General features: G+C 45.9%; 2 protein-coding genes and 1 non-coding gene across 17 annotated transcripts; 2 read left to right on the top strand and 1 right to left on the bottom strand.

The window, feature by feature from the left end:
- The first annotated feature begins 11,134 nt into the window (after positions 1–11,134).
- Positions 11,135–13,599, top strand: LOC102537052 (protein FAM24B). The gene is made up of 4 exons (XM_006219476.3): positions 11,135–11,224; positions 11,389–11,423; positions 12,221–12,347; positions 13,268–13,599. Exons 2-4 carry the CDS (start codon positions 11,414–11,416, stop codon positions 13,449–13,451), a joined length of 321 nt encoding a protein of 106 aa, XP_006219538.3. The 5' UTR covers positions 11,135–11,224; positions 11,389–11,413; the 3' UTR covers positions 13,452–13,599.
- A 1,449-nt stretch (positions 13,600–15,048) lies between these two features.
- LOC102537295 (scavenger receptor cysteine-rich domain-containing protein DMBT1) lies at positions 15,049–79,920 on the bottom strand. Of its 15 annotated transcripts, none has more exons than XM_072972047.1 (45): positions 79,029–79,920; positions 75,786–75,815; positions 74,979–75,008; positions 74,087–74,401; positions 71,987–72,049; positions 67,605–67,649; positions 65,157–65,225; positions 64,589–64,627; positions 62,055–62,108; positions 60,853–60,900; positions 59,806–60,123; positions 59,585–59,656; positions 58,365–58,433; positions 55,175–55,243; positions 54,839–54,907; positions 51,865–51,936; positions 51,051–51,368; positions 50,875–50,904; positions 49,672–49,710; positions 48,297–48,444; positions 46,799–46,897; positions 46,182–46,372; positions 45,003–45,032; positions 44,292–44,333; positions 42,937–43,254; positions 42,312–42,344; positions 40,478–40,510; positions 38,676–38,829; positions 36,943–37,160; positions 34,509–34,550; positions 33,052–33,081; positions 32,420–32,573; positions 29,295–29,512; positions 27,738–27,773; positions 27,319–27,351; positions 27,116–27,154; positions 26,899–26,937; positions 26,382–26,420; positions 24,435–24,473; positions 23,881–23,919; positions 21,839–22,150; positions 20,075–20,107; positions 19,340–19,515; positions 16,630–17,012; positions 15,049–15,783 (listed from the first exon to the last, which is right to left on the bottom strand). In XM_072972047.1, exons 1-45 carry the CDS (start codon positions 79,537–79,539, stop codon positions 15,492–15,494), a joined length of 5,430 nt encoding a protein of 1,809 aa, XP_072828148.1. In that variant the 5' UTR covers positions 79,540–79,920; the 3' UTR covers positions 15,049–15,491. The 15 variants fall into 15 exon arrangements, with proteins under 15 accessions (XP_072828148.1, XP_072828149.1, XP_072828150.1 ...); XM_072972048.1 differs by having other exon boundaries at positions 27,738–27,770; XM_072972049.1 differs by having other exon boundaries at positions 65,172–65,225.
- TRNAL-CAG (transfer RNA leucine (anticodon CAG)) lies at positions 44,134–44,205 on the top strand. The gene has a single exon. It is a non-coding gene; the product is annotated as a tRNA-Leu (tRNA).
- Positions 79,921–101,889: the final 21,969 nt, after the last annotated feature.

The following is a 101,889-nucleotide window of genomic DNA, read 5'->3' as shown; positions in this document are numbered from 1 at the left end:
TCTTCACATAGAGAAATTATAAATGCTTTTCTCCCCAAGGGCTCCAAGAAGGGGAAGTCAATTCCGGTTCCTGGCTTTGTGAGGAGATAAATACACTTCAGCATTAGCTGCATGTTGGCTATGGTGTACTGTGCAGGCCTCCAAACCTTGTAATTGCCCAGGAACGAAACCAAAGAAAGAGCCAGGAGATAGCAACAGAGATGGCAGCTGTTTATTGGATAGGGAATCTTACAAGTCTGAAACAAAGTCCTGGAGCAACACCCCCCTGCATGTGGCAGACAGCAGGCAGAACCCAGCAGCAGTGCTCACTACTCATGTGGGAAGGAGGCTACCATTTATGGAGGGAATCGATGTCAGGTTGGCTCCTCAGTTACCAGGGAAGCCAGTTGTGGGGACCGGGGCAAGCGTGCAGGTAGTTACTGATGAAGCCCTAGGATTAAGAGGATTAGATAGTCACTTGAGTAGGGTGTAGATGACGCAGCGACTGGTTGAGCAGGAGCTGTACTGAGAACAAAAGGACAGTCATTTTGAGGGGCCCAGCCATACAATGGTTGTGTGGGGATCCCATGTGGGAGGTGGAGCCCCACTTACTGGGGCAGGGCACTGCTGACTCCTCAGAGCCAGCTGTGGTCTCTACCAGGCAAATCCAGCTGGAAGAGGGTTAAAAGCCGTAATTCTACAACTCAGTCCCAATGAGAGCTGCATGTGGGTAATAGAGAGATCAGAAAATAAAAGCAGAGAATCATCCTTCCCATTTTCAGTAAGTAGAGGCTGCCACCTAACAAGGGTGGGTGAATTCTGGCTGTGTTGGGGAATCTCTATGGAAAGAATTCAGCTGCTCCTGTAGGTGGCAGTAACAGTCACAATGGTGATCTTAATGGCTGATACTTGCTGACTGGTGACAGCGTGACCAGCAATGGCTCTTACAGATATTTAATCCTCACAGTGACTCTAAGAAGTAGGCAATGTTGTTATTACCCTCCATGATAACAGTGGAGGCAATGACTAAGTGGGAAATAGCATAGGGGGGTTTTGAGAACCTGCCCAGAGCCACACAGCTGGCAAGACAAAGGGCCAGGGATTGAACTCGGCTAGTTCAGTTCCAGCGGCAAGCTGTAAACCACAGAACTGGTGTTCCCAAACTCAGCTGTGGAGCTTTCAAACCCCAGATTCCTGGGCAGCACCTCATATAATTCATTCATTAGCTCCTGGAGTGGGATTCTGGCTCCAGCATTTTTTGTAAGTGCCCAGGTGATCCCAGTGTGAGGCACTACAGAGACTTGCTCAGGGCTCCGTGAGCAGTGCCCCAGTTAATCCTGTCAACAACCCTCTGGGGTAGATGACCAGAGAAGTCACTTAACACACGGTCACATAGTAGTGAAAAATGGAGGAGGAATCAAATCTAAGCACCCTGGCTCCAGGGTCCGTGTTCTTTTTTTCTTTTTAATGGGAATGCTGGAGAGTGAACCCAGGACGTCGTGTATGCTAAGCATGCGTACTACCACTGAGCTGTACCCACCCCCAACCCCGAGTGCATGTTCTTTTTTTTTTATCTTAATTACATTTTGGGGGGGTGGTAATTAGGTTTATTTGTTTATCTTTTGGTGGAGGTACTGGGGATTGAACCCCGAGTCCATGTTCTTAAACATAGATCAGTAGTTCTTAAAATAAGCTTGCATTCCAGTGAGCTAGGGTTGCCTGATGAAACACAGATGGCTGGGTCCCACCTCTGAGTTTCTGACAGAAGGTCTGAGCTGGTGCCTGGGACTTTGCATGTCCAACAAGTTCCCGGGACTGCTGCTGATGCTGCTGGCCTCAGTACCACACTGTGCGAGCAGCTGTATCATTATTTTAATAGTAGTTAAATATTATTGACATGACATCCATTTGACTCTCAAGCTAGGAAATAGAAAAGAAGAGAGACTTCCAAGTATTTTGGAATGGTAATGTTATTAGGGGCAATACATAACATTTTTGCTGTTTAAATAGGAGATCAGAAGCATAGGAAGAACAAGGGAGGAGGAAATGAACATTTAACATTTACTGGACACTTGTGTGCCTGGCCTGTGCTAGGTGCTTCATGTTCAGAATATTATAAACCTCATGTCGTGGTATGAAGTAGGCTGTGATAACCCCATTTTACAGACCAGAAAACTGAAGTCAAGTGATGTTAAAATCACTTAGCTAAAGTTATAGAGTGACTGAGGTAGATGAGTTCAGGTTTGTCTACTTTTAGTTTTCCTTCTAAACTGCCTTGGAAATGTGTCTTCTGAGGGCATTTGGAGACACCCTGTCAGAAGGAGCAGAAAATTAAAATTCTGGGCCAACATGTCCAATACACGGCAAGGGACTATCTTTAAGAATGTGAAAGTGGTGATGTGGGAAAGGAAGGGGGAACTGGGTAAATGCTAAGTTTTGCTTTACCTGTTGCTGCACACGGTCCATTTAAATGACCTACCTCTCAAGACTAGTATCTGGGCAGGGGAATTGCAAGACAAAGTCTCAGGACAGCCACAGAAAAAGAGCTACTTCACTTTGGATTTCAGGTGACAAAGGGGATCAGTTACCAATGAGAAGATTTGTTATGGGCTAAATTGTGTCCTCCACAATTCACTTGTTGAAGTCTTAACCCACAGTAACTCAGAATGTGATGTATTTGGAGATTTTATAGAGGTAATTGAGTTAAAATGAGGGCATTAGGGTCGGCCATCATCCAGCATGACTGATGGCCTTATAAGGAGAGATTGGGACACACACAGAGAAAGGAACACATAAAGACACAGAGAGAAGGCTGCCATCTGATTTTGTGTGTGTGTGCCACTGTTACCCTAACCTTAAAATAGTGTTGACACATAGTAGAAGTTTATTAAACATTTATCATTGAATTAAAATGAATAGAAACAAAACATTGAATGGAAAAATCCATACAGGAATTAATTTTTACCTTATGGAAAAATATATTGCACCAAAAACTCCCTGGTCTTGGATTCCTCCATTGCTCATTAATGTAACTGTCATCTTGTTTATGGATGAGATGTTGGAGCATGAGAACCGGCACAGACTCTGCAGCAAGGGTCTGTCTGGTCCCTCACCCAGAAGGGCAACATCGTTTTCCAGGCTGTGGAGGGCAGGGCAGAGATGCACCAGTGTGCACATGCTGTCCTAGGTTGTGGGGCTGCAGGTCCCCATTTGCTCCCTCTAGCTCAGCACACACCCAGCCCCAGAGGCAGGGAGCACTAGGGGATAAACTGCCTTGCACTAAAGGTCAAAAAGGCCTCGCCAGAGGAGTCAGGCAGGGGAGCTCAGTGCAGGGCGGGGGCTGGCTATGGGGGCTGGGCAGCTTGGTGACATCATGTGGCTGCTGGTGCTTAGAGGTGGAAGGTGGAGGGAGGGACATAGTGGCTGAAGGAGGAAGCAGGGAGAGGAAGCAGCAACCCAGGGTGACTTTCTCACCTGCCCTGATTTCACACCTTTTCACTTCCGGTGGCTGATGATAAGATCTGTCTGTAATTACTGTGACATCTGTTTTCACATGCAGCGGCCATGTCCAGGGAGAAGGGGTTGGAGAAGAAATCTTCAGGACCAGTGAGGATATTTTTGCAATTCTGATTTCGGCCCAGAAAATGAGGGAGAGGCCCTTGGAGACTCCCCAACACGGCCAGATAGCTGCACACCCTGGTGACAAGACGGAGGCCTTAACTTACTGGCAGTGGGATATGCTTTGTTTCTGGTCTTTATAAAGTGTCCAGTGGTGGTTCTCATTGGAATTGAGTTGTGGGGTCAGGGCTTTGTGGGCCTTCCCCCCAGGCTGGGCACTGCATCTTGTTTGTCAAGTGGAGACCATAATTGGCACCAAGGAAAGTAGATGGTCCCCCCTTGAGTGGGGTGCCAACTTCCACATGCGATCTCCAGAGAAGCATGCTGCTAATCACACATGACCTTTAGCATTTACAGAGCGAGCCAGGAGACACTGGGGTGTCTGCCTGTGTAAACGTGGGACTGCTGGCGTTAGGATGCAAGTTGTAGTTGGCATTGGTATCTTCGTGGTGGCTGTCCCTGGGCTGATTGTTTCTGATAGGCCACTGCAAAGTCACGAGTCATGATGGTTAACAGCGAGTAGTACCCCTTTCAGTGGGACATGTGGGCATTCTGCTTCAGCAGGGTCGTTCCTTGTAGCAGCCATGCTTTGCTTCAGGTCAGGAACACAAGAATTTGAAAAGGCAAAAAACAACTTAGTGCAGAATCTTGGCTTTTTTTCCTTCTAGCTTGGGGTTGTGGGCTAATAAATAGGATATTCTCAGCCTGGGTGGCTTTGTGTGTCAGTGATGCTTTGCTGTCCCTTTAAATAATTGAGGTTATCTATCAGGTGTTTAATTCAGCACATTGGCTGACGTGTCCCTAGGCACTGTAGAATGAAGAAACTGACAGTCTGCAAAGGATCTCCTCTTTCCCGAGGTGGAGATTTCTTGAGCAGTGAGTTTTTTCCTCCTTTCCAGTTGCCTCAGAAATCGTGAGATGGGAAGCTGAATTCTTTGAAGATTCTGGGGGACACTTGACTAGGGGCTGAAGGCCAGCCAACGCATAATTAACTTGGAGCTCTTTTCAAAACACTTCTCACCGTTCCAGAGCAAAGCGGTTGTCCGTGCAGGTGAAATGGGATGGGGATCCTGCTACGTCTCTTGAATCGTGTGAGTTGGGGAGAAAACCTCCCAAGATGTGAGAGACTGATCTGACAGAATCAGTCTTGTCACATTTTGTAGGAGTTAATCCTTTGCATTAGATGGCAGATCCCTGAGCGCAGGGCACAGCCAACTGTGACATCTTCCCTGTCACGTCCTGCACCGAGCAGGCCTGCAGCAGCCAGCTGGGCAGACACTGACAAGGGGAGAAGGCGGTAGTCCATTTCCTAGTTTAGAATTTTTTCCCCTTGATTCTTTGTAACCTGCTTTTACAGTCATAATAAAGTTGGGTGAGGAAGGATTGGATAGGAATTTTGCAGACAGGTAGAGAGAGGTATAATCTAGTTCTGGGGGCACATGGTATAATTTTTCCCAGCCCTGACGTTCCCAGGGAGTCCACAAGATGATTGTAACACATGAACTAAGGAAAAATCAAGTGCAATTCTTTGAATATTTGGTTTCTTCAGCGTTGTGAGAAAAGAGGGTGAAAGCAATCACATCAACAGTAAAACTGTGCAGCCTGACTTAGAGGAATGCGATCCGCAGGGATGTGGCTGGCTGTCGTGTGCACTTGCCCAGCACCCAGCGGTACTGCCTCAGAATGACCTGGCAGCAGGAGTCACCTGGCTGGCAGTTTGCCCCCGCGAGTCTCCTGGCACAATCCAGAGGTGTGAAGCAGGCAGGATCTGTGAGGAACTTGATTCCCTCCCACCACGTGACAAAGAGGAGGACTCCACTCTGGGAATGCCGGGCATGGATATCTTTGAATGCTATACTTTACTTTTCAGTAGTAGAATTGTTTGGTGTTTGAGCTGAGATAGTATTTAAGTATTTTATAAGTTTATATTTGTACACTGTTCAATAAATGTGTGATTCTGAAGAAATTTTCTACGCCTCTAGTATTTTTTACTTTGTAGGAGATACCCTTTACTTATATAAGTGTGAAACTTGAGGCAGTTATCTTGCAGTGTTATATTGCAATAAAAGAAGATTAAAAAGGGTTGTAAACATTCCAGTGAGGACTATCGCTGTGCTGGGTGCCTGAAATGAAAGAGGAAAAGCATCTGAGAACTCAGATGGATGTTTCCTAGCAGCCTAAGCAAAAAGTGAAATCTGATGTTTCCAAATGTGACAAAACTCTTCTGGTGCTAAATTCTTCTTGGAATGTATCAGATGTTCTCTTCCCTTGAGTTCCTCAAAAAATAGACATCTTCAGCTTGGGCTTTACAAAGACACAGAAACTGTTTTCAAACCTGAGCACTCCATGAAGCCTGAACGCATGTTATTCACTGCAGGCTTTATTTCTCTTGGAGTATAGGATTTCAGTTAGGAAGATCCTCTCTTTGAGGCAGAACCCAACTCTTCTCAGGGCAGTTGCTAGGGCCACAGCAAGGTCCTTGACTGTGCAGGGATATGAAGGTAAAAATGAGAACCCCGGGAGCAGAGAAGAGAGAGAGCAGTGGAAGGGGCACAGAGATGGGACTTGGACCGCGTGAGGGGGGCTCACAGGATTACACCCAGTAGCCTGGGATCTGGGCTGCTTTCTGCCCACACAGATGCAGTTTGCAGGTATGAGGGTGTTTGCAACCACCTGACCCAGGTATTAGTCACAGGATGAGTGAAAGTCCTTGTGAGTGTGAATTACCAAGAATTTCCCACAGAGAGAAAGCAAGCCCCTGTAATCACATCACAGATTTCAGCTCACTGATTCTGAAAGCAGCTGCCGCTTGTCCTTGGTCACCTGGAGAAAGTGGCCCCTGGTTCCCTCAGTCCTAGTAAGTAGTCTTGACCAGTCACGACATGTGACTCGCCAGTGAGAAAGCACTTAGGATGAAACAACAATAACAGTAACCCGCCCCTTTCCCTGATGACGTGCGGCTGGATTTCTTTGCTGTCTTTCAGCTCAGAGCCAAAAGCAAAGCTTTTAGGTAATAGAGTGGGGGGTGCTGGGAATAGGAAACGACACATCATTTCAAAGGGTTTCAGAAAGCTGGTGGGCTGGAAGGGCACTGGGCCCAGGAGGGGGGACTGGAGGGGAAGACCACAGAGCCAAGCCCTAGTTCCTACCCTGCCAGTGTGCTGGGTGATCCAAGGGAGTCCTTCCTGCTCTCTGAGCTTCAGTTTCCTCACCTGCCAAACAGAGTTTTTAGCTGTTGCCTCCTGCTCCTCTGTAGTGCAATTCAGAAAGATATTCCTAAAACACATTAGAAGTAATAAGGCCAATAGTTTAACCCTGGTGACAAACAATGTATAAAATATTCTTATCAATAAATGAAATAATATTGGTCAGGGTTTACTGCTGTGCCCAAATTTATTGTTTCGTCTGAATTTAGAGGCTCAGATGGGGAAAATTCTTACCAGATTGATAAAATCTGTAATTGAGTCGTTGTCCATGACATGTGCTAGCACCTAACAGGTTCTAGGCTCTTTTTGATACTTGGGGATCCAGAGTTCCTCGTGAAATTCACACCCTGAAAAAAGCAAATTTTCAATGTACAGACTAATCAAGTAACTCCGCAGTAAAGTAGCCACAGGAATAAAAGGAAACCAAGAGATGAAGTGGTCAGCTCTTTCCGGAAAAGTCAATATAGCTTGTCTTCTTAAGCTCATTCAAGGCCCTGTCCCTCAGAATAGTTGCTACTTCAATAAGAAGGAATAGAAAAGAAACTTGGAAATTTTTTTTAAGACATTTTTTAGTGAGATAAAAAGCAGAAGGAAATCCACAGCTAATTCAACTCAAATTATTGTGTTCAGTGAGGGTGAACATAGTCAGTTCCTTTACTCAGGACGAATGTCTGTTCAGAGTTAAAGCAGGAAACTGGAAAAACTTAAGGCAAATGAAGTTCAAATTTTCACAGAGGTGTACAAGTAAAGGTCATGGATACAGGAGAAAAGGAGCAATTAACATGGAGGATCGGCAGATGGGAATCAGGGAAGATTTTTACAGAGGAGATGGCACTTAAGTGAAGCTTTGCAGGATTAGTATTTTAGCAGATAGGGGAGGTGAGAGACTTGAGAGCCAGCTAGCCAAGGCTCAGAGGCGTGAAATTACATAGGATGTGAGGAAATGAAGCTGGAAAGATAAGTTCTGTTGAAATGTGGGCAGGGCCCCGTCTAAGATGGCACACGCGAGGCGCCTGGGGTGCAAAATTTAAGGAGTCATTCACTCTCAAGGTCTGGCATGTGCAGGGTTGGCACAGTCATAAAATAGAGGACTGATTTCAAAATCTGCTACATGAGAGATCTCTGCTTCTGGTAAGATGGAGAGGATGTTCCTTTCCTTATGCTTCCCAGTAACTGCAACTAAAACCCCTGAACACATAAAACAAACATGAGGCCCTGAGAGATGGAGAGAAGAAAACAGACTAGCTAGTAACCTTGAGATCCAAGGAACAACATGGTGGTGAATCCCCTAGATTTGGTTTTTGCCTCCTATCTCCAGGCTTGGAGCTGAAGGAGGTGGTAACCTGGAAACACCAATGGGTACAGGCAAAAAAGCCCAACAAAAGCTTGCTGTTTTCTAGCCGACAGACCAGGAAACAGGCAGCCTAGAAAGGACAGAAATATCAGCAATATTCCAGCCAAACATCACAGAAAAAAACTATAGCCTCATTGCCACCCCACAGCACAGACTAAGTGGAGAATACGGACTTCCAGTCTCACCAGGGTGTGAAGAGGTGCCCCCAACCCCGCTCTCTCCACATTAGTGTCAGAGAAGGCTGAGAAGAGCGGAGACTTTATCCGTGGGTCGTAACACCCCTGACCCAACCCTGTGGTGTCAGTGGAGACACTGGGCAGTCTGGACTTCCACCCTCACCTGGTGGAAATGAGGCACCATTCCACCCGACTGCTGGGGTGGTATCAGAGGAAGCCAAGTAGAAATTCAGGACTTCTGCTATCTCCCAGTGGTAACAAAGCTGCCTCCACTGTGGTGTCCCTGGAGACCAAGGCATGAGGGTTTTTTCTTCAGTCTTCACCATAAGAACCTAATTGAGCTCCTAGAGGTAAAACGCATGACAGTTGTCCGCTCCTCCCTGTCAACGCAAACAAAAAACCCCTGTGCCCCCAGGAGTGTTTTTTTCCCCTTCGAGCTAGTCCTCATTCAGCCTCCAGTTCGTCAGTAGTAGTGCTTCTGCCCAAGGCACTTCCACCCCGCGGTGGCCCCTGTGATTCTCTTCATTCACCTGTCAACTTTCGGGGGTGGCTATTTCCCCTGCGACTTCAGTTCTCCTGTTGACTTAAGAAGACTTGTTAATCTTCCATTCTTCTCCTTGTTTTGAGGATGATATGATCATTCCTGAGCTCTTTACATGTTGGAGTGGAAACTGGAAGGTCCATTTTCACTTTTATTCATTTTTTTTCTCTTTCTATTCCTCAGACTGGATCTCAATTGACCTGCCTTCTTTTTTAAACTTTTAAATTTATTTTTATTAATCGAGGGGGAGGTAGTTAGGTTTCTTTATTTATTTATGTTTAGAGGAAGTACTGGGGATTGAACCCGGGACCTCACGCACGCGCTCTACCACTAGAGCTACATCCTGCCCCCTTGACCTAGCTTCACGTCTACTGATTCTTTCTCCTGCCTCCTCAAATCTATTGTTAAGCTCCTCCAGTGAATTTTTTTCAATTTTTAAGATTTTTATCTTTTTATTGACACTCTGTTGGAGACATTATTTCATACTTTCCTTTAGTTCTTTAGACATGGTGTCCTTTGGACTTATTTAAAATAACTAATTTAAAGTCATTGTCTAGTAGGGCCGATGTCTGGGCTTCAGGGAAAGTTTTTACTGAGTGCTTCCCACCTGTCTCTTTCTATGGGCCATATTTCTTGTTTCTTGCATGTTTTATTTTCTTTTATTGAAAACTACACATTAAAAACAACATAACATGGCAACTCTGGAAATCAGATTCTTCCCATTCTCCAAGGTTTGTTGTGGTTGCTGCTTGTTATAGTTGTTGTTTAGTGACTTTTCTCAGCTAATTCTGTAAAGTGTATTCTTTGTTTTGTGTGGACCCTGAAGTCTCTGCTGATTAGCTTAGTAGTCAGCTAATGATTGGACAAAGATTACAATTTTTCATGAGGGGCCCTGTGTGCATGCTGGGGCATGCCTTCAGCAGTATCAGCCAAACAGTTGAAAACTCTGCCTTCGTCTTCATTTCCTGCTTGGGAAGAGCCTCAGAGTCAGCCAGGGTTGAATGCGTAGGGCCATCTCATGTCTTTCTTGAGCATGCTTACAAGCTTAGGTGTGCACACAGCTCTCCAAATGTGCATGGACTTTTAGACTCCCAAGGATGTTTCAGAGCTGTCAGAACCCCTGTGGACCTCTAATATACGCTCTTCTATTAAGCTTTTTGGCTATTCTGTCATTTGCCCTAAATATTATCCACTGCCTCAGAGAACCAGGGTATTAAATCTTTTTGCCAAAAGTTTTGCCAAAAGTTTTGCCAAAAGCTGTCTGAGAAGAAGCCTTTGCAGAGTGGACTCCGAGTTAGGTCAAATGCAGATAGCTTTGAAAGCAAGTGAGTTCTTCCAGATAACCAGCAGAAGAGTCAGATAGTGACAGTTCTTTGGGAATGAGGCTTTGAAAGAGCTCTACCTCCATTTTGCCCCCTCTGGTGGCTTGCATTGGAATCTTGGCTGTTGAAAATAAGGCTACCACAGAGCTGGAGAGTGAATGATGGAACCATGCCACAAAGCTTGCTGTTCATACTGAGATTCAGTTGTTCCTTTTGAATAAATGTTTCCTGAGCTACTGAAGGCTTTTAGTTTCCAGAGTCAGAAAAACCTGATTCTGACAAAAAATTTTTTTTGCCAGATTTTTCGTTACGTTTATAGAGGAGAGATTTTCAGAAGTCTTATGCCACCATTTTTGGTGGTATCTCCCCTGCTGTTCGAAGCCTCACCCATGGTTTTATCAGAGCAGCAAGGAATAACCCTTTGTGGTTAAAGTAATTCCCTCACCTAATGGAATTAGCTTTGCTGGTGTGAGAACCTTGAAATTATAGAAACCTGATTTAGAACAGATATCCTATTCAAATTGCTTTTTCAAATCCTTTTGTCAACCGTAAAGTATGATAATATTCTGAAGTCAGTGAACCTATATCCAAATCCTGGTAGATGGCTGCAAGTCCATACTTAATAGTATGTATTGCTAAAACATAACCTGTCTTCTATAATTGGACTTCTAGATATTTGAGTTTTTTTTAGATATCAGCCTTCCCACGTCACTGTCTTTTTGCTTCATTGAAATCCCAAATTTGCTTTTGATTAACAGTCAGACCTTAAAAGGTTCTCTGAGGAAAAAAAAAAACCTGACAAGGTGAAATTGAAATTAAATGATTTAAAATAGTATTTGGGCATTTCACATTTCCATTGGTGTTAAAGTTGTATCTGAACATGGAATGGAATTCAGAACTCTGTGAAAGAGACCTGGTGTCCAGAGAGTTGATGTCACACAGCCTGTGGCCTGATAGGCACAGAGGTTGGGGCTGGACAGTGGTGGTCCATCCTGTTCGCTCTGGTAGAGACTGCTTCTAAAAGCGAGGTCTTCAAACTTATATATCAATTACTCTTAACAGAGATAATTAGAGTTTTCTTTCTCAAATTAAAGGTTTGAGAAATTCCTGATAAGATGCCCTGTTCCCTGAAGTATTATAATTGTATTTTTTTATTGTATAATTGTATTATAATTGTAATTTTCTTTTACAGTCAGCATACATCCAGCTTTCAAGACATGGATGACAGTAAGTATGTTTTGGTGACTGGATTGTTATTCTTTGCTCCTGGCTCACTTTCCCCCAGTTTCAGGGAGTTAGAGTAAACAAACTGCTTATTCCACACAAATTGGACTTCCTGGAAAGATTTAGGAGTTAGGAAGAAAGATAGCAGTTGTTAGAGGGGGCGGTGAAAACCTTTTTCCTTTTCTTTGATGGAGGTACTGGCGATTAGAACCGAGGACCTTGTCCATGCTAAGCACGTGCTCTACCAGTGAGCTATTACCCCCTCCCCCGAAACTTTTTGTTCCTTGAAACACATATCACTTACAAAATAAATTAGTATATTTTCAGTATTGTTGAACATAACATTTTTAAAGTCCTTCCCTTAATCATTACCAGAGGAGATTTTAAAGCCTGATGTACAGCGAGGAGTTAATTCTGACTTTGAAAATGGACATATTTCAGGAGGCCCAGGTGTTTGGGAATAAAACCATTTGCTCAAGTGCAGGCTGGTTTGTTATTTACAGCTGCACATTACTGCATGTGAAAGGGAGGGAAAAAATTCTTCCCACTTTCTTCCCTTCCTTCTCTCTGGATTTTGCATTTCAGTCCCATCTCATAAATAAACCCTTTTCTCTATCTCTGGGACAGCTTAGAGTGCCCCCCTCCCCCCCCCCCGAGAAAGACTCATTTGTGTTTTACACGCATGAGGATCTGTGGTTTGGGTTCATTTCTCCTCCACTGAAGGAAGCACATCAAGGCTGCTAAGTGGCTGTGTGGGGAGGGGAGCCACATTCACTGCTTGCCTGCACCTCTCTGCCTAGATAAAGCTGCCTCTTCCAAAGTCAGCATGATAGTTATGTTCTGCATTGGTGGCGGAATCCTGGTGGCCATGATCGTGCTGATGTGTGTTGTCATCTGTCTTTACTACAAAGTAGCCAGCGCATTAAAGTGAGTGATATGGGTAAGGGTGGCTCATGCCCCCTGAGTGGGATCCTGGGGCTCTGGATTGAGCAGGGTCAGTCCTTGCCCTGTGGCCGCCCCCTGGGGGAGGTCAGGAACTGGCGGGAAGGTTTGCGAAGACAGAGGCAGTGAGAGTAGAATCTTGGCTTCTTCCCCTTCTGATTTGGGGCTGCGAGCTCACAAGTGGAATGTTCTCAGCCGAGTGGGTCTGTGCTGCTTTGCTGTCACCTGACTTCACTGACTTTACCCTCAGCTGGTGATTGCACAGCGCTGCAGACTGCAGACTGTGTGCGTGTCTCTGCCTCTGGGCACTCAGAGGATGGGCTGAGTTGATATCCTCTTGCCCGAGCTGGGGAGCTCTCGGGGTGTTCTCTCATTCATGGCCTTGGGGATGGTGAGTGGGCCTGCAGGACTGTAGGGGAGCTGAGTTGTGTGAAAACTCTGGGGGGGCTGACAAGAGGATGTAGATCAGACAAGACAGCATTAAATTTGGGGGAAAGGAACCTTCAGACATAGGAGAGATTCGTTGTCAGAAGCAATGCTGTTCCCATTCTAGAAAAGTTAGACCTGTGAGCTGGAAGGTAAATCCCAGAGCCCAGGGAATGGCTGAATTTGGCACCTCCCTGGTCATGTTCTGCAGTGATTGGAGGACTTGCAGTGATCATCTGGGTGACCCACACTTGGAATTCACTCTCCCTTATTTGCTAACCTGACTTTACACTTCTAGCTGTCATAGGAAAGAAAGGGATTTGGTAGAACTTGGGACAGGTCCGAGCGCTTTAATCTGGGGCTGGTGTCATGTGTTTGATTGGCTCTAGCCCCAGACTTCCCAGATACCCCTGACAACTGTAACAGATGGACACAGATAAAACATTCTAATCCCATGCTCTGTGTATGTTTTTCTTAAGAGCTCCAAAGATACCTGTTTGTTTCGCCTTAAAAAATAATCCAGCCATGGTCACCCAGGACAAGGTCGCTGCGGCCATCACTGCTGGGCCTTGTCCCAATCTCCAATGCTGTGATGAATGTAGTATGTATGCTGGCTTTGATCGCCTGCCACCGTGCTTCTGTGATGTAAACGAGGGACTTTGACTTGAGTGGGCACAAATACCTTCATGAGCAATATTTCTTTCATAGTAGAATGTTTTATTATTCAAGTCAAGTTTTATACTGTTTACATTATATCATGTACCATATAACATATTTATGTACTTTTGAATAAATGCGATATTGAAAATAATCCTTTATGCCTCCAGTATTGTTGTTGTTAGGTATAAAAGTACTTAAAGATGTGTACTGCTCACTTTGGGACTTGGGGCAACCAGCCTGTACTATTACACGGCAGTAGAGAGGTAGAGTCAGAAATACATCCACTTCTCCAACCCCAGGAAAAAAAAAAGGATTTATCTTAGAGTGTTTCCAGTTTCAGATCCTGCTCAACTTCCGGAGCAGGTTGGCCCTTCTCCTTCTAAGGGCTTCATTCACCCTCATCCAGCTACTCTGCTGTGGAACAATTGTTACATTGTCTTGGAGGGAAACTCCAGTCAACCCAGAGGGAGAACGGCCAGGTCGGGTATCTCTGGGTTTGGGTTGCCTGATCTGTGTAATGATGGGTTTGAGCTCCGCGATCTCTAAGGGACATTTGAAAACCCTGAGATTCCTCCTCTGGTTCTCATTAGAGATTTGCTAAAAGCCATTTTGGAAGCTGTTAGCCTCCCACTTCCTCGGCATGATTCGGATGGGTAATTAATGGGCAGATGAACTTCTGAAAGTAGAAACTAGCTGCTCATAGTAATTTGGAAAATTTTTTTTTCTTCATTTGAAGCACTTGTAAGAAACGGATGACAGATGCTAAAATCACTGTTTCATGTGACTATGGATGAAGCTACTCATGACAGATAGCTTACACTTGATATAAAGATGCCATCTTCATGAAATTGACCAGTAATTACATTTCATCAACTTCTACTACATACACACAGGGAACTTTTACCAAGACCGCTGTTGGTGAAGGGCATGCTTGTAATGAAACTGACATGTCTCCCTTTAGAGACAGTGTCCCTTCTCAGGTCACCTGTCGGATTTTCAGCTCTCAGCACTCTGGGGTTCGCTCCCAGGCCCCACCAAACCCTGCCCTCCTCCCTGGGGAAACTGACAATACTGTAGTCTTACCTCATACATGCTATTTATCGACAAACATGGGAACAGTTTCCTGGATTGAGGGTTCGTATTTTAAATACTGCTACTGTATATTTCTTGAAAAACAAACCAAAAATTCTGGCGATGTCCAAGTCTGTTTCTTTAAAGACAACTTTGAGGGTACTGAGCCTAGCAAAGGCCTCTTCCTGTAAGATACAGAGATGAGATAAAGTGGGTGCTGCCCTTCTTTTCTGGGAGGATATGGAAATATGCTAGTCTTTCTTTATGTGCTTTTCAGGCTTTCTGTAATGCTTTGAGGGCCCGAGAAACAGACTAAGCACATGGTAGCTCACAGGGCAGTCTGAGCGGTTCTTGTGATTGTGATTCAGACTCTCATTTGCAAGTTTAACCCCAAATCACCAGGGCCACAGCCCAATTTGTTCCCTTTGAAACAGGAAAATCAAGCTTGTTTTAGTAAAAGACAATGAGTAAATGACATGTTTGATTCAACTGACCAATTATTAGAGTTTAAAAAAAAAAGAGCAGCGACTCTCTGAAAGACACTAGTTTATTCTTCGTAAGACCCTTGGCAAGATCTGAAAATAAATTCTCACATCACCAAAAGGACAGAATCAAAAAGATTCACTGACTAGCATCTGAACATTAAGGAGATTAGAAAAATCTTCAGGTTGGCAATGTGGTACCGAGAGAGAACTGTCTTAACATTTTTGTACAGTTTAAGACAATGATCAAGTCCTTTACAGTGAAGAATTAGAAAACACAACACTTTTAGCTGCAAAGAGAGTGACATCCTTAGAAGTTTAGAAATCAGAGACGATTTATTTAGCAACAAACCTCAGAGAGAATCTTTTTAGTTAATTTTTTTACCTGTCTCTACCTGGACAGACTCAAATTTGTCAAACTTACTACTCTGCTGAAGAGAAAAAGACTTTGCTTCTAATTCCTAACAGATTCATGTGAAACTTGGCGAAATCACACAAGGGTCCTTCTCTGATCAGTTCCTTTGTGGATTTCCAGTGGCCCCACCGTTTGGAAATGCTCAGTCTGCTCTTCTGTGGCCTCCAGGGGGCCTGTGCCCCTCTTACTCCGCTCTGCACAGCCCTGGGAGCAGTGGGAGGAGCGGTCCCCCACTTTGCACACAGCGACCTTACACTGCAGATAGATCACATCGTAGCTGGTGAGAAAGCTGAACACGTTGAACTTGAACTGGGCTACGTTCTTCTGGTGGGAATGGAGGTTGACATAAGTATTGTCTTTGATGCACCTGATGGGAACAAAAACCCCAGGCCAAGAGGATTAACTTAAAGCATAGTGTGAATGAATTCTGGCTCAAATAATCAGGCTTGCACCCAGACCTCTGAATTCCAAATGGAGTTCTTCCCACTACCTACTTTTTTAAAAAAATAGTTCTATGTCATTTTGTCGCCTTTATTTTTAATTTTTGTTTTTTAATTCAAGTACTGGAGATTGAACCCAGCAGCTGCCTCTTGCCCCTCCCCCAGCTTTTGGAAATCGGCACCATGACGCTTCTCATGGGCTTCAGGCTGCTGTGGCTCCCACTGCTCTGAAGCTGCCTTCAGTAAGTGATAAGTTTTTGTTGTCTTCACACTGGTTGCCAATTACCCATCCATAGCATTTAGCCCCTGTCAGGAGACAAAGGAACGATAAAGGCAGAGTTCTAACTTGACAAATCCTTTGTTCAACCAAAGGAGCTGGAATAAATAATAAAGGAGCTTAGCCCAGGATAACCCACAAGCCCCTCCACGTAGGCCAGGTGCCCTGTGGAATGGGGAATGCAATACAGTCATAAAACTTAAGAGAAGGTAAGGGAGGCACAGGTATGAGAGTGAGATGGGACAGCAGAGTCCGAGACTGCAAGGGCTCTGCCCAGGACCCCTTCCTTCTTCAAGGAAAGTTGTCCAGACTTCCTGTAACTATTTGTCCCCACCTGGGATCAAAGGGTTGGTGAGGGCCCAGGCTTTATCTCTGGGGCATGATGAGGACTCTTTGCACAGCGTTATGATTTAGCACGACACTTGTGAAGACACAGGTCCCCCAAAGAAATGCGACATAAATAGAATGGTCAGAGAGGGTCTTCCACTTTCCTTACCCTTGCCGGATCAAATCATATTTGACAGTTGTAAAATCACCAGGGTCTGGAGAAGCCACACAGGTATCCACAAAGAGCCGCAGGCTGGGATTGGCACTGTGGAGTGTGGCCTGGAGGAAGACCTCTTTCTTCTGGCTGGTGTAGTAGGGCCCCCTGCTCCCAGTATGCTGGGACATGGGCAACTCGTGGAATGATATGGACACATCATAGCTGGCACTCTCCCTTGGGATGTCAGCCCCAGGGATGATTTCAACTGCTGACTGGCCGTCCACCCTGCAGGTGAACTTGAGCTGAGGCACCTTGTGCCGCACAATGACTCGGCCAGGATGGCCCCGTGTCCGGCCTCTGACGGAGTTGGAGTAGCTGAGGGAGCCGAGGCTTTCCTGGGAGAAGAGAAGAGAGTTGGTGGCCAGTGCCCCTGGCTTCCTACCTAACACTTCTTTCAGGAGCAGAGATCTCCCCTTCATGCCCCCTGCTAGATGACAGCTTGCTGACAAGCTAGAGGGCAGGAGGCCTCGGGCCTGACCTCTCTGGTACCTAAGGCCATGATGGGGTGACCCAATGTCCTTGCTTCTTGGAGCTTGGGGTACATGCAGAGATCCCCCAGTGTGTGAGCCTGGGCTCCCTCCTTCCCTCCTGTGAGGGCCAAGCTGTGGGATATGAGGTGGGGTGGGAGGTCCGCGCTGGCTGCCCCATCCCTTCACACATTCCACTCCTCTGCCCCTGGTGTTCTCAGGCCACCACCGACCATCCCCGATCCAAGCTCTTATCCTCTCTTCCGGCTCCTCCTTGCTCTTGACCCAGACTAGAGCTGTGAGCTGTGGCTTCGCTCTGCTGACCTTCACCCTCAGCCTTGCTCCTTCAAACCCAATGTGACTTAAAGGAGCCAAGGGGGCACTGAAGGCTGACGAGCAGGGGGCCACTGCCCCGGGAACCTCATCCCACAGCCCAGTGTGTCACCAGAGACTCATCCTTCCCAGGGACGTTTGTTCAAGGAAGCCTCGGTCTGTGTGTCTCAGATCTGGTGACACTCTGCCTTGAAACCCACCAAGGTCTGCCCTGTCAGCTTAGAGCAGTGTTTCTCCCTGGTCTGCCTTTTCTTTTGTTTTTCCCACAAGAACCAGTATCTCTTCTCTCCCTTGAGGGTGGTGTCACCTCATGGAGAAGGCACAACTTAGAAGGAAAGCTAAACTCCAGACCACGTGGCCCCGTCCCCTTCTAATCAGGACTTCGGGCTTCCCACTGTTCCCCGGCCTGAGTCTCTCCTGCAGGCCCTCCAAGCGGGCTGCTGCCTCGGGGCCTCTGCACTGGCTGACGCCCTGCATTGAGCCCTCCTCCTGCTCCTCTGCACCTGCTCCATCTCCTTATTCAGGCTTCAGCTCCTTGGCCACCCTATTCAAAGTGGCTTCCTTCCACCTCAAAGCAATTTCTATTCCCTTCCTTGTTTGATTGCCTTCTTAGCCCTTTTCATTATAAAGGACTCATTTGTGTGTTTGTTCGGGGCCCGTTTCCCCTTTCTTGAATGTAAGAGCCATGGAGCTGGGGCCCTGTCAGTCTTGTTGGCTGCTGTGTCCTCAGCACCTAGAAGGTTGCTCATTTATGGAGTCTGAAATCAGACACAGGACATTTTGGTGGCAGTGTTTCCCCTGTGGGTGGCCTGGGGCTGCAGGTGGTTCCTGACTTGCTATGTCCTCTGGCCCCAGCACTGTGGTCAGCACATGACGTTTGCTGGGGGAGCTGGCCAGCCAGGGACAGAGAGGACAGTGCAGGGTCCTCCCTGATGGCCCAGAAGCATCTGGGGGCTACTCTTCTCCCAGACACAGGAGGACTTCCAGCGTGGCTCCTGGGGCAGAAATCTCTGAGGTAAAAGGTAGAATTTTTAGAGCAAAGAGAATAAGAATGACCATGGTCTGCACAACCAAACAAAGTGTGAAGTATGGAGCTGAATTGGTTATTTGCCATCATGCAGACCATTTGAATAAATTCAACCTCCAACAATACCAAGTGTTGTGTGTGTGTGTGTGTGTGTGTTTTGGCATTTGTCTAAATAGGGTTGTGAAAGAATAGATGAATGGCATGGGGATCTTGCTTTGGAACAAGTTACATTATTAAATGTATCGACTAAAACAATTTTGTGGTTATATACATTCTTCCTATATATTTAGTATACTTATTTCCTTAACTTCAATGATATTATTTTGTGAAATAAGCAGGTGGCTAAGGAAAGTGAAATAGACATATACATTCGATTACATATAAATGTCCTGTTATTTGCTTTCCAGATTGGGAAATATAGCTCCCTGATTGGTTATAAACACGGGAGTCAGACTGTCTTCCCCCATGCCCAGCACCATAGCTTGCACATGGTAGGTGTGCACTAATGCTGAATAGAGATGCATGTTGTGAAAAGTGCTTTGGCTTTGCAGCTGAGAGAACAGCACCTATCTATCAACCCATCCATTAGTCCATCAGCCGTCTACACTTGTTACTATGTATTCCAAACTCAGAATGTATCCCAAATTCCCCAAAAGAAGGAAAGCTTCAGGCAAATTAGGGAGCTGCTCCAAGTCTCACTGAACTCAGAAACAAAGTCACAGCTTATGCCCTTCCTCTGTCTCTACTCAGATTTTTAACAGGTGGTTGAATTTTCCAAACTTCTCTTTTTGACCTCCATCCACAAAAGGGTACCACCACCTTGTCAGATTCATACCTGTCGGATGGTGCCACAGTGGCCATAGGGAATGTTGAAGATCAGGTAGCGCCCTGTGAGTTGGGGGCGACACAGCTCATCATTTAAATGGATGTCCCAGGAGGAGTAGCCCAGCCTCCGGAGGTAGCCTCGGTCAATGACGACTTGGAAGAGGTGAGGCAGGCAGGAGAGCTGGGCTGGAGGAGGAGGAGGATGGGGAGAAACTCACAAAGAGAACCTGGTACACTGGACATGCAGTGTACTCAGGGGTCTGAGTGTGTTTACTTTCTAAAAGTACCATGGACAGCGCCCTACGTTGTGGCTGGCTCAGCGCTCATCACCCCTTACCATCAACTTGACTTTCTTTATCTATATCCCCTCCACCTTTCCAAAAGTCACAACATGTCTGTGGGGAATCCTACCCACAGCATACGTCCCGTGGGCCCTGAGTCAGAGCCCCTTCTGAGGATTTAAAGGATAGCTCGTTTCACATGTTGAGAACACCTAAGCCTGAACATGCGTCTCTCTGGACCTTTGTATGAGAGGTAGGGTGGAAAAAGAGAGTGGAAGCCGAGGCGCAGGGTGCAAAGGAGCTTCTTCCCCCAACTTCCTAAAGCTCAGCAAGAGGATGGAAAAACAAGAGATCTCAGAGAAGACACAGGAACTGGCCCCCCTCACGGCCTGTTCTTCCCCTGACAGTGGCTCTCTTAGCTCCCCTTTCCATAGCCTCACACCCAGGAAAGGGGAAGACTTTACCATTGTCCTTGGGTACAACAGAGTCAGCTGGACCTGGTAGGGGAGACAAGGAAAAGCAAATGTCAGCTGTGCAGATGCACTGGGAGGGGGCGATGTAGCCAGCAAGAGACTTGAATGGTAGGCAAATAGGCTCCTTTGATTCAGCTCTTAAAGCTGGAGCATGATGGCATGAAAATACTCCAGGGCAATGCAAAGGAAGGGCGGGCTCAGGGCCTCCTGATGGAGCTGGAGGGAGGGATTCTGAAATGTGTGATGCAGTGTTGAGAATATGGTGTCATCAATACCAAGATTTGTTGGAGCAAAAGAACAGTAAATACAGGGCTTTGCAGGTTATAAACACTGTCACATGGATGAACGCTGCCTGGTGTCCCTTCCTATGCACATGGCATGCTTGGCAGCTCAGGCTGGGGACTATGCGGTCTGTGGCTATCAAAGGCCTCCCGACCCGGAAGCAAAGCAAGAGAGTAACCCAGGGCGGGGGCCCAGGCCAGCAAGCATGGCCAGCCAGATTCACTCGGCCCTGCAGACACTGTCAGCCCCAGACCACTGGTCCTTTGCTTGCTGCACACGATGAAATGGAAACCCGTTGGTGTATAATCCAAGAATGGAAAATGAATTACCATTTTCAGTGGGATCCCCGGCAGCAAGAGGAATGAGACAGTAAAAGTGAGGATCTGGAAGATAAGGAGCCCATAATCCCAGGCAGACTCACACTCCACAGCTCTGTGGGATTAATGTTTGTCTCAAAGGGTCTCAGAGAGCTTTTCTATTTGGGCCCCATTTCTATGCAAAACAAGAGTAACTCCCCCATAAAGGTAAAATGAACAGCAATGATCCCTTGGATTGACTGGTAGAAAACTAAGAATGGAAGAGAGAAGGTTAGCTTAAGACTTGTTCACCTAATCTTAGAATTCCATCACGCCATGAGATCTCTGTGGGTAAATTTAGGACAGATGTAAGGAAGTACAACTCCACACAGAAGGAAGTCAGCCTCAGAATGCCAAGACAGATATTTGGTGATAAAAACTATTTCAGGTATATGCTGAATCTGAGATGAGAGGCACACACCAGGGGAACCCAGGACAGGGCAGGGTCTGACTTCTGAGGACCAGGTCAAGGTGGAAAAGGGAGTCTGTCTAGCACTGTGCCCTTGCTGGCCTTGTCAGAGGTTGAAGGGAGGCAGGCAAGTCTTACTGATAGCAAGTTCTAGCTCTGTCTTTTTTTTTCCCCAAACAAATGCAATGTTTTTTTTTCCTTCCTTAATTTCTTTTTTTTTTTTTTTAACAAATGACACGTTTCCATCCCCTTCCAGCAAAGGCCTGGAGGAGGGGTAGTTGAAAATGGCAGTCGATTAAAAAGGCAGCAACTTTTATAAAACCAACACTAAGGAACCAGCCCAGGGTTCGAAGCTGAGATGCCACCCTCATGCGGGAACACAAACATGAGTGTGGCTGTCATCATTTGATTACACTGCTGCTCCTTTCTTTGGCCTCATAATCTTTTAGCTATATTTCTGGACAATTATTGTGCTGAATTGGAATTAGAACTGGTTAATAAAATACCACGCCTGTATGATTAAAACATTTACCACAACGGTTATATAACAAATACGCCCTTGTTATCCTAGAATCTGGGGCCTTCGTCAATCTGAAATTCCTTGAGGTGTTACTTTGAACCTTAGGAATGCTTGGAGAGACCAAAAGGGACGGAGCCTTAGGAACACCCCAGGGAGGGCCTGGCCTCAGTTGGGGGGAGCTCGGGTACCTGCGCAGACCACACCCGCGTCCTCCCCGTGATGGCAGTTGTGGCGAGCCCAGCCCGCGTGGGCGCAGCGCTCCAGCGCATCCTCGGTGCCCGCACAGCGCACGTTGTCCAGCAGGATGGGCCCGGAGCCCGCGCCGAAGCTGCCGCGCCCCGGGGCGCCCAGCGCGCGCCCGCAGCCCAGGACGCGGCACACGACGCGGGCGTTCTTGATGTTCCAGCGGTCGTCGCACACCGTGCCCCACACGCCCTGGTGCCGGACCTCAACCCTGCCCTCGCAGCGGCTGCGCCCGCCCGCCAGGCGCAGGGGCGGGTCTGCGGGAGGCAAGAAAGCGAGTCAGCATCTCCGGTGTCACTTGCCATTTGCAATAGAAAAAAGAACACTGAAATGAGTTCTATGTCTGTTTTCTCTCCCTCTCCCTCTACCTTTCTCTCTGTCACACTCACTCTTTCCTCGAAAGTAAAACCTTTATTAACTGAGTCTCTCAAGGAATGGCCATTATAGGCAGCCTAATTTTCTGGATACTCAAGAACTTAATCTTTAAATAAAAATACTAAAAACCCAAAGAAAACCAAACAAAAGAGGCAACCCCCCACCCCCGGAAATCTTTGCTTAGACAATTGTTCTAAAATATGGCACTGCCCTGACTCACCAAAACAAATTCATCCAATGAAATTTCTTTTTTTCTTGATGGATAAAGTCAACATTTTAACTGTAAGAACTCTATGGGTACAAATTTCCAGTACTAAAGTCAGTCAGTCCGGGGGATGTAATAACATACACCATGGTGACTATAGTTACTAATACTGTATTGCGTACTTCAAAGTTGCTAAGCGAGATCTTTAAAGTTCTCATCTCAAGAAAAAAATTATAGCTATATTTGATGATGGATGTTAAATAGAATTATTGTGGTGATCATTCCATATATATATAAATGTTAAATCATTATGTTGATACCTGAAACTAATGTTACGTATCAATTATATCTCAATAATTAAAAAAAACCCCTATATTATGTAACCTAGCTGTTCCATTCCTAGGTATTTACTCAAGATAAATGAAAACATATGTCCACAGAAAGATTTGTGTATAGCAGAATTCTCAACAATAGACAAAAACTGGAAACAATCCAAATGTCCATCCACAGGAGAATGGATAAATAAATTGTGGTATATCCACATGATGGAACATTACTAAGGGAAAAAAAAGAAATAAAGTTACCAATATATGGAACCACCTGGACAAATCTCAAAGACAATTTGTTGAGCAAAAGAAGTCAGACACAAAAGAGCACAATGATTTGATTTCATTTATATGAGATTCTAGAAAAACAAACCTAGTCCACAGTGACAAAAAACAGGTCAGTGGTTGCTGGGGCAAGTGGAAGGGCTTTACTGCAAGGGGTGAAGGAGTGCACTACTTTCTGGGGTGATGGAAATGCCCTAGATCTTGACCGTGGTGGTGGTTACACAGTTGCATACATTGGACAAAACTCACAGATACGTGAAATTTATTGTATATAATTATACTTCAAAAAAGGTGATTTTAAAAATAAAAGTAATTTAAAAAATAAAGCCTATCTTATGTGGGTGGTGCCAACATAATGTGTAAAATGATTTATCTTCATATAAGTTGGCTGCTAGAGAATATTTTTCAATTTCCTGCTCTGCTCGGCACATAGAAGATACTCAGTGAATGATAAGAGGCACCCCTGGCGTCAGTTTCTCTGAAATTGAAATATCCTGGGCCAGGAAGGCCTCAGCTTCTCTCCTCATCTAATTTGTTGCTGTGATACCAGAAGCAAGATAACCATTCTTATCTGAACTATGAATAAAGGCATATATTTCCTGAGTGAGGCCTCAGGAGGTGAATTAGGAGCTTCCAACCCCCAAAAGTGTCTGTGTGCACACATCTCTGTCTGCACATATACACCTAAAAGCTATAAAAGTTTTCTGTAAAGAGTAGGAAATCTGAATGAAAAAGAAACACAATCTTAACAGTAATGATATGATCATTTTAGTGCTTAGAAACAAACAAAAATTACCAGGTAAAGGGGCCATTTTTTCAGCAACTGAAATTGAAACTGTTAAAAAGAAAAACTAAGCTTAAAGAATGCATACCCTCAAAGTCACATATTTATATTCAAAGCCAAAAAAAGAACCAAACATCTCCTCTGAGTCTAGACACTAATGCTTTTGTTTAGGTTTCTCCTTTGGTTTGGGTGCAGAAAGCAGTCTATTAAGTTTTATTTTCTTGGCTTCAAAATATAACAGGTGGTATTGTGTGCTGTTTATTCTCCAAAATCAACTATTGTTATTAAATGGTTAGAAAAGCAGCTTTATAAATGTACTGAATTTTTGAAAGGAAGAATTTAAAAGCATTCGATTTTTACAGGGGCTGAAAATGAAGAAAATCAAGTCAGATGCCAGAAATATTTTTAGGTAAGAGAAAGATCATGTCTGGGAAGTGTAATTTCATATGAAAATATACAGAAGGAAGCAAGGTAAGAAAAGTAACAGCCGACTTTTCTAATAGAGTATGGTGTATAAATTACCGTAAAACTAAGGGCTAATCTAGCAACAGTCATATGATCATTACCAGATGATGGTGTCACTTCTGTTAGAATCAGATCTGTGGCTGCCAAAAAAAAAAAAATTTTTTTTTCTAGTGAAAAGCAAGTATTAACATCTGACTTCATGACATTTTACACTGTAGAACTGTAAGTTTATGAAAACAAGCCTGTTCCACAGCTGTGTATAAGAGAATCCACCCTGCTTATTTGTCTTGTGGATTTTCACATTCAGGGGAGAAATGATAAATGAGAAGTTGGTCTTCCACAAGGTCGTTGGACAGTTCCCATTATGGGCATCTACAATGCTTCACGTAATTTGCGTCTCTAATCCTTACAACACATGTGCCAGGTAAGTGTTAACGCTATTTTAGAGATGAAGGTGTCATGATGGAGAGAAATTGTATTCCAGGTCCAGGTCGTCAACAGTACAAATCTGTGAGGCCTCAACACGTACACTCTTCCTACACCCTCTGCCTTCCTGGGGCATACGACGTGGGGCCCACATTCACTTTGGGCTTGGTGAGGTGAGTTAAGGATGAGGGGGAAGGAAGGTAATGGTTCAATGGCCACCACATCTGTCCTCACGCTCCAAGAGGCACTTCCTGCAGGAAGTGGTTTTGGCTGTCATGCTTTCATAAAGGAAGTAAAATGTGTGAGTGCTGTCTCATCTGCGTGCAAAGCAACCCAGGGAGCATCAACCAGGTCTACAAAGAAAAGCTCGCCTTACGTGATACCAAAAGGCAGAGAGAATCACAAATGAAGGAATCCTTCACAAGTGGAGTCTCAGTGGGAGCAGGGAAAGAGGGAAGTGAAGGATGGAGGGAGGATGGGAGGCAGGAAGGTTGGCAGGTAAAACTCAATATAAGTGAAAAGAAAGCCCTAAACTTTGGTTTCATGAGTCTTACCTCAAATGTCTTCAATGGAACCAGGAATTGAAAAAAAATTAAATTAAATAGAAGAAAGCAGCGGGCCTCGAAAAGATCAGGGGCTTGGGGAGAATCATACAGATGAATTTATCAGCAAAGCCTGAGAACAGAGAACCTTGGATGTGAGTGAGAGACCCAGGCCTGCCTTGCGCTAGCTCTGTGACTGCTACGGACGGCACTGTGTCCCCTCGAAATTCATATGCTGAAGCCCTAACCCCCAGCGTGGCTGCGTTTGGAGACGGGGCCTCTAAGGAAGTAATTAGGTTAAATAAGGTCATAGAGTTGTGGCCCTGAACCGACAGGACTGGTGTCCTTAAAAGAAGACACACCAGCGCCCTCTCTGTCTCCGCTAGCACATACTGAGCAGGGGCCCCGGGAGCACACAGTGGGAGGAGGCCCTCTCTAACCCAAAGGAAGAGCCCTCAGCAGACATCGACGCTGCTGTCACCTTGGTCTGGGACTTCTCGTCTCCCAAATTGTGAGAAAATAAATTTCTGTTGTTTACGCCATGCGGCCTGTGGTGTCATGGCAGTGCTAGCTGACTAAGACAGTGACCTTAGAGCAAGCCTCTTCCTTCTCTGGGCCTCATTTGCCTCCAAAACAAGGGTTGTGGTTTAGCATCTTACTCGTCGAACGTGGTCCATGACCAAGAGCATGGGCATCACTTGGCAGCCTGTGAGAGATGCAGAATTCAGGCTCTACCTGGAGCCACTGAATCAGACTCTGCATTTTGGTAAGTTCTCCAGGCCATTCACTTGCACAGGAACACTTGGGAACCAGTGGGGGGGGTCATTGCTAAGGTCTCCCTCAGGGTTGACATGTGATGCTATTTTGGCCTATTTACCATGTGCCTGCATCTGCCTTCACCACGTCAGAACCATCACCAGTGACGGGGGAGTGGCCTGGAGCCTCCCCAGCCTCCCCTCCCCTCTCTCCCAATCTCTGCTGGGGAAACAGGAAGGGTTTACTCTGGGTGGGCAAGTGCTTGATGGGCTGGGCTTTTTCAGAAAGTCCTCACCAGAGCTACTGAAAAGGGCAGAGAGGTACCTGGTGAGGAAGGTGCTTCGCTTGAAGTGGGAGTTGTATCTGCAAACAAAGAAGAATCAAACTCTGATATTAGGGAAAAGAAAATGGAGTGTTTTTTTCAGCCACAGTGAGTGCAGGTGAAGACAGAAAAGTGAATGAGTAGCACCAATGCTATCACAAGCTGGGTCTCTAGTGGATGCATCTGGGTGTGCTGGATGGGCCACAGGATCACCTGAAACATCACACACACCACCAAGCCGGCGGCAGTGTGGACCCCAGCCCTCGCCTCTCTCATGCACATGATTAAGACCAGTGCAACAAGCAGAAGGTGTTCCGCAGCGGAGGGACCGCTCCTGTGTCTGAGGATGAATTAGGAGAACAGGAGGCTTAATTTCTGTGAAAAGGATGCTGGGACTTCTGTTTATATGGGGGCTTATTCGGTAGACAAAATATTCAGCATATATGTTCATTTGTTAAACAGATAGAGGGAGAGTTGACCATATTTAACGTAAGAAATGTGACAGGCAGAAAACATTACCAGAAGGGGTGTCCACTTCTGCTGAGGTTGAAGCTACATCTGTACAAGCAAAGAAAATAGGACGCTTAAAAATGAGAGAAAAAAATGTTTCCATGTGTCTTTTCATTGAGGTCTACTTTGTGGTCTAATGACCACATGGGCTCATTTTTTTAAATAGAACATGCTAAGTAAGAAGCTAGTCTCATTCACTAAAACGCCATAATGAGAGAGTCTTTACCAGGTAGAGAGGTCCTTTCCATTGAGGCTGAAGAGACAGCTATAGAAAAGAGAGAAGACGAAATTTAAATACCAGTGGAGAAGACTTCTGGGTTTCTGTTTTTCACTGAGGCTGTGCTGGGGACAAAATATCCGTGGAACAGCCTAGTCTGATAACTGGAACTCCAAGAAGAGGCACTTACAGGACGGCAGACAGCGTTTTACCTGGTGCGGTGGTCACAGTGTTTGAGACTGACGCTGCAGATGGACAAAAACAAGGCAGCAGTAAGACAGCCGTATCAGGCATACTTGCTTCTACAAGACACGGGAGATGTAAAAACGGCACGACTGGCCTGGCTTGTCTTCCTGCTTTCCAGACAGGAGCTATGGTGGGTGTCTCCAGTCCCCCAGTGTCCCCGGGTCACCCCTCTACTCCTGAATTTTCCTTCCCCCTGATCTCTCTCCCCACCCGTTGCTGCTCCCCTCAGCTCCATCATTTTGCCAATGCTAATGGGTTGCATTGCTCGTTAACTGACAACAGATAATTTAATTGGACTGTGACCCAATTACAGGGTTAAAGAGTAGCTAGGATTTGCTTATTTCAGGGGCCTGGCAACGGGTTGAAATGCATGGAAGAACAGTACCTGTTGGTCCTACTTCCCGAGTGTCATCAGTGCCTGCTCCAAGACAGAAAAGAGAATGAGAGATGGATTGAGTAAGACAGCCACAAAAGTCAGAAAAGGAAATCAGGTTTTTGTTTATTTGTTTTTGTTTTTTTAAGGATCAAAAACATTCTGTTCTGGGCAGCTGGGAGTGAAGTATCAAAACCCATCCATGCTGGTGAGAGACTGGCAGCCCAGTCAGTGCCTACAGGGTGAGGGGGCACCCTCTGCCTTCCAGTCTCCTGATGGATCATCTAATTGCTGGAAGCGCCAAAATTGAAAGCAAACGGAAAACATGGCATTTACTTGCTTTTGGCCTGTTATGGGGCTGAGGAACTTTAGCCGCAGAGCTGAGGCCAGCCTTTCACACAGCACCGTGGAGCCCGGGCCTGTGTGTGATCCTAGACGCACTCTGCTGCTTTGTCAGTAACCGTGGATGCGGACGGCCTTCACTTTACTAGCGATTGTGGAGAGTCAGCGAGAGCCTGGAAGCACTGGCCTTAGCACAGAGCCTGGCATGTGTTTAACACTCTCTGGACACTGGCTCCTAGTCCTACTGAGAAGACAGTGGACTGTCACCAGCACCATGGCATGTCCCTCCAGGAAAGGGCTGCCTGGTGATACAAAGCCTCTATTCGATCATCACAACTTTTAAGGTAGGATCTGGAACATTCTACAAGCACAACAATTTAAAAGAAGGAAAACTACCTTAGGGTACACTGACTTTGACTTAAGAGGGCTTGAAGCCCACAGCTCCTTCCTGCGTAATTGGCTTCTCCCTCCCCGGAGGCTGCTGGGGGTGGGGGTGGTGTGACTCTGAGGTGTGGTGCTGTCCCCACACTCAAGGACCTTCTGTGCAGACAGAGAATGCCAAACATTCTAATATGGGCACCTTTTGCCATGTTAGGCAGCTGGACTTTAGGTGTGGCGGCCTTATGTCCTGATGTACCAGGGATAGCCCTGGTTCATGACTGGTGTATTATTTTATGCCTGTTAATTATTTTAAAGTCCCTTTTAAATTCTCAAAAGTACTGCGACTGAAGGATAAATTACAGTCACCCTAACCCTTATCCACTGAGAGCTCTGGAATGTTCCCCGTATCTTGCTGCAGGACCTAAGAGGTCTGCATAGTAAGTGTTCTGGATGGTTTTTGTATTGAATTCAGTTGGAAGCAGATGGGCTGGTAGTTGTAGTTTGAGACGATTTTGTTCCAGAAGGATTTGCCCGACTGCACTCTCCCTTCCTATAAAGAAGACAGAGTCTGTTGTTTGGATCTCCCTTCTACACACAAAGCCAAGGCAAGACGTGAGGCTTGGCCATCTGTCTCTTCAGCCAGGATGCTCTGGTGGAGGAAGGTGACAGTGAATGGCAGAGCAGGGGGCGGGGCGGGCTGCCAGCCGGCCCTGTTAGTGTCAGTGTGGATATGTCACTCAGGGTGTTGGTAGTGTGGGTGGAGTCTGCAGGGCAGATTTAGAAAGATCTCCTCTCTTAAAGGGAAAGGATCTAATGTCCCTCCAAGGCACACATTCGGATACCTACCACTCTCCCTTTCATCCTGCTGGATGGCGCTGTACACAGCATAAAACCCCGTGTTGGTGATTATGGCGTCACTTCTGAACACTGCAGTCATGATGTTTGAGGAGGAGAGGAACGTGAGCTTGGTCCCAGCACAAAATCTGCCCATGGAGAGTGAGGCAACTTGCCGTCCATCAAACACTTCAACGAAGTCATAAGGGCACCCATGGCTGTCCTCTAACCTGAGGCGGAAAAGGCAGAGCTAAGCTCCCCAAGATAATCTGCAGAAATGTCTTACAAAAAATCACACCTTGCATCACTTCCAGCCAGAAACTGCCATCGTCCCTGCCCCGCCTTCCAACCACACATCTCACTAGTGGACTTCACCCCTCAAGTACTGCCCGAATCTGCCCTCCTGTCCTCCCCTACTGGGACTGGGCCAGGTCAGTCAGCCGCCCATCACCTCTTGCCTGGTCTGTTTCAGGAACCTCCAACTGGCTTTGAGTCTTTCCCTCTACCTTGAGTGTCTCCAGGATGTCTCCTGACTTGTCATTCAAACTCTGCCACTTCCTGGGGTGGTGGCAAGTGTCCACTAGGGTCTCACTGAGTGAAACTCTCAAGAGCCAGTGCAGGGAGATATGGTGACAGCTGTCAAAGCTCTGAGGGCCTACTGAGTAGGACTCTTCCCTCCAATGCCCCAAACTGCTCAGTTCAAATCAAGTGTTTTTCCTGCATGTTTCATCTAACCTCGGTGATCAGAGATGCCGTCCCTGGCACTGTATCTCGAAAGCTGTCTTCATGCCTTTCACTATCTTGTTACCAAGTATGTGTGTGTGTGTATTTCTTCATAGCACTTATCAACTTATCACTAACTGAAATTGTCCAGTGACTTACTGGTTTTCTCAAGTACCATCTGGAATGCAAACGCAATGAGAGCTCTTATCTGTCTTTTTCAGCACTATAAACCCATTCCTAGACCAGGACCTGCGCAGAAAGTGGGCTCAATAAATCTATGTTAAAGAACATCAACACTTACCTAACACAGTGAAAAAGTGAGGTAGGCACATTTTACCTGAACAAGAGTGGCCTTTGACACAGGCATTATAAATGCTCATTGCATAATATATAGCACAAGGGGTACAATGACATTAGTACACAGACTACTGAATTTGGAAACCTGTTTGTTGCAGAAAACATCTCTTCCAATGAAATAAGAGCCAAGTGCCTCAAAATAACTCCTTTTTAAATTAAGAAGAAGTGCTAACATCTGTGTGTGATGTGACAACAGTGTGGTAGTAACAGGTGACACTACAGGGCACACCTTACACCTTCACTGTGGGTTTCTCAGTCTCAGCACCATCGACACGGGGGATGGATAATTCTTTGCTGCCGGGGGCTGTCTTGTGAATTGTAGGAATCTTAGCAGCACCCCTGGCTTCCACCCACTATATGACAATGGCGCTCCCAACTGAGACATGTCTCCAGACATAACAAATGTCCTGAGGGGAGGTAGAATCATTCCCAGTTGACATTTACTGGAGCAAGTAATAACTAACTTTATGTCCTAAGAAACAGAAAGCAAGTATCGATAAATGTAGACTTAAAAACATCAAAACCCAGAAATCAGCAACTAAGCTCTACCTCTAAGCGACATCTTAAACAGTCTTTCGTTTGGGTGTTCTGAAATGATTGTAGAACGTTTCCACTGGAATACTTCCCTTGAGATTGCAGGACGTATGGGTCATTACAGTTATTCGGAATAACCATTTTCCAGAAGTGATGAAATGTTGCTCTGTGCCCCGAAAAACGTTAGCGCTATGAAGTTCATAGATTTGAAATATATGGTACCAAATCTTCTCACATTGCTTTCAACAAATAAATGGGTGTGGAATGAACAAACGATAAATGCGTTTTGCTTGTAATACATAAAGCTGCTTAACACTAGTCACGTCCTTCCCACTTGAAAGGAAGTTTAGGCATCATGTAAAACTAACACTCCACTGTCTACCCATTACATTTGAAGGCAGCATTTAACCACTCACATCCTGGACTGCTGCGGCCAACGAACGCAGATGGAAAGCAGTGGGAGAGGTCTGGATAGACTGTGCGACAAAGTCAGGGAGAGAGGATGACCCAGATGCGACCCAGTGTAGAAAGATGAAACCAGGGTTAAACGTTACCAGGAAAAGTAGTATTTTCACTAAAAAATTTCTCGTCTATATGTATGTGAATATGAATACATATGCGTGCATATGAATATGCACTGAAATGGGATAAATTCCTTTAAAAATGGGTGATATTTGGAGAAAGAAGTAGGAAATCCAATGTACATAATATGAGGAATAAGGGAACTGACGCTATTTGATCTGTAAAAGAAAAATCTTAGAAATAATATGATAGAAATTCTTGAAGGGAAGAGGAAGCAGATTTGTTTTGTGCAGCATCGGAGGGAAGACTGAAGATCAGAAAATGGTCATGGAGAACATGAGATCTGAGTTCAGCTGCAGGAAGAGGCGAGCCCCAAATGGAGCTGGCTGTGATTGGAGGGGTGAGGTCTTCACGTGTGGGTCCCTTGGGGATGGTGTCAGGATGTTCATGGGGTCTTCTCCGATTGCAGAGGAAGTTGGGCTCAGTGATTATAAGACTCCCTAAGCTCAGCTGACCAATTTTCACCTAAAGTGTGAAAGGATGTGTCACATCGTGCTGTTGGCTGAATGCGCGTGTCTTCTCAAAATTCCTGTGTTGATCCCTAACCCCCAATACGATGGTATTAGGAGGTGGGGCCTTTGGGAAGAGATTGGTTCATGAGGCAGAGCCCTCATGATGGGATCAGTGCCCTTATAAAAGAGGCCTGAGAAACATCCCTTGTCCCTCCCACCAGCGAGCTCATGGTGAAAGACGACCACCTAGGAACCAGGACATGCATGGGTCCTCACCAGGCATCAAATGTGCTGGTACACTGGTCCTGGACTCTCCAGCCTGCAGGACTGTGAGAAGTAAACTGCTGCTGCATATTAAGCTACCCAGTTCATTGTGTTCTTGCTACAATGGCTGAAATGACTCAGACACTTGGAAAGGTGCTCGCTTGGGCAAAGCATGGATTCAAATCCCATCTGGCCTTTGAAGTGGAGAAAGACAAAGTTGCTTACTTCAGGCTGGGGATGGTCAGCTCTATGAGGAACTTCTCAGCCAGGTGTATCACCCAGACACACTCCACATTGGTGGGGTAGTTTGTTGGATACCAAGGACTGGAGAAGGAGCCCGAAAGACTCGAAATGACTCCCCCACAAGAGTTACTTCCTCCTGTGAAAGCAGATAAGAGACTTGGGTTGGATTCTCTGGGCCCACCCCTGGCATTTCCCCAGGGATAGAATCCAGAATTCCAAGCTAAACAGCGAATCACAAAAGGGAAAGGACTGTGCTGGTGTTGACATAGTTGTGGCTTGGTGGATGGGTGACTATATCCCTGAGAGGGAGTAAGGGAGGAGGGGAGATGTATAACTGGTAGACACAATCTTAAAACTGCAGGTTAGACTGGAAATGAATGTGGATATGGATGTGGCACGTGTGGGGTGTCCAGCGATATGGCATCAATGGTCTCCCCAGCTTCCTGGCATGCAAATCAGCTCAACTGAGATGTAGACAATCCAACCACTTGCGAAGGCTCTGCCCCACCAACTCCTCCCCCTCAGGCCAGAACAGGAGATGTCTGTCCTCCTTTTATGAACTATCACCATGATTCCATCCTTTACAGGTTATATTTTCAATGAAAGAGAGTTACCTTGTGGGATAGGTGCTTGAGAAATGGCAGCTGCAAAAATCAAAACCAGACAAAATCAGGCAAGAGCTTAGCATGATAAAAATCATCCTATATGTAAGCACAGATGAATGAAGCCACCACTACTCTTGAGTCTTAATGCAGAGTGTGAACAAACTCTTCCCTCTCTTCTCCTTGATCTGAAAGGCAGCCTCTCCCCTTCTCTCAGTGATTTACCAGGAAATCACAGACAGTGAAGTTACATGATTGGTTTTCTGGGTCCTCCAACCCAAGGGTTGTCCTGAGACTGACCACTCATGAGGCATCACCCACAGTAACATCACTTGGCTTATGAGCATGCCACTGTGTCAGTAGAAATTTAAGAGATGCCAAAATGCTGCAAATGCTGGAAACTGGAAAGCTGAGCACCACAGTGGGGAAAGGTAAGTTGGACAAGTATTCCAATAAAGTGAGATGGGCTTCTTCCCACAGGCCCGCCTCTGCAACCCATACCAGAAGGGCAGCCTGCAGGGGCGGCGACTTTCACTTGGGACGCCCTCGGAACCTGAACTGAGGTAAGACGCCCCCACTAGTGTCCCTCCAAATGCAGCATAGTGCTGCCAGCCCAGGATAAGGACAGCTACTAGCCACCTTGCCTGGCCCCCAAACACTGCAGGGTGCACCCTGGACCTTCCCCACACCCAGGACCCTACTGAGGGGAAAGAGTGGCAGTAATCACTGAGTAAGTCTGGGGAGGAGTTGGAGGCAGGTGCCCAGGGCACCAGCTGGCAGGGAAGCAGGCAGCTGAGAGCCAGTCCTGGAGAGGCAGGACCACACGTGCTCTGATATAATCAGCTGGAACATTGAGTTGGGGGGTCACTGCTGCACATTGACTTGGACTAGGTTACGTGAAGAAGGTGTCCCCTTTCTCTGTCCCTGCTGTGTGGCCCACAGAGGAGCCCCAAGTGGTTTCACTTCCTACCCCCAGTCTACTCCTGACCCACTGGGAGAGTTCGACATTCAAGGCATCTTTGCTGTCTTGCAGGTTTTCATCCTCTAATCCATATCCCTGAGGCGCAAACCTCTCCCCTTCCTCCCCTCTCCATACCAACGCTCTTCTCAGCCACATGATGGAACCACCTTCCTTCATTCCCCTCCTCGCTCTGCTGTCCAGGGAGGAGCTTTCAGGATGTCATTTCATTTGGGAAATGTGACTCTTAGCTGGTTGTCCAAATCACTGGTTCTCAACCTTGGCTCCGTGTTGGAGTCACACAGACAGTTTTCAGTATTACTGACAGCTGGGTGTGATCCCAGAGGCTCTGATGGGACTGATCTGGGCTGCAGCTTGGGCAGCAGGAATTTTAAAACCTCCTTGTGTGCTTCTAGTGTCTAGGTCACTGTCTACCTGTGTCTCAGTCACGACTGAGGTTAAATTTCTTATTCACTTTGCAGAGATATTGGAAATTCAGTGTCAGACCTACCTGGGGGTGCAGAAGTCACGTCTGGAGCCTGGTCCCCAGCATCTGCATGGATTAAAAAAGAGATGTGTTTAGGAAATCTAAGTTAAATTTTATGAAGACAAGTGATGGTTTTCTAGTGTGGGCATACCTCAAGCAGGCAGGCTTCATGTTACACAAGCGAGAGCAGGGCCTGTTTAGACTCTGCAGAAGCAGCTCCGCACCTGGGAGAGGCTGCAGAGAACACGACCTGACATTGTGCAGCCCTGGAGTGCGGGTTCACAATGGAGCCCAGCTCTCAGCGTGCTCTGTCAACCTGGCTGAAGACACGCTCATCTATCAGGCCACCATCCTTAGCTTCCCTGGCCCTGCTCTGTGCACACCCTCCTTCCATCACTGAGATGCTGCTGGCTGAAAGGACCCGCCATGGGAGGAGATGTACCTGAGCAGATGACGCCAGCATCCTGATGGTGACCACAATTGTGGTCTGACCAGCCAGAGCTAGGGCACTGGCCAAGGTGGTTCTCGCTTCCTGAACATTGAATGCTGTCCAGCAGGATGTCTCCAGAGCCTGGGCCGAAGTGGGCCTTTCCAGGGGCAGTGATGGCCTGTCCACACCCCAGCTGTCAGCACACAACCTTGGCCTCGTTCAGGTCCCACAGGTTGTCAAAGATGGAGCCCCAGGACCCCTGGTGCAGGACCTCCACATGTCCTGAGCACCGTCTTGAGCCGCCCACCCAGCCGCAGCTCTGGTCCATCTTTTAAACAAAGTGGGATTTTATTTTTGACTCTGGGGTTTAAGTAGGAAGGATTTCTAGCTTACACGCTGGTGGCTAAGGCAAATAAATGCAAGAGCAAAGCTTTAAGGCTGTCTTAATTCCACAATATGTTAGGCTTAAGGGTGAGACAGGTAGGTTTGGATCCCAGCTCTACAGGTCCCCAGTTGTGTAACCTCTGACAAGTTACTTTGCCTCCCTGGGCCTCAGTCTCCTCATCTGTAAAATGGACTCTCTAGCAGCATGTATCTCAGAGGGCTGTGGTGACAAGTCAAATGGAGCATGAATATAAAACACAGTGCTCAGCCCCAGCACACTGTGGTTTCTGCAGATCTTGCTGTATGGTTCTCTGGCTCACAAACCTGGGCTCCCGGGGAAATAGGTTCCCAGCTGTATTTTTTGGACACAACTTGCATAAGCACTTGGATAAGTGTACATACAGTCCCTTAAAGGTGCCTGGCCACAAGGGTGTCTATGGCTTCATAAAACCCCAAGGAATGGCTATTTCTGGGCCAACAGGCCAGCTGGAATTACCTGCTGTCTCTGGGAGACCCCTAGGGATGGGTTTCTCTTACTGTCGCCACAGGCTCTTCCACACTGGCCTTCTTTTTCTCCAACACGTCCAACTGTTTCCTCCCTGAGAGCCTTTACCTTTGCTACTCTCCGCCTGGAATGTCCTTTCACGGTCATTCACTGCACATCACCTCCTCAGCAAAGCTGTCCTTTCCTGTTCAATCCACGGTAGCACGTCCTCCACCCCAGGCACTCTCTTTTATCTCACGTGGTTCTGTATTCCCAGCCTTACCACTACGTGCAAATCATCTTGTGCCCTGACCCTCCCTCACTCACCCACATTCACTCTACTGTAAACTCCATGAGGAAAAAGCACGGTACTGTTTTCTGTGTTCTCAGCACTTATAACTGGGCCTAGCGCACAGGAGGACCTCAGTAAGTACTACTGGATGAGTAAATGATGACCTTGAGCCAATGACTGGACTTGGACTTCAAATGGTGGACCTTACTGAGCCTCTCCAAGCAAGGTCTCTAACCTGCCTTTGAAGGTCAAATAGATAAATTCCTTTACTCAGAAACCAACATCCAACCCCCAGCCTTAAAATACAAGCAGGGAGTTACTACCTGACTTACTGGTGATCTGAAAGAGTTACTGGGGTTCCTGTAGGGACCCCTGAGAATCAGGGGTCTCACAACTGGCAGACAGTACACTTACTGGGTGCAAACTGGACCTGGCTCTGTAACGACTGCCTATAGGGCCATGGCTGAAGGAGTCCCCAAGCCTCTGCTTATCTGGATGAATCTCTGGTCCAATACAGGCAAGGTGTGAAGTGCGCCAGCTGGTGGAGGGAAGAGAATTCTCAAAAATTTGGCTTTTAGGTTCCAGCACCCTGGACAGCTCCCCCGGGGTTGGGGCAGTGTTAGTTGCTGTTGCGGGGAGAAGCAACCTGCTCATCTATACACAGGCTGCACATCACTGCTTTATTTCAATCGCCCATGTGGTCCTCTTAGTGAAAAAAATCTAGCAGCAATGCAGCAGGGCTTATGGAGCTAAGTGTGTACGGGGCTTTTAAAACTGAATCCCAGGCCTCTCTGCTAATAAGGGAGTTTCTTAAATTAGAAAATTATTCTGTCTTTTCAAGAACAAAAACCTACTTGAAGCTTCCTACCTGACTCTCTTTGGCCCTGCTCAATCGCATTGAACTGAGCATAAAAGCCAGTGTTGGTGATCATAGAATCACTCCGGAACACCACAGTTACGATGTTTGAGGAGGAGTAAAACATCACAGCTGCTGAGGCGCAGAATTTCCCCATGGACAGAGAGGCAATCCTGGGGCCATCGAAGATTTCAACTGAGTCGTAGGGGCATCCAAGGATATCTTCCAGCCTGGGCGAAGTTTAGTGCAGGGTTAGTAGCAAGTCAGAGATTCCTAGATCTTAAAGCTTAAAAACGTTGACAATCACAGGGTTAAATATTTGAATTATACTTTCAATTGTATATTAATACATAAAGTATCAATTAACTTTTGCAGGTGCCTTACTGTCAGATGAACTCTTATTATCTTTGAGGAATGTGTGAGGCTTGTGGTTACAGTTCAGTAACAGAAATTTCAAAATCGTAATGGTTTTGGCCAATCACAGCTTACATGGAACAGTAGGAAATGCACACTGCAAATAAATTAACAGTAAATCCTCCCCAATGATCAGCATGTAGCCAACATCACAACCAGATTTTCGTACCTATGTATTTCACAACATTTTTCATACTCAAATTCCTGGGGAGGGAAAAAAATCCGATTTTAAAATAAAAATGTCAGAAAGTAGAAGAGTATCTGCATTGTGGTAATTACTCAAGGGGATGTGAGTGAGGCCTGATTCTGAAGGATAACTGATAACATGACAGGATTTAGAGATGTGGTTCAAGGTTCTCACTTCATTGTGAGCGATCTGTGTCCTTAAGGTTTTAGTCAACAAAGACAATATGTTTCTAGAATATTCTTCGGTATAAGGCATATCTGACACCCTGGACTGAGCAACAATTCAGTGCACATTGAAGAGGGATTTTCATGGCATCTCACAGCATGGCTGTGTTTAGAGCATGGTGTGTGTCCTACACAGTAAGAATGGCATTGTACAGACTCCGCTTACAGAATCTTCCAGAAGACCTGGGCCTCTGACATTCAGCAGGACTAAAGACATAAGCCTTGGGTCAGTCAGTTAACCTCTCTGAGCCTCAGCTTCTTCATCTCTAACTGGGGAGACAAGGACATCTATCTTAGGGCTATGGTGACGCTGGACTACGGCAAAGCATACCAAATACACAGTACGGAGCCTGAGCACACAGCCAATACTAAATCATTGTCAGCTACTACTTTATGTCCTGAAGATAAAAAATGGCAGTGATTTTGGAAATTCTATTCTCTTTACATCACAGATGAGATATTGCATCCATGTAATATCTTTTACTTTGTGGCAACCTTTAGAGAATGCAGGGCTCAAGGCTTTAGTAGTTGACCGATGTGTATGGAAAGCCTTGTACTGCTTACTTAAAATTTAGATAAAGGAAAAAGAAGGTCTAAGAGGGTGAAGATTAGTACCCAGTATATAGCCACGGCATAGCTGATAAGGAGGATTTCTGTGACATTTTTAGAAAAAAAAAAAAGAAAAGGCATCATAATAGGATTAAGTCAAATATGTTAATAAACCACATATCGAATTTTTCAAGCTAGAAGTAACTCACTGGGCAGCTCTACAAAATCAACTCAAGTTTCAAACTAGAAAGAGTTTTGGGTTCTTCAAGTTTAACCCCTACATGTTCCTCACTAACACAAATATCTCCATTATGATTTCACAAACCAGTGTTCTTATTTAGATAGATTTTTCTCATCAAAAATTTTCTTACTTTAAAGTTGGGATCATGAGCTCTATATGGAATTTTTTAGCCACATGGATCTCCCAAACACACTGGATGTCTGTTGGGTAGTTTTCTGGATACAGCGGGCTAGAAAATGAGCCGGAGAGACTGGAAATGACCCCTCCACAGGAGTTACTTCCTCCTGCAACAACAGAAGAAGGACATCAGGATGTGTCCCCTTGACGTGACTCATGTGGTCCCAGTAGCAACCAGCTCACACCCAGTGGCCTGGTGAAGTCAGGCTGCAGCCCACCTGGGTGGACGCACAAGGCTGTCTGAAGAGATTTTTTGCCCAGACATCTCCTGGGAAGGAGAGTCCATGCAACCTAACTCTGGCGGATCAAGAGGTACTAATGTGTGAAAGCTCCCTGCCTTTCCCTCTCCTCCTCCTCCTGGATGAAGAAAACATCACAGTTGTCCTGTCCGTTTACTCTCCCCACCGTCTTTCTAAGTGGAAGGATTCTTGCTTGCTGAGAGAGAGGCAGAACAGATCTACATGAGAGTTTGGGGAAGAGAGACAAAGAGACAGAGGCTGAATGTGCCCTGGAAAGGGGCGAGTTTGAGGAGGTTTGGGGAGCAAGAGGCTCTGGAACAACTTTAGGGTCCAAGGAGTTGGAGACAAAGGGAAAGGGGGCAGTGTGGGCTGTTGGGGCAGTTACGACTGGGACCTCCCTTTAACTACTTTTTCATCACTTTTTCTGGGTAGGTTGTGTTTCCTTTAGCTAAGTATCTACTGAGACTGGAACTTACAGGTTTTTGGATTTATAAGATTTAAACAAGTCAAATCTAATTCTGCCATACTAGTTGTCCTATTCGTATAAATAGACACACATTTTCACACTCGCATATATATTTAAAGGAGCATGACACACACAAAAAAGTAGAAAAATTAGAAACCATCAAATTATTTCAGAGGAAATTTGAAAACATGATGTTTTGTTGACCTTGTGCCCAAATTATGAAGTTGATTAATTCTTTCTGTTCTTCCCGATTACCTCGTAATCCTCCCAGAAACCCACAGATTCCTGGTCTTTCCTATGACGGGCGATGGGAAGTGGTGAGGTGACAATCAGCCCAGAGCGCTACTGCTGATGGCGTCTGTAGTTTACAAGACCTGGGCCTCGTCAGACTGACACTGAAGCCCCCAGGAGTTGGGTGTCTCGAAGCCTCTACACGTGGCAGGGATGATGAGTGGGGCCCATCCTGGGTGCCCCCTGCAGGGCTGTACCCAGAGGAGGCTGGCTGAGGATGGCCAGGTGGACTGAGCCACATTCTCCTCAAGTCCCTTGTCACCCTCCTGCCTACTCTGACCTGGGCAGATCCACGTGCCCCCTTCCCAGCCTGCTCTTTTGGTGAAAAAGTCAGCATTTACAAGCATTAGAAGTACAAATGCAGTGCCCCTCAGCAAGGCAGTGGTGAGGACTAAGGGGCTCCTCCGGCTGAGGCCCTGGCTGGCTTGCCCTGTCCTCTCTGTATATATGCATTTTTATTGAAGTATAGTCATTTACAATGTGTTAATTTCTGGTGTACAGCACAATACTTCAGTCATACATGAACATACATATATTTGTTTTCACATCCTTTTTCACCATAAGTTACCACAAAATATTGAACACAGTTCCCTGTGCTGCATGCTCTGCCTTCTCTGGAAGGAGCTGTGGCAGGACTGGCTTGGGCAGCAGAGAAGCCACACCAGCCTCTCAGGGTCAGGTCCTGGGCACAATGCCGGGCATCTACTGTGATGGTTCTCTTGGCAAGGAGTTACCATTTCAATTTAAAACAACAGCTACCTGTCACATGATCCTGAGAAGCTGTGGAAAGACCTAGAAGGGAAAAAAAGGGAGATACTGATGACATCCAGGGAGAAATCGCTTAGCTTCATCTACAAGTTAGCAAAGGATTTCCTGAGAAATCAGTCAACGTACTGAGCACTAACTGAGAAAAGTGCGAAGGTACTGAGTGAATATTCCCTACGGCCCGGTGGCAGACTAAAGGAAGGCAGGCCACGAATGCCTGGACATGATTCGTGTCAAGGGGGGGTCTAGGTCCCCTCCCTTGCACCTGAGTGGGCTCGGTGGCTGCTCTGACAACAGAATATGGCAGGAGCAATGTTGTGCCTTGCGACACTGGCAGCTTCCACTTTCTGTCTTGGGAATACTGGCTTGCTCGTGGTACCAAGCCACCCTGGAAGAAATCTGACTGCCGTGCTGGAGGGACCATGTGAAGAGATCCTGACACCACCTGGGAAGGAAGACAGCCCTTGGCTGAGCCCATTCACCCGGCTGTCCCCACCAAGACATCAGGTGTGTGAGTGCAGCTGCCCTGGACTCTCCAGACCAGCCACTAGGTGACCCTGCTCAATGCTACGCAGAACAGAAGACTCTCGCTCCCCAGAGCCCTGACCCCCAAAACTATGACTTGTAACTAAATGGTTGTTATTTTAAACCACTGCGTTCTGGAGTAGCAGATGACCAGAAGGACTCCTTTCATGCGACATGGCCTTCCTCATTTCCCCATCATCCATGTCATTTCCAGCTTAGCCGAGTTACACAAACGAGAAAACTACAGATAAGCCTTGATTTGAACATCCACTGCCCTTACCCTGAACGAGGGTCTTTTAACTTCAGACGGCCTTTCTCCTCTCACTCATGACCCCAACACATATGCCCCGCAGAAATACCCAGAACACATCAAGGTCTCCTGCAGCCAAGTGTCCAGAGAGGTGCTTCTGTCAGTGACCTGTGACCTGTGCGTGTTCTCTGAGGCTGTGTGAGGACAGCCAGGTGCGTTCAGAGGGAAAGAGATGGTGCTTGAAAATTCTAGTTCTGCTCCTTTCTAACTGAGCTCTCCTGGGCAGGTTTCTTGATCTGCTTAATCCTCTGCTGCAAGGATCGAATACTTATGCAGGAACTCTGGCATCACACCTGCTGCTGAGCAGATGCTCAGAAATGTCAGTTGCAATGAAACAAAATGTCTTTTCATTTACCTTCAGCCTCATTTCAGAATTTACACTGTATGTGTTAACCTGATTTTTCAAATCTTTGGTTTTTATTACAGATGAATGTCAATCAATCATTAATTTATGCGATCTCTGAAAACAGGCACAAGTCGTAAGATCCCCAAGAGCACGTACTATGGGGTCCTACTGATGAGGGTCAAAACTTGCTTCTCCCATATACTTGCTGCGTGATCTCAGGAAAGTTACATAAACCTTTCATGTCTCAAATTCCTCTGTAATTTTTTTTCCAGGATTGTCTTGAAGATTAGCAATAATCTGAGCAAAAGGTCTCCCTTCTTTGTGTTAGTTTTGCCTGGTCTTTGTGTTGCTGGGGCCAATTAACAGGTTCAGTAAAAGACTGGTGGCTAAGAGTGCTGACCGCTTGGGTTCAAATCCACTGGCTAGTCCTGGGTACGTTACTAATAACTCTGTATCTCAATTTACCTATCTGGAAAATGGGAATAATCAAAGTACTTACCTCATGGGATTATCATAGTGATTAAATGAGTTACGTATGCAAAGGCCTCAGAACAGTGCCTGGTTCTTGGCATTTGTAAGTATTTGGTGCTATTGTTGGAGTTAATATTATTATAAAGTTACTTAGACTAAAAAAAGTATCGGCATACCTGGAGGTGTAGGAGGAGGCAGGTCTTCTGCATCTGAATGCATAAAGAAAGGCAACAGGTCACTCTCATTAGTGAATTCAAAGTGTGGAGGAGGTGGGGTAACCAGGGTGTGGAGTGGGGAATGAAGCGGAGAGGCCCACGGCCTTTTGGGACACAGGACTCAGAGCACTGCATCCTGGGCAAACCCACTCCTCCTCTGGCCTGGTCCTTGTCCTTGGTAGGCGGGGTACAGCAGCTGGGTCAGCTCCGCCTCGTGGTGGCCAGAGCTGGATCACTCACGGTTCCCCTTGCGCAGTATCCCCTGGAATACTCATTAGGAGGCAGATTCCAGAGCCTCTTCCCAAACCCAGCTCACCGCACTCTCTGGAGGCGGGCCCTGGGTTCTGCACTGCGACACCCTGGGGAGGGGGGTGCCCGCTAATCCAAGACCTCCTGTGTGCAGCCTGGAGCTGCCCGGGCCAGGGTGTGTGTCTAAGCCCAGAACCTGGCAGGGCAGACTCTCAAGACTGGTTGACGACAGAATAAGTGGGTGGGTGGAGGGAAGAAAATTCCTTCTGGGATGCACAGTTTCAAAATGTCTTCCACCAGCACATCTGAAACTACTGCCTGAGAGGGGAGGGGATACCTGAGCAGATGACACCGGCGTCCTCGTGGTGGCCGCAGTTGTGCTCCGACCAGCCTGAGTGGGCGCACTGGCCCAGGTAGCGCTCCACCCCCGCGCACTGGAGGTTGTCCAGGAAGATGTCCCCAGAGCCCGGGCCAAAGTGGGCCCTCCCGAGGGCGGACACGGCCCGACCGCAGCCCAGCTGTCGGCACACGACCTCGGCTTCATTCAGGTCCCACAGGTCGTCACAGACGGTACCCCAGGCCCCCTCGTGCAGGACCTCCACGCGTCCTGAGCACCGTCCTGAGCCGCCCACCAGCCGCAGCTCTGGCCAGTCCCCTGCAGACAGAGACCTGGTGGCTGTGGCCTCTGGGCACTCTGCTCGCTTCCCTTGAGCTGGCTGCACTCCCCACCCCCACGCCACAGTTAGGGATGGAGAACGCGGTAAAAGGTCGGTCAACTAGTCAACCTCTTAGTTGGCAGCTGATAAGTCATTAAGACTGCCTAAACAACACTTAACCTAAACTGTTCACTAAATGAGTATCTATTGGGCCAGGAGTGTATGCCAACCTGTCTTGGCTAAATGCTAAAAAAAATCTCAATTTGCAGAATGATCTGTGATTTCGGGAAGTGCTTTCTTTTGTGTGTGTGTGTGTGTGTGTGTGTGTGTGTGTGTGTGTGTGTGTGTTCGCCTTCACCTTTATGATAACTCAGCAAAGAAGAGTTTTGTTACACCAGTTTTATGTACGAGGACACCAACAGTTGGAGAAACAAAGTGATTCACCCCAAATCCCACATCTGCGAAGGAGCAGATCCAAACTCAGTTTTCCTGATTCCAAACATCACTAGTTTTCTTTTTCTCTCTGCTAGTCTACCTCATGGCCTCTAGGATGGCTCTGACCCTCGACTTTGAAAAAGTCTATTAGGATGCAGTTGTGAGGTTATAAATGATCAGGCCAGGCCATATAAAGAAAAGATACAATCCCACTAGAGGGCACTTGAGAGCCACTCAGACTTTGATGACTCTGAAAGGCACTGAAAAAAATGAACTCTGTTCACCATGGGACGCTAGACCCAAAAGATCCCAAGCGTTCCGAACGGCCCTGGAGAGCTGGCTCAGAGCCAGCTGGATTGCTGCAAACAGATGGACCACTTGCAGTTGGTCCAGTTTCTGCCCATGAAACAGGTACCAATGCCGGTAACAAGAGGAAAGGACGGGGAGGGTATAGCTCAGTGGTAGAGCATGTACTCAGCATGCATGGGCCCTGGGTTCAATCCCCAGTACCTCCATTAAAAATAAATAAATAAACCTAATTACTACCGCCCCCCCCCAAAAAAGGACAGTGGGTAAGAAAAGCATGCATTCCATGGCTTACCTGGTCTTGCTGTTACCATCCTGGGTGTTGCTGTAGGGACGGCTGTGGACACAAGAAGACAACTTGAGATAAAAAGGGAGGCCTCGGGCGAGTCACAGTGGCAGTGTCCTGAGATCAGCCTCCATGAAATGCCCAAACTCTGGCTGAGTCCCTCTTCATGTCATCTTTATAATAAGTGAGCTTGGAAATCAAATTCTCTTTACATGTCAGTCCTGACCTTTCTCTGGTGTGCAGGATACAACAGAAATAACAGTCCATTCTTTTGCCTGCTCACTGGAAACAGGACATTTAAATTGTGCCATTCTGTGTTAAAGTGCGTTCACAACTAGTGTCCTTCTAGAAAATAGCCATTTCCTTTGCATGTTTCTGCCCCCTTTTTTGGTGATAATTAACTTTCCATAAATGTGGAGTGCCTGATTAGGTGTGTTTCACTGTCTTTGATAAAAATGAAGGATTAGGAAATCAGACTGACAACTGTCAACAGGCAGTGACCCAATTGCTGACATGTGTAACTTGGTTCCACTATGAATGGGCGCCATCCGTGCGCACAATGAGTGTGGGCAGACTGTCAGCCGCAGCGGGCTTACACAGGAAATTAGGAAACATACATGAGAGAGACCAAACTATGACAGTATGAGCACCAGGAGTGGGCTGGAGAAGGAAACATGCATGAGGAACGAAGATGAAGTAACAACAGCGCACGTGACTCACTGACAAGGCGCGGGGTCCGAGAAACGGCCTCTGCAAACACAAGGGAGCTGTCGTCAGTAACTGCTTAATGTCAACGGCAGTGACTTCCCGGATCCACCGTGCAACAGTGGACCTCCTCTGTATTTCACAGCGTTTTCCCCAGGCTTGCTCAGTGGGTCACCCTGGCCCTTGCTAAGAGTACAGGAGAGTGTCATGAACAGCACCTTGAAAAAGGTGGATGCCAGAACTCCCCACGGGCTCAGCCTCTTTCTCTCAGTGTGAAACAGTGCAGCCCCAGCCCTGCGTGACCTTGGGACAATGACTGAACCTCTCCAGCCTCGGTTTCTTCATCTGTGAAAGGGGAAGAACCGTGGGTCTGTATGAGCATCACAGGAGACAACAGAAGTGCTCAAAAAACCAGGTTCTCAACAAACGCCCGCTCTTACTCTGATCACCGTTGTTGTCATCGCCTAACTGCGTTCACTGCGCTTACCCAGAAACCCGTGGCTTAGCTCTGTGTGCCTTCACACCACACACGTTACACACCCCACCTCTAGGCTCACACTGTTTTCTCACCGCTGTGTCCTCTCTCTGTTTCTCTGCTCACAGCCTAGCTGGGCTGAAAGCCAAGTCTAAGGCTGGTTCCTGCATTTTCCTTACTCCTTGTAGCCGACGTCTTTCTAATGCCTCTTGCTGAGATGTAGGTGTGCGTTAATGTAGTATGTTTTAGTGTGTTCTATTTGTTTGCCTTAACGTGCTGTTTTCTGTTTGTCCTCTAATTGTGTCACGTGCGTCATCCTGGACTCCCTCTGGGTTGTGCATGAGCCTCTCTACGGATGGGATCACACCTTTTCCTGTAGGTCCTAAAACATCCACCTAGTACTAGATTCAGAGTAACTTCAGAAATGGCTTCCTATTGAATGGGTCGCCTGCGACCAGATGTTTCTATGAAAATAAACAGCCTGTCATGAAGCTGCCAATTACTAAACATTTACCATGCGCATCACTACGTGGAGTGCTTTGCTTGCATCACTGCAGGTAACCCTCACAACAAACCCAAGAAGTAAGGCTCTCTCATTACCCCCACTGCACAGGGAAGGACTGAGGCACGGAGAGGTCAAGTCTCTTGCCCAAGGTCCCAGAGTCCCCAGGCAGAGACGGTCTAGCTCCAGGTCTCTTGCTCTTAACCACCACTCTTACCTTTGGTTTCAGAATAATAATAGGCAATAAAGGTTTTCCCTATGTTGTTGAAGCTTCGAAAGTACACAAGGGTCATTGTGCTGGAGGAGGACATGTAGGTGAGGTGGGTACCAAAGCAGGTCTTCCCCAGGGACTTTGCTGAGGATGGAGGGCCGTCCAGGATTTCAAAATATTCATTGGTACAGTCAAGGCTGCAGAAGCAAACACCAGCGGGAGACCTGGTCAGCAGATCTCAGAGGGAGGTGGTAAAGCAGACTCTGCTTTGTTACTATAAAGAGGCTGGGCCCGGATTACAAGCCTGCCATTCAAACACAGCAGGGGTGCCTTTTATCCCGGATCTTCTTCTCTCAGACAGACAGCCACTGCCTCAGGGATGGGATTTTACCTGAAAGAGGGAAGGAGTCTGGGGCGCCACGTGTACCCCTGCTGTGGCCCTGAGCAGCCCCAGACTGCAGGGGACCTCGAAACCCAGGGTCAAGGGCAGGGCCAGGCAATCGCCGGCCAGTAGAACATGGCTCCAAGTTCCTAACGACCTCCTGTGCACAGGCTTTCGGCAGCCGACCTGCCCAGAGGGACGTGCACCGCCGCACGTGCACGATGGAATCTGCTCAGCTTGCCTTGGGGAGGACGTCTGATTCTGCTGTTCTTTACTGTGAAGTTCTGTCTGGAATGCTAGCATCAGAAAACCATCTTCATGCCTCGGCCTGGTAAGATGTCTGTTCCAAATCATATTTTGATTAAAAAAAATTTAAGTTGTTCCTGAAGGTTGATTTCTGTAAGACATTCACCTATGAATGACATCAACCTTCAGTTTACAGTATTAAAACCTAAAATTTCCTGATTCATTAGGTCTGGGGGGTCCCTGGAACCTGCACCTTTAACCAGCAAGCTGAAATGCATACACACATACCCTCAGCCTCTCCCTCTCTCGCACACACACACCTATGCAAAGCATGTCAGGTGAATTTCACTTTAATTACAAATTCATAGAAGCACGTGAAAATCAATCATATTTCTATATATTAGAAACAAACATATGGAAACCAAAACCGAAAACAGTATCATTTACAGTCACTCCAAAAAAAAAAAAGAAAAAAAGACACCCTTAGAGACACATCTAACACAACATGTCCGCGATGTGTATGCTAAAAATGACAAACAGCTAATACAAAAAAACCCCTAAAAAACATCAAATGCTAGCCAGGATATGGAGAAACTGGGTCTCTCACATGTTGCTGGTGGGAATGTAAAATGCTAGTCACTCTGCAAAAGAGTCTGGCATGTTCTTAAAAAGCTAGACACACACTTACTATATACAACAACCTAGCAACTGACTCTTGATCATTCATCCCAGAGAAATGAAAACTTACGTTCTTGCAAAAACCTGTGTATGAATGTTCACAGAAGCTTTGTGTGTAACAGCAAGACTGGAAACAAGTGTCCTTTGGTGGAGGAAAGGGTTAAACAAACTCTGGCATCCACACAATGGAATATATCTCAGCAAAAAAAAGGGAACAAACTCTTGATACACATAGCAGCCTGGATGGACTTCAAGCTGAGTGAGAAAAGCGAATCCCAAAAGAATACGTTCTGTGTAATCCCACAGACAGAACATCTTGTCCCCAAACGACAAAACCCTAGAGCTGGAGAATAGATCAGTGGTTGCCAGGGACAGTGTGGGGACCGGTTGTGAACATAAAGGATAAAGGGTCCTTCCCTTGTGGTGGTGGAACACACTATACCTGCTTCTAGACTGTGGTGGTGGTTACGTGAATCTACACACGGGATAAAATTGCACAGAACCACACACACACGCAGGTGAAAAATGGTGAAAACTGAGTAAGTCTGTATTCTAGCTAATGGTACTGTCCTACTGTCAGTTTTGTGCTTTCCACACTGTTCTACAATTAAATAAGATGCCACCAATGGGGGACACGGGGTGACAGGTGCCCAGGACTGTGTTACTTTTGTTATTTCCTGTGTGTCTATAGTTATTTCAAGATAGAAACTTAAACAAGATACAAAGGACTCTTTCAGTTACGAGAATCAACCAAGGGAGTAAATGCTTGGAATTTTAAATGACACAGGAACTTAAGCAACATACTTCTGACTTACTTGAGTTTCGGAAACGCCAGCCGTATGTGGTCCGATGCGTTTGCCCTGATTTGCCACACACACGTTATGTTGTCATGCATTTCATTTCGAGGGGGGTTCCTGATCGCTCCAGACGGGTTAGTAACAATGCTGCCACACTGAGCTTTTTCTAAAAGCAGAAAGATATTCCAGAATTGCAGTTCTTTCCATTGTTCACTTCACTCATTTTACAGTTGACATGTTTTTTCCTTCCGTTCTCTTTCCTTGAAAGGTTTTACTTTGTGGGGATGTCTTAGGATGGATCAGAGGTATAGTCTAAAACCTCTGGTCAACTTAGGCCATCGGGGCATGAAAGTGTCTGAATTTTGAAGCCGCTCTCACTTCTTTTGAGAATTCTGCCACTGACACATGCTTGCTGGACGGAGCAGTCGTCCAGCAGCAGCCCAAACCTTCCTCTCGAGTTACTGTGCTGGGTCCTAGAGCCTTGACTTTGTCAGGTCCTCAGCAGAAACGAGCAGACTGCTTCATTTTCACAGCTGAGGCTGGAATGACATGGAGCCTCTATGTATATGAGGACGGCGTGTCCCACCTGCCATCACTTGTAATTTCTTCAAGTTACACTATTGAAAATCCACTACTAAGTGGAAAGAGGTGGCCCTGAGTCATCCACACTCTCCAACACTGATATTGTCTGTGTCTCCCTGTTCATTTGTTTCTCCACCTGCTTGTCTGTCTAGCCATCTGTCCAATATTCAGTCCAAAATTAAAGGCGACACCTGTGGCAATGGCTTCCTCCACCAGATGACCTGGTTGGGTAAGAATCGGATCTACACTCAGTGTGTCACTTAGCTGTGGTTCTTTCCTAGAAGGACGAGCCAAGCGCTCTATGCATTATGTCACGTTAGCCTTTTCTCCAAGGGTGCTAGGAAGTGTTCAGTGGAGCTTCTGGAAACCCAGCGTATAGGCGAGAAGAGGGGAAAAAAAATGGAGAATGAAAAAGGAAGGATGGAAAAGGACATAGACAGTCAGAGAAGGAGAAAGGACAGAGAGGAAAATGCGCTCCTCATGGTGGAAGCCCTCTGAAGCCATGCCCTTGGGCAGTGCCCTGGTCATGCTGCTATGCTAATGGCCGCCTGCCTGCCCTTCACAGGTGGTGTCCACGCTGGGACACCAAGAAGGCTGGCACCACTGGATTATCTGGACTTCCTTCTTTGGCTAATAGAAATGGAACTGGAACCATAAATTCATTGGCCTTCGTTACTGGACTCTTCATTCAGAACATAGGCTCAGAGAGTGACTCAGGGCAGCAGTATTTTGCTCAATTTCCTTGAAGAATCACTTCAGGGCTTGAGCTAGACGGTGATGATCAGGGTGGCCAAGGACACCCAAGTCTCACCTGCAGCCTTTGTCCCTGCCGCTGTAGCCAAAGGGTGATCTGTTAAACACACAAAGGACATGGGATTGTCAGCTGGGACTGAGATCCACGCATCCACACATGAGCCTCCAAAGAGCTGGTAACAGACTGGCTGTCGGGGCCCCTCCCAGAACTACTGAGTCAGTCTCTGGGGGCGAGGCCAGAGCACGCAGGGGCCGTCCACGTGCGGGAGGGAAGACATACTGCTCTAGATCTGCTCACACTTCAATGTATTCTTCTCTTGCCACACATGCAAATGAGATATTTTTAAACTTGGGGGTTTATGAAAACTAAAGACATGAAATTCTGGCTCCTGTAGCCAATCCCAGTGGCCCAAGGGTTGGGATTATGAGGCTTTGATGCAGGAATGGGAAGAGGCACTGATGGACTGATTCCTTTGACCTGGTGCTACACAGAGATGAGTCAGGATCTATGGGTGCTGTGGCTCCTCCTTCCTGCCCCCAACATCTCTCCAGCCAGAGACACGTGGCCTGGAACCTCCTATTGGAGATTCTCTCCGAGGACCAATCCATTCCCATCTGCTAGAGTTGATCGTCCACGCGAGGATGTGACTGAAGCTTTGCCAGACCTTGTCCCCTCAGCTCTATTCACGACTCACCCTCTGGCTGAGAACTGGCTGAGGGCCAGGCATCTAGAGACCCGGGGGTCTGACGAAGGAGAGAGGGCACTGGCATAGAAAACTCCATCAGCAAGGGAAGCTCTGTGGGGCCAGGGCTACACCAGGAACAAGGCAGAGGCCATGAGAGGTAGGGATGAAACTGGCTCACCTAGACTCTTCTCAGGTCTGACTCCCAAGCCACCTGCACCTGGGCAGGAAGTGTCCTTATCTGTCTCTCATCCCTCAACCCCCACTTACCTGTACCTCACTGCCATCCCCTCGCAACCCTTAGGGCTGACAAAACAAAAGTGCTATGCAGAAGTCTGAGAAATTGAGAATCTGCTTCCAGAGTGTGAAATGCACACTGCGTAGGAGGAGAAGCAGGAAGCGAGGCTGGAGCAAGCGATTTTGAAGGGGCTCTCCCTCCATCTCTCCCACCGGATGGTCAGGTGATTCCACATCTCTCGGTCACTCCATCAGCTCGGAGAACAAGACACTACCAATTCCCAGCAGAACCTCTTCCTCAGGTTTTGATAAACCACACCTGTAAACATCACCTTCCCTACCTGTTGGTGAAGCCGCTGGGTCTTCAGCATCTGCAAGAGTGAGAGATGGAAGGCTCTGCTGTGAGTGAGTAACATACTGCTTCATTTTCAAGTGTGACTTTTATGCTGTTTTTTGAGAAGGACTTTCTCAGAAAGAGCCAGAGCTAAGCTCTGCCTGGGAACGGAGCGGGGGTTACCTGAACAGATCACGCCAGCATCCTCCTGGTGCCCACAGTTGTGGGCAAACCAGCTGGCGTGGGAGCACTCCTCCAGGTGCTGTTCATCCCCTCTGCAGTGCACGTTGTCAAGGAGGATTTTTCCAGAACCATCCCCAAAGTGGGCCTCTCCCGGGGCTGAAACAGCCCAGCCGCACCCCAGCTTTCTGCAAACGACGTTGGCTTCCGGCAGGTCCCAGAGGTCGTCACACACCGTCCCCCAGCCTCCTTGGTAGAACAGTTCCACGCGGCCTGCGCAGCTCCTGTGGCCGCCCACCAGCCGCACGGGCGCCCAGCCTCCTGGGGAGGAGAAGGGGTCATGGGTGACAGCTGTCCCCCCCGGCCTGTTGATGACTGGCTGCCTTCTACCAAGCTTTCCTTATGTCCCATGACTTCGCTGCTCAAACCCTACATGCTGCCAGGAGGACCCCGCGCCATTCCCCAGACCCGTGGCTCTCAGACACCTAGAATGTCATCCTTCCCCACACCGTGTCAGACAACTTGCCCACGGTGGTCTCTTCTCTGCAGTCTTCCCTCACTCTTTACCACGTGCCCCTGCAGCTGTGAAGGGCTGGGCCTATCCTCCTACACCCTGGTTCTGCGCTGGCGGCCTGAGATTTGCTCTGGCCAACAGAGCCAATAGGACGCGGCAGGAGCGATGGTGCTGGACAGGCCCCACGGGAACTCTGAGACAGTCACGTGGACAAGCCTGGGTAGCCCGCTGGGCGGTGAAGGACATGTGACCTCGTCACCGCTGTCACCTCGGAGGACATAAGACAAGAAGACCCAGCCTTACCTGGAGGAGCAGAAGGTGGGTGTTGAGCCGCTGGTATCACTGGTGATGTGGGAAGTGGGTTCTCGTAGGCTGCTGATGGGTAAAAAGGAAGGACTGTCATCAGGAAATAGTCAGAACACTGGGAGAAGATACACAGCTGCTTCAAGGGGGCCCCTGCCTCCTCCCAGGATCCAGCAGGAATAACGCTGATGCAGGCCAGAGACCTCATATCCCCGAGATCCCCGTTTAGGACAGAACATGGTGTGACTGCATCACAAGGCCGTCAGCAAAAGCAAAGATCATGGACAAGTAGCCCCAAGTGCCCTGCCGTTTGAGTTGGCCATCACTTCTCTCTGTGCTACCCTCTCCTCCGGTGTGTAGTGACTTCACCTGAACATAGCAAGGAAAGTCACACGGCAGTTCCTTGGGACGGAGGCAGGGAGGAGGGCATCCAATCTGAAGTGCTTGAGGAAACCTTTGAGGGTGAGGGAACTGTTCTATAATCTTGACTGCAGTGTGATTACACAAGTGTGTATAATTACCTAAATTCATCAGACTGGATCTTAACATCGGTGAATTTTATGGTACATAAACCAAACCTTAATAAAAGATAAGATGAAACCGAATGGCTCTGTTGTACCCCTAAAACTAACATTGTAAATCAACTACACTTCAATAAAAAATAAAATTAAAAAAAATAAGATGAGTCAATGGATGAATAGAAGTATGGTAGATTGACTGATAAATTTATTGAGAAGTCTAGATAGGAGTTCACTGTCAAATTCTTCCAACTTTTCTGCACACTTAAACATTTTCACAATAAAATGCTGGGGGGTAAAGTGTCCCTCAATTTCTATTATAAGACCTACAGCTCTGTTTCTGGATGACAACCTCTTGCTTTCCATGGCATATGCTTAGTTCAGCTGCCATTTCTCTCCTTGTCCATCACAGAATGTCAAAGGCATAGAATTCTAGGCAGCGTGGACTCCAGTGTCCATGGTCCTGATGACATGGAGACTGAGGGCCAAGGTCATTCAGCTGGAGAGACCAGCCAGGATCAGATCCTTACAGCTCAGGGCCCTTCCCTTCCGCACACAGCCTCCCCTAGGTTAGCGGTCGACCCAAAGAAGGAAACCTTGCTGTATGGCTGCCTGCCAGGCGCCAGGAACCTTCAGGCATTGTCCGTTCACGACCTTCCTCGATCCTGTAATTATTCCTAGTTCAACGGAGAGGAACCCAGAGGAAGGGAGGTGGAGAGATGACATCATGAGGCTGAGGTCACATAACCGAGGGGATTATGTGGCATGTCTGTCTGTCTCTTCTGTTCAGGTGCAAACCCCATGAAAGAAGGGACGGAAGGGGGTTTGATCACTGCTGTGACCCCAGTGCTTATCGGCACAGAGCTGGGACACTGTGGACACTCAGTCAATATCTGCTGAAAGAATGGATGAGCGAAAGAGCGAAGCTGGGAATCAAACCAGGATCTGACTCTACACCTCATGACCTTTGCAGATCAGGCGGAGTCTAGTGCCGGATGCAGGATGTAACAGGGTCCTACCTGTAGGCGCAACAGCTGTGGAACCGGCACCTGTAACGTGAAGACTGACTGTCTTCACGGGTGAATGTTTACCGGGAAGTCCCACATTTAGGGAGCTGTTGGGGGCAGAAAAATTTGGCACTTGCTGGGGATTTGAGGCACAAGACCAGACAGCAGATGTTGAGTGTCTCAGGAGAGCTTCGGAAGTCAGTACTCCCCCGGGGGCCTCAGGTGCTGAGGAGCTGCGGGTCAGGATGGGCCTGGAGGAGCCTGAGAGCTTGTCATTCGTGGAGATGTCATTCCAGCCACCAGTGGGACAGAATCAGGAAAGACTGGGGAGCACTGGGGGCACAGAGTCAATCAGAGGGACACACAGGTTTGGGGAGGTTATCAGGCCCAGATGTGGAGGGCCTGGAATTCCATCGCCCAGAGGTCATAAACTCTAAAGTTTCTGAGGGCCACAGGGGTAAGATAAACGAGTGACCTGAGTGGTGGGAGCCGTGTGAGCTGAAAAGCTGTTCCACGTCCGGGGGGCGGCTCTCTCCCAGACGCAGCCAGTTATCATAAGAAAAGAATCTGCTGCTTTGAGGCTGAACTTCTGCTTGTATTTTTTCCCACAAAATGTAAACATTTGAATTTTTAGGCCAAATACTGACTTGGCTGAATTCAAGTTCAGCTTACATTTTCAAACCAAACAGGACACTTCTGAGCTAGGACCCAACCCGTGAGGCATACTCGGCCATCTCTGCAGTCAGGCCGTGGTCGGGCTGATGCACAACTTTGAAGGATCCTCCACAGCATCTTTTTTAAGCCCACACACGATTAGGCTTGGCCTAGGAATGTGAGTTACCACTGAAGTGAGTTACTGTAGAACCAGTCTTAAGGCGCCAAAAATGGTACGAGTTTCTTTTCTTTGTAAAGCAGCTGTGCAGCGGCTCCACCAGGATGAAGAAGGAAGGATAAATTTTGCCTGATTGTTTTAGTGGTAAATATACATTTAAGACTTTTTTGCTCATTAGGAATTTTATACTAAAAAGTCCCAAAGTAGGTTACAAGCCACAGCCGACTCCCCAGTTACCTGGTGATGGTCTGGATGTACCTGGACCTTAAGCAGTTAGGTTTGTGAGAATATTCTCTTCCCAGCAGCCCAAAGGTGGCTTCGAACACACTGCTCCTCCCCGCCCCCTCCAAAAGGCTAGACGTCACACAGACAGGTAAGTGCCCAAATCTTGGCTGAATCATGTTCTAGTTGGGTGATGCTAGGAAGCTGACCTTCTCTGTGTCTCATCTCATAAAATAAGGATGCGGGGGCGGGGTGGGAGAACAGTGCGTGCAGGCTGTTGTGAGCATTAACAACATTAAATGCAGCGTTACTTATGGGAGAGCATCTGGTTCCCTCTGATCACACTTTGTTCTCCACAAATGTTAACCCCTTCCCCCATTTTCCCAAGGACTTACCTGCGGGGGGCATGGGTGTGGACTGCAGGGCTGCAGGCTCCCTTGGGGCTACGGTTGCAGATCTGTCACCTGTCAGCAGGGACGAAAAGAGGCATCCCAGTAACTAGGACATTCCCTAATCCCAGCTTCAAAAAGACTAAGGTTTGAAAACAGAGCCAGCCTGAGGGTCAAGGTCAAATCTGAATGTCACTTCCTGACTCTGCTCCTACAGAGGCAGAGAGTCCTTGCAGGGATACGGTCAGCACCGAGTGTGGCGTCAGGCCTGGGAAGGGGCCAGCCCAGAGCTCAGCCCAAGGCGCCCTTCCCCAGTTCCCAGCAGAACTAATGCCAACTGACCTGCCGGGGTGGGAGCTGTGGGAAGCGTCGCCGGCTCTGTGGTGGGCACGGCTGCTGACAACGCTCGACCTGCGGACGTGAAACACAGAGAGGCCGGTTCACCAAGGCACCACCTCCGCACACGGTGGGAGAGTAAACTCACAACGAGCCCAGAGCCGGTGCTGGGCCCAGGTCTGTCCTGTTGGGGTTTCGGTCCGCTCCCTTCCAACACTGGCTGTCAGACCGCGCTGTGGGTGGAAGTGCCTGCCACTCTGAGGGTACGCCCTTGGCTCGGCCACTCCAGCTCTCCAAGTGTTGCCCACTAAACCAACTGTGGATTTTTTCCTCTTTTTAAGAGCAATCTAAATGTGTTTTACCATAGGGACATGCAGTCAATTAAACGGCCAAACGTTCTGGTTTCCAGCTAGATCTTTGGTGGCTTTATCTGGGCTCTGAGTAGCCTAAGCCATGTGAGTCTCCATAGGGCAATAAGGCAGCCCTGTTTTCATCTCATGAACTCGTAAAACGGCAATCAAGTATTGTATTGTTTCCTTTAAAAAAAAAAAGCTTTATCCAGGTATAACTGATACACAAAGAACTGCAAATATTTAATGTGTGCAATTTGTTGAGTTTGGACGTGTGCAAACACCTGTGACGTCACCACCACCGCCATCGTGGTAACGGACATCCAACTCCACCCACAGTTTCTTTGTGTCCCTCCTCCCCTCTTTCTTTGGTGAGGACACTTAACATGAGATCTAGCCTCTTAATCTGAAGTGCCCAGTATCGGATTGTTAACTGCAGGCACTGTGCTGTTCAGCAGATTTCCAGAACTTGTTCATCCGGTATAACTGAAATTTTATATCAGTTGAACCCCTTCCCATTTCCCCCTCCCCTCAGCCCTGGAAACCACCCTTCTATCCTCTGGTTCTATGAGCTTGACTATTTTAGAGGTCATGCAGTGGGATCATGCAGTATTTATCTTGTGTGTCTGGCTTATTTCACGTAGAGTAATTCCTCTAGGTTCATCCATGTTGTTACAAATGGCAGGGTTTTCTTCGTTCTTTAAAGTCTGAATAATATTCCATTACATGTATATACCACATGTTCTTTATCCAGTCGTTTGTCAATGGACATTTGAGTTGTTTCCCTAACTTGGCTGTTGTAAATACCACTGCAATGAACACTGCAGATACCTCTTCAAGATCCCGATTTTAATTCTTTTGGATGTACAATTAGAAGCTGGACTGCTGAACCATATGGTAGCTCTAGTTTTAATTTTTTGATAAATCTTCACATTGGTTTCTATAGTGGCTGCACCATTTTATCTTTCCAACAACAGGACACAAGATTCTGATTTCTTCACACTCTCACCAACACTTGTTACCTTTTTTTATTATTATTAATTTCAATTTTAATAGATATGAGGTGATATCTCACTGTAGTTTTAATTTGCATTTGCCTGATAATTAATGATTTTGAGCATCTTTTCATATACCCGTTGCCATTTGTATGTCTTCTTTGGAGAAATGTCTGTTCAAGTACTTTGTCTATTTATTGGGTTATTTTATTTTATTTTATTTTATTTTATTTTATTTTATTTTATTTTATTTTACTGTTGAGTTGTAGAAGTTCCTTAGCTTGGAAGTTAACCCTTTATTAGATAGATGGCTTGAAAATATTTTCTCCCATTCCATAGGCTGCATTTTCATTCTGTTATTTGTTCCTTTTGCTGTGCAGAAGCTCTTCAGTTTTGACGTAGTCCCATTTACCTGTTTTTGTCTGTGTTGCCTGTGTTTTTGGTGTCACAAGAAATTATTATCACAAGTAACGTGAAAAAGACTTTCCCCTATGTTTTCTTGTAAGAATTTTACAGTTTCAGGTCTATGTTTAAGTCCTTAATATATTTTGAGTTAATTTTTGTATGTGGTATAAGGCAGGAGTCCAATTTCATTTTTAGGCATGTGGATATTCAGTTCTCCTAACACCATTTGTTGAAGAGACTACCCTTTCTCCATTTGTGTGCTGGCACCCTTGTCAAAGGTCATTTGACCATTTACATGTGGCTTTATTTCTGGGTCCTCTATTCTGTTTCTTTGGCCTACAGGCCTGCTTTTATGCTAGTATCATATTGTTTTAATTATTGTGGCTTTATAATATATTTTGAAATCAGGATGTATGATGCCTCCAGCTTTGTTCTTCTTTCTCAAGATTTCTTTGGCTATTCTGGGCCTTTAATGGTACCATAGGAATTTTAGGATTGTTGGTTCTGTTTCTGTAAAAAATTCCATTGGGATTTTGAGGGGGATAACACTAAACCTGTAGATTGCTTTGGGTAGTGTGGACACTTTAACAATATCAAGTCTTCCAAACCATGGACATGGGATGTCTAATTCATTTGTACCTAATTTGACTTCTTTCAACAGTGTTTTGTAGTTTTCAACGTACAAGTCTTTCACCAACCTCGTTAAGTTTACTCCTAAGTTTTTTATTTCTTCTGATGCTATTATAAATGGGATTTTTAAAAAATAACCTGTTTGGTATTTTTTTGTTAGTGTAAAGAAATGCAACTGATTTTTGTACACTGATTTTGTGTCCTGCAACTTTACTGAATTTGCTTTTTAGTTCTAACATTTCCCCCCACCCCGGGTGGTGTGTTCAGGGTTTTCTACATAAAGGATCATGTAATCTGCAAGCAGGCAATTTTACTTCTTCCTGTCCCATTTGGATTGCTTTTGTCTTTTCCTTCCTGCCTATTTTCTCTGGCAAGGATTTCCAGTATTATGTTGAATAGAACTGGCAAGAGTGAGCATCCTTGCTTGTTCCTGGTCTTAGAGAACAAGCCTTCAAATTCTCACCACTGAGTATGATGCGAGCTGTGGGCTTGTCATATACAGCCTTAATTATATTGAGGTACATTCCCTCTATACCTAGTTGGAGTGTTTTTATCATGAAAGGATGTTGAATTCTGTCAATTGCTTTTTCTGCATCTATTCAGATGATCATATGATGCTTTATCTTTAATTTTATCAATCTGGTATATCACATTCATTAATTTGCATACGGTGAACCAGCCTTGCATCCCAAGGAAAAATTCCAGTAGATTATGGTATATGGTTATTGTGGAGTGTACTTAACTCTGTATGTGGCACATAGAAGATGCTCAGAAAACACTAAGCACAACACTGGCCAAGTCACAGAGAGGCATTACCTGCTGGCCTGAGTGTGGACTGAAGGTTAGGAGGATCTGTTGTGGGTACGGTAGCCGACAGTCCATCACCTGTAAACAGGTACAAACAGGAACACTGCTTGTGATCAGGAGCCTCCCAACCCCGTGGAGGAAAGGAAAATGTTTGCAACGAGAACATTCTGAAAAGTCAGACTCAACTATGACATCTGGTCTCCCACTGGTTTCCCCTGACAAAGTTTTAGGCAGGGAAGACCTCCCCTCCCACTATCGTCTGTCATTTTGTCTCTAAGGTAAGGTTTTGGAATGCTCCCTGTGGTCCGGAGATTTGAGCTCACTGAATGCCCGTGAGTCCATCCTGGGATCTCTCTGCTGCCATCTCTTCTTTCCCTTTTGGGAAACAACTAGCTTTTACAATCTTGGAGATGTGGACTTTTCAGCCTCTCCCTAGTCATTTGGCAAATTTACCTAGACTATGTGTTACCTAACAACGCAAGACATATACAGCATCCCTGAGCAGCTCTTGGTCTTCATTTGCCTTCTAAAATATCAATCCAAGCAAATGATCTGTCTGCCGTCTCATTCTGGGGTCAGGTGAACCAAAGCAGTGTTAAAAATGTCAAAAAGCCATTAACCCTGCAAACTGGACTTTTAGTGCAGAGAACTGATTTGTGGTTTAGTTTTTTAGTTGGTGCTGACAGAGTTGGCTGTAACTTTCGATGATGACCTGCCTGAGCCGTGGCTGCTGTGGGGGCGGGGTGGGGTGGATGGGGATTCAGGTGTGGGAGGACTGGTGCCCACACAGGTGTCCCGGCACTGGGAGCGCCACTGCCTCCTCATCCTCGTAGGCTCTGTGAACATCAACTTGAGGGAGCCCACCCCACTACCAGCACCTGATGGGTGTACAAATACGCTGCTTTTTATAATGCTTTCAAACTCTTTGAATCCTTTTCAGATTGATGAATTAACAACAGATTGAACTCCTGAATCAGTGGGATATAATCCGGATTTCTAGAAATAACACCAACAGGGAAAGAAACACTCAAAATTTTAGCTGATGAATGAGCATCTCATGTTGAGAAATGTCCTGCCCTCTTCTATTCTTATCAGCAGTCCTTGCACAGCAAAGAGGAACTGGGTATCTGCTATCCCTTAAATATCCTTACAACAGTACAGACTGAGAAAGCGTCTTCTAGAGGGTGACTGGAACCGAAAGCAAATGTAAGAAGCAGGGAGGATCTTACCTGTGGGCGTGTACACTGAGGAAGTGGCTTCTGACCCTGGGGCAGGAGTGGGGGCCGGAGGGTCGTCAGCACCTGAGGGTGAAAGATATCAGCAGACTTCTTATAATAAGGCTTATGGTACAAGGCTTATTCAGTAAACTGCTTAACAACTGGTGGGAACAGGGGCTGACATTTTCTGAAGGGGCATACAAGCAACTTCCTGGGAGAGGACAGCCCCTCACCTGCACAGATGACGCCGGCGTCCTCTAGGTGCCCGCAGTCGTGCCCAGCCTCACCCCTGTGCCCGCACTGCCCCAGGTGGCTCTCGCTACCCGCACACTGCACATCGTCCAGCACTATCTTCCCAGAGCCTGCACCAAAGTGGGCCGCCGGGGGGGCCGCCACGGCCTGGCCACACTGCAGCTGGCGGCACACAACACTGGCCTCGGCCAGGTCCCAGAGGTCATCACACACGGTCCCCCACGTGCCCTGGATGAGCACCTCCACACGGCCTGAGCACCGTCCTGGGCCATCCACCAGCCTCACGGCCACCCAGCCTCCTGGGAAGGCACAAGAAGAGAAATGGGGGACTGGCCTTCCCATCTTTGGAAGGTTTCCTTCATCTTTTTAAGTCCTTCATTGGTTATATCCCCAGTTTACGAACATACAAGATCACACAGGCTTCATGTCCCCACACAGTGAAAACAGGCAGAATAATCTTCAGTTTCAAGTCTCTTCAGTGAGACTTTATCTCCCCTTCCAAAAGGTGAAACTCTTTCAGGAACTCCCAGAATTCCTAGGTTCTCCTAACAAGAAGCTCTGTTATTCCCCTACCATGGACAGGGACAGAAACACGGGATGTCAGTATCTCTAATGAAACAGGAAACCGGACCATCCATAGGCAGATCACAGCTGAACAGGCCCCATGTCATCCAGAACTATATGAGTCTTAGAGCAACTAGCTCCCTTCGGTCCCATAAGTCTTAATGCCTTTACTATGTAAAGGAGACTGAGGACCAGAACTAGCATCTGTTGCTTGGGGGTTTAGTGCCACTAGCTTAACCGTTTCTCTTACTCTTTACAGCAACCCCATGGGGTAGGGGATGGGTTCCCATTTTACAGATGAAGAAACTGAGACTCAGAAAGGTCAAGAAAATCACTCTGAATCCCACAGCTTGTGAGTGGGCTATCTCCCACTTAACTCTGCCTATGGTTTCCCTCTAACCTGGAGAAAGGCCCCTCTCCATGCTCCCCGTTAGCCCTTAGTTTCTCAGGAACTGCTCCCATACCTGCAAGTGGATGTGCCAAGCCGTTAGGGGCTGCGGCCAGAGAAGGTTCTGAGAAGGAACAACAAAGCTAGGTCACCATCCATCCGTAAAGTGGAAAGAATAAAGTAGATGCGCTGCTGGAAGGACTCGTTAAAAGACCCTACTGACGCCTTTTGTTTTCTTTTGATTCATCTGAGTCAGTTATCATCACCATCAAAGAAGACTGTTTAATTTTTCCCTCCTCTATTATATGTTCATGGCAAACATATCCTTAAATCTTTGGCTCAGTAGAAGTAAAGCTTTAAAAAATAGAAGGCAAATTTAAGAACATCATATTTAAGAAAACCTAAAGGAAATGAAGGCAGTCTTTACAAATTAATAACACTGTGTGCTATCATTCATTCAAAATGATGTATTCAACGCAAAGGAAGTGCCTGCATTTTAAAGGCTTATAGCTCAGTCAGAGGCTAGAATGAGTGTACAACTAACTGTGAAAGTAAGTAGATGATGAGGGACGTCAACAGAGAGGATGCAAATACAGAGGCTACGTCTCCTATGGAGACCAGAGGATGCTACCTGGAGAAGTGGAGCAGTAAGCTGCGGCAGGACTTCAGCAGGTGGAGGAGGAGGGGAGAACTCGTTTCAGGCACGGGTACTGGATGATAGCCACTTTGAATTTACGCACGCAGGGAGATAAGGGTCTAAGTATTTTAATCGGATTAGAATATCATGGTGGCATATGCATTAATCCCAAACACCTGGATTTCACATTTTCCTTACTCATATTAGGCAGAAAACTTCCCAACAGATGGTACATGAAGAAAAGGGGATTTGGGTCAAGTGTATTTCATAAGCATGACATCCTATGACTTCCTGCAGGGATTTCTTAGAGTTAAGTGAATATTAAGGCTCCTAGACATCCTGTAGTAAAGAAACTTGTTTAATTTATTTAATGTAATGCTTCCTAAATTCGTGGGATACAGAATCTGTGCGTGTGATTCATCTTAACACCTCACTGAACAAGTGGTTCTGGGAGCATAGTCTGAGAAACATCTTTATTTGACTACCTCAAAGACCCTGATAGGAGCTGGAAACTCCTAGCAATGTTTGTTATCAAATTTCCATTTTTGTTCTTATTTCTAGAAGTATGAAGTAACTTGTAAACTTGAATACATAGAATATATGGTTTCGATGTAAACTCAAAAAAGCTGCATTTTTCATACCTATTGGTGTTTGTTCTTCCTCAGAGGTGATGGGTGCAATTGTTAGTTCAGCAGCTGCAGTGAAAAGAAAACAGCCATTAGTGATTAATGTACGAAACACATCAAATAGAAACACTAAAGCTGAGTGGCAGGAGTGCTGTCTGCCCTCCAGACCCATCCCTGGTATCTCTTTGTGAATTACAAGAAGTCAGGTCCAAAGGGCTTAGTGCATTTCCAGCCTAAAGATGCGATTGCTCTAGCCTTGGGTCTAACTCATATTCCACCACATTTTATGTACAAATGAACATCAGTTTCCTGGTCTATTAAATTAGAAATGAGATCTGGTAACAGATAGGATGAGGTTTATAAACTAAGAAATAAATAAATTTAAAAAGTTATGATAATATTTCCAACTCAATAAATATTTGATTATTTTGGGAAAAATTAACTCACTAGCGACAAAAATACTGAAATAGAAAAACTTAAAAATAACTTTTACAATAATATCAAAAATCATGGAATTCTTATGGACAAGTCTGATAAGTATGTGTAAAATCTGTACATGGAAAAATGCAAAATATTGATGAGATTCAAGTAAAGATCTATATAAATGAAGTGATACACTGTGTTGACGAATCAGGAGACTCAATCCTGTTAAGATGCTGATTTTCCTCAAATTTATAGACTCAATCCAAATTAAAAATCCTAGCAGACTTTTTTTGGTAGAAATTGACAAGTTGATTCTAAAATTTTGTATCTCTGAGAGCAAAAAACCTAGGTTAGCCAACACGGTTTTGTAAAAGAAGGAAAAAGAACAGAGTTGGAGCAATCACATTACCTGATTTCAAGACTTACTCTAAAAGCTACAGTAATCAAGACAACGTGTTATAGGCATAATAACAGCCATATAAATCAGTGGAACAAAAGAAGGACTTTAGAAACAGACCATTCTGTTTTTGACAAAATTGCCAGAGTATTTCAGTGAAGTTAAAAAGTTCTTTTCAACAAACGGCATTGGCATGATTAGATGTCCATATGAAAAAAAAATCCTTTGAACCATACCTTAACCATGATAAAAACAATCGACAAAAATGGATCACAGAGCTAAATGAAAAACCTGAAACTATGAAACTTCTAGAGCAAAACAGGAGAAAATCTGTGAGACCTTTGGTTCAATGAAGATTTCTTAGATAAAACACAGAAGCACAATTCATTTCAGAAAACACTTTGGTAAACTGGACTCATTAAAATTTAAATTTTCTGTTCTTCAAAAAATACTAAGAAAATGAAAAGCTAGGTCATAGACTGAGAAAAAAATATTTTCAAAACATGTATCTGAGAAAATATTTGTTCCCAGAATATATAAAGATTTGTCTTAGAACACAATTAAGACAAACAACTCAGTTTATAAAAAAAAAAGAATAAAATGAAAGAATAAAAGATCTGAACGGATACTTCACCAAAGAAAAGATCCAAATAAGCACATGAAAATGTCCTCAGTATCTTTAATCACTAGGGAAAGGCAAATTAAAACTACAGAGACATCACTACCTCATTATAGTGGAGAGACTATAATGACCGAACAAAACCCAGGAAATCCAAACTGTTGACAAGGACATGGAGCAACTGTAACTCTCAAGTGTTGCTGATGGCATGACTAATGGTACAGTTACTCTGGAAAATAGTTTGCAACTTGCATGTGAATGTCTTTAGCGGCTTAATTAACAACAGTAAAAAACTGAAATAATATCCATGAAATGGTAAGTGAATAAATAAATTCTGGTACATCCATGCAGTGGAACACTACTCAGCAATAAAAAAAGACAGATGTGTTGGAGGGAGGGTATAGCTCAGTGGTAGAGCATGTGCCTAGCATGCATGAGGTTCTCCGTTAAATAAACCAACCAACCAACCAACCTAATTACCTCCGTCCCGCCCCCCTCAAAAGGATGGATGTCTGATACATGGAACTAAATAGATGAGCCTCAAAAGCATGATGCTAAGAAAGGAAATCTAACACAAAATGCTGCATATTGTTTTAATACATTATACAATATTCTGGAAAAGGCAAACCTATAGGAACAGAAGTCGTATCTGTGGTTGCCAGGATCTGGGGTCAAGAGAGGGAATCGACTACAAAGGCGCACAAGAGCACTCTTTAGAGTAACAGAATGTTCTATATCTTAATGGTGGTAATGGTTACAGTTTTATCATTTATACATTTATCAAATTTCTTTGAACTACATGATTTTTACTGTAGATAAATAAAGCTCCTGAATGTGAACCTGCTGCCCCCCAAATGCCTTGCCCCTCTTCAAACCCTCCAGCAACTCCAGGTTCTTTACACGGGGGCTCAGCAGTACTAAAATCAGTCACTGAAGAATGGGGCAAAAGTTTTAAGAACCGTAGTATTCATCGTGGGTGCTGATTATCTCGGATGACCTCACGGAGGACACTATAACCTAGTGACGTGACCATCCTTGCACCTCCCATCTGCACCATCTGGATGGTAAGGCTTTGTATCTACAGGGCTAGTGATGAAATCACTGTCCCACCTGATATGACGGTCGGTAACTTGTCATCTTCGGCTGAGACTGAAAAAATAAAAATACTTGTTAGAAATTGGCTTCATTAGTTTGCTCCCAACACTAACACTTCCTTCTGAGGAGCGATATTAGTACAAAGAGGGGCTGCTGGTGTTTTCCAGAGGGATGCTTGTCTTGTGAGCAGAGGGATCTGCCTCCACCATGCACTCTGCACTGTCTAGCAGGACTGTTCTTAACCAAGACCAAAGCTGCCCCAGCAGGGGTCGAACAGCCTGTCCACACATGCACTGCCTGCATGTCCATTTACTGATTCAAAGAACTTTCCCTGGGTGCCTGTAATGTGCCCAGCACTGCGGGAGGTGCTAGAGATGCAGTGAAGAGAAACACAGATAAAACCCTTGTCTTCTGGAGCTAAGAATCTGGCCCTGAAGGTGATACTGGGCATCCCATTGTCCCTAGATCCTTGCGTAGTGAATTCTCCCCGGCCCTGAGCAGCAACTCATCCTTCCGATGGGCTGAAATGCTGTTAAATGGCGCATATGATGTATCACACCCATTTTCCATTGTTTTAACTCACAGCTCAATGACGTACCCGATGACGTGACTAGGTGGTTAACATCTTCCGGGACGGTGGAAGTCGAAAGAGCTGATGGGAAAAGCACAGTATCAGGGAAATGACTCTGATATTTAATACTGAGGGAAGAGGACTTTTTTCACCTGTTTCACATTTCCATGAGAAGAAATTCAGTTAGCTTTATACAAGTTCATTCAACACAAACATTTAAAAAGGAACCAGTGGCCTTGAAAACATTATGCCAGACACAAAAAGCCACATGTGGTATGATTCCATTTACATGAAATGTCCAGAATAGGTACATTTATAGAGCCAGAAAACAAGCTGGTGACTGCCAGTCGCTGGGGGAGACAAAACGACTATGAGCAAAGCGCAGAGATGCTGCACCTCTTCCCGAGAGGCACAGCCAAGGAGCAAACCCCTGCCCCAGAACGGGGCTGCCCCATGGACCTGCTGCGAGGCCTGGATGCCCACGGTCCGTGTCTGTGCCTCTGCCGAGCACTTTACTCTAACTCACTGATTGAAATCCTCATGCCAGCTCCTTGAAATACATAGCTATCAGCCCAGTTTTCAGATAAAGAAACTGAAGCACAGAGAGGTAAAGACACCCCATGAGGGTCACACAGGGGAAAAAACAGAAGGTAGGAGGAAGGGGCTCTCAGTCCAGCAGACCAGAAGCTGCCCCAAGCACTGCCCTGTCCAGTGCATGGGACACGCCGCTCAGGTTTCAGAAGAATCCTTAAGTCACTTAGACATGAGATCTAAGAACTGAATGTGTTCCCTCTCTTTTTTCTGACCATTTGGAAGTGGACACACATGTGCAAACTGGGATCAGCGGAGCGGTATTCATTTATTCAAGCACTTACATATTTCCTTCTTTAATGAGCATTGAACGCCCACCAGACAGCAGACATTGTTCTCAACACACAGACGTGTGTGTGTGTGTGTGTGCGCGCGCGGTGGAGTTGGGGACAATGTCAAAGATGAGAAAGATATGGGTTCTCCTCCAAGAAGCTGACGATGTCATGGAGAAACAAGCAGCCACACACACAATGTACCGGAGGACACGGAGAGATCCTGGCACCTAGAGAGGGAACAGCTATCACCAACTTGGGCTGGGAGGGCTGGGCGAGGCGCTCTGGGGGCTGAGGCTGGTGCTTTAATGGGTGCCCTACAGGCCACGGGACATGGGGCTTAGGAGAAGTCAGTGCAGGAGGAAGGTGATAAACTCAGGCCCGGCTCAGAGGTTAGCTCAGCTTTTTACTCCCAGCTTCCCTCGTCTCAGGACATGGATCCTGTTTCTGAACAGGCCACGCGTCGAGTCATCTTTTCAGCAGTTAACAGGACTTTGATGCGGTTTAGAGAGAGAGGAAATAGTTCAGAGAGTAAGCTCCAGGCCCCTGAAGTCGGATTGCTTGTGTTTTCCTTTCACTGACCTTGGGGACACGATTTAACCTATCTGAGTATGAGTTTCCCTGTTCAGAAAGTGGGGGTTATAGAGGTTTCCTCATCTGGCTGTTGGGAGGATGAGACAAGAAAATCCACGGAGGCAGTCAGGACTGGCAGGGAGAAAGGCACTGCCGTCCACCAGAAGCAGAGCATGAGCTTCGGCGGTCACTTAAGTATCTCTGGTAGCTACGATTGGAAAGGCAGAAAGAAACAGGTGAAATTAGTTTCAGTAGTAGATCTTATTTAATCCACTATGTCCAAAAATATCATCAACATGTCCTCAATACAAACAATGTTAATGAAGCAATTTTCCATTCTTCCTATGGGACCAAGTCTTTGAAAGATCTGGGGTGTATCGGACACGCACAGCAGGTCTGCTGAGCCACACGGACATGCAGGTGGTGTGAGGGCTCACTGAGGGCGTCACCAGTGCTGTCAGAACATGGATTATAGGCTGGGACAGCTGAAAAGTCAGGCTTTACAGGCGACAGAGTGAGGACGGCACTGACCAGCACGAGGACAAGACACAATGGCCCGTAACGGTGACTACTGCTCACCACCAACCAGCAGGAAGAGGCGACCCCTCCTCCTGGGACTCAGGAAAATAATGAAATCTTTCCATGGTCGGCACCCCCAAGACATCAGGCCAGATGCTCTGATTTATTTCTTAAATTAAAGAGACAGGAGGTGACTCTTTAGTAATCTCCCATTCGCTCTTTCTCAAGCACGCGCATACACACACACACAAAGACAGACTCACAATTCTACCTCTTTTCCTCCTGCTCTCTGCATTTGGGAAGATGTGAAGTGAGGAATCTTGCTTTGTGATGTTCTTTGACAGTAAAACGACAGATCATCACAGGCTTCTCTTGAGCCTGTCTCAGAGGGAACGTCAGAAGTGTCCAGTGATGGTGGCAGAGCCACCAACTACCATGACAGTGCAATGCAGGAGCTGTGATAAATTGGGTAATTGTGATGGGGGTCCCGGGAAGGGGGTCCTACCTGATGATGTTAGAGGCGTCAGCAGAGTCGAGGCGGCAGGCAGAACTGTGATAAAGAAGCACTGGTTAATGGTAAATAACTGCTCCCAGTGACGGGAGAGAGGTGTGGCCAGCCAGGGGCCCCCTGTGAGCTCACAAGATGTAATCTGCCTCCACTCTGGAGTGACCTCTGCGAGGTGACAGACACGCTAGCTCGTCTCTGAGCCACTGATTCTAGGGCCTGTCAGACCCAACCATCCCTCTCCTCTCTCTCCCAGACTCGATGTCCACCTGCAGGTGTCTGGTGTTTGCTGACACTAATTACATGTTTTGAGTCTTAATAAATATTCTCCGTTAAGAGTTGGCTTGGTGGTCTGGACCATCAGGACCCCCTGGTATTTTTAACTCACTTGTTCTACTTATTTTGTTTCTGCGTCTGTTTTATTACTGGCCTGTCTCTGGGTCGGAGGTGCTGCCCTAGCAGGAAACCACCCTATGGCCCCACAGTGTCCCGTGTTCTCTCCGGCTCTCCCGACATGACTCCATGCTGCACCAGACCACGGAAATCACTTAACGATATCCTTAAGAAATGTCCAGCGGGTGAACGGCCATTGCTTATCTCTTTGCACTGACTTGGGTAGATGCCTGCCCTCTTCTGTCACACCTTTATTCTCTCAGCTTGCTGTTTGGGTCACCATGTTTCAGTGTATGTCCTGAGTCATGCGTCCATTTCTGAGCCACTGGTCAGTAGCAGCTGCAGAACTGTACTTCGTAAGTGTGAGAGTCAGAATACTGTTGCTGAAAAAATGCCCACGTCCTACCATGAATGACTGAAAAATTGTGCTGAACACTGGAATTTGACACAACACTGTAAAATGATTATGAATCAATAAAAAAAGTAAAAAAAAAATGCCCACGTCCTAATCCCCAGAACCTATGAATATAGTACATTATGTGGCAAAGGGGAACTAAGGCTACAGATGGAATTAAGCTTGCTAATCAGCTGCTCAGGTAGAGACATTATCCTGGATTATAGATGGCCCTGATGTAATCACAAGTGTATTTAAAAGTGGAAACAGAAGGCAGAAGAGAGTCAGAAAGAAATTTTGAAGACACTACACTGGTGGCTTTGAACACAGAGAGAGAAGGCCATGAGCTAAAGAATGCTGGTGGCCTTTAGACAGGTAAAGGTAAGGAAATGGATCCTCCAGTAGAGCCGCCAGAATGAACACAGCCTGGCTGACCCCCGGGTTTTAGCTTGTGAGGCTCATTTTTTGACTGCTGACTTAGAGTCACTAAGTTTATGACAATTTGTTACAGCAGCAACAAGAAACTCATACAATAAGCAAATATTCCATGAGATCAAATGACACTTCCTCCAAAGAAAATCTGAAACTTGTCATTTATAAAAACTGAGACATTTTGAACACTCTCAGAGCAACAGCCAACATGAAGCTTAAAAACAATGATAAAATCACTACGTTCAAAATAGTTTCCAGTATTTTTTCAAAACAATGGCATTATTATCTCTCTTTATTTTAGAAGTTAGTGAATCGACTGGGGCAACACCCTGACAATCACTCCACACAAACTCCATTATGAGGGGCAGGTTACAATGAGGCGCTCAGCAAAACACCGCATCTCTTCCACGCATTTCTCTCCTGTATTTGGACAGGTAATCAGAACTGTGCCAGGGAAGACAGCACAAAAATGTTCTCTTACCTGACAATACGGTTGCTGAATTTCCATCACCGATTAGGTATAAACAAATGGAAATATTTCTTATTCAATTAAATGCAATAACCTTCATCTCACCTACCTGTTGATTTTTACCAAATCTATAACACGACAGGTCAAAAGCAGGAAATGCGAAATATAGTGAACTCCTGGTGAAATACAGTCCCTTGGGCATAACAGGCTCTTGGAAGGATTTGCTGACTTGATTGATTTGCAGGGACCTAGAGGTAACGGCTTTAACCTGTGGTACTGGCTCCACGGAACGCCACCCACAGAGCGGGCCAGTCACCAGTGGTGTTCAGCCTGTCCGGCATGGTGGCTCCCAACTGAAAACAAGGCAGGATGACCATGGCAGGTCCACATCAGATCTGTCTTCTCAGCCCATGTCTCCCTCAGGGTCCACTGGCCATTATACCTTCTTCCTGAACTTTCGGGAACGTTTCTATGAATCTTTTATATATAAATATATATCTGGGACAGATTTCAAATGACTGGTAGTAAAATATATGTATCTGCATTGCAAGACCAGAAAAATAGAAACACAAAGTTAATGCCCATATGAATGGAAGGGAAATAGGTAGAAAATCAACCAGCCAGCCAGCCAAACCCTTTGCTAATTATTGGACTGATCATTCAGTTAATCTCTGCACTTCCTGGAACTGGAAGTGAGATAGGAATCATGGTGCACGATGGAATTCTCTTTGCCCGAGAAGTGGTCTTTTCCTTAAGGAAGTTACTGGTTTTGTTTGAAGATCACTGAACATTTTAATGACTAATGCCTTGTCTTCAACAGCAACTTTGTAAGAGAGGCAGAATGCTACCATGTATCTGTTCTTTTTCATTTATTAATAATAAATAAGTATTTATTTAGAACCTATTATACACAGGAAAGGTTCTTGGCTCTGAGATAAACAAGACAGCCAAAGTTCCTGCTCTCACAAAACTTAGATTGATGAGCAGGTGAACAAAAGAAAAATATAAAGACCATCGCAGATGGTGCAACCGCTGTGGAGAGATAAACAGCAGGTTGATAAAAACCAAACATGACTGACAGGGAGTCTATTTTGGATTGAATATTCAGGGGAATCCTCTCTGAAGGGACAACATTTTAGCTGACACCTGATGACAAGGAGTCAGCTAAGAAAAAATCTGGGAGAATGACACTGCAGTTAGAAGGAAGATTCAGTACAAAGGTCCCAAGGTGGGAACCACCTTGTCAGTTGCAAAGGATGGAAAGAAAGGCAGTGGGGAGCTCGGTGCAAGCCGAGTGTTTCCTCGGTGGTCAGAGGCGCAGATAAGGATTAGGTCACGTGGGGCTGCACAGGCCACAGGAGGGGTTTGGATGCTGTTCCAAACAGAGCAGCCTTTTCAGGGTTCTGAGTACAGGGGAGTGGTCTGACTTACAACTGACCAACCTGTTCTAGTTTCTGTGACAAAAACAGATTATATGTGGATTGGAGGGGGAAAGACAAGAGGCAGAGACTTGGAAAGCTGCTGCCATGATGAGGATGACAGACGACGGGGTCTGGATGACAGAGGACAGCGGAGCTGGGAGACGCTCATGGGTGCAGCACGTATTCCAGAAACAAGAGCCAGAGAATGTTCTGATGGTGCTGGATGTGTGGAGTGAGGAAAAGGGAGGAACAGGGATGGCTCCAAAGACTTCTGATTTGAGAAACTCACTGAATGGGAAAAATATGTCCATTTTAAACACTGGCTCTCCATCAAAGTCAAGCAAGGTATCACAATATCTAACAGACGGGCAGCTGTGCTCCTCGCCGACTTCTCGGCCTTGAGCAAGCTGGTTCTCTTCTCTATGCCTCGGTTTCATCATCGGTGCGATGGGAATGACAACAGTACCTACTTCATAAGGCTGCTGTGGGAAGTAAATGCCATGCATGCAAAGTGCTCAGAATTAATTAATTCTTTAGAGCAGGGGTCGGGAAACTAAAGCCTGTGGCTGAAATCCAGCCTAGTGCTCGTTTCTGTAAAGGAGATTTTCTTGGAACACAGGCATGGCCGTCAGTTCACAAACCGTCTGTGACCGCCTTCATGCCACCGGACCAGCGCTGAGCAGGTGCTGCAGTGGCCGTCTGCTCCACCGAGCCTGAAATACTATCTGGTCCTGCACAGAAAAGGTCTGCTGAGCCCTGGATCAGGGAATTAAGTAACTAATAGTTCTGCAGGTAAAGGTCTTTAAACAGTGCCTCAAACATCACTGACGCTCCATCAAAGTCACTCTTCTTAGTCTATGTACATCTCATTAAACCCCAACAAAGCACTGCCAAGTGCGTGTTTTTATCCCCTTTTTAAAAAGGAGAGTAACTTGCTTGCCCAAGGCCACACGAAATAAATGGCAGAGACGGAACTTAAACTCAGACCTCCTGCTGCCAAACCCACCATCTCTCCCTCCTCCCACAGCTCACCTGGGCTCATCTACATGCCTGTCTTTCACATGTTCCCACTGGGTTTACAAGTCTCAGGACTCACAGGTTTCTAGACACCAATAAACTGATGATTCATGTACGAAATATGTAATATGTTCTCCCCTTCAAATGTGGCTCTGCATTTCCGACCAAAAAACAAAACAAAACAAAACTTCTAATTTTTAAACAAAAGGAAAATTTGCGTCAAATACTGCCAATTCAAAATGAAAATATTCCCTACCTGGTGGCTGCAGCAGTGACTCCGCAGCATCCTGTGCAGAGGGAGGGGCTGAGACTTCAGCGCCTGTGAGGATGTAAAGTATTCGTTCTGAGCCCACATAGCGGGAAGGAACGTATGCTGAACTGTTGCGTAAGCTAAACAAATAATTTATCAAGCTTTTCCCTTTACATGGCGATAGCAATAGTGCTTTCAATAGCAATTCCGTTGAAAAAAAATGAAAATACCAATACTAGAGAATAATGTAAAACCCTCATGATTGAAATGAAAATAAACTCTTGTGGAGGGAAGAAAGTGGTCCAACAGCATTTGCAGCTTAAATCATCATAATGGCTCAGGAATGTGGAAATGGCAAATAATGGTTAGTTAAAAAGCGGCAGTCCAATCCCTCCCACTACTTGTTCCTTTTTTTTCCCCTTTATGATCCACCTATTACCCACCCAGGTAGCCCATAGAATGAAAAAGTTCAGGTTGGCAAAATAAAAGCATGAATGGACCCCACGTGAGCTTTAAATACTCAGTCTCTGTTAATGTGCGTGGAAAGAAAAGATCATTTTAGAAAAGGGCCATCTAGAGATGCTTCAATTAAACATGAATTTTAGAAGGAAAAAATATGACTCCCAGAGACAAAAGTGTTGACGCTCCCTGCCTTAGCTGAGATGACTTTAGTTAGCCAGCAAGCATATGCTTGTGTAGTGGTACAGTGTGTCTCATAACACGTTCCAACCACTTGTGGCTGTGCTACTTCCACCCAGAGGACTGTAATACCTTCAGACAAGAGGCAGACACTCGTCAAACACACAAAACAGGTAGAACCCAGTGGCTTTACAGAACAGCCTGCTTGTATGGAATTCTGAACCAACTCAACTAACAAAACAAGACAAAGGCAAATCAAAGGGGAAAAAAAAGAGAAACAAAAAACAAATGATAACAAACCAAAACACACAGACAGACACACCCAACATTTGAGCTGTTTGAACTGACTTTAAAAACTTATTGTCATATGGATTGTCTTTCTGGCCGAATGCAATTTGAAGTTTAAGCAAATAACTAAGTTCACTGCTCTATTTCCACTAAATCATTTCCCAGTCGGCACACGCATTTATGCCTTTAGCATTGGTAGTGTGGTAAATATTAGTCACATGCTGGGCCGTGTTGGGTGGAAATTCATTTGTATGGCTAGACCAGTGGCCCTCAATCAGTGGCAATTTCCCCTACTCTCACCTTGGGGATGGTTGACAGAGTCTGAAGACGTTCCTGGTTGTAATAGCAGGTGGGGGGTTGTCGTTCAGTGGGTAGAGGTCAAGGATACTGCCAAACAGCCTACAGTGTGCAGGACAGCCCCCATCACCTCTGTGATGTATTTTCAGTAGTGAAAGATACCAATTCATTAAAGGTGACACATTTCTGGTTTAGTATAAATTGAGGATGTTTTCTAGTTGTGCATGAGCGCTGGCAAGTTAAGTTTTGAAAATTGTTTAAATATGTACTATTAAGCCTACGTTTAAAAAAGTAAAGCTGGTAAATCGGGTCTTTGTCATTTGCTTAAAAAAAAAAGAAAAGTAAAGTAAATTAAATGTGTTTGGGGCATTCTTTTCTGAAAAAAAAATTATGCGGCCCTGACATCAATAGCGCTGAGGCTGAGAAACCCTGCGCCAGAATGATCATGGTAATTATTACCTGGACTTGAGATTGGCAGTCCCTGACCTGGGGACTCACAGTCAACAGGACAAAACTCAGTGCTATTCCGATTTATAAACTCCTGGTTTCCTGACCTTCATTAAACTGCAAACTTCTACGGAAAAACCTGATCTCTTATTCCCCACCGTGTTCCAAAGGCCGAACGCGCTCCGTGAGTGATTAATGTCACTGCTGACTGATGGGGTCTTTTCACCAGTCATTTTGAAGCCTAGTCCTTGCAATGGAAATGCCAATGTCTTCCACTACGTTTGTCTGTATAAAATCCATTTCAACATCTTGTCGCTAGAAAATTCCTGTGCTCAAGTTGAAGCTCTCAAATTACAAATGCTTTTTCACTTTTGGTTCATACAAGTGGTCAGAGACGGTGAGATGTGCATCCCAGGAGGGAGACGTGACCATTACCTGAGCAGATGACGCTGGCGTCTTCTCCAGGACCGCAGTTGTGGAGGGACCAGTCGGCATGAGGACACTGGCCCAGAAAACTTTCTCTTCCCGAACAGTCCACCTCATCCAGCAGGAAATCGCCTTCCCCGTCACCAAATCGGGCCTCCCCAGGGGCTGCGAGGGCACGTCCACAGTCCAGCTGCCGGCACACCACGTCGGCGTCATTCATGTCCCACAGGTCGTCACACACCCTGCCCCACCGGCCATGGTAGAAAACTTCCACACGTCCGGAACATCTGTCTGACCCGTTCACTAGTTGCAACTGTGGCCAGTCTTTCAAAAATACAAAAATAGGGTGTGTTAGGAGAAGGAACCTATTCTGCATCAACACCTCTGTTTAGCCACTCAACAAGGGTTTACTGAACACATGCTGCGTCCCAGCAGAGAGCCCTGGGGTCCTGTGGTTCAGAGAACAGATCTGTCTCTTCTGCCATGGAGTTTAGAGTCTAGTTTGAGGAGACTGGAGGAGGCAGTCACATGATTCCAAAATTAAGTTTGAACTTACAATTCTGCAAAGTGCTAAGAAGCAAATGGGGAGATGCTCATAATGTTTTGAGAGCGTAAGGGGCTGGGGGTTCCAGGATATCTTTTCTAAGAAGTGATGATGGTCCTGAGGCTTGGAGGAAGAGCAGGAAGGAGGTAAGCAGACAAAGAGGGATGGGGGAGAGGTAGTGCCTTTCATGGCGCATTGGAAAAAGGCAGAGATTTATGAACGAGGTGACGGCATGGAAATCTCCAGGTGACATTGTTCTGTTTGGTAGTATTTGTAAAGCTGGAGTCCTACTCACCACTTAGAAGCACGTGACCCACCAAACCACATCACATGAGGAGTTAGAAAACCTTGACTCACCACCAGAAAATGGTGTTAGGACCTCAGCGTCTAGGAGCAGAGAGAAAGAAATGAGAACGTGCCACTGCTGTGCAAAGTCGTCCACCCAAGTCTCCTACCGTGGAGTAGTCACTGAGCTAAGGGCTGCCTCAGGGAATACATTAGGCAGGTTCTTTCTGATCGGTGGCAAGTGAGAGACTGATGGTCCACTGGGGCAGCTCAGAGTCACTCACACGTTGTTCTTTTAAACTGGATCACTTGTGAAAACACGCCTTCTGCCATGAACATGCCAGAAAGGCAAACGGTCAAGCGTTTCCAGAAGTGTTTTCCTCTGTCACTCATAAAGGGACTGCTAAGGAAGAAAGCTGCTAACAGCTCAAGTTAGTAAGAGAGAATGAGCTATTCTTCATTCATCTCTGAATTTGCTAAATGGCTATGGAGAAGTGCTCAGTGCCCCAGGGCCACACATCAGGTCACAGGCACTAGTGAGGTGTCTGAAGCTAGGATTTTCTTTGGTCCGGTTTTACTTCAATTACATCCTTGAATGATAATTTATTAAGTCATATTCATATTCTCACTTCACAATTTTCTAAAAAACATTCAGGCAATGAGAACAAAACAGTTTGGGGAGAAAATGTTCTGTCCATGCTTAAAGGCCAGGAAGCAACTGTTTTTTCCTTTCCTTTGCTGAGCCCTTTTGATTAAATTCACTATTTGTCTTCTTCCCCCGCCCCACCTCCTGCAACAGGTTATGTTGGCAAATATAATCAGAGGACTGGGGGCATCTGTGGGTGTTCCATTAAAGATATACTAAAGTGTGATTCTTACCAAAAGCTCCTGACGTTTCATATTCATATTCTGTGAGAAAGAAAAGAAAGCTGAATGGAACTTGAGTCTATGAGAGATATTAAAAATTCTGGAATGCCCTGAACTTGCTGGAGGCATCAGCTGTTGTCCCACTGCTAAGACACCAGTGAAAAAGTTCAACCTGGAATTAGTTTTTTATATGGTTAATCCAAAAAGGAATCTGGGAAGGAAAGACCTTTTGACTATTTTCAATATTTCTGAAAATACAAACATCTTGATCCAAACTCCATACTCAGCAATAGCCTGGTACATTCAACAGGGGTTGGTTTTTCTGTTTCTCAACCTGCAGTTGGGGTTGGAGACACCCAATCTCCAGGCTAAACAGATACATCTTCCTAAGGTATTTAAAACATTATTTTCACATTAAAATAAAGTGGTTTTACACTAACTTGGAAGTCAAACACCATGTGACTTTTAAGACAAAAGGATTTCAAGGAGAAGGGTCTGTGCTCGGGGCAGGCAACCCTGGGCCGTGCTCCGGGGGGCACGTGTTTGAGAAACGTGGGAACTGGCTACCCTGTTAACATTGGTTCTCTCACTCATACAGTCAATCACTCATTTCCCTAGTTAACACACAGCAGCTTTCTCTCAACATCACTGGAGGAAGAGCACTTCAGGAAACGAAACAAGGGTGATGTGAGTTTCAATGATGTGGGAAGGTGGGTCTGGAGGCTCTGGTTTAAATAAATTAGGGCAGCTGCCTCTGGGGAGCGTGCCAGGCTTCCTTGGAGCAAGTAGGTGAGAAGAATGAGGTCACCAGAAGAGCATCAAAGACAACACTGAACGTCTGTACATTCTGTTTAGGCTCAGGGCAGCTTTTTTTCCAGAATGCAGGCATATTTGGTGGAGGGACCTGAGCACCAGATGCAGAGTCCAGAGGCTTGAATATTTCCCATGTGACTTTGGTTGAGGCACTCGGCCTTGATTTAACCTTGTTGCCGAACCTCAGTTTCCTTATTTGTAAAACAGGGATCATAACACAACCCTCTTGGTTGTGTAAGGACGGAGTGGGCCAGTGGATGGAAGGGGCCAGAAAATTGCAACGTGCCCCGTGACCTGACTGCACTCGCACTTCGAGGCAGCCTCTCAGGCAAAACCATTCAAGACATTCAATATACCTGGACTTGGAACACATGGAGTGCTAAGATTATAATAAAGATTCAGAAAGGCTGTCAAAATATCATATTTGAAAGAAGTTAGATTATTCCTCTCCCCAGAAAAATGACGGAGTAAACTTAGTCAACTTTAATCCGTACAGGAATTATTGGGAAAGTATCTGGACTGAGGCTGACACTTGAGGAAGGAGCAGTAGAAAACTTTGCGATTAGTAGAGCAATTATTAATTATTAACCATCAATTAATTATAACTTAATAAGTCCCTATTAAAATGAACAAATTCAACCACACATGCCTAATTCTAAAGCAGGGTTTCTTTCTTTTTGTTTTAAGTTATTTTTTAAAAATGTGTTGCACGATTTTTATGTTTATTATCTATTTATTTATTTTTTGAGGGGGAGGTAATTAGGTTTACTTATTTATTTATTTTTAGAGGAGGCACTGGGGATTGAACCCAGGACCTTGTATAATGCTACACATGTGCTCTACCACTTGAGCTATACCCTCCCCACTTAAAGCAGGGTTTCTTAACAGCACTGCTGACATTTCAGGCTGGAAAATCCTCTGGGGTGGGGGCTGGTCCACACACTGTAGGGTATTCAGTAGCACCCCTAGCTTCCACCCGTAAGATGTCAGCAGCACCCCCTAGTTGTGACAATCAAAAGCATCTCCAGACATTGCCACATGTCCTGAGGGACAAAATCACCCCTGCTTGAGAACAACTGTTCAAAATCTGTACCTGAAAAGTACTTTAAAATGGGCTCTACTGATTGCTAACTGGACTAGTCTCAGCTCCTCCCTCTCCCCCAAAGTACTTGGCCCAAGGACACGCTGCCTAAGAGGCTAGCAGAGTCCTCTTCCCACTGGTCCAGGCTGCCTGGAGCACCCAGACGAGGCAAAGGTGACCTCTGCCCAGTCCTGCCTGTCCTGAGGACTCACAGGAAAGGATCTGGAAAGTGGTATGGTGCAACCGTGAGAAAGGTCCCAAGGGTCCAGGAGGTTGAGGGGCCAGTGCTGCCTTTAGCCTGCAGGCTGGGAATAGGCCTTGGGAATTGTGGTTTAATGGGCCAGAACTCTGCTCCACCCCCTCAACCTGCTCTCAAGACAGAGCCGCCTGCAGTGGGAAAGGGCCCAACAGGGCAGGGTCTGGTGTCTGCCGTCACCGAGAGAAGTGAGTCTAGGGCTGAGTGACAGAGGCTGGCACATGGAAGAGTCTGAAGTCAATCCCACGGTTCAGAGACATGGTGTCCGCTGCTGGGTTGCCAAGTCCTCTGCAGTAATATTTGCTGAATGAACGTGTGCTTGGCTCTTGGGCGCTTGGTGATGGCTCAGGTCTTTCTTCCTGGCACCACAGATGTGGGGGGAGTGAGCTGGGAGTGGGAGAGCAATCTCCCCCAGTTCCACCAGAACCAAGTCTGCGGAGCAAGGGGGCGGCTTCCCCTGGCTCCTGACTCGAGTTGGCCCTATCACCCAGTCAGTTTATCAGAGACATGATGGTATGGTCTCCAGGAGGTAGATTTCCTCCAAAGGCAGAAGTGTCAGGCACAGCAAGATTGGAGGAGGCCTGCTTCTCCGGCTACGGAAGGACAGGTCAGTAGATCAGAACTAACAGATGCCTCTTACAGCAGTGCAGTGAGAGCAGGAGGAAAGCCATTGTTCTGGTTGGTATTACTTCCACTGTGTTCGCTAAAAGCTAAATGATGTGCAAAAAGCCACATTAAGAGGGAGAGGAAGTGGGAATCAGAGAAACATCAATCAGGCAGGCCAGCTGCACTTGCAGTGCACAGGGCCCCTGGCTCAGAAGGGCCCTGCTCTTGCTTTAATGCTCTGCTGTCTTGAAATTCTTAATAATTTTTGAAAAAGAGACACATTTTTATTTGGGACCTGGAGTTATGCAGCGAATTCTGCGACTGGACTAATTTTTTTTCACTTCAAACCTAGAATGTTCCCCTAGAATGATCACTCTAGCTTCTCAAATAGACACAAGTAGACTGGGATTAAATTTAGGGTGCCCTGGTGTTTGAGGGAGAAACTGAGGAAACGACTGGAAAAAAATGAAAAATCAACTCAGAAAGAGAAAAAATTTACCCGAGCAGATGACACCAGCATCTTCCTTGTGCCCACAGTTGTGGGCGAACCAGCCGGCGTGGGAGCACTGCGCCAGGAAGGCCTCGGTCCCCGAACACTGCACACCGTCCGGAAGAATGGGGCCGGAGCCCTGGCCGAAGTGCGCCTCTCCAGGGGCAGAGACGGCCGCCCCGCAGCCCAGCTGCCGGCACACCACCTGGGCTTCTCTCTCGTCCCACAGGTCGTCACACACCGTGCACCACACGCCTTCGAAATACACCTCGACGCGGCCCGAGCACCTTCCAAAACCTTCCACGAGCCGCACAGCAAGCCAGTCTTTGGGAGAAACGCAGCCCCCAGCCCCGACCAAAGCGTTGGTGAATGGAGTCAGCCTCTTCCTCACCACCATCACCACCAGAAAATAAGCGCTGTTTATTAAGTGCCATCTGTGTCCCTGGCACTGGGCTAAGCTCTTTGCAACCGACATCTTTTTACGACTCACGCCTACCTCCCCGGGTATTACTGGCCCCATTGTGCCGGGAGGAAATGGGTACGGATAATGTCAGCAGCTTCCCGGAGACCCCACAGGCAGGAGGGGCAGGCAGGGGACCCCCAGCTCATTTCGGTTTCTCCTGCTTGGTCCTCGGGCAGGTCTGTGCAGGGCCCCCCCCCGAAGGGTTGGTGTCGTCCACCGGACCGGTTCCAGCCGACCTCGTGGCGGGAAATCCGGCTTCGCTTTGTTCTTTTCAAAAGTACTTCCTGCTGGATCCGCCCACCTGCTCTGGCAAGAATATCTACATCCCAGAAGATGGAAACTCTTGGGGTCTGGGCTCCTTGGTATTTTAGCTTAAGACATATCTCCTGATTCCTGGAAACTTTGCACTGCGTCACTGTCAGCGTTGAGCTGAGGGTATCGGAGAACGCACACGGACAGCGGCGCATGCGCGCTCCCCTACTCTCCCCCCACCCCTCGCCCCGCACGCTTGCCTGCCGCAAGAGTCCCAGAGGCTGCTGCGCTCTCCCATGAGCTGCCATCCGCGCTTCACCTCTCCGACGACTTTTCTTCGACCATCCATCTGGCTGGCTCCCCATCACTCCCAGGGACAGGTAGGGTGGGGCCTCAGAGCACCCAGCAGACTCCGAATTTGCTTCCCAGCTCGACCACTCACCAGTGGTCGTGTGGATCCCTAACCTTTCACTCTCCTCATGAGCAAAGTGGGGGCGATGATAACAGTACCTGCCTCTAAGGAGATGAAGTAATCAAATACATATAAAGTGCCTGGCACAGTCGAACCCTGAGGAGCTCGCTGTTTTTATTATTTCCACTTTACCGATGAGTAATTAGAGAGATGAAGAGACTAATACAAATTCCCACTGCTGGCTGCTGGGGATCCCTCAGGAGATTGGCTTCCTGTCTTCTCTGTGCCCCAGAGAAGTGCTTCTCAAAGAATGGCTCTCCCACAACCCCCCTCATTTGAATCTCTGGGGAGACGGATTCCTGGAGCGCACCCTGTGACTGGGAGTGGGGTGCACAGTTTTGCACGTTCAGCAAGCTTTTGGGGATGATTATCCTATACCCCAATATTTAAGAGCATCTGAAATAGAGATCCTTAAGCCAGTCTTTAATGTGTAAGAGCCATGAAATTAGATAAAGATCCAAGGACATCCCTGTCTTGTTAAGCAGAAATAAAATTTGGTGCTTTATTTCCGGGGATGAGCAGCCTGCCCTGCTGGATGGGGACCATCCATTCCCAGGGGCTTTCCCAGCTTCTCCAAATCCTCTGCCCTGCAGGTGCCACCCCTCACCGTACTCGAGGCCCCAGGCATCGTCTGGTGCCAACTCACCGTCTCTCTGCTCCACAGATGTGACTGGTGTGGGGCTTCTCTTAAGGAGTCTCTTCCATGGCCTTTCTTGGGGTCCTCTGACATTCCCCCTGGAGCAAACTGAGACACATGAGCCATGTTAGAACCTGGGTATTCAGAACACAGAGAGAGAAAATGACCTCCCAGCAGGGATCACATCCTGGCATCAGACAGCAGCTTCCTGAACCCACTGACTCACAGGCCTAGCAAAGTGGGGCCTGGGTATCTGAATGTTTGACAATCCAAGAGATTCTGTTTTGTGGCCAACTTGGGAATCCATGGGTGGAATTACTTTTCCTTAAGTTCATGCCCTGGGGAGTAGCAGGTCTTATAATTATTCCTTTTAACCAGATAAGTGTGTTTACCAGCTATTCCAACTTTTTGTCAACCAGTATATTTTATTACATGTCTTTAGCTGTCTATAGTTAATCTTGAGGCATTTGCTTTCATTAAGCGGAGGTTTATGTGTAAATTCAATCATGCTTTTTAGTTTTAATTTGATGTTTTCCAGTATCTCCTGAGTTTGTCTTTTTACAGCAATTATTTCCCTTTTTTGTTCTCTATTTTTCTATTTTCACTTTTAATATAGATTTTTCCTTTGGGGGATTGTTTAATTAATATAAGTTAACCAATTTTACATGTTTGGATTTGTCTTTTAAAGGCAGCTTTGGTAAGGGGTGCTCAACATAAACACAGCAATCTTTTTTTCCTGGTTCTCAACTCTTTCTGGTTAGATGTAGTGACTTTGGTCTAACCATTATTTTGACCAAATAGGTAAGAAATATCCTCCAAAGTGGCCCCTTTGGTAGATTTTTGCATTATGAACCTATCTGCCTTTCAACTCCCAGCCATTTCTTTCAGCCACTGTGAAGTGACATCATGTTCCGTAGACAGACCACCCGTGGACACAGGCCGTGATGCTGTCGGGGTTCTGTAGATTCACAGTAGTTCGTTTAAACTGGACACATCTGTTGAGGAAGACCTATTATGCTTTGTCAGTGGATAAGGTCCTGGGGCCATACAGAGACCTACAGAGCCTGGTGCTATAGCTGGGAAAAAGTCTATATTCTCTGCACAAGTTGAGCATTAGACCAGACAGGATATAACCCAGTGACTAAATGCGTGGTCTGGGCTGCAAGACCCAGGAGAGGTCTCCCTGTGGGGAGGAGAGACTTCTGGAAGTCAACTGAGTCGGTGCTGTTAATACAATAATTAATCCTTATTCAGCACCTACTATGTGCCCGTCATGAGTCTAAGCAATTACATGCCATATGGCCTTGAACAGACTTGAAAACAGCTCTATTACTGTTTCCATTCCCATTTTACAGATTAGGAAGTCAAGGCACGAGGAAGCCAAGTAACTTTCCCAGACCCCACAGCTAATAAGAGGCAATGCAGGGATTGGGGTTCTGGAATCTAGACACTTGGCCACTAAATTACCCAGCCTCTCACGCTTCCAGGTACTCCCTCTCCTTTTCCTTCACACCCCCACCTCCCACCTCCACATCAGGTCAGTTCCTCCACTCACCTTTTCCTTGGTAGGAATTTCCTTATACAGAGCTTTCCCTTTCCAAAGCACTGTCTACACCAATAATCTCATTATAATATCAAAGAAAATCTCTGATATGTGCTGGTCAGGTGACCTGGATAGTCATTCAAAACAGCAGGATCTCTACTTCTTCCGCCCCACCCCAGCCATTTTGAATTAAGGTTTTAAAAATTACTTTATGAGTGAAATACTATAATTATTTATTTGTTTGTTTGTTTGGTGGAGGGAGGTAATTAGGTTTACTTATTTGTTTATTCTTGGAGGAAGTACTGGGGATTGAACCCAGGACCTCATGCATGCTAAGCATGTACTCTACTATTTGAGCTATAACCTCCCCACTATAATCATTTTTTAACCAGTTTCCCTACTTCAATCTCTCCTAACTAGTCTGTGTCACCTGTCTACACATCTGAAAAAGCTACTTTAGTGTCATTCTCCCTGCCTACCCTGTATCGTCATCATCTACTGGATAAAAGCCAGAGTTCTTAGCCTGAATTTCAAAACCCTCCACAATCAGATTCCCACCTTCCTTTCCAGCTCCTCTCCTTCTGGTATGTTGTTCTCCTGCCCTCAGAAAGAAGCTCATACTGCCCACCTCGATGACTCTTCTTGAGTTATCAACATTCCCTGGAATGTTTTAACCCCTTATAGCAACATGATATCCTAGCCGTCTAGGCAAGACCAGTGTCAAATTGGAAACCCTTATAGAATGTTTCCTCACTCCCCCAACTGGAAACCTAACCTCCCACAGTACTTACATTTAGTCCATTCAGGTTTAACAAACATCACTGAGCACCTACTATGTGCCAGGCATGGGGATCCAGTGGCAAATGATAGTGTCTCAATAACTCATTGGCTCCCCACTGACTTGGGACTATCTGTGTTCATGTCTTGTCTCCTTCACCAGCTTGGAAGGTCTGGATGGAAAGGACCGTCCTCCCCTGGGACCTACTGGGCGTTCACTAAATGACTAGCAGATGAATGAATGGGGCGGGATGCCAGGTAGGCCTTAGAAAATGGGTTGGCTAAATTTAGAGGAAGTGGATAAACGAGAATGAGCCATTTTTTAAATACAGGAATCAGCAGGGGAGCCATCTGAACTAGAATGGTGGCTCTGTGTTGGAGAAAGAGTGGGCACAAGGACAGATAAATAGGAGAGACTGATATTTAGGAGCTGAATGCTGAGAAGAGAAGTCTGAACTTTTTAAGTGGCAGTGGAGGTACCATTTTGGGTTCTCACTCAGAGAAGAGACATGACAACCCAGTGCAGGGGTGGCTAGAGGTGAGTGAGAGACAAGCGCAGGGAGGAAGCTGCAGTGCAGGTGACTCTAGTGAACCAGGCAGAAGACGTCGAGGGCTTGGCCTGTGATGGTAGTTCCAGGGATATAGAAAGAAGGAAGACAAAATGTAAGAAAGTGTTTCTCAAGGTCGGTCCCCCAATGGTCTTTATCAGAATTACCCAAGAAACTGCATAAAATATTGAATCCTAGGCCTTACCCTAGACCTACTACTGATCTGTAGGATTGTGATCCACATTTATAACAAACTTCCCAGGTGATTATTATACACACACAAATCTGTGACTTGATTACCCATGGAAGACAGGAAATGGAAGAGAATTAAAGTGGAGGTTGACTGCAAGTTTCTGAGGCAATTATGCATTTGAGAGCAGGCAGCTAGCCCTCCAAGCCTGTGAGTCAGGTGCTCCTGACTCAGTGGGGAACCTGAGACCTTAAGAGGTTAAGCGACTGTTGGGGGCAACATAGCTCCTTACTAGGGGAGTCAGGTTCTAAGTGTGGCTTCCGTGGTCTCTCAGCCTGAAGAGGGAGCAGGGTTGATCTTTTATGTTTCTTTTTGTCTTTTCCCAGCCCTGATGACCCAGCCTGAACTAAATTTTATTTACATCTCAATTCCAGTCTTTCTTCTAAAGCCTGTGCTACCAGGCTTGAGTATCTGTGGTTATCTAAACATGTTTGTGAAATTGGAATCCACACCTAAGTTACACCAGAGGAAGGCATTAAATTGGTCTGTCATTAGGCTAAGTCACAAATCACTGTATATGTGAAGGAAAGACAGGTGTGACTAGCAATTCAACTCTTAATGGATTTTGATATTTAATCAGGCTGAGAATCAAAACTTTCCGGATATCATTTGAGCAGAAATTGAATGAGGACTTACCCCCAGAGTAAAAGCAGAAGGTGAAAGAGTGGTTAAGAGGTAGCCTCGGGCCCTTTTTGGAAACTTTACACCAAGTCCAAATAGGCCACCACACTCAAATGTGTGCGAATCACCTTCCATGACAGGTGAGCAAATACTCGGGCAATTCAACAAATACAACACTGGCCCACGGACCTGCTCTTGGATCGTCTCTAGGGAGAGGCTGTTTCTTTCCCAGCACGTCACTCGTTGCTCTCTTGCAACCCTGGCTTAAGTCCAGGGATGCTATTGAATCCAACAAACATTTACTGGGCACTTTCTGGTGCCAAACTGTGTAGGTGTAGGAGAAACAGGAGACCCAGAGGAGAAGGATTCCCACCGCTGTTGGTCTCCTGCTGAGTCTTAAACGTAGGCGAGACCCTACAGGGCTAACAGGACGATCAATGTAGCTGCCGGAAGGTATCCCTTGTGCAGAAACCTCGAGGCGTGCTCAGGGAATCGCCCACAGGGAGGTGAGATCAGATGGCAGGGAGGAGGCTGGAGGCTACCCAGCACAGCAAGGCTGGAGAGGTCAGCAGGGCCAGACCACGAGGGGCCTTACACGTCACACACAGGGGTCTGGCTTCTCAGGGAACACAGGCAGTGATGCGGGGGTTAGGCTGCAGGTTAGAAGGGCAACGCTCATGGCAGCTTGGAGGAGGGACTGCGTGGAGATGGGGCTGGAGACGGGGAGCCTGTCTCGAGGCTGTTGGGAGTGCCTGGGCAGGATGTCTCAGGAAGGTGAAGAAGCCGTGGGGGAGTAGAGCAGAGGGCGCGGAGCAGCGTGGGGGTTGGACTCTATACGGCAGTCCTCATGGAGTTATCGAGTGTGAAGGAGGCTACAAGGGAGTCAAGGGGACTTCTGTGCATGTCTCCCTGGAAGACGATCAGTCCCCGAGGGTGAGGCCCGGCTTCTCTGTCTTGGCCGCGAGACGCTAACACTTAGCATCAGGCTGCTGTGGAGTTGCCGCCTTAGCTGTTAGCTGTGCACCTGCTTGGCTGATCCCCCCAAACCACATAGATATGCACCTTCGGATGACAAAATCCATTCCAAGCTTGCCCTTCCTCTGCAGTGATTTCGGATCCAAGCGAGCAATGGCACAAGATATCATAGTGCAAATGACTCCCAGCCAAACACACAGGTGCTGTCCCTGATGCTAAGAGCTCTGAGCCACACTCACCGCAAATGGGGAACTCCAGCACCAAGGTCCCAGTGGTACCACCACCACAGGACTTCAGTCGTTGCCTGATACAATTGGTGTGGCGAATGGCTGACTGACTGTGGAGTGGAGCGAGTCTCCAGGAGAGCGATGTTGGCAAACAAGGCAGTTTCAAAAAGTGGTTGTTCGTCCACATAAAATAGGCCTCGTTTGCCCTTTGCCACACGTGGGCATCCCAGAGAGGGTGTTCCTGTGGGTGGGGAGGTGGGAGGCAGGGGAAGAGAACTTCCTCGTCCCTGACAGTATTTCAAGCCATGTTATTCAGGTCTGTTTCCCAAGGCTGAAAACTGGGTGGGTGGTCCACAGGGTTGGAAATGGGAAGTGTGACAAGTGGAATATTGAGACAGAGTTAGAAAGGTTAAGTTGGAACAGGTCGTGAAGGGCTTTTAACGTCAGACCAAGGGTCTTAGACTTAACTTTAGAAGTTGGAAATTTTAAACAAAGGCATGAGCTGATCAGGTTTTTGAAGAGAGGAGTCAGGTGGATAAAACTCAAGTTGACGTGTAGGATGGATTCAAGGATGGGAGAGACTCAGAGTGGGAGATTTCTTGAGAGTTAAGGGGAGGGAATGGCGCCCTAAGCCAGGAGGAGACTAAGAAAGGGTGTGGAAGACATTTGGGAGGTGGCCATAACGGGACTGGTCAACTCATAAGGCGGAGGAAGGGTTTGTGAACGGGGAGATGTCACAGCACAGGATTCTGAGTCCACTGGCAGAGCCGGAAGGGTAGGCGCCAGTGGTGCTGAGCTGAGGCGGGACTGACTGCAGTGCCTGCAGGCAGGGCAGAGTGTTGTCAAGGTGACAGGACTGGAAAGGCCATTTGGAAAGGTCAAATGAGATCGGAAACTATTGCTGAAGTCAGAGAGCAGATTAGTTCCCAAAGGGGAGGGTGCAGAGAGAAGGCTGAAGACTTCAGGGAGGTGATGGAGTAAAGCTGGCCAGCGAAGGCACAGCCGAGGAGGGAGACAAGGAGACACAGGAGGCCGTGTCACAGCGCTCAGGAGTGGGGAGGGTCTGGGCACAGTGACAGTGGTCAGTGTGGCCTGCCGTGAAGGGGCTGACCAGACTGAGGCTTCTGGATTGGCAGGGGAAGGCCAGGAGACATTCTGCTTCCAGAGAGCAGCCTCAGAAGGAGCAGGTGCTGGAGCCCAAGCTAGTGCGTCATTAGGAGGTGAGGAGTGAGAAGAGGGGACCTCGACCAACGTGGTGACAGATGGCTGTGAGGAAAGGGAGTTTCTGGGAGTGGCGGGGGCAGGGGGCTTAACCCAGCTCCTGTCCTTTGATGGGGGCAGTGGACGTTTTCTCACTCCTGAGTGAGGCGCAGTGCAACAGTTGTGATGCGTCCGGGCCTGAAGCCACTCTTCCTCCCAGGAGTTGCAGGAAGGCCCAGGTCTGGAAGGTGGTACCTTGTCCAGGGTGGGCAGCTGCTCTGAAGTGTTCTGGTCTGTTGGTTGGGGGGTTTTGGGGGGAGTATTTGTGAGATAAAGAGCCAGGGAGAGGGGCAGATTTAAGACTAGAACAAGGAGATAATGGATAGCCTAGTGAGAGAGCGGATGGCATTGGGGACAGGGGCCGAGGACAGATAGGGCTTCCTTTGGGCTGGGAACAAGGAGAGAAGGGTGATGGAGCAAGCTGGTATTGAGTGTGTGTGTGTGTGTGTGTGTGTGTGTGTGTGTGTGTGTGCGCACACACGTCGGGGGATCAAGCTGGTTTTGAGCATGTATGTGTGCCTGCACGTGTCGACAGAGGAGAGGGTTGGCCCTCAGAGCTGTCACCCTGGAAAGCAGTGTGAGGCAGTGTGATATCTGCTGAGAGTTTGACCGGGGGTGAATGAGAGAGCAGGGCTGCCGTGGCAGCTGTTGGATCTGATGCCACCATTTCCAGCCCGACCATGGTGCCAGGAATAGAAGCCCAGGGTCTGAGAACAGCGAGGGCAGGCAGGGCTGAGCGCGCCGGCAGGGTCTGTGGGAGGGAGGGAAGAAGATGCGGTTGTGGTCAGAGTGTCAGGCCTGGCGGCAGAGCAGGTGCGGCCCCGTGGCTGACGGGATTGTAACTTGATCATTGTGTGGTTTTCAGGGACTGTTACAACTGTTTAACTTGGATTGTGTTGATCAGAAAAATTTGACACCAGGAAACAATCACATTTTCAGAAAGAGCTCTTCTTTCTCTGGTGGTCAGTAATCTGCCCCTTGTCCTCACATTTTCCGTGTGACTCATGCTAATGTCAACTGAGCTCCCGTAGTCTGCAAGTTCCCCCAAATCCCTTCCGGTATTGGGGCGTCCCGTCCTGAACCGCAGTTGTATTTCTGGGTGGCTGTTCCTGGAAGGGCTCACGGGCCCCGTGGTCTGTGCGACTTGTGCAGTCGACACGAGGAGCCTGTTGAAGCCTGTAAGGCCGTGTCATATCACGGATCCATGCACTCGCCTGCGGACTGAGGGGTGATGTGCACGTCCTGGGGGGAGGATAAGCACAGACACAAGACTGGAGAAGGGGGCACAGATGAAGGAGGGCCAGGGAGTCCACAAGAAAGTGGCCCCGTGTAACTCACAGTTGGAATTCGTGTCTGTAAGATCCACCGAGCCTCTCAGACATCCTGAGATTGGAAGTAATGCTGGGAAAACAACCCTACACTCCTGTTGCCTTTATTTGGAGCAGATCTGGTAAGCGGACATCAGGAGAATTTACAGACACGATTTGCAAGTATTCTGCTCATTGTTTGTTCATTGATTTATTCAGATTATTTACATTTACAGTCCTCCATTGTGCCAGGAACTCTGCTAAGAATGGGTCCCCGAGGATAACAGTGAGTGCCCTGAGGGTGGCAAAGAGCACTAGTATTTGGTGCTAAGTTTTCAAATATCAAGGAAAGCAAGATAAGGCAGAGGAGGAGGAAAGACAATATTGTTGTAACTGGGTAATCAAAGTGCCCAGTTTAGTGTAATAAATGGCCCTCGTTTGGGCACATTTTTCCACTGATAATTGTTTTGTCAGTGTTAAGAGAGGAGGGGGTGGGAACAGAATTGAGGCTAATTTTGGCCCCAGGGATCCATTATCTACTGTTCTCAGTACATTATTAAGTAGTTCTCAGGGTGCAGTGTTAAGGGAATTACTGAACTTTATGGTGGCCAGTTTTGTTTGTTTTGTTTTGTTTTTCAGTTCCCAGAAACCATTGAACAGGCCTATCCCATTTGTTGGGAGTGGTCTCTCCACTGCTCCCTCCTCACAACTGTCCTAAATCCTTTGATCACCTGATTCCAAACAGATTAGATCAGAGTCCAGTTCTGCTTCCAAAGAATTGCAGTGCACTTCAACTAAGACCCTGGGGGCAGAACTCATTGAGATTCATTCCAGATTGTTCCAGGGATCACTTTCAGCCTTGCCTGTAACTCGGTTCCCAAAGCCCATACCTTGTTACTTTCAGCACTGTCGAATTCAGCATCATCTTCACCACAAATGGAGCAAGTATGAATTCAAATTTTGCATTTTCTCAGAAGTTTCCAAAAGTGTTATGCTTCAGAAAGCCCCAATATTTCCCCACATACATTTGGTCTGGTTCATAAATCCCCGGAGCACCTACCGGCATAGTATGGATGCTGGAAGAAAAGAACCGTTTGCCCGCTACGCATGTTGAAAATACTAAATCTGTTACTTGAAACCTACCACGGAAGTACTGAAAGGGGGAAATTCTTGGTTTCTTGGGGGAATGGAAACATCATGGTAAAATGTTATAATCTGAATCTGGTAGTTTATGTTTTCATCCCCTCTCAGTTTACGGTACACAGTTTAGAATATACAGCATCTATAATAAAAGTTAACATCGAGCGAGCAGTTTCTATGCCAGAGGCACTCTTCCAAGTAATTTGCAAACGTTATTTCATTGAATTTCCTCAACAAGTACAGGGAATTATCCCCTCTTTTATGTGAGAAGGAATAGCAGTGTGGAGAGATGAAAAAACTCACCCAAGTTCAGATGACCAGGAAGTGCAGAGTTAGGGTTTGAATTATGCAGACATTTCTGGCATTAAAGCCATATTCCCAAACTCATGCCTTGTCAGACATATAAAGGAGAAATAAGGCCCAGGATCCCAAAGGAATCAAGAAATCACTTAAACCCTTATTAACACCCCAGTATGTTTTAATAAGTGTTTGAGCAGCTGACATAAATGAATCTTTACAATTACTTGTGGAATAAAAAATTTGAGGATAAACTTTACAGTCAGACATTATTCTGTGGTTGATGAGTTGTTTTTCTTTATTATATGTGTTATACTATATATAATATAATATATATAATAAATATATTATATATAATAATTATATGCCAGCTATTTGTTGCTCAAGTGTATTTCCATTTTCATTTGTTAGTCTAAGTGGGAAAGCTAAGTAATAAAGTACTTTAATATTTTCCCCCAGAGCCATAAAATAACAATAAAAATAATTGAAATTATATAGATATTTTAAGTTACCTTAGTTCCAAATTAAATTAAAATTCCCTTAAGAGGACTAGATGTGGAGTACAGATTAGGACTAAGAATGTAAAATTGGTATAGAAGATACAGATTTTCAAATTAGAAGACCTCACGAGTCAAGTCCAGATAGTTTTATGTCAAGTCGAATATCCCAGGCTACGATATTATTTTACTGTTTTCAACTCCATTCAGCAAGAGTAAAGAAATCATGACAGTGATCCAATACCTCTAGTACTAACTATCAATATATAAGCCAGAGAACATTTTCAGAACCCTTATTTAATCATCTTACAGACAAGTAAGATGATTAAACCCATTTTAATCCATTTTTTATCCATTTCTCTCCAGAATTTTAAAACTTCTTTATCCATTTCTCTCCAGAATTTTAAAAACAGAGACATGCTGTTAAAGAAAAAATATTGGCTAGTCCCTTGCCCACAGAAACTAAATCTTACAGAAAACATTTGATCCAGTTTCCTTTAGTCAATCATGATTATGCATTCGGTGACGATTGTAACGTCTCGACAGTGGTTGGATTGCATTAAACATGGTAAATACTCTATTTAATGTCTGGATTTAATCCTAAACTTTCTGACAGTGTGCTGGTGAACTAGGTACAAATAACCCTACTTTCCCTTTCAATCTTGGAATAAGGTAGGCACAAAATGGCCTGCGGCATCAGCTACGTTACCTGCTTCTTGTAGAAAAACAGCCTGGAAGAGCAGCAGCCAACGGAGGAGGGTTTGGCAGCCCATGATGGGGAGGCTTCCGGCTGCTGGGAAACGTGGAGTTTCAGCTTTATATGCTCTCCAGGCTCCCCGGGGTGCGGGTGGGGGCGGGCCAGTGCAATCTGATGCTCTTTTCGGGCTTGGGTTGGCAGACTTTTAGGGCACCTTGCTATAGCATTTTGTGTGTGTCTGCTATAGGGAAAAGGTGAGTCTACTTATTGGAAGCATTTCAAGGAACCGTAGGAAGGTGAAATCAGAGCGAGGAAAAGACAAGTTGTGTGCGGATGCCTGGCTAGGCTGGTGGGACCCGCTAGTCCATTACTGGGAGGCAGAGGCCACCAGGAGCTCTAGATTTCACTGAAGGCATCGTTTCTTTGGCCATGTGGCAGTTCCTAGCAGGAGCAGCTGCTGAAATCTATTCATCTTTCAATGCCCACATCTGCCTCTCCTCCTTTCTTGGAGTTTCCCCTTATTTCCCAACTGCATCCTCGAATTCCCATAACGCCCACTTGGTATCTCCTTTACAACGCTCAGTACATTCTGCCTCAATTATACTTACCAGCGTTTTCCTCTTCTTCTCCCCATTAGCTTCTAAACTCTTGGAGGGAAGGACTTCTCTTTATATTATTTATAATCCTACTTACGCTGTTGCTTACTTGCAATTTGCTTTGCAGGATGCCTTGTGCTGAAACACCTGTTAAACTCTGAAGTGCTCACTGATACCTGATGTTCTTCAAATTATCGCTTCCTTAGTGGGCATTTCCTCTCTACTTAGATCATTGGCTTATTAGCAAATTATCCCATTATCTCAAAGAATTCTCTGTTCTGAGCCTTGGGATACAATGGTCTTCTGACAGAGAACACGTCTTCTGAAGCTTGTGTCTCACTCTGTGTCCCTGTGGATAGAATGGAACCATAGAAGGGGCAGGAAGGTTCGGTAGACTCAGTGGGCCCTAGATTGTGAGAGGGAGGTGGAAAAAGTGTTGTTTTTTTTTCCCCCAACTGAATAATGTTACTTATCATGACCGTTATGCAAGTTGGGTGATCCAGTGTGTTGGTCACCATGTCCTGCAGGAGTGGCTTCTGGGCTTTTCTTGTGTACAGGACACCGAAGATCAGTCAGGTCCCCACCCACTCACGACGGCAAAAACAAGATCATGGGTAGGAGGCGGGGGAGAGTTGTGACTGGAACTCAAAGGGCCTGGACCTGGTTTTCCTTGTTGTGGTTTCAGGGAATGCACTCAGCTGCACTGGCCTTCGTTTCCTCATCTAAGAAAGTGAGATAATACTATCCGCCCGCCTTACTTTAGAAGATTTGGGGGATGATTCAGTCAAATTAGGCATAGATAAGAGATTTGTTGGTTTTACAACCAAGAAGATAACTATTTTTTTGTTTTCTCATTTTTTTAACTTTTTTTTATTGATTTATAATCATTTTACAATGTTGTGTCAAATTCCAGTGTAGAGCACAATTTTTCAGTTGTACATGGACATATATATATTCATTGTCACATTTTTTTCTCTGTGAGCTACCATAAGATCTTGTATATATTTCCCTGTGCTATACAGTATAATCTTGTTTATCTAGTCTACAATTTTGAAATCCCAGTCTATTCCTTCCCACCCTCTTCCCCCTTGGCAACCACAAGTTTGTATTCTATGTCTGTGAGTCTATTTCTGTTTTGTATTTATGCTTTGTTTTTTTTTTTTTTTAGATTCCACGTATGAGCGATCTCATGTGATATTTTTCTTTCTCTTTCTGGCTTACTTCACTGAGAATGACATTCTCCAAGAGCATCCATGTTGCTGCAAATGGCATTGTGTTATTGGTTTTTATGGCTGAGTAGTATTCCAGTGTATAAATATACCACAAGAAGATAACTCTTTTTCAATAGATGTCCTTGTGACAGAGATTTTGAGTTTTCCTGACAATCTCAGTGCCATGCAGTCACAGAATAAAGCCAGTCAGCTTTAGCCAAGGCAGGGAAAAGAGAAGCATGGAGGGAGAGAGAATGTTACAGAAACAAAAGTAACTAGAGCTGGTCGAATATTTCACAGACTACAAGTGAATCTCTGTTTGTTTTCTTATAACTCAGCCACTCTTTGGAACCCCATTCTCTCCAAACGTCAATGGCCAGCCTGGGAGGGCTCAGCGATTTCTGGAAATAGCTCTAAGAAGGCAGTGGTCTTAAGTGAGCGGGCTGCCGTTTAATGCTGTAATGGAAAGTCTGACCCATGCTTCACATCTACTCTTCCCCTCCCCCTCCCCCTTTTCTTCCCTCCTTTCTACCATCCTCCCCATAATACCTACTGAGTACCTGCTACATGCCAGGCCCCATCCCAAGGCACTGCAGTTACATCACTCAACAAAGTGGACAACATCCCCTGTCCCTGTGGAGCTCTGTGTTCTAGTGGGACAAGACAACGGGTATAGATCGAGTAAGATCTTACAGCATGTCATTGCGGATAAGCAAGCACTTTGGGGAACAAAAAAGCAAAGTGGGAGTGAGTGAGGGAGGAGAGTCACTGGAAGCGGGAAAACTGACTAAAAGAATAAACTAAATTTGAAAAGAGGTGTTTGCTACACGAGTAAAGTAGAATAATAGTCATGTGACTCCTTACGTTTGCCTACTATGTATTTATCACTCTGAGTGTTTCACATTCATTATTTCATTTTAATTCTTTTAATAGTTCTGTGAGTAAGCAGAACAGATGGTCTCACCTCCATTTTATGACTAGGGAAACTGAGGCATGGGGAAATGGGCTGTCATGCCTGAGAGTGGCAGGTGAGAGAATGAAGCTGTAGGATTAAGGACTCAGTTCAGTTGGGTCTCATGTTCTCTGTCTCTGTGTCCTGAAAAAGCCACAGGAGATGGGTGAATATTCTCTCTCTAAGATGTATTAGAATTTTATTATAATTTCTGGGATTGGCTTTAATGTCAAAACTCTAGGTAGATACAACTGCAGTGTATGGTGGTCATGTTACATGGCTCTACCAACCCAGCCATTTTCCACCCCTCTTGCATGCCTGTGCCCTGCCCAGCCTGTGAAGTAGGTGTTAACCTCGCGTCCCAGACCAGCTGTATAAAGAGATTGTACTGTATGTATTAATTTTTTTATGAAGTTAAGATTGTAGTCCTTTGGTGATAGAAAGATGAACTTTTGGAACTATATTTTCTTTGACTGTCATTTAATCACCAAACAGCTGATGATATGAACATGAAACGTGGACTTACTGGATCTTTAAACTTTTATTACTTGAGAGATGTTTGAAATCAAATAGAGCAGAGATCGTGTTTCCATGACAAGTGGCAAAGTCACCACTAAGGGAAGATGACCTAAGAACTACTTTAACTGGCCCTCTGGAAAAACTTTTTTCTCAATAAATAGTAATTTTAGATATAATTCTAATAAATCTCACAACCCTGAGCCTATTCCTACATGACAAAAAACTCACCAGATGAAATTGTAATGACGGTGAGCAGACATTACAGAACTGACTAGGTCCAGAGTGACTAGATCTCAATTCAAAATGGGATAAACTGGCTTGCTCTTGTTTTTTTTTTTTTCATTCATTTTTTGGGCAAAAAGCTTGCTTTCCTTAAACAAGAAAATCTAATGCATAGGGTTTAAGTCACAGAGAGTTTTTAGGCCATCATATTCAAGGTTTTCATCAAGGATATATACATACTCTGATTCACTACAGCTTGTGCTCTGCTGGATGTGGAAACATTTTTATTCCTTTTCTGGTCCCTCATTTTTTTTTTTTATTCCCCACTCTCCACTTTTTCATCCCCAGCATCTTTTTTTTTTTAAACTTAAGTTATTTATTTTTTAGTTGAAATATCGTCAGTTTACAACGTTGTTTCAATTTCTGGTATACAGCATCGTGTTTTGGTCATACACATACACACATATATTCCTTTTCCTGTCTTTTTCATTATGGGTTACTACAAGATATTGAATATAGTTCTTTGTGCTATACAGTAGGATTTTATTGTTTACCTATTTTATATATAGTAGTTAGTATCTGCAAATCTTAAACTCCCAATTTATCCCTTCCCACCCCCTTTTCCCCTGGTAACCATGAGTTTGTTTTCTATGTTGTGTGTCTGTTTCTGTTTTGTAAATAACTTCATTTGTGTGTGTGTGTGTGTTTTAGGTTCCACATATAAGCAATATCATATGGTATTTTTCTTTCTCTTTCTGGCTTACTTGACTTGGTATGACAATCTTCAGGTCCATCCATGCTGCTGCAAATGGCATTATTTTATTCTTTTTTATGGCTAAGTAGTATTCCATTGTATATATATACCACAACTTCTTTATCCAGTCATCTATTGATGTACATTTAAGTTGTCTCTAGCGTCTTGAGCTTCTGCATCACAGTTATCTTTTTTTAAACATTTTTTAATAGAGTTATAGTCATTTTACAATGCTGTGTCAAATTCCAGTGTAGAGCACAATTTTTCAGTTATGCATGATCATACATATATTCACTGTCACATTTTTTTTCACTGTGAGCTACCACAAGATCTTGTATATATTTCCCTGTGCTATACAGTATGATCTTGTTTATCTATTCTGCATATGCCTGTCAGTATCTACAAATTTTGAAATCCCAGTCTGTCCCTTCCCATTCTTGGCAACCACAAGTTTGTATTCTATGTCTATGAGTATGTTTCTGTTTTGTATTTATGTTCCTTTTTTTTAAATGTCCATCAACAGATGACTGGATAAAGAAGATGTGGTATATTTATATAATGGAATACTATTCAGCCATAAAAACAACAACATAATGCCATTTGCAGCAACATGGATGTCCCTGGAGAATGTCGTTCTAAGTGAAGTAAGCCAGAAAGAGAAAGAAAAATACCGTATGAGATCACCCATATGTGGAATCTAAAAAAGAAAAAATGAACATAAATACAAAACAGAAACAGACTCATAGACGTAGAATACAGTTATCTTTTGAAACTTCTCCTGTGAACTAGATATCATCATAGGACTATATAGTCTTGGAGAAAGTACCCTAATTTGTAATCTGCAACAGAGAAGCTTCAACAGAAGCATCCAGGTCTCCACTGTCAAGAATAAGTGAAGAAAGAACAAATGGGAATTGGTTTGCCCACTGTTCAAACATTTCCATATCCCTTGCATCTTTACTGCTTCCTTTTACTTTTCAGAGTGGCATTCTTTCCTTTCCTCCTGTGTGGGCTGATGGACCACTCAGCCTGACGTCTGCCCCCTGGAGAAGACGGGACCAGGGGCTGACCTCCTTGTACATGTCAGCACCTCATTTGTGAAATACTATTAGGTTCGAGAGGAAATCCCATTGTAAAATTCACAGGCTCATCAACATCTGAAAACTCGATTCTGTTCTGGAATATTCAGGGCCCCTAGAATAGTTTCAGCATGTTTCAGAACATTTTTGAACACAATTCACCCCAAACAAGGAACTCCCTAGGCAGTAGCTCTCAACCTGAGCCAGACGTCTGTTATCACCTGGAGAGCTTTACCAAATTCTGATGTCTGGATCCCACACCCCAGATTCTGATGTGATTGGTGTGGCCATCTAGATTTATAAAAAGCCCCCTGCATCGCTGCACCTCCCCAGGTGAATCCAGTGTACAGCCAGGGTCAAAAATCACTGCTGTGAGATCAGTGTCTCCTTCACACTTTACCTCCTCAGCTTTGCCTTCTCCTTCATTCCGTCAAGCAGGTCTCTCTTCAACTCTTGGTTTCTTTTTGTCTTCTCCAGGCTCTTCCGCTCCAGTGAAGACTTGATACCTCTTATCTAACAGAGGTTGATAGAAACAAGCACACTCTTTTCCCAAGATTAATAATTTCCTTTGAGAATATGGGTTTTATTTGGGTACATTCCGTGTGGAGGAATTTAATGATGGATTAGTTTGCTAGAAATACTATAATAAAGAACCGCAAACTGGGTGGTTTAAACAACGGAGATTTATGGTCTCACAGTTCTGTAGGATAGAGATCTGAGATAAGTTGTTGGCAGGGTAGGTTTCTTTCTGCAGGCTGTGAGGAAGAATCTATTCCATGAACCTCCCCTAGATTTTGGTGGCTTGCTGGCAGTCTTTGTTGTTCCTGGACTGTAGAAGCACAACCCCAGTCTCTGCCTTCATCCTTACTTGGGATTCTCCCTGTGTTTCTATTTTATCTCCAAATTTCCCCTTTTTATAAGGACACTGGTCATATTGGATTAGCACCAACACTAATGACCTCATTTTAACTTGATTACCACTACAAAGACTCTAACTCCAAATAAGGTCACCTTCTGAGGTGCTAGTGGTCAGGACTTCAACATATGGCATTAACTGGATGCTCAGCACGGTAGACAAGGCTGACATCTTCATCAACAGAGTCAACGCATGCAACTGCAAACACAAAATCCTAAATTACAAAGTGAAACCCACCAAAGGCAAAATGGAGAATCCAAAGCATGCTCTGCTCCCTCACCACCGTGTTCTGACTTTTCATCCCGGTCTCTGCCCTCTCATCCCCTGGTCTCTCCTCCTGAGGCAGGTTTTGCCTCCTTGGGGTCATCAGGATGACAAGTGCACTCAGCTCCCTCAGAGCTGATGGATCTCTTGACATCATTGTTTTCAAAGCTCCCTCTCCGTTTTCTTCAACCTTCATGCCTCACAGCTAGTTGGGCTCCTTGGTTGAGTGTGTTCACCTCCTTGATGCCACAGCAGACGTGCCTGACCTCAATTGCTCACCAATAGTGGCTGAAGTTGGACACAGTGACAGCAAAGCTGGTGCAGACGACAGTGACTGCCCTCCCCCAGGTGGCCACGCTCAGGGGGCAGGGGCTGTAGCTGCTCTTGAGGGGACCACAACTGACCAAGGAGGTAGAGCCGAGGTGACGGTGGAGGTATTGGTGGAGGCTGCCACGAGTGGGCCTCAGTGGGTGACAGTGGTTGAGATGGCACAGAACCTCCAGCCTTGCCTGTGACTTGCAGGGGTGGGAGGCTCAGTGCAGGAGTGAACAGTGAACCCAACAGCAGCTGTAAGGCTCACAGATGGCTTTATATTTTGAACACCACTATTAAAAATAGAACCATTGATTTCCTACTTACAGAATCAATGGACTGTTGAATGAAAAAGAGGAGGAACACTACACAGCCAAGGAAGAGCTCGTCCTGCCAATTTGGGATTTTCAGCATTGGCCTTTCTGGTCTTTTCCCGGGACTTTGTTCCAAGGCACACAATTGAAAGAGCATGAAATGTACTCTCTCTGGCGTTAGATCCCAAATAAGATAAACTGGAACTCCCTCCCTCTTATTCCACAGGAGTTCTGGTATCTGTAGGAGACGCTTTGCCAGCTAGGGTCTTAAGATAAGATGGTGTCATGTTTATGTACCGTAACCCACACAGTCTTTTTATGCATGCTCAATTGGGTTCAGCCTTCTCAAAAGAATGAGACTCTTCCTTGGCTGAGTCCCCAGTGGGGCAAGGGGTTTACAGGAGAAGTTCAGAGGAAGCCCATCTTTCCATGATGTGGAGGAAGCGTAAGCCTTTAAAAACAGCTCTTAAGCTCTACCTCAATTTGTGGAAAAGGCCTGGGTTTCATGCAGACACTTGCAAGCCCAGGGGAAGCCAGCAGGGAAGCTCCAGATAGAGAACACAGCACATTTCCAGGCAGGAAGAGTTAGTTGGGGGCTCTCCTCTGCAGTTTATGAAGCGTATGGGAGATTCCACTGCTAGATGATGGTGATGCCTGGTGAGCTTTCCTGAAACACTGAAGACGGTTCAGAATTGAGACCTGCCAGCAGGGCTGGTCTTCAACCAGTGCACGTTGCTCTATGTAGTTGTACCATCTTAAAAAGATTGCAGCTCTTTCTTACGGGGGGCGGGGGGGGGTAACGAGCTTCCTGAGCGACCCTTATAACCACTTGGAACCCCAGCCCTTTTCCTGCACTCAGACCTTCCCGGCATCAAGTGTAAACAAAGCAGTAAGTCTGGCCAGCACTCTGTGATTTGTCCTGTAGCAGAACTGCAACATTTCTTTTATTTCTTTTAAAAATTATTTTATTTATTTATTTATTTTAACATTTCTAATGTCCAGCCTAGCAGAGCAGAATATTAAAGCTGTTTCATCTGGTTTGTTTTGGAAACAGATGCTTTCTAGAACTTTTATTAATGTTGTTTAAAGTACATATGCATATTTAAATGAGTTAAGGCAAGTGTAGTTCATAGAGTGGTGCCTCCTCATATGAAATGCACAGTGAGTATTAGTTATTATTATTGTTACTTTTGGTGGCATTCCTTATTTCAGACCAGACCTGTCCTTTAAGGTTGGTGACAGTGGGCCCTGCCAAACCCTTGCTCCCCGTGTTTTCCTGTGTGAATTTCTTTAGCTTCCTGTTCAATTTCAATCTCCTTATCAGACCGATTTGCATCAGTCAGTCACCACATCATTTCCTGGGAGGAAATCGAACCTGAGATTATATTGAGATTGGTGCTTTTTTGTTTTGTTTTGCTTTTTCTAGTTTTAAATAGTGTGACCTTGGGCAAGTCCTCGAAACTTTCCCTCCGTAGGTGGCTTCTTTGTAAAACTCCATTAATGGACCTCCTAGGAGAGAAAGAATAGGAGCGGTGCCTAGAGATCCCTGCCCCGGTAGCTGTGGGGTCCTGTTGGGAGGGGCAGCTGTGGCCTCCGTGCAGGCTCACTGGGTAGGCGCAGCTTCTTTGGATCCTTCCCTGCATCTTCTTTTACAGATTCACAAATGAGACTTCCTGGAAGCCAAGACCGTATAAATGCAAAATCACTCTTATTTGTAACTTCTCACTGCATACATGGAGCTGTTTGTTCTCTGCTTTAAGCAGTCTTTCTCTCTCTCTTTGCAATTTGATTCCAATACAGTTTTCCCCGTCATTCCTTCCCTGCTGCATCTTAGCCACTTCTGACTTTTGACTTCTCTAAGCTCCTGCAGATTGCGAGGGGCCGAGCTGAGGCTTGGACCCAGGACAGATCCCTTCACTGGAGACTGTAGATTCCATATCAAAATGAAGACATCTGAGCTCTTTTCCTTCTTGCTCACTGTGCCTCGTCTGTATAGATCACTGCTGATGAGAGCAGGGCCCTAAGCTGGCTTAAGGGCCTCGGTCACACCAGCAGCACGGGGTTTCCACTGCTGGGGTGCACGGTGCCTAGTTAAAGGACTAAAATGATTTGTTTTTCCTATTTGCACTTAAAGTTAATCATCCTTTTTTTTTTAAACCTAATTTGTGTCTAGATTTGGTCTGTAAAACAGATAATCTTTTATTATCACTCCTGGAATGCTATACCTAAATTAGACATTAGAGAGAAATGGGGATAGGTCTTAAGAATTAGAAGACTGGTTTATTCTGAAGCATAATGTATCAAGTCTTGGCAGAAGAGGACAAAAATCTATATCCCAAATTTTTCTGAGCAGCTGACACTGGCTCATGCTTGGACCGCCTTTTGTCTTCCCTGTCTCCATTTGGGTGTGAAAAGCAGGTTCAATATCACTTTCTAATACTGATGTTTTAAGTGATAGTTAAAATTTAAGAATTAAAAAGACTACTTAGAGTTTTAGAAACTTTCAGAGTCAAATAAAATCACTATTTTTTCTATGCACTTAAAAAAAAACTTGTCTTGCTTTAATTTGACTAAAACCCAATGTCCTTAAACATGGGAAGGAATTTGCTAAACTTCACAAAACAGAAAACATTTGTATAAACGGTGAAACTTTGGAGAACACCACCGAGGTATATTTCTTGGCCTAGGAAGAGTGAACATTCTTTTCTGCTTCCTTATCTTTCAAAATAGTTGACTATTTTCCCCCAGTAATTCCAACATAAGGACATAGTACAGATAAGTGTGTAATTCTTGGAGAAACTTGTGAAAATAAATAAATGAAAACTTTTTTAAGGAGAGGAGTGTCCTGGTAGAGCTTTGGTAGCTTTTACACCTAACGTAGGTTTCTTTTATTTTTTTCATGCTTAATCATCTTACTAGTTGCCTAGGCTTAAGCTAACTCAAAGCCAGGTCTCCATTTACAGGTGCAATTATTTCTCAGTGGGTCTTCTCTAAAGTCCCCTTCCTCCCAAGCAAACCTTGTTTGTACACAATGAATTGTAGCAAAAGGCCACATACCTACACAATTCTTGGAGAAAGACAGTGAAGACCTGATTGAAGTTAGTGCTGTGGTAGTTTAGTTAGTGTATAGAGAGTCATCCATAAAATTCTTTATGGGAACCACCCATATTCAGCCTGAGAGAACTGGGATCCAAACTGAACATGACTTGGAATGTGAAAGTGGAAAAAAAGAAGGAAAGACTGTCTATGCAACCACAGAATGAGCAAGACTTCAGCCTACGTTACAGCTTAAATCACATCTAACACAGACATATATTGGTTTCTAATTCATAATTATTAAAATAAAGATGGAGACTGGTTTTCCCTTTTGAGTGTATCCCACCTGAAGGTAAGGTATTCAGTAGCTCATCAATGCCAGTTTATCACTGAGGTGCTGACAGTACAGTCTTGCACAGGAAAGGAAGGGGTCTTGCCTCCTTGGAACTCACACGGTAATAGGAGAAGAGAGAAAATAAATATTTTATTTTATTTTTTAAAGAAGACCAAAACAAAACAAAACAAAACAAAATCTAAAGAGTAGTCAGTGCTATGAAGGAAACATACTGAAATCAATACGTAAAAAGGATTATACTTCATGGTCAAATGATTTCCAGGTTATTCCAGGAATTCAAGGTTGGTTTAACATTTGAAAATCAACGTAATTCATTTAGAAACAGAATATAGGAAAAAAATTGATCATCTCAATAGATATAGGGAATTTTTTTTCAA

This window comes from Vicugna pacos, chromosome 11 (genome assembly GCF_048564905.1).
Source record: "Vicugna pacos chromosome 11, VicPac4, whole genome shotgun sequence".
In the NCBI taxonomy this organism is placed as follows: domain Eukaryota; kingdom Metazoa; phylum Chordata; class Mammalia; order Artiodactyla; family Camelidae; genus Vicugna; species Vicugna pacos.
The sequence above is the reverse complement of the archived record's forward strand: the minus strand, read 5'-3'. Positions and strand labels throughout refer to the sequence as shown.

Excerpts from the sequence above, each read along its gene's own strand:
- LOC102537052 (XM_006219476.3), top strand. Across the intron at positions 12,348-13,267 it reads AAAGTAGCCAGCGCATTAAA|AGCTCCAAAGATACCTGTTT; the intron begins GTGAGTGATATG and ends GTTTTTCTTAAG.
- LOC102537295 (XM_072972047.1), bottom strand. The coding sequence starts at position 79,539 with ATGGGGCCAGTAATACCCGGGGAGGTAGGCGTGAGTCGTAAAAAGATG. Across the intron at positions 48,445-49,671 it reads GGCAGGGACAAAGGCTGCAG|AAAAAGCTCAGTGTGGCAGC; the intron begins GTGAGACTTGGG and ends TTCTGCTTTTAG. Across the intron at positions 19,516-20,074 it reads TGTTGTACCCAAGGACAATG|CCCAGCTCTCCTGCCTGCCT; the intron begins GTAAAGTCTTCC and ends CTCCTCCTCCAG.